The following is a 140,516-nucleotide window of genomic DNA, read 5'->3' on the forward strand; positions in this document are numbered from 1 at the left end:
AACTGGACCTTCCGGTGGTACTACGCCATGCTGGAATCACATGTGAGTAGGCTGATAGGACATAGTATATATAATTTGTTATACATTTTTATATACACATTTTATTTGGAATGTGTTTGTGTTGGGTCATCTTGTTTTGGCCCATTGTTATTTCACTGTGTCAAGTATTATTACATTAAGATAAAGATAAATAAAGAGTTTTAAACTCATACCATAGCTGCATCTACTAAAAATATCGGACAAGTTCAAATCCGAGAGACTTCAAAATTGACTGAAAACAACAACTGTTTCTTCTCTTCTAACTTCTGGTGCTCTGTCAGGTACACAATCAGGAACCCAACAAGTACCTGACTAGGACCTGGTGGAACCGGATCTTCAAATTCCTGGAAGGGAACGTCAAGGCCACTGTCCCCGTTGAGTTTGGGTGGCCGGTGCCCATCCCTACTACCTCATGCAGACGGAGATACAGTATAGTGGACAGGTATGATAGTTAAGTGAGGACTAAGAGGAGGGGAGATAAGTGACCTGATGACAGCAGCATCTGTCCTCCCTGACTCCTAAAGAAGACAAATGGACAGAGGTGGACATGAGACTTTACTTTCAGGTTATTTATTTATTGGAATCAGCATTTTTGTATTGAGGAAGAGGACTCACAGGAGGAAGAGACAGTGCGTTTATATTATTAACATCATCTGGTATAGAGTCATTAAAGTTGGTGCCGCTAGCTACATGCTAGCTCTTTATCAGAAACAACATTTTTAATGTCTTCAGCATCCATGATGTAAACCTGCCAACAAGAAAAAACACTGTTCTTTTGTAAGCTAGTCTGAGAGTGGTGCCAAAGCTAAACCTCTAAGCTGTGTTGTATTTTCAGTCTGCATTGTTGCTAACTGTGCTAACTATATATTTGGGGTATACTTAAGGAAAATGAAGCTGCACATACAAAAGAGACTAAATCTAAACTAGCTGTGTTGTTGTTTCTGGATGTGCAACCTCCCACAAAATAAAACCCTTAAGTATTACAGTTCATTCTGGCTGTGGTGGTTTACAGTGGTTTGACTTCAAATTCTCAGTGCTAGCTCCAGGCAGGTCCTTATCAGTGTGAATTAATGTGTTCTTGTAGCTTTATGTTCTTGATTGTTGTTGTTGTTTAAGTTATGTTTTCAAGTCTGAATGTTAAGTGTTAAGGCACTGAGTTAATGGTGGGTTTTTTAAAAAACAATGCCATATCAATCAGTGAAAGAAAACCTTCCTGCAAACTTTGATTCTACCTAATGTACCTAGTAAAGCGTTAATAATGAAGGTCGTTGTGCCATAAAGCTCCACAATTTTATAAAAATGTTTCTTCACATTTTGCTCATGTTGACTTGAACACACTGCCACAATCACGTTTGCTTTGATAATAAAAGATTTATTTTGAGCACAGAGCAGTTTACTAGTGTTAAATATTCCTGTTTTAAGATGAACTACTACATACAATGCACATATACAGCTTCTGTATAATGTTCAGTTTCAGCAGATTTGTGTGATTCATGGTACAAAGTCATCTTTACAGTATTTATATTATATGGACATGAGGTAGCGTCCGTGTTCTTCATCTCTCTGGAGGAAAGAAAAAAAAGCTCCTGTCTCTTTAAGGCCCACGTCCTTAAAAGTCCTTAAAAGCCAACTTTCAGAATCATTCACTGCTTGTGAGCTGTATTTATTCTTATCGTCACACTGACGACAACAACAGCCAGATGTTGTCACCTTAAATAAACTGTAGGTTACTTGTTAAAATGCTGCAAAACTGAACAAAAGAAGCCTCAGACATGTCAAAAATGTGAAAGGAAATTCAACGTGAATGCTTGTCATTTCAATTTTTATCATGTTTTCATCCAGGTTTGGCTCAGGACTTTTTCTAAAAAGTTTTGTTTTATTTTCTTATTTGCTCACTTTTATTCTCTGTAAGTCAGAGTATGCAGTATCAGGAAGAACTGAGTTGTTGTGTTGTGATATCAGTGTTAATTGTTCTGACCATCATGGCTTTTAAGTTAAAATAAAAACTTAATAATATGCGAACTAGGCAGTTATCAGCTGTAAATTCATAAATCTTTCAGGAAAAGATTGCAGAGGTTGTTTGGTTTAGTGACATTATTGTTTAGTGTGTTACGGTCATAACTTAAGATAAAGATTTATGATTGGAAAATACAAATAGAAGTGTATTGATGAATGTTCAATCATCCACGTAAGGAAATCTCAAAGTTTATTCCTGACGAAATGTTTCTCTCACTGAAAACACTACGTCCACTTTTTGGGATAAAAATTAAACTACTTAACAGTTTAAGCAGAGATAAAAACTAAATAAGTTGAGCAGTCGTTTCATAAGGATTCAAGTTATTTTCTCAATGGGTTTCAATTTAAAAAAAAAAAATCAAAGGATTTATTTTAATTTTGACTATTTTAAAGTTTTGGGGGCACCAATAAGCCTGCATACACAATAACGTTACTGCTACGTGCCCATAGTAGTGTTGTTTGGTCTGTTCGTGCTGTTGACATACTGATAAACTACATTTAGTTTAGGTGCTATGATGATTAACCTAAGATATACCTGTGCGCCACTCCTCATCGTGTAGGAGGAGCTCACAGCCAAAGAAACAAACACGCAGACAGAAAAGTCACGCATGCCATTTTATTACATTGTAGTTGTTTGTCATTGTGTGATTATTCCTCCCCCACCCCCGTCCCTTCAGAGCTCTCATCCAGCATTAAGAGTCCAGCTGCAGTAAACAAACAGAAAAGATATGTAGATATTTAACAGAAAATAGTTTTACACACATGGTTAAAATCTCAGCTTTTATGAGTTTATTCACAGTAATTATTTCATACTAGACCCCAGTGTATCACTTTAGGTTAATTATTAACACTTCTCTGCAGCGCCTCCTGGTGTGTAAATGCCAGTGTTTATTATTAGTTTGCATGTACAGGCAGGCGCTCACTGACTAAAACCAAACTTAGTATAATACAAAAGCAATGTAATGAGTACAAAATCATTGTAAAATTAAAATTATTTAAGACCAGCTGATGTATGTAATTAATAAGAGTATCATAAAAATCTTATTTAAATATTATTTGTTTATTTGGCCATTAAATATATTTCTTTAAAAATAACTGCAGCTCACTTCCCGAATGTCTCAAAAACTGTTAAATATATAAAACTGATATAAAGTTTTACTGGGGGAATCAGGATCTGTACATTAAAAAAGTCTCAGTGTTGGCGAGTTAAAAATATTCCCATAAAACCGCCTTTCTGAGCACACACTAATAAAACAAATACATTTTAAAAACTTCACATCTTAAGTAAAAAAGTGAAAAAAATTACAGAAATAAAGAAAATATAAAAATAAAGAAAATATAAATATTTTTTAAATAACTAAAATAAATACATTTATTATTAATCTTCACTTCAATACACGCAGCGTGGAGCCAACACTGCACAGATTCAGTGTTGAACTGTCTTACAATAGTCAGAACAAAGGTTTTATAGGGGTGAAATAAAAACACTGTTGTATTTTATTCTTATACTTTTTATGTATTACATTTAATTTGAATTTTTGGTGTATATTCACTTAGACTAATTTCAGAATCCTTCAAATATTATAATGTCCTATATTTATGAATATGACTGGACTGTCAGTGACAGATATTGAAAAAAATAAAACCCGACCTGGAAGTGCTTCCTGATATCTGCTGGCTCTGCTTCCTCTTCCTTTTACCCTGAAGATTAAAAAACAGAAGCAGAAGCTTTCAGGCACAGACATGCAAAGGGAGTACTTCTGATAAATAAAGTTAACATACGTAATTGTCCCGGGCAGACCATCCAGGGTAGAGCTGCATGTGGAGGAGTCTCTCTTTCTGCGCCAGGTCGTAATATTTGGACTGCTCGGAGTGGGACAGAGCGTGCCACTGAGGAACAGAGACAGGAAGTGCTTATTAAACAAACTCAGAGTTGCATAAATTAAACATCAAACATTAAAAATGGTGAAAAGGGCTACATCTGCCAGCAACCAAAGAAACCCTTTGAACTGTGTTTGTGTTGCCCTACTCCTGCGTCACTCTGACATCACCGTGACATCACCAGGTTTCTCACCCTGCGGCCCAGGATGCGGTTGATGGCGGCGCTCTCTCTCTCCTGGCCTTCCTGCAGCACTTTGTGTCTCATCTCCTTCATGTAGAGCATGAAGGCGTTCAGAGGCTTCTTCACAGGCTGCCTGCTGCCGAGGGCGAGAGGCACGAGCACACAGAGCGTTCATTCACACCACTGGTTTCCATCAGAAGCACTGCTCAACTTTAGTAACCCACCACAAGCTCACCTGAAGGCACTGTTGCTGTGGTAACAGGTGTGCTGCCCGGACTGGGCGGAGACCTGCTGGGCAGCAGCAGCGCTGACTGGCTGGCTGTACAGAGAGGAAGAGGGGAAGTGTCTGTCGCTGTAGAGGAGGAGAGGAACGAGAGGATGGACGGACTGTAGAGAGACAAGGAGAGAGGCTCGAATTCAAATGTTTAGTTTAAAAAAATAGAACAAGGCATTACTAATCCAAAAAAGTTCATTTTAAATAATTTATTGTACTACTATTAATTTATTTATAGTTGAGAAAATGGATGGTTTAATTTAAATTGCAGGTAACAGGTTGTTCAATGTATAATGAATACATTTATTTATACATTTATTTCCTTTTGTGTATTATCGGCGCTTCACGCCCAGCTTCCTCGTGGCTGCTGATCTCTGTAATTTCCTGGTGTTTCAGTCTTGATCGTAACAGAAACAGAAAGCAGCAGCTTGTAGCTTTTTCCCTTTTTAGCTGAAAACATGACACCACAGTATGTTCAACACATCAGGCACATGAAAACAGCCTGGGGACAGTGGACCCCGAGCCTGGACTGCATTTAACACTGATTCTGTTAGAAAGGGAACATACTGGCTTTAAGGGAAGGTTTCAACACACACACACACACACACACATATAACCATCAGAAGTGAATCAAGGCCTCATCCTGACAGTGAGAACAGATGGGGATAAAAACACTCACAGTATCAGCAGCAGTGCTTTGAGTCTGTGGCATGTTATTTTGCCCCCTGCTGGTCGGATTGAGATACTGCTGCTGCTCAGCTGGCCACCAATCGTACGCCTGTGGTTTAACTGAAACAGAAGAAGGAAACAAATCACTTTCAAATGTTGTCAGAAAATGTCTTTTTTGGTGGGCTTATTTTTATTTATGTTCACTGATTTTTACCGCCACAGCTCAGCCCTGCAGAGTTTGGATTTAGTCCCATCTCCTGAAATAAGATCAATAATCCAAACAGTTTACAGTGACTGAGGCAGTCAGAATGAATAAATATACATTTCATTATCATCTTAGTATGCATTACATTATATATTACAAATAATCATTTACTAGTTATTGCTCTATCATTAATATGTAACTGTCAACACGAAAAGGTAATCAAAGATTTATAAGCACTTAATTTGATTGACACTTTTACTCTGTTTACTTTTGTCTGTTAAAACTGTTTTATTGTTATTTTAGTTACATTTATATTTGATACAAAAGACAGTGAGTTGGCATGAATATCTTTATTTACCAAACAGTTATCATTTGTACATGAAAATCTTAATTTTAACAGAGGACTATGATGAAATTTACCATTTAAAACATAAAAAACATATTTTTGTAATTTACTTTACAATAAAATTAAGTTATATTAATAAATTTTGTAGAAATTACCTTGTATTTATGTGATATCAATATGACTATTTATGACAATGACTTTACCGTACAACAGTTTTGAGTCCCCAAATAAGGACCAAAGAGCCGGTAATACACCCAGGTTATAATTTGATATAATTCAATTAAAAATCCAATAATAACAATAATCACTAGAATGAATACTTACCTCTATGCCGAGCATCTGTCTGTCCTTGACTGTAAGGAGGGAATAGAAACCTAAAGTAAAAGTAGATTTAGAGATTTGTGGATAATTCAGATGTTAACACAGAGAAGAGTGGCAGGACAGTCTTTGAGTGTGATTCGTCTCTACTGTAGAGATGAACTCGTGTCCATGATGTTTATAAACCCCTCGACCTCCCCACCCCCCAACAAACAGTTATTTTCTTCCCTCAGGTTCTTCCAGTGCTCTCCTCATAGTTTTCTCTCCTACAACCTACAAAACCTCCCAAATGCTCACAGATTTTAATCTATCTACAACCTCAATCACCTGAGAGTCGGGGCTGGTTTAGCTCTTTATTCCTGTGGCCATAATACTGTCTTTCATCAGTCTACTTCATAAATCAAAACTGCCAAAAGAGGAGAAAAAATATTTTCTTAACATATTAAACTATTCGTTTTTCACAGGAAAACAGTTTTTTTTCAATTTCACTCTTTTTTTATTTCCATTTGCAGGCCCTAGAAACGCACACACAATACGTTCCATTAACAATAAAAAACATTTATATTTAGAACATTTTGTGCATAAACACTCTCAGATATAATCCTCTTTTTTATTTCACCACAACCTTTGACTCCTCCCTCTCTCGCTCCCCCCCAGGTTCAGTGTTGGTGTCAGGGGTGAGGATCCCTCTGGCTTTGCTGGCACGACTGTCAGAAGTGTTTTGCTGCAATGCGCCCGATTAAATCATGACTGATAGAAACCATCAAAGGAAATAATCAGGCATATTTTTTTGTTTTAATAATATATCAAACACATATTGTTTAAAAAAGATTTTAGTGAAAGCACAACTCCCCCCAAAGGCCAAGGGCTAGATTAAAGCTGATGCCAGCATTGGTAATGCAATAGTAATGTGATAGCCTCGCGTAGTGTATTATTCTTTTTGTGTCACTTGAGATTTTAACATATATTCATGCAGTGTATGAATATATTTATTTATTTTTCACATGGGTAAAAAACATTAGATGTGTGTAGCTCGTCAGGAAAGTGTTCACAGGAAAAAGAGTTGAGGGATTGGGGGAACAATGCAGGGGGTGGGGAACTCCAGGCCTCAAGGGCTCGTCCTGCAAGTTTTAGATATCACTCTAGGTCAACACATCCAAATCAAATGATTAGTTCATTACCTCTGCAGAACTTCAAGACATGTTGATGAGGTAATTTTGAATCATTTAGTTCAAGGAGACATCTAAAACCTGCAGAACACTGAGTTCCCCCATTCTGTTCTAATGAGAGCTTCCAGCAGGGTAACACACAGTGCTACAAAGCTCAGATAATCTCAAACTGGTTTCTTGAACATGCTCTAAATCAAAGATTTGCATCATGCACGTGCAACCAGCAAATCTGTAGGAACTGTGCGATGCTTTAATGTCAATATGGAGAAAAATCTCTGAGCTATGTTTCCAGCGCATTGTTGAATTTCTGCCTGGACGAATTAAGGCAGTTCTAAAGGCTAAAGGAGGTCCAACTCAGTACTAGTAAGCTTTTTATTTTATTTTTTTATTCAAGGAAGCATGTTACTATCTAAATTAAGCACACAGTTCACACAGTACGATTTGTAACATTTTGCTGTTCCAGACAAGTGAAACCCCAAAGCCTACCTCGGAATCTAACAACACTCATCTGGAAAAAAATCATACTGTAATTGCTAACACTACAGCAATTGAGGCAAGGTGGCACTGTAACAATTATATTTATCCATTCATCCATCCTCTTCCTCTTCTGATAGTTGGGATAGAGCTCAGACAGCACCCACAAGTCGGAACTGGTTTGATGGATGGATAGAATTTTTATGGATAGAAAGTCTGGAGTTAAGGATTTGCTCAACAGAAGAACATAAACTACTTTTTTGACTCCACCTTAGTCGGCAGTGTCAAGTAACACAAGTTGAAAAAGGAAAATTAAAATGTTCATCTACATATTTGGTAAAAAAAATAAAAATAAAAAATGAAATAATCTCCAAAAGAAATAATCAATAACTGAATAAGTCACTCATTTTTTGTCAATACACAGAATTTTTCCTTTTCAGGGAAAACTCACCATAGTGAGGCCATCATAATCACATTTACATTTAACTATCCAAAAGTAGTCTGAAAACTTTGTTAACACTTCCATACTTTTTTGACTTAAGAAAACAAACAAATATAAAAGGTTGTAGCACATGAACTTGGGAAACTAAAATGTTTAACTGACTGATTTTTAAAACCCTGTGCTAAAATTTCTCTCAGAGCGTGGACTGAGTGTCGGACTTGTGTTCTTCGGGCTGGTGGATCTTCATGTGTGATTTCAAACAGTGGCTCTGAGTGAAGGCTTTCTCGCATAATGTGCACTGATACGGTCTCTCTCCATTGTGGATCCTCATGTGAATCTTCAGGTGTGCCTTGCGAGAGCACGCCTTCCCACAGATCTCACACACAAACTGTTTGATGCCTGCATGGATCTTGACGTGGGAGTTTAGGGCAGCCCTTTGTTTAAAAAAGCGTCCACATATGGTGCAGCCGTATGGAGCCTCACCGCTGTGCACTCGCAAGTGTTTCTTTAGTTCGCCGTTGCTCACAAAACCTTTATTGCATGTGACACAGACAAAAGGCTTCTCGTTGCTGTGCGTCCTCAGGTGAGCCTTCAGGGTCTGATTTGTCGTGAAGGTTTTGCAGCAGATGTGGCAGAGGTACGGTTGGTCTCTGGCTGTGTGAATCTTCTCATGACTCTTCAAAGACCATTGAAGTCTGAATTGCTTTCCGCAGATGTGGCAGCAATACTGCCGCTCACCAGTGTGAGTCAGCTTGTGTCGGCTCAAAGCCCTGCGATCAGAGACAGACTTACCACAAATCTTACAGTGGTATCGCTCTTTTCTGGTGTGGGTTTTGGTGTGAGCTGTGAGCTGTCCCTTAAGACCAAATGATTTGGGGCATATATCACATTGGTATAGTTTCTCCTCTCCATGAATCGAACGGTGAATCCTCAGGGCAGACATTCGAGGAAAGGTTTTGCTACAAACGTTACATTTGAACAGCTTGTTTGCTGTGTGAAAAGACACATGGCTCCGGAAGCTCTTTCTGGAGTAGAAAGACTTCCCGCAAATCAAACACTTGTAAGTTTTTTGGTAATTTTGAAGATGTTCCTTCAACTTTTCCACAGACTCCAAAGTCTTTCCACAAACTCCACAAACACTCTGCGGCTCATCCACATGACTCCAGATGTGTCTCATCAAACTGGCCAGGTGAGTGTACTCAACTCCACAAACTTTACAGGAAATTTTACCCTTAAACCTCTTTATCCAACACTTGGCTACTTGCTTCTTTTTTGTTTGTTTTTCTTTTTTTGTTTTTGGCAGTTGCGGCTTGGGATCAGGTTTCCAGTCATCGTCTCCATCCAACATCTCATCTTCATTCATGCCATCACTGGAGTTAACCTCGCTGTCACTAACATCTTCTTCAGTTCGCAGGTCCTGGTTTTCTGATGTTGAGTTGGTGGCCAGAACGTCGACTGTGGTGTCATCGTCATGCTGAGTTGGGCTGCTGAGGAACATAAATTTGTAGTTACTTTGTGCAAATTCGAAATGACTTTAAGACAAAGTCTTAAGTGTTCACTGAATTCCAGTTACAGTGGTCCCTCGTTTAACGTGGGAATTACATTCTATTAATAACCCGCAATAGGTAAAATTCGCAAACTGGTAAGCTTTATTTTTTACAAATATTATAGATGTTTTAAGGCTGTAAAACCCCTCACTACACACTTTGTACACTTTTCTCAGACAGGCATGAACATTTTCACACTTTTCTCTCTTGTTTAAACACTGTCAAAGTTCAAACCTTTGTAGAAAAATAAGTCCAGTATCCAGGTGCAGAACATACGAATAGAGCAGCTGCCAGAGAATTCATCATTAATGAATCAATGGAAGAAGAATGAGTTGAGTAAAGTTTGACTTATCTGACTGTTTGGTTGTTTTTTTACGCTTAATGCACCTTATAATCCGGTGAGCTTTATGGCCCGAAAAATACGGTAACTTCTATCTTCCTTTAGCTTGTCCAGAAGTCCAACTTTTTGTGCAATGGTTAGCATCTTCCATGAACTGAACGCTGATAACACGATGGATGGTCTCCCTGGCGGACGCAACGTTCATGATCACCAACAATAATATTAAATTTGGACTTCTTTGAATGACTCTTGGCCCACAGGACACGATGGCACCTCTGGGCCATGTTCAAATATGACTTATTTTCCATGACGGAGCTTTAGCTAGTATCTGCAGATGGCACGGTGGATTGTGTTAACTGACATTGTCTGAGGGCCCCAGAGATCACTGGGATCCAATAAAAGGTCATCTGAATTGTCCCTTACAAACTGAGACATTTAACGTCTAACACTCAAAATGGCAGCTTTATTTGCTGTGAAACATGAACACTAAATGCAGGAAACAAAACACAAAACTAGGAAACTAGGAGATTACACTAGATCTTAGACTTATATATCTTAATTAATTAATTAAATTCATTAATTAAATTGCAGAAAAATTTCCACCTGTAAAACTGTAAATTGCGAATTCTAGAGCCATTTTCTTTTCTCAGATTTCGCCATCTTTAGTTTTCAGTTGACTCCTGTTAGTAAAATGACGTATGCATTTCTTTATATTAATTAATTTAATTAAGCATAATAATAAAGTAAGTTATGGTGTCATCTGGCTACAACTGATTTTTTTTCATGTTGTTCATTTTCTTTTTTATTGTTTCAGAAGACGTTTTTGTAAAAGCCTTTGTAAAAAGAATATCAGTAGCAAATCTCTTTAATTTCAGTTGTTTTATCAGTTTTTTAAATTACCTGGAAAGCAGTTTAGCTTTAACACTTCTTAGTGCCTCGGCATCACTGGACACTGGGTCGACATTTGTCTGTAAAGAGTGAAGGGTCTTCTCTTCCTCCTTCCCTGTCTGTAAGGGTTAGTTCCACAAATTATTTTTACAAATTTATTTACAAAAACAAAAGTACAAGTTTAGATTAGATTTTTTAAATTCAACCGTCTTTTCAAAAATTCTCTTCTTCTAGTCAACCCACAACTACAGACATTTACAAGAACCATATTTCAGATGTTACTTCCTTGCTAGAAAATCACCTGACTCAAAAATATCGACAAGCTAGGAGCAAAGCAGATTGTGAAAGCTGCTGCTCTACAGAAAAGCAGAAATTATGTGCTAACAAATGTAAATGTGTCAAAATGTCTCATATGAATTGTTTAGAACTGTATCAACCTACCTTTGGCCTAATGTAGAGGGCCGAGTTTCCAACAGCATTGATGGCGTTGTAGATCACCTCTGGAGTTCTTGGCTCTATTTGCAACAGCTGGAGCTTTCTGTGTGAGCTTGATATGAGAAAGTCCAAAGGTTCATCAGAACCCAGCTGAGGGAAGGTGGACCTCAGCAGCTCCAGGAAGTCGTCCTCTTGTAGACCACGAGGACACGTCAGATTCTGCATCGGACATTTCTTAAACACTGAAATAAAAAGAGTTCAACCTTTGATGGATCTAAAACCTGAAAGAAACTAACAGTTATTTAACTAACAGTTAAATAACAGGTAAGAGAGTTTTGTGGAGTGGGAGTGGAGTTTTGCCTAGCGATTTCTGATAACCTCAGGCAACCACTTAGTAACCAGCTGTGGAATATATACAGTGATGTGGAAAAGTGTTTGCCCCCTTCCCGATTTCCAGCTCTATGGTAAATGGCCTGTATTTGTATAGCACTTTACTAGTCCCTAAGGACCCCAAAACGCTTTACACATTCAGTCATCCACCCATTCACACACACATTCACACACTGGTGACGGCAAGCTACATTGTAGCCACAGCCACCCTGGGGCGCACTGACAGAGGCGAAGCTGCCGAACACTGGCGCCACCGGGCCCTCTGACCACCACCAGTAGGCAACGGGTGAAGTGTCTTGCCCAAGGACACAACGACTGAGACTGTCCAAGCCGGAGTTCGAACTGGCAACTTTCCGATTACAAGGTGAACTCCCAACTCTTGAGCCACGATCGCCCATCTAAATGACGGTGTTGTTATTAAGGGGAAAAATGGCCTGCAAGGTAGAGTTCCAACACGAAAACCACTGCTGAGCAAAAGGTACATCTCAGTTTTGCCAGAAAACATCTTTATGAGACTGTGGCATGACATTAAAAAGGCTGTTCATGCTCGAAAACCCTCCAATACAACTGAATTACAACAATTCTGCAAAGATGAGTGAGCCAAAATTCAGCGCCGTTAAAGACTCTTTGCAAGTTATCAAGAACATTTGATTGCAGTTGCTACTAAGTGTGGCCCAACCAGTTACTAGGTTTAGGGGAAATCATTTTTTCACACATTTTGGATTTTTTTCCTCCCTTAATAATAAACACCTTCATTTGGAAACTGCATTTTGTGTTCACTTGTGTTATCTTTGTCTAAAACTATGTTTGATGATCTGAAACATTCAAGTGTGACAAACAAAAAATATCATATCAAGAAAGGGACAAACCCCTTTTCACACCACTGTACATATATTTTTATTTAGCAATCATAGTTTGCCAGTCTCTAGGACTAATCGACTAACCATTTTAGCTCCATAATGAAGAACATGACCGTACCAGTGTTCGAGAGCGTGTCAATCTGAGAGTCCTCAAGGATGCGGATCCGGAAATCTATAGGAGTCTTTGCGTCATTGTATTTCACCCTATCAAACGCAAACACGCAGAGAAGAAGGAAAATACATTTTTTAATGGCTTTAATAGGCTGAAAGTGTCACAGCATTGTGTTTTCAATTTTTTTTTACAACAAAACGTGGCCAAAATGTATGACTGGCTCTAGGTTTGTATGACTGGCTCTAGCAGTGCTATACGTCTTTAGAGCCAGCAAATACACAAGAGCGCACAAGTGATGCCCTCTTTAGTTTGATTACCTTTTTTTTTTTTACACTTTATTTTTATTGACAGTCCTGTATATCTTTTACAAAACATTCAGACCCCCAACAAGCACAGAGCATCTAGCCTAACAAACAAAAAAAAGACATATCCCTTTATGGTAAAATCAGATCAAATAGGTGAATGCAATGATACATGGTACCAGAAATTATAATATTTTTCCATTTAAGTAAAGGTCCCATTTTTTCCAGTATTTCTCAAATTTATCGGCAGCAAGTCTTAGTGAGAAATTTCCTAATGCCTATCCAGTCCAAGAATGACGGTGGATCCACGTTTAGCCATTTGCGAGTTATGGCTTTCTTTGCACCAGCCAATAGTATCAATAAAAGATATTTGTCTGAATTCCTCAGTCCTTGTGGCAAATCACATAGATAAAACACAGTGAAATCAGGGGCCAAGTTCAAGCCCATCACGGTATTGATTTCTTTGATCACTACTAGCCAATAGGGGACAATCTTAGCGCATTCCCAAAAACTATGAAAATGTCCTGCAGATACACATCCACAGTTTCTCCAACACTGAGCCTTGTCGGGGTCTTTACTTTGTTTACTCTTAGCATTAGGCGTGACAAAAAAACGCACTGTGTTTTTCCATGCAAATTCCCTCCATAGACCTGAGCTTGAGGTCATTACCACAGCCTTACATATATTGAACCAGTTGTTGTCATGTATTATTATTTCAGCCTCTTTTTCCCATCTAGCTCGGATATATGTTGTGTCATTATTCCTACATCTTTGTAAACATTTGTATAATCTGGATATCTGTCTCTTTGGTGCATTCCCCTTACAAGAGTCAAGGAAGATTTTAACCAAGCCCGTGTCCTCCTCTTCTAGGAATTTTATGTTTCTGTCGTAATGGTGCCTCAGCTGGAGGTATCTAAAGAAATCCTGTCTTTCCAAGTAAAAACTTCTGTGGAATTGCTGGTAGTCTTTTAGTACATTTTTATCTGTAAACTTCTAGTAGCCTGTTATACCCTTATGTGACCACTGTATAAATCTCTTATCCATGTTTGCAGGTGCAAAATCCGAATCGTAAGTCCAGGCACTTTTTTCAGTTTTCTCATATTTGAGTATCCTATGCCGTATCTCTATGGGCACTTTCATTAGTGCCGGGAGCAGGTCTGCATCTATATGTCTTTTAATGAGTGGTTGATCTCCAAGCAGTGATTGAAGCGGTGTCTCACAGTAGGATTGATCTATCTCCTTCCATTTAGCCTCACACATTGGATCACACCACCCAATCATCACTCGTAACTGTGCAGCCCTATAATAGTCCTCAAGACATGGCAGAGTGAATCCACCTTTGTCCTTTTGCAGTTGTAACGTCTGAAATTTTATTCTTGGTTTTTGTTTGGCCCAAATAAAATTAGAGATGATCCTATTCTAATCGTTAAATTGCTTGGAGGGTACGTGTATAGGCAGCGCCTGGAACAAATAGAGAAGCTTTGGCAAAAGATTCATTTTTAAGTAGTACTGATTATGCATATTCATTGGCAATAATGACCAGCGCTGTAGGTCTGCCTTAATTTCTGATGTCAGTGGGACATAATTGCATTCATAGAGGTCGGATAGATCTGTGGGTATATGGATTCCTCGATATTTTCTAGAGGTGTTACTCCAGTTAAACTTGGCTATCTTTTGAATGTCTTGTGGTGGTCGGTAATTATATAAGAGAATCTGAGTTTTCTGTAAATTTAATTTACATCTGGAATATATGCCAAATGTTTTCAATAATGAAAAAAGATTAGGCAGACTGATTTCCGGGTTAGTTAGCATTATGAGAACATCGTCAGCATAGACCAACTTTATACATTATATTGTTAATTAGTACACCTTTAATGTCTTTAGATTCCCTGATAGCTTGCGCCAGGGGCTCAATGAATAGCGCAAAGAGAGGGGGACTCAGAGGGCATCCCTGACGGCAGCCTCTCTCTAGTTGTAGTGTATCTGTTAAATCACCATTAATTTTAATCCAGTGGGTGAGTTGTATAGAGACTGTGAGCATCTGATGATTTGGCTGTTAAAACCGAATCTCTCTAAGGCCAAATAAAGATAATTCCAGCAGACAGAGTCAAACGCCTTTTCGGCATCAAGACTGACAGCTACTGATTCGATATTTTTCATTTTATTTATTAGATGGAGAGCCCGCCTCACATTATCATGAGTTTGCCTATTTCGAACAAAACCTGTTTGATCTGCATCTGTTAGTTCTGAAGTTATAAATTCCAACCATTTAGCTAATATTGTTGCAAATATCCTATAGTCGATATTCAAGACTGATACGGGTCTATAGGAACCACATTCTGTTCTATTTTTACCCGCTTTGGGAATTACTGAAATAAGTGCTCGTTTCCAGGATGGTGGTATCCCCCCCCGTTAATCTCCTCCGTAGTTATTCTTTGTGTATCTTCTATTTTGTTCTGTTCCTATCGATGGTAAATCAAGTGAGGAAAGAAATAGATTAACAGAGGGCACATCTATCATGTGTGGTTCTGCGTACAGTCGGGTATAATAGGTCACAAAAGATTCTTTTATTCTTTTCATGTCATGACATATCTTATCATTTGCTGGGTTTTTAATTTTCTAAATAAATCTGTCAGCCTGCTGTTTCCATATCCTCCAAGCAAGGAGTCTCTTAGATTTGGGACCATTTTCATAATAATTCTGCTTAATGAGTTTAGCCCTTTTGTCTATTTGGTCATCATATAACCTATTTAATATCTGTTGTGTTTCTATAATTTTTCATATGTTCTGATTCTAGGTGTTTCAGTCTCATAGTAAGGTCTTTTAGATACTTCTCTTTTTCCTTTTTTTTTTATATGAGGACCACAAAATTAGCTTCCCTCTAAGAACTGCCTTCACTGCATCCCATAAAATACTAGGAGAAATATCACCATTGTTATTGTACTCTATGTATTCCTTAAATTCTTCTTTTACAAACTTTTTGAATTCTACATCATGTAGTAGGCTAGTATTAAGCCTTCATAAAGTCTCTTTGCGATCTGAATCCAAATGGAGTGTCAGGTACACCCCTGCATGGTCCGAAATATCTCTCACCCCTATATCACAATTTAAAATTTTATGCTTATCAAAGTGTCACATAAAAAAATAGTCCAGTCTTGAATACATATGGTGGGAATGTGAAAAAAAAAGTATATTTCTTTTCCAGTGAGTGTGCACACGTCAACCAACCCCAATTCCTTAAGCATTCTTTTAACATATACTGCTTCTGGTTAGTTTGATTACCTTTTGATATATTTTGCTCCATCAGCTGATGGTGTTGCAGGGTTGGATCTGGAGTTGTCATCTTGTTTCTGGAGAAACAGACACAGCGGAAAAATATCTCAAACCTTACCATTACTAGCCAGCCAGTGTTTAGTTTCCCCAACAGAAAAAAAACATGCACCAACTGACATAACATTTCATCATTTGAAAGCTTTAGCTTCCAAATGATTCGGTCTCTATGGAAAAACTTACACAATTGCAAAAAATCTCCTGTACTGAACAAACGACCCTAAATGTCTAAAACATTTGTTACCCTGTTGATATAACAATGCCAGATGAATATGCACTAATTGGTAAAAATACAACCCAATTGGTATGAAAATAATCAGAACATGTCTGAACAGGCAAAATTATTGAATATTTATTCTGAAAATGCCATTAAGAGACCCATCAACAAACGGATCAGACTTCCAACCTTCAGAGAGGTGAAAACTTGGCAAGAGGGGGTCATATCTGTTCTGCAAGATTGTTTTGAATGCACAAATTGGGATATGTTTTGAGAAGTTGCTACATACTCAGACGCCGTGGACCTGGAGGAGTACACAACCTCAGTTACCAGCTACATCAGCAAATGCATTGAGGATGTCACTGTGTTCAAGACCGTCATCATCTATGCAAACCATAGACTCCGGTTCTCTGCAAAGCTACGCAACCTGATGAAAATCAGAGACTCTGCCTTTAAGTCCAAAAATAGAGAAGTTTACACTACAGCCAGAGCAGACCTATCACAGGCCATCAAAGAGGCAAAGCGGCAGTATGCAGATAAGATCAACACACATTTCACAAGTACAAAGGATACTCGGTGCATGTGGCATGGCATCCAAACAATCACGGGCTATAAGCCAACACCTCCGGTAGGGTGGGCGATAGAAACGATATAAATTTGGCCAACGATAGAGATTTTGACTGTACCGCTCTATCGCGATAGCGCATGTTGATGACATCATCAAGCTGTGCCTGTTTTGGTCGAAAGCATTGCTGCGGCTACAACCATTATCATCTGCAAATTATGCCGGGTGACAGTCATAGCAAAGAGATGAAGCACTTTTGAAATATGGGGAAAGCCAACAACTGCGCTTCCTCCACTTCCGTAACATTGATTCATTAATGTTGAATTCTCTCGCAGCTGCTCTATTCCCATGTTGTTGCAGTATATTAATAACTAACCTTGTATTGTGGATGAAAAATCTCAGTTGTTCTCCTGACTGAAGTTTGGCCCGTGTATAGCATCCTGCTATGCGATTGTATTTGTCCCTAACCACCAGAATCCCTCACGTTAACTTTTATCGAGTGGAAAAAAAGTTGGCGTTCATCCTCCAGCTTCACTGTGCTAATGTTATGCTAACATAGCTGTGTCGCTAGCAATCACGTAGCACAACATTATATACCAGGTAGTCCAACTTCAGTAACCGGACGGAGCGGACGGAGTTTTGGACCCAGATTACTCCGCGAAGCTCCTCACTATGGCAACCGTAATGCTCTGACAATCCATCAAGCAGTGCGGCTTACCAAAGTTGTACTAAAACATTTTTTAACAGATTTCTGCACGCCAAAATTGGTTCGAGGTCAGTAAGCACAACCAGAATTCATACATAAGGCACACTCTCGATTTTTGAGAAAATTAAAGGATTTTAAGTGTGCCTTATAGTGTGGAAAATACGTTATACAGAAGAAAAGATTATATCACGATATATATCTTTACTGCACGTGCTTCAAATTATATCGCGATATGGATTTTAGGCCATATTGCCCAGCGCTAACCTCCGGCATGCAGCAGTGATCCCTCACTGTCGGACCAACTAAATGACTTCTTTGCACGTTTTGAGGCAGAGAACAAAGAGCCAGCAAGGAAGATGCGCCCCTCCCCCAATGACCAAGTACTCTGTCTGTCCACAGCAGATGTCAGGATGACACTTCAACACCTGGTGGACTGGTGTCAGATATACAACCTGTCTCTAAATGTTCAGAAGACTAAAGAGATGGTTGTTAACTTCAGGAAGAGGTCAACGACCCACACCCCACTGCACATCAACAGATCTGCTGTTGAGATGGTCAACAGTGTGAAGTTCCTGGGTGTGCACATATCAGCTGACCTCTCCTAGAACCTGAACACCACCACCATCATGAAGAAAGCCCAACAATGTCTTCACTTTCTTAGGAAACTGAAGAAGGCCAGTCTCCCTCCTCTCATCATTTTACCAGGGAACCATTGGGAGCATCCTGCTACATCACTATCTGGTACGGGAACTGCACCCTCGCTGAAAAGAGGTCTCTGCAGCGGATAGTGAGGACAGCTCCCAACTCTATGACAGACACATCATCCATTTTGGTACACTGTATACTTTGTATACTACTGTATTGACAATAAAGCTCTTGGATCTTGAATCTTGAAGAGAATGCAGTCCTTCCCAACAAAACATCACTCCACAAGTGTCAAAATGCCTCTTATGAATTGTTTAGAACTGTATCAACCTACCTTCGGTCTGATGTAGAGGGCCGAGCTTCCTGCAGTCTTGATGGCCTTGTAGATCACCTCTGGGGTCCTTGGCTCTACTTGCAAAGGCTGGAGCCTCCTGTTTGTGCTGGATGTAAAAAAGTCCAAAGGTTCATCAGAGCCTAGCTGAGGGAAGGCGGACCTCAGCAGCTCCAGGAAGTCGTCCTCCTGTAGACCAGGAGGACACCTCAGATCCTGCACCGGACATTTCTTAAACACTGAAATACAAGGGAAAAAAAGGCACTTTCATGATCATTTGTAAAACCTAAGAGTCCACCTGGAGGTCCTGAAATAACGATGAATGTCACTCTGAAACAGTTTGCTGGGCCTCTTTACATTCAAACACATTTAATATTGGTAAGAAAAAACAAAAATACAAAACATATCTGAAGAACAAAGATCTTGAAGTATACCAAGGTTAGAGAGTACTTCGGTCTGGGAATCCTCCAGGATGCGGATCCGGAAATTTGGAAGGGTCTGCGTGCCTCCAGTCAGAGCTTTGCTGGGCCTCTTCGTTTCAAACTGATTGCACAAACAAGTTTATTTACAGATAATCTCTTGATAAAAGCTCAAAATATACATTAGACAACAAACAAAATAGAACTGAGAGGTCTGCACACTCTGACTTCTGGCCTGGTTAAATACAAACTGAACCACAAAACATGACTAAAAAGCCTTGATGCATGCTCAGTCATCCAGGTAAGGAAATACCAAAAAGTTGACTCTGTTCAGATGATTAGAATCGACATTTCGGGATGAATAAAAAGGTGAATGTCTTTGCTGTTATTTAACTCAAGTGAAAAAAAATGGTTCACCATCCCTTTATCCTAATGGTAAATACAAAAAAACACTTAAAATTTTAATTCTAGCCCTTCTGAGTGGGATGTAGACTCACGATTTTAGCTACTAGTGCCTGTGTTTGAAAGTGAGATTTCCTGAAACAGTAGCGGTAACATCTATTCTTGCAAAGAGAACAACAGTCTCACATGTTGTCTATGTCAGAGTTTGGTACATCTCTAAAGCTTGTGATGCAAATGCTGAGTTGGAATTCTGACCCATACAGAAGAACATACTTCTCTTTCCTGTTGTAGCATCTACTAAAGTTCAGCCAACGTATTGGTGGGGCTGAGATATCAACTGATATAAAAAATTTCCTGATATATCTGTATTGACATTTAGATCGGCTGATAAATTAAAATTTTAAAAGTGAAAACAGTTGTGTTCCAGGTCACTGAGATTTAGTTAGAGATTTTTAGCAGCTACGCCTCCAGCTGGAGGTGGACAAGGGTCACGGGAGGGCTGGAACTTATCCCAGCTGGGCAACAGGCAGGGTACACACTTGTGTGTCCATGCCACCCACCCAGTGGGGGTGATGACAACACCCCATCGGCCTTTTATGGTTGAGCGTCTGTTTATGTTTCATGTGTCTAAAAATATATATAACAAATTTTCAAAACAACAAATAATGGTGTTGGTATCGGTCAGACTCTATATCTATATTTTTAAATGGACTGAAGGCTGTGTAAGTTCTGAGATTTTGTCTTTGTAATTCTATAAATTCTTTTAACCATTTGAGATTCACATCAAGAAAACTGCAATTAAAAAAATATTTCTTTGCATTTTTTATTCCTTTAGAACAACAGTAACAAAGTTTAGATTTTTTTTTTTCAAACATAGTTTGAAACGCCATAGTTTTTTTTAAACATAGGCCTCTACCCAATGGTTGAGATTTTCATTAAGGGTAAAACTGAATACAAAAATATTTTTAAAAGCTTAATAAATCAGTTATAAACTTCTGTAACTTAGCAGCAGACTAGACAGAACAAGTACAAGAGAGTTGTTGTGCTACAGAACCAACTGCAACTGCAATTTAGAGGTGTTAGATGTCCTTTATTTCTGGTGATGTGCAACAAAGCACTGCTGGTGGGCATTCAGGCACAGAAACACTTTGCACTTCTGACATTTCCACCTTGACAATACCTTTGGACAGTGGTTATAACGGCCTTGGTTTTCACAGTGAAGTGTCCCAAGTTGTCATAACTCTTGACAATGCAAATGTCCCACTTGAGGGACTAATAAAGGTTTACCTTATCATATCTTATCATAAATGGACAAATCAATCATTTGGTAACGTGTTTTTACAAAATATTTGAATCTCATAACTAGAGATGGCACGATACCACTTTTTTATGTCCGATAACGATATCATAAATTTGGATATCTGCCGATACCGATATGAATCTGATATAGTGTGTTTTTTAATCAATAAAACAATTTTTTTTAATATCTTGCTGCACTTTGTATAAGTTCATACTCAAGTTTTTAAAAAAAACAAACGCTAAAGCTATTCTGTTATATCTGTATGCAAAAACTATTTCATAGTTCAGAAATACTGATAAATCTAATAAATTTAAACCTACTCCATCCTCCCTATTCTGGTATTTTAAAGAGTACTTAGCGGAAATATTAAGCAACCTAACTAATAGGGTTGCAAACTCCTAGCAAAAAAAAAAAAAAAAAATAGGGAACCACCCCCACCCTCCGCCTTATGACGCAATCAACTTTAATTTAATGAACATGTTAAAAAACAATGCAGAGAAATCAATTATTTTTCAACAATAATTAAATTAAAAATTAATTAAAATAAATAGATTCAACATCTTTCTTCAACAGAATTGCAGACTGCACAGATGGTACCTTCCCAATGGAAAAAGTACTATAGCTTACTAGGGTATATATTAAACTTAATGGTTACTATATACAGTAATGGACTTCTATACATTTTACATCACATTAAAACTCTGGGTGTAAGATTCAGATAATTATTTATTAAAAGCTAGACATTTTAAATGAGAATAAGAAAGAAAAGTATGTCTTTGTGCCCCCTTTTCCCTGTTCATGCCCTATCGGCCCCCTTGGGTAAACTTTGCTAGATCCGCCCCTGCACAGTTACCAGCCGTCAGCTATGTAGAAAAGGATCCTAGTGTAGAAAGTAATATTAAATAAATTCTAACAACAGCTTATCAAGCTTAACGTGCTGATGTTGTTCAGCCGCTGGTTTCCTCTTTCTGATGAGAAGTGGGCCAAAAACAAAGAAGAGAGACGGACTCGCGACAGAAAAGCCGATCAGCTGATCATTGATCAGTTTCATGATTGAAGTAGCAGCAGGAGAGGGAGGGGGAGAGAAGAGGTAGTCACTCCACATATCGGTTGTTAAGCTTAACGCTGGAATGCTTCACAAACATTCAGAGATGAACTTACACACTTGCTTTACTTCTCTATGGGATAACTTTCTCAGAGATGAAATGCCGGTTTGGTAGCGAGGCTCCAAATGCTCAACCAGACTGCCGAGAGGTCTCGCATTCCACAGCCACTATGAGTTACCCCATGTCGCAAGTTTTGTGAGGTGCTTTCGTGATATTTAATGGATCGGATTACATTTTTAATTTCTCTCCAATATCCGATCCAGTAATTTAGATCAGTATCGGACCGATACCGATACGTAATATCAGATCGTTCCATCGTTACTCATAACATTAGCTTTCTTTCACAATATTACTATATGTTTAGTAAAACCTTTGACATTGTACAATGTTTAAAAATTATGCCTACGTTTAAATTTTTTTTTTTTAAGAAAAAAAAAAAAAGAGTTGAGCATGCTCAACTCATTAACTTCCTGTGAACAAGGGTCTTAAACAGGTTAATCCAGGAGCACCTGTCTGCAGCCACTGTGGAGCACCATACTGTGACCTGCACAGTAACCGGAAACACGTGACTTCAGTTACGTCGCACGAGAAATGTTGTTTTTGTGATGTATCCCATATTTTGTTAATACTTTTAGCTAAATTTATTATCCATAAATGTAAGTTTACAATAAAACACATTATATTTCTGTTATTTTCTTGTGGATGTGGAGTTGTTGCATGCATTTATATATATATATATATGTTTTTTGGGGGTTTTTTTTACCCCTGGCTATTTGTGTTCTTGTTCTATTCTCTTGTATACTTCATCTATTTTATATTAGTCACTAGTGTGTGCCCCATTTCTTCCAGGATCATTACTCATTTGTAGGTTTTAGAGGACTGCTACTACTGTGAAGCGGTTTCCATTGGACAAAGGCAATGTATTCCAAGACATCCGGGAGATTGTAGAAAAGAGCAGTGATGCTCTTCTTTCCATCTTTTCAGAAAGAAAAGATGGAAAGAAGCTGTTAGACTTACTTAAAGCGGTAGTCCTTTGTGCACCTGCATAAACTCCCCGACACATATACAAACAGTATTTTTTGCTGTTTGTGCTGCAGCTTTGAACTGTCCTATGATTTTTTTTGAGTGTTAATATTTTGCATATGGTATCTTGTTATGAAAAGTACAAGAGTTCTTTTAGCACGTGCTTCAAAGCTACGTTTGACTGGGAACCTCAAAGCTCAATAAATTCACTGCAGTCTATGTAATATTTGATGCAAAAATGGTAATAAATAAATAAATAAAAGTGAAGTGGCTACAAATGGCCAGCACAAAGCCCAGAGGCTTAATGCATAAAATGTATAAAAATGTTATTGATTACAGGGTAATACATTAATGTTAATAGCAACTCTAAGCTTTTAAATTTGAAGTTTCAAGTATAAAACAATAAAACAATATAAAACAATGCTGTTACATTTACACTGTAATGTTTTACTGTAAGTATGGACATGGAAACAAGTAAACAACATTTTGAAATAACTTTAATTGGAATTCTGTACACTGAAAAAAAACAAAAACAAAACAACAACCTAACAACACATTAAAAAAAACAAAAAACAAAACCCAAACAGCCAGTTCCTTCATCTCTCCATTAAATGTCAAACATCGCATTGACCCATAGTCCCTGCTCGTCAGCACATTTAAAAAGAGCTCCATGTCCTCTGCAAACTGAAAAACAAAGAGGAAGAAGTCCCTCTACACAAAAATACTGCAGATGCCAGGCCAGGCAAACATCTATTGATCTGTTTGAATGATCTGTTTGAATGCCTCCTCATCATGTGAGCCTTGAGGCCTTTTTTTTTTTTAAAGAAGACTAAGACCACAGTGAGGGCATTTCATTTTCATGGACTTTATTTAGCACAGAGGGTAGAGCATAAGCATGTTCTACCGAAGACTCAGAAAATGGTTTAGATGCTGGAGAGAAGACAATGAGAGGGCGACGGGGCTCCTTGGAGAGTGCAGTGGGGAGCAGTCCTGATAGTGGTGGCTGACTAGCTATTGAAGAATGCTGACATGACAATAAATGCCTTGCCATATCCCCACGCCGTATGATTGTCATGTTACAGACAGGACAGTGAAAGTGTCCTGTTGTCCTACATGGCAGTCTGCACCGGCATATCATTTTATCTGTAAGAGACAAAAAAACCACATGTAATTTAAATGTAGTTATATAGAATGGAATCCATTTATCTAACAATCAGAGTGTACATGTTAAGAAAAATATCCAAGCGATGCTCAATAATAAAAGCAAAATGGTATGGATCACAAGAGCTGTCAAGAAATGTAGTGAACAGGAACAAAAAATGTATTTAATGAAAACACATTTTTCTCTTGCTGATGAATGCACTGAACTGTACAATGTGAAAAGCAACTTTTAAGTCAACAAAGAGAATGCAGAAGTACTAAAAAGAAGTGCATATTTATAACTTTAACTATAAGGTATATATAATACTAACATACCTTTAAAAGGCAAAGCATTTTTAATGTGTCCATTTATATGCTCCTCAATCACTGCCCTGACAGTAGGGCTGAAAGTGGGGCACAGAGGGCAGTGAAAAAGTCTTCTGCAACACGTGGTGCATTCCTGTAATTCTGGCTTTGAGGCAGAATTCCAAATTGATATGTGCATCTAAAACAGAGAGAAACAGATAAACACCGTATACACATTTAGTGTCAGGTTTTAGCAGAAATAACACATTACAGTTAGCATGTAATAGATTTGGGGAGAAAATTCTTTACAAAAACATAATTTACAATACGCTTTTATTTGTGACATACGTATCTATTGACATATAACAGACAATTTAACAGAGGCTAACTAAAATCTGGGCAACAAAAAAGCAGATGTAATGTAATAACCCTGATTTGAAAATGTAGGGAGTACAAAGTACAGGTCATGCTAAAATGTAAGAAGTAGAAGTATAAAGTAGGCACAAGAAAGTGTAGCAGTACAGATACCAGAAACTTCTACTCAAGTACAGTAATGATGTATTTGTACTTTGTTACTTTCCATCTCTGATGCCAACAAAAAAATCATATTCTAACGCAAAATGTGTATTTTTTGCCATGTCGCCCACAGAAGCCCTTAATCCAGCTCTCTTACTTTAACCAGGGCCAGTAAACGGACATATCTGTGTGTTTCTCTGCCATGGAGCACGATAAAAAAACTAAATTTAAAAATGCCCATTGCTGTAACGCAAAGTGCCAACATGATCAATGTAAGCAAACTAGATGATTCCTAGAATTATGAAATTGCTAAAGGCAAATTTATATATGAAAGACTCTGTCCCAACCTTTACGATCCACTTGCAAGGTTTCCACTGTATCCATGCAGGTCACGTGTTTCCGGTTACTGTGGAGGTAATATGGCACCCCACAGCGGCTGCAGCCAGACCCTTCTCGGTCTATTCTTTTTAAGTCACAGTGCCTTTTGGTGGATTTTTTTGGCAATACAGATGTAAACCAATTGGTAGAAAAGACTCAATAAGGTAGGGTAGGGATATAGGGCCTTATTGAAAAAGATATAGGGCCTCAAAATGTACTCTACCAATTAGTTGACAAGAACGTTAATTAAAAACCTTGGAGAATACATTCAGATGACCTTCAGGTTGATCTAGAGTGCCAAGTTATAAGATTTGGACTGAAAGCTGCTTGAGGCAATTACAGCTTATGTAGACACACTTGGTAATATATCTAAATACTTAATCGGTTTTGGACTGTGTTGCATTTCGGCCAGGTTTTCACTTTATGTCTCAACTCAAACTAATTAATAACCAATTACTGCAAAATTTTTCATTTTCAGTATAAATCACACGAGAGCTGACTTGAATAATTTTAAGTTTTGACATTTTCACATATCTAAGATAGATATGTGAATTTCGAACCTTACAGGTATTTGATGATCTGGTTCCTTAAGATGTTCTTCATGCTGTGTGGAGCTTGTGTCTGGTTGCACAAATGGCATCTCCACCCCCTCCTCGTCCACATTATCGTACACCGGGAGACCTGAGTTCACAGTGTCCTTCACATCTGGACAGAGAATGTCTGTTTTAACACAGCAATGTTTGAGTTTTACATCAGAGGACTGTTTGAGCACTAAAGGAAATTTTTACAAGATCTGCATACACTTCTACAATTTCTATGCGTGCACTGAAGCAAAACCCAATTTACCCTACATTTTACAGCAGGAAATTGCTGCGCTCTAAACAAAAACATACACTTTGCTTTCTTATATGCTGTTTAGTGTTGCTCAGCTGTACTGAGTGCAGCTGTAACTGTTCTGTTAGCATTTTTGTATCACTACACCCTGTAAGGTACAGGTGTCGAACTCCAGGCCTCGAGAGCTGGTGTCTTGCAGCTTTTAGATGTGTCCTTGATTCAACACAGCTGATTTAAATGGCTAAATTACCTCCAGTTCTCGAGAGGCCTGGTAATGAAATAATCATTTGATTCAGGTGTGTTGACCCAGGGTGATATCTAAAACCTGCCTGGAGTTTGACACCCCTGCTGTAAGAGGTGCAAGCTGATGCATTTTTTAATGTCTTTAACTTACTAAAATAAAGGCTTTTTACTACAAACTCAATTCTAAAAATGTTGGAATTCTACGTCAAATATGAATTTAAAAAATGCAGTTTATGTGCAAATCTCATAACTTCGAACCAGCACTCTAACACTCTTCCAACTCCTCTTTTACTTCATCTGTATTTTACAACACAAAATCTCTAATGCAAAACCTCCTCAGAAACACACCTGACTGCTGCGTGTGATGCTCATTCTCCTCGAGACTGGCTTCCATCAATACGTCACAGCTGTGCAGCTCTGGTGTCAACTCTTTAAAAACAAAATACTTTTTTTTTTTTAAATTAAGAGGGCCTAGAACTCAAAAAAATATTTATAGTGAAATATTCGTAATAAGGTAAATATAAGACAGATTCCGAGGTTGTTAGCTGTTTTGATCTAAAAGACTGGTTCACCTTTGCACAGCAGGACCTTCACTTTGTCTGTCCGTTTCTACATTAAGTGCTGTGTACAGAATGTGAAAGTGACCAAACCCACCCAATTCACAAAAATCTTTCTGTTTACGTCATAAAAACAATTTGTGTATCATTCGTTTCAGATGTTTTGATCTTTTTCTTTGCCAGTTAGTGAGTATAAATGTGTAATTTTGTCAAATGTGTAGTTTTGGAAAGAAAGTTCGGCACATCCATAACGAGAACTTTGCTGACCTCTTCTCTCAAGCTTGACCCGAGGCTGCAGAAGCTCCAGCAGTCTCCTCTGCCGGTCGATCTCCTGTCTGAAGCCCGCGACCTCCTCCTCGTAGTCAGCTATCGTCCTCTCCACCACCGCTAAGATCTCCCGGGCGGCTGTGCTCAGTTTCTCAGTGATGATTCCTCTCAGTATGTCGCTCTTAGACATGTTAGCGACGCCGTCGAGCGGCTCCGAGCCCACGCTGCTGCTCGTCCAGCAAAACATGTTTTTCTTTGTTTGTTTTTTCACGGTTTTGAGGTTGAAGATGTTGAGACCGTTACGGTGCAGCCACATATCGCGTCCGGGGAGAAACAACAGCTGTATCCTTTTCTGATCACTCTATCCGGACAGCTTTCAGTAACGATTCAACAACTCAACCAGTTTTAATAATGTAATAATTATTTTACAAAGATTATTCTCAGAATGTTTGCTTTAAAAACTTTTTTATTATTAGCTAGTGTCCTTGATATTTCTGTTTCTAATTAACACGGAAATTGCATTAATAACCGTTTCAATTCATATCAATTAACAAAAAGCGTGTTCATTCAAAAGTTTTCTCTGCTTTTCTTTTAAACAGATATCACTGTAAAGTAATTTTTCTTAAATCTGTCAATTAAAAAATGCAACAAAAGTTAAGCCAGAGTAAAGATAATCCCCTTAAAGTTTCTCTTTTTTCTCCTTTTTGTCAGGCTTTTATCAATAGATGTTTTCATGTTTTCCGATGTACAGTATACTGCTCTTCTTTTAACTTTTAATATTTCCTTCTTCAAGAGACTTTTATGGGAGCTAGTTTCCACTAATGAGAAACACAATATTTTTTGTTTTTCATCCACTTTTGTAATTATCTCAAAATTTCGACTCAATATCTTTAGAAGAAACAAGTTTCAAGATGACATAATAACTCTAAATTTCAAAGGTTAACATTGACGCACCATCCTGTGGTGCAAATTGGTTTTCCATGAACGTATAACCTGGTATATATATTTCAGCTGATACCTCATCAACACTGTGCCTCTTGATGTTTTGACAGAGGTGGGACCAAGTCATTGTTTTGCAAGTCTGAAGTAAGTCCCAAGTCAAGTCTCAAGTAAAGTCAAGCAAGTCAGAGTCAAGTCGCAAGTCAAGACAGACAACTTTCAAGTCAAGTCCCAAGTCCGAAACTTTGAATTTCACGTCCTTTCAAGTCTTTTTTTTAACCCTCTGGGGTCCAGGGTATAATTGGCCGTTCTTGACTACTTTTGATTTTACTTCTATATTTCACTTTTAAAATATGTTTTTCTTGCCTTGTTTGGTATCATTATTTACAGCACAACCTCAAATATCTGAAATTTGAGTTATTTTTTCATTTTGGTATACTATATTAGCACAGTTGATCTAAATTCAGACAAAAATTCAGAATCCGAGTAGAAAAAAGTTATATTTTTTTACATGTTTAATGAATCATTTTCATAACTTGAAATGCAAATAGAAATTGTACATTTCTAAAAATTATGCACAAGTTTTCCAAACAACAAAGTTATATGGTACTATTTACCTAAAAATGCAGCCAAGGCCTCAGGCGTTTTTTATATAACCATTTAAATCTATTTACAGAACAATCAGGTGTGCTGCATCAAATAAGAAGGCACACAAATTATTTGTGCCAGTCCAAAAAATGTAGTTTGTGTTCAGTATAAGACAGAGGAGAACACCACAGGCCTAAACCCTGCAGGTCTGACAACTGGAGGTGCAACAGTCCAGTTTTCTATGTGGAGACAGCGTTTACGCTGGAATCTGCCTTTGACAGCTTTTTTAGATCAAATATGAAATTCAGCAGTCTAACCGACACACAATACAAAACAATAACTACACAACAAACTAACTACAGCCTCCAAACACGCTAAACGTCACTAATGTCTCACATATGAAAACTCTCTCTCTCTCTTTCTTTCGCTCGCCCGCTTTCAGTCGCGGGTGTCACTCCTAAAAACTTCCCCTTCTCCCTAAACAACCAAATCTCACATGTTGCCTTATCATTTTTTTGATTGGCTGACATGGTAAACTCTAACACCAATAGGGAAGGGGTGTTTTTCTTTTTTCACTCGCAAGTGGAGAGCGTATGCTAGGCTGTCTGTAGAAAACGCCGTTTTTGTCTAGCATCCGTGTTGAGAATAACCTTTGCATTAGGGGCTCTGTTGGCTCTTAGGTGACGGTTTCCTCGTGGCTGCGTGCAGCAGGGCTAGGGGAGGGTCTGTGCTGACGGACGTGGGTTACTGACCTGGTAGCCTGGCTGCCCCTGGGTGGGTCCGGGATGGGCGTGAGGTTCTGGGGGCACTCCGTCTTTGGGCTGGGGCCCTGGCCAAGCCTCAGGGGCTTGGGTCCTGGTTGGTATGTTGCCGGGGTTGTGGGCGGGTGGGTGTATGGGGGCCCAGTCCTGGCGCAGGGTGCCGCCTGTGCATCGAACCACCTGGGGGCTCTTCAACTGGTGGGGAGGTTGTCAAATCCTGCAGGAGATTTCCTCTCTTCAGGAACTCTCTCTGCAGGAGGGGAGATACAGGAGAGGTGGAGGAAGATCTCAGCCTGGGCGTCTATTGTCTTGTGTAGTCTGGAAGATCAGTGGATGATGGGGTGGGTGCAGTTTTCTCTGTGGTGGGGTCAGGTGGACTGTCCCGGGCTCTGTGGGGCTGGGCGGCGTTGCTGCACTGGGCCCCGGTCCGGATGGGCCTGGGCCCCCTTTCCTGGCGGGTTGCAGAGTATGGGGTGCCTACTGGGGTCAGCGGGGAGCTGGCCCCAGGAGGGGTCACTTGCCCTCCTTCCTTCCCTCCCATCTCCAGCTGCCTCCCTCTTCCCGCTCCACCACAATCACCCACACATGCAGGGCCTTGGGGTAGGGGTGTGTCACCAGGGTGCAGAGGAGACATCCCCCCTCTGTCCCCTTCTGGCTGCCTCCGCCTCAATTTTATCCCACAACTTAGACATTCACATTACTCACACTCTCATTACACATACATATAGGATCTTGGGGTGGGCACGCTACACGGATTCCAAATTACCATCAGGGTGTACACCTCACCCCTGGCGTCGTTGCCCACCTCTCAATTTTAAATACACGAGACATTGAGGGCTAGCAGGAGGGGCTATACGCTTACCTGCTGCTCTGGCAGGTAGCTCCATGCCCTCCTGGGTTTTAAATGCACCTTAGAACACACATACATCAACACTACATATGAGCGGGTGGAGGAGGTTTGAGTCTTCCTACACCCCCCGTTCTCTGCGGCCTGCTGGAGCGGGGGCTAGGAGGAGGAGTTGGCCGTCCGACTGGGGTCTGGAATGTGGGGCCTCCCTGCTGCTGCGGAGTCGGGCAGTCTGCTTCTCCCCACCGCAGGGAAAAGGGGTAACACCACCTGGGTCTGGGCGCAGTTTCCCCCTCCAGGGGCAAGGGTACCTAGACCCGGGGCTTAGAGTACGCTTGGGGAGTGTGATTGTGTGTACAGTGTCTCTCTATGTCTGTCTCCACGTTGGGTGAGTGTTGAGTAATTGTATATGAGAGCATGAGGGTGGGAATAGATGTTTGTATCTGTGTGTGCCTGTTTGTCTGTGTCTATATGTCAGGTTGGGTATCAGACGCCACCTCTCTGGGGACATCTCAGGCCCTCCAAGGTTTGAGGCCCATCTCCCCACCACTTCCCCTGCCGGTGGCAGACGCCCTCAGACATCGGTGCGTTGGTGGTTCTTTGTGTCCGGGGTGGGCGCCCAGGTACCCACCGGCTCACTCCTTGGCGGCTGCTTATCGGGGCCTGGAGCCTGGGGCTCGCTCGGGCCACTGGGATGGGGTGCCCTTGGCTCTCGGCCCGGGCTCGGTCACTCAGGCACAGCTGGCTGCCGGCGGAGCTCACGGGCACGTCACTGCAACCCCCGGCTTCTGCTCGCGGCTGCTGAGTGACCCCTCATCTGGGGCTCTCCTCAGCTCTTTCTGGGATAGTGGCGCGGCTGCCCTCTGTTGGTCTTCCTTGGTCTCTTGTGTTCTGGGGCCTCTGGATGTCTGGAGTTTTGATCTCCTCCATACCTGCTTCATGCCCTGGAGGACGGGGCAGTGGCCCCCCACACCCTCTAGCAGATCATTACATGAAGGAACCTTTTAAAAACAAGCGCGTTCATGCTCACAGGTGCACACACGGGTGATCACACACACAAACTACACCCTTTTTGGCTCCTACCTCAAAGCACACTGTGCGCTGTCGATCTCACGTGCTGCACAATAATGTTTAATATTTAGTATTTACTGTCATATTCCCATATATCATTGTGATGTTGTTTATTACTCTCGTTTTCTTCTGCTTGCTTTCTTTTTTCTTTCTCAACAGGTGATCCAGGTGATCGATATATGTATTTTTTGTCTGCTTATTCTGTTGGTTTTTGCCCTTTTTCCCCGTCCCTCTTCTCAGCTGTTTTTCTTTCCCTCTTTCTTTCTCCCTTTCTTTCCACCAGTCAAGTCTGTCCCGTATTCAGCAAGTGAAAATAAAATAAACAATAAAGTTGAATCAAATGGACCATTACGGCAAGGCTGGGATGGTCCATTTGGTAAAGTAAATCCGTTGGGCATCTTTCTTCGCCTTTAGACAATAATTCTGATGGCAAAAGAACCAAACGGGACAGGTTAAAAAAAAAAAAAAAAAAAAAAAAAGAGAATAACCTTTGCAAATAAACAACAGCTAATAATATAAGATCAAAGTATTTTATTTGATGTATTGACATAAATGACAGAAGAAAAAGGCCATGTATAGCAGGACTACTCAATTACACACTAAGGTGGGCCAGATTTTCTAACCAAAAAAAATTTTTTTCCCAGGCTCAGACATGCAAAAGTTAAACACGACCATACACTAATTGCAAATTAAACACAGTGATTTTGAATTGTGATGTGATGGTAAAATAAATATTTGTCAGTCTAAACTGGGTTAAATCTACGGGGTTAATGATGGGGAGGAGACGGAGAGAGACTGAGTACAGCTACAGAACCCACTTTCTGAAACGGACCCTGCTCACCATTCACCGACAGTTCTGAGCTAACAAGTTGCATGTTATTCTTGGATGCGCTTGCAGGACCGGATTTAAAATAGCATGACAAACATATCATACCTGTTAAAGCCAAACAGTATCATCAACGTAGCCCGAAGAACATTTGCTAATAAGATGAAGTTAGCTAAGTCAGCTTGCATGTTTTGCATATTGCATTTCGTTTTTTGTTGACTACTTCGTAGTTTATGTACCCGAAAGAAATTACTCTTGGAAGCATTTTTGGCTCGAGCGTTTTTGTTCTTGTTTTTTCAAATCTGGTTAATTTGATTGGCTGTGCTACAGCCCACGCTCACATACATACAGAGTGTGGTAAGAATGAATGAATGAATAAAGTGAATTAATGGTCCGCACTTTTTATATAATATGTATGTTAAATTTTAGATTTGGGTAAAATATCAAGTCTTTTCAAGTAAACAGGTTCAAGTCCAATTCAAGTCCCAAGTCACTGGTGTAAAAGTCCAAGTCAAGTCACAAGTCTTACAACCTTTTTTCAAGTCAAGTCTAAAGTCATAAAATTAATGACTCGAGTCTGACTCGAGTCCAAGTCATGTGACTCGAGTCCACACCTCTGTGTTTTGAGCATAGAAAATATACCAAAAACAACCCAAACGTATTTATCTTTTTTGTGTTTTCTTTATTACCGAGGGAACCACTGAAATTTTTATGTTCTAGCAACATAATGACAATAAATAATCTTAAAGATGTAGATGTTGCTTCTTCTCTTTTGTTGACAGCTTTTTCTAAGTTGTACAACTTTTCAACTAATTTTCATTAAGTTCCAAAAAATCCCCCAGAAATCAAGTATTTAGATTTTAGATTTATACAAATATCTCTCCCTCTCTGTATATATACATATATATATATATATACATACATACGTATATATATTTATATGTATATATATATATATTTTTTTTTTGCGTTAATTTTTTTAAATTAACACAAATTTCTTTTTTTTCTTACTGACTGACTGAAAGTCTACTTTCATGTTTTTCCTTACGCTACATGGTATGATAGGGTCAGTTATTTCTGTGAATCTGTTGGTGTGTTTTTTTTAATCATTCAAACATGTTCCTTACATTTAGATTTCTTCCCTTTAGATTTGGCTTAATTGTCTTTCAAAAAAGCAGAACTAGTCATCTCTTTTGGTTTTTCAGTACTTATATCCAGAAAGACAACCAATTATTCAGTTCTTTCTTAATAAAAATTATTTATTCATTAAATGATTTTTATTCATGTCCTTCTCTCAAGATCCAAGTATTTATGTCATGAGCTTTGTTACCAAAGGAATAGCTCATTTAACACTTTTTCTTTAAAAGAAAAAAAAAAAGAAAAAAGTCAAGTCCTACAAGTTGCACAGGAGGGAATCGAGCCCATGTTAACACACTGTCTGGTTTTCGGGCGGGTCACTGTCTGTTTTTTTGGCCTCATGGATCTTCACATGTGACTTGAGAGTACCACGCTGCGAGAAGGACCTCTTGCAGATGTCGCACTGGTACGGTTTATCTCCATTATGGGTCCTCATGTGGGTCTTCAGCTGAGTTTGGCGAGAGCACGCTCTCCCACAAATGCTGCACACAAACTGTTTGATGCCTGAATGGCTCCTGACGTGGTCGTTCAGGTGACACTTGTGCTTGAAGGAGCGGCCGCACTGGGAACAGCTGTACGGTTTCTCGCCGGTGTGCATTCGCATGTGAGCCTTTAGACTGCCTTTGTAAACAAAAGCCTTCTTGCACACTAAGCAGATGTGTGGCCTCTCGTTGCTGTGAATCTTCATGTGAGTAGACAGAACGCTGTTTGACATGAAGGTTTTGCAGCAGATGTGGCAGAGATACGACCGCTCCCTGACCGTGTGGATTTTCTTGTGAGAATTTAAAACGTGCGGGCATTTGAAACGCTTCCCGCAAACTTCACAACTGTGGGGTCGCTCCACTGTGTGAGTCAGCTTGTGCCGGCTCATTGATCGAAGATGGGAGAGAGGTTTCCCGCAGATGTTGCAGTGGTATTTCTGTAGGCCAGTGTGCTCCTTGCAATGAATTTCCAGCTGCTCCTTTAGACCAAATGATTTAGCGCAAATTTCACATTTGTATTGTTTCGCCTCTGTTTGCAGAGACGTTTGGTTATTAGAGTTGTGATATTTTGGGTCGTTTGCAAGATGTCCCTTTAATGTTTCCACTGATTCAAAATGTTCTCCACAAATTCCACAAACAGCCGGTGACTCATCCATGTGACTCCATGCATGTTGAATCAAGCTGTCCTGGTTTCCCTGGAGTCCACACACTTTACAGGCTATTGTACTTGTCTGAATTGTCTCCGAACTACTTTGGAGCTCTATTGCCTTCAAACTTTTTGCCACCTGCAGCTCGGGGTTTAATGCCACGACTCCATGTTTGCCATCACTAGACCCGTTTTCAGCAGCATCTTTTCTTAGCAAGAGCTGTAGTTGTGATGCTGAGCTGTTGGCCATGACATCCACTTTGGTATTGTCTAAATGTTGAACAGAGCTGGTAAGAAACAAAGATTTTCATAAATTCATTTATGAATATTGACTGAAAAATACGGACAAGCCAAGAATTACATCAAATTGCTTGCAAACCTCACATTAATATAATAATCAAAACTTTATTCGGAATCATGATATTTAGAAGCTGTGAGGAGCTGGCTATTATGTTGGTTGATAATGTATAATATGGAGCGATCAAATGTTTTAAATGTTGGGTACAAATAATTTTAAGACTATAGAAATAGCTAATTGTTAATTGCTAAGTGTTCCTTCAGTAGGTTTCTTTTTACTAATGGCTGCAGTTCTAAATGAGGGTAATGAATACAAATTAAAATTTAGTTCATTTTGTGAATTTATTATAAAAATCAAGAATATTTCTTGGTCATGGATCAGTGTTTTAATTCATTCCAGTCGTTTTGCCTTTAAACACAATTTTTTGTGCAGGTCATTTTTATTTTCTATGATCTATTGTAACAGTCTATTCGGGCACGGATGGACTGGGACTTGCCCGTATAATTATATCGACAAAGAAATAAATTACAGTCAACTATTAGCCCACAGGCTCGCCAGCCCAATAGGAGAAATGCACAATATGCAAGACTACCAGTCCAGGCCTGTAACCCTTTCACGCATAGTGGTCACTACAGTGACAGCTATTCAAAGGCTGTTTTCTTGTATTTGTGTCAGTGTTGATGATACACTTGCACATGAACCACTACATTGGATGTGTCACTCTATACCCCGCCACCCACTGGTCGTTTAATGTTATTATAGATGTATGGCATGTTACATTGTAATTATTGTTATTTAACCCTGTCATGCATGAATTATGACAACCTCAATCAGGATCTTTTTTCATCTTTTCATGCCTAAATATGAATAAAAATATGTAAGAAAAAAAAATCCTGATTGAGGTTGTCATAATTCATGCATGACAGGGGTAAACAGTCATCCTACACTACAGTCTAAAATGTTGCCTTTAATGCACTGTAGCATTTTAGCATTTTCCCTATGGCACCAGTATATATTACTGGAACTGCAATTCTACTCCACCTCCTGCATTAACCAACAGTAATGTTAGAAAATGTTATGTTTTTTTGTTTGGTTTTATGTAAAAAGTAGAGTGTCATCTGTCAACTGTTTGACATTGTGTTTGTAAATGTTTTGCTTTTACATACAAGCCAGCAATTCAAAAAGTTGTGTTTGTTAGGGGATCTTTATCTTTATAGGGTGGTATACTTGCTAGTATTTCATTAACAGCCTCTAAAAAGGACACACTGTTTCATTGACCTTTAAACAAAATAACTCAACATTTCTTTTTCAATTTTTAATTCACCTTGAAATGGCTTCACCGCCTTTCATAAGCACTCTGCCACTGTGTGTTAAAGGTTTATCACTTGTGGGTAACAGATGAAGTTCTTCCTCTTCATCTTCCTCTCCTGTCTGTAAGATAAAAAAAATAACTTTACAAAAAGTCTGAAAGAATATGGTTTTAACGCAGGTCAAAGGCATTTGTTTTGGCTCATCTGACTGTATCTCAGACACAGTAAGAAAAACTTATTTTAGCACATATTTCATCACCATTTTTGTCAAATAAACACAAACTTCCATGAAGATATCTCAATACTAACAGAACAAGAGTCAGCTGCAAGCAGAAGAAATCAAACACACCATAAGAGGTATTTAGTTTTGAACACTTATTCATAATTTTTCCTTTAATGTTTTACCTGTAAACAGACTTTTCATGACTATGACTATATCTGTTGCAGCAGTGAGAAAAACTACTCGAGTGTCGACCTTAGGTTTGACATAGAGGACAGGCTTTTCAAGCCCGGTGGGCTTCATGGTCCTGTAGATCTCTTCTGGTGTCAGGGTCTTCAGCATGAGCCTCTGGAGTCTCTTACTGTGGTCAGACTTGAAGATGTTCAGCGGTTTGTCTCCGGCCAGCTGAGGGAACGTGGACTTGATCATGTCCAAGAAGTCACCCTCCTTTAGATCACGGGGACACTTCAGGTCCTCAAACAGACTTTTTTTAAACCCTGAAAAAGAAGAAACCATCGTGAGATCAAGACTTTGCAAACAGTGAGGAAGCAATTGTTATCCTGGGCGGCAGCATCTCAGAACTCTCCAAGTCCATCTGCAAATCTGCAAGTCCTTGAACATTTGAGGTGTTTAGTATTGTTAGGTCTGGCTATTTGGTTCAGGTGCTAACTCGGGAACTTAAAATGTACCCATGTTTGAGAGCATACCGCCTTGAGAGTCCTCCAGGAAACAAATCCTGAAATGTAGATGCCTCTGTGTGTCACTGAGCCAATGTTTGCTGGACTTCTTCCTGTCAGGAGAAATGGTAGTTGTATTAGAGCGCTACATTCAGGCCAGTGCTGGCAAAGGTGACGCCTTGGTGTAAATGCAAAGTTCTTTGTTAAAACACGAGGCGTCACAATATAAACTACCTGTAACATCCAAACTGTTGACATTGCATTTGTAACCTTGGCATTTCATAATCCGGGTGCATCAGATTTTCTCTTTTCTGCCTGGAACTTGTCGACATTTGGGCCATCCGCTGCTCATCTTCATCACGACGTAGCAGACTTGGACTTCCAGCACCCTCCATACCTGGAAACATTACACACCCTATTTTACTATTTACTACCATATGTAAGTCTGAGCATCTTCTTTAGTGTTGCAGCAAAAAACGTATTGTCCTTAGAGTCGTTCATTCACTCATTCCTCCTTTTTCTCAACATTTAAAAAAAGAAGCTTTGACAGAAAACAAACCCGGCAGATGTGTGTGCTGCTGATCCTCTTTGTCTCCGGTCATGACCACCACCTCATGGATGTTCAGATCTGTGACCAGAGATTACTTTTGTCAGTCAGATCTGATCAGTTACTTCATGTTTGGCCAAACACAATATTGCTATGAACAGCTGAAAGCAACATGTATTTTTAAAGAGCATCTTTAAAGTCGGAATTTAGTCCTGTTTATAACTCAAATAACCGCAAACTTAGAAACTCTGACATCCTAAATTCTTAAAACTGATAGAGCAGGCTCCATGTGAACTGTGAAAACTTAACCTTTATGTTTTATATGGAAGCTCATTTCCAACATTGAAAAATAAAAATTGCTGATCAGAGCCAAGTCCAAATTTCAAATCAGTATCTCAAAAAGTTCTGAAAAACTGGAAATTATGAATCATTAATTTTAAAAATGTTTATAATCAACTCAAGTTTTGGGTTAATTAAAAATGTTGACAAGCTGACTTGAAAATGCAACTTACTTTTGAATAACTAGAAATTTCAGTTATATTCAATTCAATTTTATTTATTCAGTGTGAAATTACAACATTTGCCTCAAGGTGCTTTAAAATATATGAAAAAGACCATACAATAAAACACAGAAACCACAACAATCACAAGCACTTTGGTGACAGTGGGGAGGGAAAAGCTGCAAGTTATTAAGTCAAAATTTAAGGAACAAGTAAAAAAAATTTGAGTTTTAGTAGAATTAATTTTTCATTGGCTTCAGGGGGTGGGCTGCCCATAAAGTTAAAGGAACCCCAAAAGCGTTGATTGTCTCACATTATCCTGTGAAAGCTGACTAAACGCATGCAGACTTGTTAATCCCATTCTAAACAATTGTGCGGACATTTTCTTCTTGCACTGTGAAGTCTCTATGTTCACCAGCTAGCAAGGAAATATTAAATGAGTCATTTTCAAATGAAGTTCGTCAAATCCGCCTGTCACTGACCTCTTCTCTCAAGCTTAACCCGAGGCTGCAGAAGCTCCAGCTGCCTCCTCTGCCATTCGATCTCCTGCCTGAAGCCCGCAGCCTCCTCCTCATAGTCTGCTACAGTCCGCTCCACCACCGCTAAGATCTCCCGGGCGGCTGTGCTCAGTTTCTCAGTGATGATTCCTCTCAGTATGTCGCTCTTGGACATGTTAGCGACGCTGTCGGGGGACTCCGAGTTGCCGCTCTTCTCGAGATAAAACATGCGTGCGTTTTCACGGGTCCGTTTCACAGGCGAACGATACTGACCGGACGGTGTTCTTATCGTGCTGCCGCAAAATGTGTCCGGGGAGAAACAAATTCTATTAACTTTATAAAGAAAGCCGACTGAAACACTAACACTTTTTCTATATATTTTTTCCACTAATATCCTCAGTTTGAATCCACTGGCTGACTTGGCATGCTTGCATCACTGTCGTGCTGTACAAACCCTTTTGAGTGGATTTGAACTTTGTGATACAATGAATAAACATATTGCACTAAACATAGTACTGCATAGTGAATAAACATAGTACTACAGATGGCCCTTTATATGCAGTCAGTGTGTAAACAATGAACCAAAATAAACGAAATGTAATGCAACGTAAAACAATGTAAAACAACGCCCAAATCTTACTCCAGAAATGTAACTTTAATTACAGTAATGATAAAAAAAAAAAAAAAAAAAGTACAGTAAACAAAATATAGTACTTCAGAGTTTCTGGTAGAAAACAGCAATTTGCAATGGGGAATACAAGTCAACCTGAACAAAAAAAACAGCATAAAGTTCTATTTGTTCCTTGTTTCTTTCACACTTTGAATTTGCACATTTGCACAAGTCTTGAGTAAGGCAAAGGGTGATCTGTATCAACAGTCTGCAGAATCTGTGGCACCAGAAACTTTTCTGGTACTTGGTTCATGCAGCATGAAAGAATGAAGAATGAAAGACAAATGCACTAGTCAAAGTGCACTCTCAAAACAATCTGATGACATCATACCTCTTTAAAACCAACAATGTAGACTATGACCGCTGCATGGGACCCAAAGTTCTGGTCTGGATATCCAGTCACTACACTGCAAGCTCCAAAGTGTCGGCCGTTGCTCCAAGAGGTTCTTCAGACCCCAGAAATTCAGATTTCTCCACAAAATAAACATGAATGTCAGGTTGATGTCCCCTGAAGTGATGGAAACATGGTTGTGTGGGTGTAAACAGCTGGGTTCACATCTACATTAGTTTCTTTAACAGTGTTAAAACTTGGGGGTTGACTGGCGAAGTCTTTTCCTGTGTGAACTTCCCAGTCTCCTTTGACAGGAATTTGCCTTGTGGAGCTTTGGTGCCTCTGTCAGGATTTATCCCGATCAATCGCCTGGAAAAAACAAATGTGTGGTCAGATCCAAAGTGACCAAAGGAACGGGTTCTTGCAAGCCCTTTAGTACAAAGACCTCACATCACAAATTAACAGCTGGAAAATGTACTCATCTAACCTTTGAATGAATTCCAGCGTGCATGCAGCATCTTCTTGATACTGAAGATTGAAGATGTAGTAAGTAGAAAAGACAGCAGCGAGGCCGGACAGAAAAGTCGGCTGGATGCCCTCGCAAATGATGTGCCCCTCAAGACTGATCATCCAGCGGTGAATGGAGCTTTCCGGTGATTTGGCTTAAAATCCAAATAAAATCCCACCATTAGTACTGAAATGGTAATGAGCTTATTTATTCAATATAATTCTGCAGTGCAAATGTGTTAATAAACACACAGAACCATCAAGAACATCACTCAGTCCCTGTCAAGAACATTTAACATCTGTATCTGACCAGAATTTCACAGTTAGGCATGAAAATAAAACTGTAGATTTTCCAGTCACATAGCGTGACTTCAGCTTCCGGAGTCGCGCCCCCCAAAAAAATTTTAATATGCCGATGATTGTGTAGTGTATATGACGGGGCAATATATAAAACATTGTTCATGTTGACTGAACATGTATTTACAGGGAAATTTGGGCATACAGCTTGCAAAAGCAAGCTAGATAAGCTTTGTTTTTGTGTTGTGTTTGTTTTCTTTGGGGTGGGGATCTTGCAAAGGGAAGGGTAGCTTGTTGCAGAAGCTGTTTTTTAAAACATGATTTTCTCCTAATTTATTGATTTGCAAGTTATACAAAGTCTGCTGGTGTTTTTTTCATCATATTAAAATAGAAAATGGAAATGGAGAATCTTCACCACTTGAAGGTGCTAAAACTTCTACTGCCCAGACAGAGTCCTGCAATATCAAAGGAGCTATGGAGAAAATTATGAGCTGGGGTCTTCCAGTGATCATCATGTTGAATGTGAGTTGTGCCACATTTACGCTTTACAGCAGACAAACAGGTGGGGGTAACATTTTCTAATTCATGATCAGGAACAACCTCCAATCTGTGAAGGTGCCAAAAAACGCCAGCATGACTCTGCCTTTTGTTTTAAGCCTCAGTCTCTGGAGACCAGGTGGTGACTTCCTAACTGGATGACGATTACTGCAGTTTGCATGGAAAATGTGCAAAAGAGACAAGGCAAGTGATAGAAGCCAACAGGAAACAGTGAAACCGGGTGAAAAATATGGGGGGGGAAAAGGCAACCGGTAATTAAAATTTGACCTCCTCTAGGGAGATGTTGTCGACCGAAGACTCATTAACTCATCTCGGTTCAAGATGAACTAAATTTCTTGTGACTTTTAGCATTTGGCAATGGGTTTGGCACTGCTGTAACAGGATTCTTGGGTAATAAGAGAAATCTTTGATATGACATTATAAGTCATGAGTTATGAAATTATAGTGAGGCTATTTTTCTTCTCAAGAAGCACTTAATGCTTAACCCTGTTGGCTTTTGCAATCATAACAACAAAAAATAAATATGTATGTCATACCGAGGAGTATCAGTCGAGGAGTTGCAGGTAGTTGGAGTGTCGTCTGTAATTCAGCAGCTGTGGCATTTGCCTAGGACACAGAGTTATGACTAAATTAATTAACAAAAACATGAAACAAATAAAACTGCTGTCTTCCACAATAACAGAGACAACAGATACAGGTGTCACCTTTAAAGAAATCAAAAACCCCAAAATAACTCACATTTGCAAAGAGAATCAGTCCTCCGAGGGGTTCGGAGAAGTGAGCCATCAGAAGTTGCAGGATGCAGAAGGATAGTTCAAGTTTTGGACCCACTGAGAGGATGGATTGGATATCTGGATTAGTGGACTTGCTGAAGACCTCCAGGATGGTTGGTCCACACTCCTTCATTGCAACCTCGAGAGTGCGAAGCACTTTGATATCAGTGAGCAGCTCAAAATGAGTGTAAAGTCCGTTGTGTGTGAAAAGGTAAGGCCAGCGGTCCCTTAAATCTCTAATAGCCGGTACTGGGAGTGCATTTATTTGGCGGCGCTGCAGGTCGAAGGTTACTTTCATGAGTTCTTTTACTTCGTCTTTTTCTACCATGTTTGAGCCATCCTGATGGTAAATTTCTTCCAGTCGCTGGCGTTTTCGCTCCACTGTTTCATTTGTCTCCTCCGGCAGCAGGCCAGGCTCAAATCTGTCGCAGCCATAATTGTTGGTGGCTCCTCTTTTCATTCCAGACAAACGGCTGTGGCGAAAATTGCTGGTGCGTTTCAGGTTATCAATTCGGTTTTTGATTTGAATCACAAGCGAGATGTAATCCTCTTCCAGCAGCTGACCGTTGTCACACAGATCAGCAAAGCTCTGAGGGTACTTACGGACAATGTTTCGGCAGATGGTTACACACTGAGCATGTGTTGGGTTTAGCTCGTGTTTCCTTATCTCATCTGCTAAAATCCTAACCATCTGTCTCCGTGCTGCAGGGGATGGTCTCTTGCCCTCAGCAACCGCTGCTTGAATTTCCATTGGCATGAGGGCCCAGGGCACCTGGAACGTCTCTGCCCACTGTTTTCTGAAAAGGGTGGTTTGCCCGCAGCTTTCTGAGTTGTCATGTTCTTGATTCGAGAGTGGGAGTACACCGGATGGAGTGGAGCAAGGTGGTGCTGCAGGACTGCTGAGCAGTGAGCTAGAGGAAGGAATCATTGGCAGGTCCAAAGTAACCAGGTCTGTCTCTGAAAAGGAAAGGAAAAAAAACACACAGTGAGCTTAATTGTCTCTCATACAAGGGTGCGCTTAAAATAAGTTTGAGTTAATAATATATATATTTTTTTAAATACTGCCAACCGTCAGTGCGACCCCTGAGCCTCCCAGTATCCTCCTCCTATGGTATAATTTTCTAAACCCTACATCTCCTTGTTCTTGAGTTATGGATTCTTAAGGTTTTCAGAAAACTTGACCTCTAACGGTGAGTTCAATTTAACTGGAATTTGAACTAATCCAGGATTTTTAGTAGATGCGCCTATGTCACCCTGTTCCAGACATAATGAATCCCCCTTAACTGTTTCTTTTGAAAGGAGTAGCACCTCCATCCAGATAGATACCCCTCTGGATAGTCAGTTTACTCATTATATCTCTAAGGCCTTGGTCAGAAAGACCTAGACATCTATCTAACAGTCAACAGGGTGGTTGCCAGTAGTCTCTGGAAGTCGCTGTGAAAAGCTCCCTCAGCCACAGAGGGTCACCACACAGGTAGCTGATGTTTGATTTGGCAGATTTTTCATCCTGATCCTATTCCTGGAGCTCCCAAGGGATTTGTGTCTCTTTCTGGGATTGAATCAAGGATCGTTTGCTTGTTAGATAAATGTCTAAGCACTACGAAAGGCCCATTCATGCAGGTCCGGTTCAGACTGCTGCCCCTGATGTGAACCCAGATAAACATCACATAATGGATGGATCAAGAGCTGCATCATATTAAAAGGTTTTGGTAAAAAACACAGACACTTGGCTGTAGCACTCAGTGGGGAAACCAGTAGAGTGTTAGAGTGACAAAATAAGTTAACAGAAGTAAAAAACAGTTTTAAAAACTTACAGTACAATTTTGCCATTTCGATGTACTGACGGATTTAGAGTTCAGGGAATATATATTTTAAGAAAAAGGCTGTTAGAAATGATCAGATATACTACTATAACATGGTATAGAAAAAATAGTGCATTTACGTCAACATTACCATTTTTAAATGCTTCCAGGAGTGTCTGTAGTTGAAGGGGAGGCAGCAAGTCAGCAATATCATCTTCAATGACAAATTTTAGGTCCTGGGTAGACTCCACTCCATCACTTAACAGCTTATGAATCAATGACTGTTGAGTGTCTTCAGAAATTAATGGCAAAGCTCTGAGGATGATATCCTTCAGGTCTTCATCCAACGGTTTCATTTCATTACTGTGAGAAAAAAGATCCACGACACTCATGAAAAGGTTTTCCTCCAAGACAGAATAGACTGAACATTTAAACACAAATTTCCATGAAATGATTCTTCAGTAGCTAAGTTGGTAGTCAGTGTTGGATAAAAGTCAATGTAATCTGGGACAATCCAGGTTCACATTCAGCATCTCGTTTAGAAACAGGAGTTTTAATAGTGGGTTAGCAATCCAGCATTCCTGTTTCCATTTAAGAATAAATGGAATAACTAATGCTTCCTGCATAAAGGTTATCATTAGCAGCTGTGCAGTTTGGGATTTTTTGTTAACTAACCAAACCTTACTGCCTTTCTCAAATCAGATTTGCAAATTAGCTTGAGAACAATTGACCAAGGGTCAATACATACTTTAAGATCAAAACACGCAAAAATTAACTTATAATATAATCAATAATATCAACAGAATGTTAAAAATAGAAATATTAAACATGTCTACATTTTATGTCCACTGCTGATTAGCATGCCAGCTAGCATGCTAATCAGCAATCTTCAGACCATCATGTCTTATAATACACCTTTGTATCTTAAACAGCAACCTATCATCCATATACACATAGTCTAGTATAAGAGGAAAAGAAGTGATGACGCCACATCTTGCCAGTGATGCCATACCTGATAAATGGAGCGGTAATCATAATGTTTCATTACACTCTGGGCAAAGATCAGGTTGCGTTCAATAGCAATGAAAAGAAACAATAGCAGCAAAACTCTGCTAAAATAACATCTGCCATCCAGCACTGGAGCTGCTCAAAGTCTTCAATCAATCATTCAATCAATCTTTTTAAGGAAGCCTGTATTTCAAGGTTTGTTATGATATGAGTGAACAACAACCTCCAGATAGTTCATTTTTAATTCTGTACATCACTTTAAGTTGCAGATCACCACTGCTGAGGAGTCACGCTTATGTTGACTATCAAAATCATCGACAAGTAATTTAAAAGTCGACACCTCGTTTGAAGTTTTGTAAGATTCTGAAAGACGCAGAAGTAAGTAGTAGGAGTGTGGTAACGGACTGAAACAGAAGATGGCAGCTATGCATCTACAAGGATGCCAGCTGCCGTTAAACGGGAAAGAAGAAGAAGAAGCAGCCTCCGGTATCATAGGTGTGTCCAAATTCAGGGGCTGCTTCCTCCTGAGGCCACATTTGAATGCCAATTACATCACTGTGACGCGATGAAGGCTGTCCAAATTCGAAGACTCCTCGAAATATGGCCAAAAAATCCGTCCTCCTTTTCCCTAGATTTGATTGATGGGTCGGGTGTATCCTTCGTGGCCCAACCTATCCCAGAATTCATAGCGGGCCCAGTTTCCAACAACGGTAGCAGCTACTTAATATTAAAAATTACTCTTTCTGGGTCGCAAAACTACATTCTCGCCTAAAAATATCTTAAAGGTTTATTTTGCAACCCAGAAAGAGTGTAAGAGTAATAAACTTTTAAGATATTTTCAGGCGAGAATGTAGCTGTGTAAGCTTCAAATATCTGCTCAATTTATCAAGACATCACATATTTGCAAAAGTGCTCCGACGTTTTCGGAGACGTCTGTTACGCAACAGCTCGATAGCTGACCAGGAGGTCAAGGCTCACTAGAGCCGGCGAGAACAGTCAACCCCCGGCACATCGTTTTCGACTCCCCCGCGGTCTGTTGCTACTCAGGTTAAACATGATATATAAGTCACTTAGATAACTTACAAATGTTATTGTTTGGATTTTTTCAGTGTTTTATTTGTTCCTGAGTAAATCGGTTTGGCTGAGATTAAAGTTATAGTCTTCACACAGCTGAATAAACGTCAAACAGAAAACTGATTAAACAGAAGTGTGCGATGGTCGAGAATTTACTCCAATGTCCGGTTATATATTAGCGAGCAAGAAGCAGACGGCTGAGTTTATTAAACTCCACCGAGACAATCTGCGAATTTCATTAAAAGTTTAATAAACTATCATCTTGTCTTTATTTTTAGTTAGCACATACCTTAAACACTTCAAGCTGTAAGCTAATGATAGTTATATAAGAGCAGACACATGCTGATGCAATAAGCTGTACGTTATACATCCAATAGATGCACGATCTGATTAGTCGACTAATCGCAAAAATAATCGGTGGCTAGTCGACTATCAAAATAATAGTTTTGGCAGCCCTAGTCTACCCCTACAACAGCAAATATCAAACAGCTCAAAATATTAAAGCCAGAAGACAGCACACCAGGTAGGAGTGCAACCAGGAGAAAGCTTATTGTGTTTTTTGACCTTTACTGTTTCTGAACACCTTTGAGACCAGAGGTAAGCCTGTTTTCTACAGCAATGTCTCAAGGGAGAACATTGCAGAATACATGTTTTTTGGCAACACCAATGCAGCCCTCTTCATTCTTTCTCCAAGATGTAACTTCTTTCATCTTCATCTTCAAAACGGTTTCTAACCTATAAGATTGAAGATGGATCAAATTACCATCTTCGGGTCGGGGCGGGTCGGGGCAGGGCGGGGCAGGGTGGGGCTCTGGTGGTAGAGCAGATCAGCTACTGATTGGAAGGTTGGTGGTTCGAGCCTTTGCTTCCCCAGTCTGTATGCCAAATATCCTTGGGCAAGATACTAACCCCAAGTTGCCCTCCGATGCGTCAACTGGAGTGTGAATGTTGGTTAGATTGTACTTGAGTTTAGAAGTCCTTGTGTGAGTGGGTGAATGAGGCATGTTGTAAACAGCGCTTTGAGTACTCCAGGAGAGAAGAAATATAGGAATCAGTCCATTTACCACTGTCCATTCCCAAAATGCAACATAATAAATGCTATGAAACTGCGTTTTCATTCTCCAATTTTACAGTTTTTTATTAATCACTTACCTCCTGTGCAGTCTGGTTTGTTCAGAAAAGGATGAAGAGTCTTCAGCACCATCAAGCTTATTCACATCATCCTGAACATCCTCTGATGCCTGGAAAGTTTTATAGTTTTTATTTAGTATGGGTTTTATAATTAATGGTTTCTGACAATGCCATGTGGAGAGATTAAGAAGGACAAAAGAAAAATCTACAAAGGCAGAAATGCTGAATCTGACACAGTACCTTCACTCGAACAAAGAGGGTAGCACTCTCAGTTGACTGGACAGCCTCTTTGATCTCCTCAGTTGTCAGTGACTCCACATTTAGAGGCTCTAGTATCTTGTCGTCATTAGATATCAGGAGCTCCAGAGGTTCAGCAGCAGCCAGCTGAGGAAAGGTTGACCTCAGCTGAGCTAGGAAGTCAGCCTCCTGAAGACCTCGAGGAACCTGCAGCTCATGAGGCAGGTAATTCTGAAACACTGAGATAAAACAGGAAAGAGTGCTAAGTTGCCAGCCAACAGGGAGCATCACACCAAAACCTGACAATTTCATTCAAAAAACAAGAGCTCAGACGTCTTAGACAGTCTGTTATCAGCTGCACAGCAACTACAATATTGATCAGATATTTGCATTAAAATGGTCCAAAAGGCTCCAAGAGCACAAACACAATCCAGAGGTCCAGTTCAGGTCCAGGAAGCAGCTAGAGCCACCTGTCAGTCAAAGAGACCATGTCCCCAACCTTAAGCCTTACCACTGACAGCCTTGCTTGAAGTCCTCTATCACGGTACCACTACCAAAAAATGACCACCATCAGCATTCTGAATGATTGCTGTGTAGTGGCTCGTGCTCCAGTAATCATGAAGTGCTTTGACAAACTGGTCCAAACTCAGGTCATCACAAGCTTCCCAATCATGATACACACACAGCAGCGTGCCTAAAGAGCTCTACAGAGGACGTCATAGTCACAACTGTGTCCTGACCACCCTAGGAGCTATGCTCAGCTACTCTTTGTGATTTCAGCTCAGCATGTGATCACAGTGGTGATAACTGAATATTGTACTGGACAGATAAATTAAAAAGCTTTGAACTTACGATTGGGCGAGATCGTATCCATCTGAGGGTCCTCCACAATGTGGACCTTGAGATGTACGTGGGTGTGTGATTGACTGATCTGAGGTTTCTCAGACTCAACTCTGGGGAAAAAAAAAACAAAATTGTATTGAACTGTTGATATAAATAAGAAACTCTCACAGCAGCAGCTTACTCTTTTCCTTGACTCACTCAGTGGTCAGTGTGGTTGGATCCAGGCTGGGTGGAGGAAGTTCAGCAGCAACAGTAGCATCTTCTCTCTGTAGAGACCTTTTCTCTGGACCCTAAATTTCCACCAAAAAGTAAAAGAATAGTTTTTTTTCTGATTTTTCATTCAAAAAAACATGCTCCACATTTATTAACAATGTTTTCACCCTGATGTTAAATTGGTTCTTGCAGTACCTTCAGTCGGATGTAAATACCAGGATTCACAGTCCCGTTCTTGCAGATCTCTTCTGCAGTCATACTCTCCACTCTTGGAGGAATTAGATTGTGGTTGCGAGCAACTAAGATGGTAAAAGGTTCACCAGCAGCCAGCTGAGGGAAAGTGGACCTCAGCAGAGCCAGGAAGTCAGCCTCCTGAAGACCATGAGGAACATTCAGCTCATGACACGGGTGATTCTGCCATACTGAGAGAAAACAGAGAAGCTCACAAAGTCAGAATCAGAATGTCTTCATTGTCATTGTCACAGGAACGAAGTTAGTAGTGATCTCTGATCAGTGCATCATCCATAGAAATGTAAAATTTAAATAAAACTTATAAAATAAAATCCATCCCCACACACACAAGTCAGTGCATAGATCACTTCAGGAGTAGCGTGATGGACATTGTTTAGTAGCAGGATTAAGACATATTTTTGTGATTTGGTAAAAGCTGTGTTTGAGTCTGTTTGTCCTTGCGCTGATTGCTTTGTACCATCTGGCCAAGGGCAACAGTTCAAACAGGGAGTGGCCAGGGTGTGAGGTATCTTTTATAATGTTATGAGGTTTTTTTAAGACAGTGGGTAGTGTGACTACAGTCAGAGCAGTTTCAGTTATCGACAAGTTAGAAGACACGTTTTCCTGAATCAACTAATAAACAGGTAACTCAGCAAACCTACACAAAGAGCTGGATAACTAGTACGTTGGACTCTTGAGAGATGCAAAGCCTCTAAATGAAGTTAAGGAGCTAATAACAGGCAGAAAATGTTAACAGCATCAAATCCTTCCAAAGATCTTTAAAGGTTAAAAGCTTTAAACTTACTTATTTGTGTGATCTTATCAATCTTAGGGTCCTCAAGGATGCGGATCTTAAGTCTTAAATCTTCTCGACACAGTGACAGTCGTATGTAGAGGGTAGATCCCCGAGAAAGTCTGATGATTTCCTCTGGTGTCACCGAGTGTCCTTTCAGAGCTTTAAGTTTGTTGTGCCTGGCCCTTAAAAAAAGGTCAAAAGGTTCATCTCCAGCCAGCTGAGGGAAGGTAGACCTCAGTAGTTTCAGGAAGTCGGTTTCCTGCAAACCACAAGGGACCTTCAGCTTGTGAAGCGGGCACCTCTGAAACACTAGAACACAGAGGAATGCTGACAGATCAGTTCAATTTTTCCAGTTTTAGGAGAAAGAAATCATCACTTTCCTGTTGTACTTTCACTAAATGTTCATCTGATACTACTTTCCAATTGTATCTGGAATCTGCTTTCACAGTTTGAAGTTACAGTGGTGACATGGGCTCCTAATATTCCAATCATCACAGTGAAATCTTCCACATCTGCTCCAGAGTTTTATGTGTACTGAGGTGTTTTCATTGTGTGTTTTTCTTCTTTTTCTAAAGGATTTTTTGGAAAAAATTCCACCACAACTTGTCATTTACATCAAATGAAAATATTCTTGGTAATATAGTAGATATTTCTTTATTAATATGTTACAATTCTTAGACCAGGGAAGAGTGCAGAAAGATGAAGATGTCCATGTAGAGTGCAGGCAGGCAGCACAAACGGTATACGTGTCCTGACCAGGATTTCAGCTCTCGAGCATTACTGGCATCAACAATTGTGATTCACAAGGTGCAAATGACTGTTTTTGGTATAGGAGTGTGGTGGAGACCATCAGCTTCACCTGTGTTTAAAAGACCGATCTCAGAGCAAGTAAAAGGGTGAAAAGCACTCCAGAACTTACCTAGTAGGTAACAAGGTGATATACAGCTTACATGTGGTGCATTTTATAGCAGAAACATAAACATTTCACATCATGTTTGCTTTAGACTTACAGTGCGCTGACAAAACATTAATCTTTCGCTTTTCCAGGATGCGGATTGTGAGATTTATATGGGTATCTGTCTCAGTGGATGGAAGATCTTCATCAGCATCTTCTTTCTGTTTTACAGAAGGTCGGAATTTTTTATTTTAAATCAAGTTGTCAATGTGTTGTAATCTTTGGTAGCGCTGCTGAGATCAGTTAAATTTTCTCAACACAGTACCTGCAGTCGTATGTAGAGGGTAGATCCCCCAGAAACTCTGATGATTTCCTCTGGTGTCACCGAGTCTACTTGCAGAGGTTTCAGTTTGTTGGGTTTGCAATATAAGAAAAGGTCAAAAGGTTCATCTCCAGCCAGCTGAGGGAAGGTAGACCTCAGTAGTTTCAGGAAGTCAGCTTCCTGCAAACCACGAGGAACCTTCAGCTTGTGAAGTCGGTACATCCGAAACACTAGAACACAGAGGAACATTGACAGATCAGTTCAATTTTTCCAGTATTAGGAGAAAGAAATCATCACTTTCCTGTTGTACTTTCACTAAATGTTGTCAAAGGAGCTTGCAAAGAAAAGCGTCTGGACTTCTTTAAGTTGCTTGAAGACGTTTCACCTCTCATCCGAGAAGCTTCTTCAGTTCTAAGGTCAAATGGTGGGGAGTCCCAGATTTAAACCTAGTGGGAGTATCCCCTCAAAGAGGGACAAAAGGACCCCCGATGAGCCTCTAATCGCCTGAGCCAAGGTGTGAAATTGGGTGTGGGTCCCAATCAGCCAGGGTTTCGGGTGAGCTCATTGTGAAACCTGGCCCCACCTTATCATGCGAATTCCTGAGGTCAGATGGCCCAGGATGTGAGTGGGCATTCAGACAAAAACTCAGGAGAGTTTTCTCCAAGCATGACATCCCGGTGCATTTCAGACCCAGCAACATGCTCAGACAAAAATTGGTTCACCCGAAAGACAAAACTCCTAAACACAAACTTAACAATGTGGTGTATGCTGTACAGTGCAGCGAGGAATGCCCAGACCTCTACATTGGAGAGACCAAACAGCCACTTCACAAGCGCATGACACAACATAGAAGAGCCACCTCCACGGGACAAGACTCAGCAGTTCATCTGCATCTTAAGGACAAAGGTCACTCTTTCGAGGATGCCAATGTTCACATTTTGGACAGAGAGGACAGATGGTTTGAAAGAGGAGTGAAAGAAGCCATCTATGTCCACTGTGAGCGACCATCTTTGAACAGAGGCGGTGGTTTACGACACCAACTGTCTGCCATCTATAATCCAGTTTTGAGTTCCCTCCCCAGACGCCTTAACGCCCACTCACATCCTGGGCCATCTGACCTCAGGAATTCACATGATAAGGTGGGGCCAGGTTTCACAATGAGCTCACCCGAAACCCTGGCTGATTGGGACCCACACCCAATTTCACACCTTGGCTCAGGCGATTAGAGGCTCATCAGGGGGTCCTTTTGTCCCTCTTTGGGGGGATACTCCCGCTAGGTTTAAATCTGGGACTCCCCACCATTTGACCTTAGAACTGAAGAAGCTTCTCGGATGAGAGGTGAAACGTCTTCAAGCAACTTAAAGAAGTCCAGACGCTTTTCTTTGCAAGCTCCTTTGACTACGATGACCTGGATGACTGAGAACCTTCACAGACATGTTCACTAAATGTTCATTTGATACTACTTTCCAATTGTATTTGGAATTTCCTTTCACAGTTTGGAGGTACCAGTGGTGACATGGGCTCCTAATGCTCCAATCACCACAGTGAAATCTTCCACATCTGCTCCAGAGTTTTATGTGTACTGAGGTGTTTTCATTCTGTTTTTAACATCTAAATTTCACATCACGTTTGCTTTAGACTTACCAGTATTTGAAAGCACTTCAATGTTTGGGTTTTCCAAGATGCGGATTTTGAGATCTATGCAATTTTGTGATTTGCTGATTGGACGTTTGCGTTTGCCATGTTTTTTTCTCCTCATACACTGAACTGTTTGAGTCAAGAACCTAAAAAAGATAGGTAAAAATGGGAGCTGGGATATAAGAAGATAACACATATACTTTTGTCCACATAGTAGACATTTATGCACTTGTCTTATAACCTTGATTTCGTTACATAATCCAGCTCTGTCGTGTGTCCTTCCTCCTGCTCTAAATAGTCATACTCTTCATCCTCCATTGGTGCCTGGAATCCTAGGCTCCTACTGTCCTCCACCCCTAGGAACAAATAAATTCTCATGTTAGTCACAATTATGTGTTGCCCAGCTCAACAAGAACTTGACCATTTACATAACCGAAAGGGAGCATGCTGCTACTATCTAATGTTTGTGCTTTAAGAGGACATGAGCTAATGTATCTTTTCCATTACAACCTACTCGGCTCGACCCAACTCAGTTAAATTGTTTTTCATTACAATCAAGTACTGCCTATGTGCGCAAGGTCATTACAGCAATGCTACCAAAAGTCCCATTTTGCATACAACAAAAGCACAACACCACACTGGAGAAAGTTGAGGCGATGGTAGACCTGCTGTGTGGTCTATAGCTTTTTGTCAGATTCGGAGACAGGCTTTGAGGATTTGATTTTTGTGAATGAGATGCTCTCATGAGTCATCGAGTGACGAAACTGACTAGCCAATCGGTGGAATGTAGTCGGTTGACGTTACATTTTCAGATTGACTGAATTGCTGAATTGCCTTGGCTGAGTAGGCACTAAAAAAAGTACCTGGTACGAGAAAGCACTCAATGGAAAACCATATAAACTGATTCGAGTCAGGCAAGCAGAGTACATGCTAGTGGAAAAGGACTATAAGATATGGTGTAACACATGCGTGCGTGCGTGTGTGTGTGTGTGTGTGTGTGTGTGTCTATACACATAAAAACACCCAGCACGCCCCTAAGGGGCGGTTTATCATTCAAGCTCGGGTCCTCTACCAGAGGCCTGGGAGCTTGAGGGTCCTGCGCAGTATCTTAGCTGTTCCCAGGACTGCGCTCTTCTGGACAGAGATCTCCGATGTTGTTCCCGGGATCTGCTGGAGCCACTTGCCTAGCTTGGGAGTCACCGCACCTAGTGCTCCAATTACCACGGGGACCACCGTTACCTTCACCCTCCACATCCTCTCGAGCTCTTCTCTGAGCCCTTGGTATTTCTCCAGCTTCTCGTGTTCCTTCTTCCTGATATTGCTGTCATTCGGAACCGCTACATCGATCACTACGGCCGTCTTCTCCTGTTTGTCTACCACCACTATGTCCGGTTGGTTAGCCACCACCATTTTGTCCGTCTGTATCTGGAAGTCCCACAGGATCTTAGCTCGGTCATTCTCCATCACCCTTGGGGGCATCTCCCATTTTGACCTCGGGACTTCCAGGTTATACTCGGCACAGATGTTCCTGTACACTATGCCGGCCACTTGGTTATGGCGTTCCATGTATGCCTTGCCTGCTAGCATCTTGCACCCTGCTGTTATGTGCTGGATTGTCTCAGGGCATCTTTACACAGCCTGCACCTGGGGTCTTGCCTGGTGTGATAGACCCCAGCCTCTATGGATCTTGTACTCAGAGCTTGTTCTTGTGCTGCCATGATTAGTGCCTCTGTGCTGTCTTTCAGTCCAGCTTTGTCCAGCCACTGGTAGGATTTCTGGATATCAGCCACCTCCTCTATCTGCCGGTGGTACATACCGTGCAGGGCCTGTCCTTCCATGATGGTTCCTCGTCTCCCTCCTCTTTCTTGGGTTTCTGCTGCCTGAGGTATTCACTGAGCACTTTCGGTCAGTTGGGGCCATCTTCCCAATGTATTCTTGGATGTTCGTTGCCTCATCCTGGACTGTGGTGCTGACACTCACCAGTCCCCGGCCTCCTTCCTTCCGCTTAGCGTACAGCCTCAGGGTGCTGGACTTGGGGTGAAACCCTCCATACATGGTAAGGAGCTTTCTTGTCTTTATGTCAGTGGCTTCTATCTCCTCCTTTGGCCAGCCTATTACCCCAGCAGGGTACCTGATCACGGGCAGGGCGTAGGTGTTGATGGCCCGGTGTAAGTGTAAGAGCACAGGGTTTGGTTTGTTTGTTTTTTTGTTTTTGTTTAATAAACAGGTGTTACCTATACCTACATATATATATATATATATATATATACATATATATATATATATACATATATATACATATATATATATGTATGATTTTCGTTCCACTTCTCACGTGTACACCACTTTGTATTGGTCTTTCACGTGGAATTCCAATAAAATTGATTCATGTTTGTGGCTGTAATGTGACAAAATGTGGGAAAGTTATCACGATATATATTTGGAAATTTGCGATAACGATATAACTGACGATATAATTGATGCGAGACAAAATACAACTGCATAACTTTACTAGCGCAAAAACCCCATCCATTTATTTTCACTTAAACAAGCAGCTGTTTTTATGTGCATTAAAGCTATATAAAAAATGTAACAGTGCAAATGCAAATTCCTTGCTGAAAGTAGAAATGGGCTGACATACCCTGAGCATAACCATGTATAATATCCACTAAAGTTAAAAACAGGTGTGCCAAATAAAAAAGTCAATTACTTATTTTTCAGACCATAAGGTGCACAGGATTATAAGGCACATTAAGTGAAACAAAGCAGTCAGATAAATTAAACTTTATTCAACTCATTCTTCTTGCTTCCTCTACTTCTGTACACTTGATTCATTAATGCTGTATTCTATCACAGCTGCTCTATTCCCATGTTGTTGCAGTATATTAATGGCTAACCTTGTATTGTGGATGGATTATCTCAGTTGTTCTCCTGACTGAAGTTTGGCCCATTTATAGCATCCTGCCATGCGAATGCATTTGTCTCTAACCATCAGGAACCCTCACGTTAACTTTTATGAACTTGAAAAAAGGTAGCATTCATCCTGCAGCTTCACCGTTTATGTTATGCACATCATTATATACCAGCTAGCCCAACTTCAGTAACCCTACAAACGTCACTGCTGTTTAGTTTCCTGTCTTCATTTCTGTTGGAAGTGATAGCAGAGCTATACGTTTCAATTTCTTCAGAAATCTCTCAGTCAGAACATGGTATATCATGCTTAGGTAACTAGCGAAACTAGCAAGCTAACTCCCTCCTAACTTCTAACTCTGTTAAATGTAATAAATTCTGTTTTCATGGATGCCTGGAACTTAAACTTAATTGTTACACCTGGTAAAGGAGCAATGCTGATCATTTTATTAAAGGTGAATGAATTTAGAGTTTTTAACTATCAATGTGCCGCAGGTTTCGTTTGACTTTGGCACCTGAAGTGGACGGAGTTTAGGACCCAGATTACTCCCAGATTTACGAGCACCTTAGTCCGACAAATACGGTAATAACGACGGCCTGCTTGGATGTTCTACAAAAAAATGTGCTTTGGTGGGTATCTGACGGACAAACACCAAACCAGTTCCACATCACTGAAGTTGCACCATTTTACAAACCAATTCTGGTTCATCCATTTCACTCAACGATCCGCTTTCCCCTTCTCATTCTCCGTTGCCGCCATGCTTTTTCGCCGCCATGTGCGTTTGAAAGCAAAAGGCACTGTGCATGCGCTTTTACCCATATTCTATCGCGATATTTTATTTTCTTATCGTTGCCTAACATTATACCTGTATTACCGTAAACAGTATAATATGGCCCAGCCCTAACTCCAGGTACACAATGCCCAGCTGGAAACACTTCACGCAGCTCATATACACATATTATATATATATATATATATATATATATATATATATATATATATATATATATATATATATATATTCCGCTTTCGCCCCTGCGATCAGTCAATACTTCAAGCTCTGCTCCTCTACCAGAGGCCTAGGAGCTTGAGGGTCCTGCGCAGTGTCTTAGCTGTTCCTGGGTCTGCGCTCTTCTGGACAGAGATCGCCGATGTTGTTCCTGGGATCTGCTGGAGCCACTTGCCTAGTTTGGAAGTCACTGCACCTAGTGCTCCGATTACCACCGTTACCTACACTCTCCACATCATCTCGAGCTCTTCTCTGAGCCCTTGGTATTTCTCGAGCTTCTCGTGTTCCTTCTTCCTGATGTTGCTGTCATCTATCACTACGGCCGTCTTCTTCTGTTTGTCTACCACCACTATGTCTGGTTTGTTAGCCACCACCATTTTGCCCGTCTGAATCTGGAAGTCCCACAGGATCTTAGCTCGGTCATTCTCCACCACCCTTGGGGGCATCTCCCATTTTGACCTCTGGACTTCCAGGTCATACTTGGCACAGATGTTTCTGTACACTATGCTGACCACTTGTTTATGGCGTTCCATGTATGCCTTGCCTGCTAGCATCGTGCACTCTGCTGTTATGTGCTGGATTGTCTGAGGGGCATCTTTACACAGCCTACACCTGGGGTCTTGCCTGGTGTGATAGACCCCAGCCTCTATGGATCTTGTGCTCAGAGCTTGTTCCTGTGCTGCCATGACTAGTGCCTCCAAATATTTTGACAGATGAAGCCAATACCCTGTATGTTTATTGTCTGGCAGATTTCTAAGAGAGTTTAAGCAAAACTCCCCACCGGTGTAAGTTGTCTTTCAGTCCAGCTTTGTCCAGCCACTGGTAGGATTTCTGGATATCAGTCACCTCTGCTATCTGCCGGTGGTACAGGCCCCCTAGGGGGCCTGTCCTTCCATGATGGTTCCTCGCCTTCCTCCTCTTTCTTGGGTTTCTGCTGCCTGAGGTATTCACTGTGCACGCTGTCAGTTGGGACCATCTTCGTGATGTATTTGTGGATGTTCGTTGTCTCATCCTGGACTGTGGTGCTGACACTCACCAGTCCCCGGCCTACTTCCTTCCACTTAGCGTACAGCCTCAGGGTGCTGGACTTGGAGTGAAACTTTCCATGGTCAGGAGCTTTCTCATCTAGATGTCAGTGGCTTCTTTCTCCTCCTTTGGCCAGCTTATTATCCCAGCCAGGCACCTGATCACAGGCAGGTCGTAGGTGTTGACAGCCCGGATCTTGTTCTTACCGTTCAGCTGACTCCTCAGGACTTGCCTGACCCTCTGCAGGTACTTGGTGGTTGCAACTTTCCTAGCGGCCTCTTCATGGTTCCCATTTGCCTGTGGGATCCCCAGGTACTTGTAGCTGTTCTCTATGCCTGCAATGTTGCCTTCTGGTAGTTTGATCCCCTCAGTTCTGACTACCTTCCCTCTCTGTTATCATCCGACTACACTTCTCCAGTCCGAACGACATTCCAATGTCATTGCTGTATATCCTGGTGGTGTGGATCAGTGAATCGATGTCTCGTTCACTATTGGCATACAACTTGATGTCATCCATCTACAGGAGGTGGCTGACAACTGCTCCATTCCGTAGTCGGTATCCGTAGCCAGTCTTGTCAATGATCTCACTGAGGGGTTAAGGCCTATGCAGAACAGTAGTGGGGACAGAGCATCTCCTTGGTAGATGCTCTTGATGGTGACTTGTGTTATGGACTTGAAATAGGCCTCTAGTGTTGTACGCCACATCTCCATTGAGTTCCTGATGAAGGCTCTTAGGGTCCTGTTGATCCAGGCAGTGCACACGTTATCCAGTCTGGTCTTGCAGTCTCAGCTGATTGTTCGGTCTACCAGTAGCTGGTGTTTTGTGCCTCGCGTATTCTTGCCCATCCCTTTCTGTGCCGCTATGATGCCTAACAAAAGCTTCTGCATGGTTCTGAAGCAGGTTATTGGCCGGTAGTTAGATGGGACTGGTCCCTTCTGGAGGTCCTTGAGGATCAGGACTGCCCGGCCCTAAGTTAGCCATTCCGGTGTCTCTCGTCAACTAGCAGTTGGTTCATTTGTATTGCCAGACGCTTTGGAGTGCAGTCAGCTTTGTCAGCCAGTAGGCGTGAACCATGTCGGGGCCTGGTGCTGTCCAACCCTTCATATTGGAGACCCTTTCTTGGATGTCTGCCACTGTGATGGTTACTGGACCTTGTTCAGAGAGGGTGCTGTGATCTCCTCTCAGACCCACTAGCCGCTGAACATTGCTGTTATGGGTTGCGTCCTTCTCCCATATGCTCTTCCAGTACAGTGGTCCCTCGCTATAACGCAGTTCACCTTTCCCGGCTTCACTGTTACACAGATCATTTTTTTAATCCAATTTTGCATGCTTTTTTTTTTCTTTTTTCTTTTTTAAACAGCGCATTGTGTATGTCGACAAAATGTTTTGCAGTAGCACCCAAAAGGAACAGGAAGATGCTAACCATAGCACAAAAACTTGGACTTTGAAAGGAAGGTAGAAAGGTAGAAGTTACCGTATTTTTCGGATCATGAGGCACACCGAATTATAAGTCGCATTAAGCGAAACAAAACCTTCAGATAAGTCAAATTTTACTCAACCCATTCTTCTCATTCTTCCCTGATTACTGCTGCCATGGTGTAGATCAGCTTGTTAGTCTCGGTAATGGTGGTGGTAGGTATCATCAGTAGTGTTCCCTGGTCTATTGGCTTAAAAACACCCCCAAAGCATTAGGTTCCCACCAACCTTTTTTGACAGTGGGGATGGTGTTCTTTGGGTTGAAGGCTTCTCCTTTTTTTACGCCAAATGAAGGAAACGTCATTGTGACCAAACAATTCAATTTTTGTTTCATTTTTTTGACCAGAAGTCTTATTCTTTGTCCAGATGAACAGTTCCAATTAATCAGGGTATTTAGGATGCTTTAGAACTGCTTGGACTCTTTGGAATGGTATGGAACTTTGGATTTCCCAGAGACTGTGACAGTTTGTGAAGGGTATGAATAATTCTGGACATAACACTTTTTGCTAAAATGTAAATAAAAGCTGAGAAATGTTTTTTTTTTCCACAAAAATGCCCCTTGTACATCGTCTTATTGTCTTTTGGGAGACACCTGTGTCATTTCCCATCAAAAAATAACTTGCTAGTTGAATAAAACTAGCTTTAAGTCAAAATTTGCCAGGGGTATACATAAGTATGGGCTAGACTGTATGCTTTCTGGCTGATGTTTTGGTCACTTTTCAATGCTGGCAGTGATTTCACTCTAGTGGTAGCATGAGACAAAGTCTACAACCCACACAAGTGGCTCAGGTAATGCAGCTCATCCAGGATTGCACATCAATGCAAGCTGTGGGGAGACGGTTTGCTGTGTCTGTCAGCTTAGTGTCCGGTGTCATGGAGATGCTATCAGGAGACAGTACATCAGGAGCCTCAAGTGCCAATGTCCTGCAGGTTTTAGATGTGTTCTTGATCCACCACAGCTGATTAAAAAAAAAACAATACCCCCTAAATTACCTCCTCAACATGTCTTTAAGTTCTCCAGAGGCCTGGTAATAAACTAACTATCTGATTCAGGTGTGTTGACCCAGGGTGATATCTAAAACCGGCACTTGAGGACTGCAGTTGCCTACCCCTGGTTTATCACATAATTATGAATGAAATGTTTTTATTAGACTTGTCTACTGATCATACATCAGAGACATGAAACAGCAGCCCTGACTAGAACTGAACTTTATTCATGTATGTCAAAGTAGCTTCTTACTCAGCTCATATTTGTCCTGCTCCTGATCATCCAGTAACGGACCACCTCCATCTTCACAGAAGGAAAACAGCTGCTGGTTGTCTGCAAAAGTATGTTTAATTTTTAGAAAAAACAAATGTGACATGATAGAAGATAAATGAAAAAAAACAAAAAGTTTCTAGCAATGTTAAGATCTGCATCAAGTTTATGAGTATCCTGTACTTTTATACACTGACCAGACACTTTATTAGGCTTTGCAAGCTCCTTTGTTTGTTAGGTACACCTTGCTAGTACCTAACTGCTTTAATTCTTTGTGGCACATATCCTTTGAGCTCGGGTCCTCTACCAGAGGCTTTGGAGCTTGAGGGTCCTACGCAGTATCAAAGTCTGTGGTGGGGACCGGTTTGCGTCATAATTTGCGTAGTACAATTTTCTGCTCCGTGTCAGACTGTTCATAACCAAACCATGTTAATGCTACAGATGTAGTCCCTCGTTTAGGAATAAGGTGCTCAATGTGTTTTGACTGGTCCTTGTGTTTGGAGCTACCTGGTTTTGGCTCATCTTCACCTGCCATGCTGGCATTGTCTGTGTCTGCATCCCCGATGCCTTTGACTGTAAGTGCCATTCATAAGTACTTCATGTTTTTATTTGAGGCAATTTATTTGATGTATACTCTGAAATTTGATGTTTGACAATAATGTATATCATTTGAGTTTATTTTTGAAAAGTCTCCACAGGATATTGAGCTTTATTGTGAAAGTTTTATGTAGAATATAAACAAGTGGACGGCGGAGCCACACAATGGTTTTACCGTCGTTGTTGCTAACGAAAGTACGCATAAACAGTCGGTTGTCGGTCCGGAGTCTGGTTATATTAAACATAAGAGAAAGAGAGAACTCTAAGAAGTTAATAGCCACTACAGTGACCATCAAAACCATGAAAAAATATTGGCGTAGACAGTTTATTTTGCGACCCCACGAAACAAACGATAGCGTACAAAAACCCCCGACGTATATCGTTAGTTTCAGGCCACTCTGTAAACCCTAGATATGGTTGCGTGGGAAAATCCCAGCAGACAGGCCCGTCTGGCACCAAAGACCTTTCTTTCTCACTCGGATTCTCATTTTGAGCTACTGTAGGTCGTCTTGACCATTTGAAGACATCAAGTTGCTCCTATGTGATTGGCTCATTTGTTGTTTGTATTAACGAGAAGGTTATTAAAGGTGAATGAATTTAGACAGTTTTTAACTCTCAATGTGCCGCAGGTTTCGTTTGACTTTGGCACCTGAAGTGGACGGAGTTTAGGACCCAGATTACTCCCAGATTTACGAGCACCTTAGTCCGACAAATACGGTAATAACGACGGCCTGCTTGGATGTTCTACAAAAAAATGTGCTTTGGTGGGTATCTGACGGACAAACACCAAACCAGTTCCACATCACTGAAGTTGCACCATTTTTACAAACCAATTCTGGTTCATCCATTTCACTCAACGATCCGCTTTCCCCTTCTCATTCTCCGTTGCCGCCATGCTTTTTCGGCCATGTGCGTTTGAAAGCAAAGGCACTGTGCATGCGCGTTTTACCCATATTCTATCGCGATATTTTATTTTCTTATCGTTGCCTAACATTATACCTGTATTACCGTAAACAGTATAATATGGCCCAGCCCTAACTCCAGGTACACAATGCCCAGCTGGAAACACTTCACGCAGCTCATATACATATATATATATATATATATATATATATATTTCCCGCTCGCCCCTGCAGGCAGTCAATACTTCAAGCTCTGCTCCTCTACCAGAGGCCTAGGAGCTTGAGGGTCCTGCGCAGTGTCTTAGCTGTTCCTGGGTCTGCGCTCTTCTGGACAGAGATCTCCGATGTTGTTCCTGGGATCTGCTGGAGCCACTCGCCTATCTTGGGAGTCACCGCACCTAGTGCTCCAATTACCACCGTTACCTACACTCTCCACATCATCTCGAGCTCTTCTCTGAGCCCTTGGTATTTCTCGAGCTTCTCGTGTTCCTTCTTCCTGATGTTGCTGTCATCCGGAACTGCTACATCTATCACTACGGCCGTCTTCTTCTGTTTGTCTACCACCACTATGTCTGGTTTGTTAGCCACCACCATTTTGCCCGTCTGAATCTGGAAGTCCCACAGGATCTTAGCTCGGTCATTCTCCACCACCCTTGGGGGCATCTCCCATTTTGACCTCTGGACTTCCAGGTCATACTTGGCACAGATGTTTCTGTACACTATGCTGACCACTTGTTTATGGCGTTCCATGTATGCCTTGCCTGCTAGCATCGTGCACTCTGCTGTTATGTGCTGGATTGTCTGAGGGGCATCTTTACACAGCCTACACCTGGGGTCTTGCCTGGTGTGATAGACCCCAGCCTCTATGGATCTTGTGCTCAGAGCTTGTTCCTGTGCTGCCATGACTAGTGCCTCCAAATATTTTGACAGATGAAGCCAATACCCTGTATGTTTATTGTCTGGCAGATTTCTAAGAGAGTTTAAGCAAAACTCCCCACCGGTGTAAGTTGTCTTTCAGTCCAGCTTTGTCCAGCCACTGGTAGGATTTCTGGATATCAGTCACCTCTGCTATCTGCGGTGGTACAGGCCCCTAGGGGCCTGTCCTTCCATGATGGTTCCTCGCCTTCCTCCTCTTTCTTGGGTTTCTGCTGCCTGAGGTATTCACTGTGCACGCTGTCAGTTGGGACCATCTTCGTGATGTATTTGTGGATGTTCGTTGTCTCATCCTGGACTGTGGTGCTGACACTCACCAGTCCCCGGCCTACTTCCTTCCACTTAGCGTACAGCCTCAGGGTGCTGGACTTGGAGTGAAACTTTCCATGGTCAGGAGCTTTCTCATCTAGATGTCAGTGGCTTCTTTCTCCTCCTTTGGCCAGCTTATTATCCCAGCCAGGCACCTGATCACAGGCAGGTCGTAGGTGTTGACAGCCCGGATCTTGTTCTTACCGTTCAGCTGACTCCTCAGGACTTGCCTGACCCTCTGCAGGTACTTGGTGGTTGCAACTTTCCTAGCGGCCTCTTCATGGTTCCCATTTGCCTGTGGGATCCCCAGGTACTTGTAGCTGTTCTCTATGCCTGCAATGTTGCCTTCTGGTAGTTTGATCCCCTCAGTTCTGACTACCTTCCCTCTCTGTTATCATCCGACTACACTTCTCCAGTCCGAACGACATTCCGATATCATTGCTGTATATCCTGGTGGTGTGGATCAGTGAATCGATGTCTCGTTCACTATTGGCATACAACTTGATGTCATCCATCTACAGGAGGTGGCTGACAACTGCTCCATTCCGTAGTCGGTATCCGTAGCCAGTCTTGTCAATGATCTCACTGAGGGGGTTAAGGCCTATGCAGAACAGTAGTGGGGACAGAGCATCTCCTTGGTAGATGCTCTTGATGGTGACTTGTGTTATGGACTTGAAATAGGCCTCTAGTGTTGTACGCCACATCTCCATTGAGTTCCTGATGAAGGCTCTTAGGGTCCTGTTGATCCAGGCAGTGCACACGTTATCCAGTCTGGTCTTGCAGTCTCAGCTGATTGTTCGGTCTACCAGTAGCTGGTGTTTTGTGCCTCGCGTATTCTTGCCCATCCCTTTCTGTGCCGCTATGATGCCTAACAAAAGCTTCTGCATGGTTCTGAAGCAGGTTATTGGCCGGTAGTTAGATGGGACTGGTCCCTTCTGGAGGTCCTTGAGGATCAGGACTGCCCGGCCCTAAGTTAGCCATTCCGGGTGTCTCTCGTCAACTAGCAGTTGGTTCATTTGTATTGCCAGACGCTTTTGGAGTGCAGTCAGCTTTGTCAGCCAGTAGGCGTGAACCATGTCGGGGCCTGGTGCTGTCCAACCCTTCATATTGGAGACCCTTTCTTGGATGTCTGCCACTGTGATGGTTACTGGACCTTGTTCAGAGAGGGTGCTGTGATCTCCTCTCAGACCCACTAGCCGCTGAGCATTGCTGTTATGGGTTGCGTCCTTCTCCCATATGCTCTTCCAGTACAGTGGTCCCTCGCTATAACGCAGTTCACCTTTCCCGGCTTCACTGTTACACAGATCATTTTTTTAATCCAATTTTGCATGCTTTTTTTTTTCTTTTTTCTTTTTTAAACAGCGCATTGTGTATGTCGACAAAATGTTTTGCACCGCCAAAGGCACCTGCAGTAGCATCCAAAAAGAACAGGAAGATGCTAACCATAGCACAAAAACTTGGACTTTGAAAGGAAGGTAGAAAGGTAGAAGTTACCGTATTTTTCGGATCATGAGGCACACCGAATTATAAGTCGCATTAAGCGAAACAAAACCTTCAGATAAGTCAAATTTTACTCAACTCATTCTTCTCATTCTTCCCCGATTACTGCTGCCATGGTGTAGATCAGCTTGTTAGTCTCGGTAATGGTGGCGGTAGGTATCATCAGTAGTGTTCCCTGGTCTATTGGCTTAAAAACACCCCCAAAGCATTAGGTTCCCACCAACCTTTTTCACAGTGGGGATGGTGTTCTTTGGGTTGAAGGCTTCTCCTTTTTTTACGCCAAATGAAGGAAACGTCGTTGTGACCAAACAATTCAATTTTTGTTTCATTTGTTTGACCAGAAGTCTTATTCTTTGTCCAGATGAACAGTTCCAATTAATCAGGGTATTTAGGATGCTTTAGAACTGCTTGGACTCTTTGGAATGGTATGGAACTTTGGATTTCCCAGAGACTGTGACAGTTTGTGAAGGGTATGAATAATTCTGGACATAACACTTTTTGCTAAAATGTAAATAAAAGCTGAGAAATGTTTTTTTTTTTTTTTTTCCACAAAAATGCCTCTTGTACATCGTCTTATTGTCTTTTGGGAGACACCTGTGTCATTTCCCATCAAAAAATAACTTGCTAGTTGAATAAAACTAGCTTTAAGTCAAAATTTGCCAGGGGTATACATAAGTATGGGCTAGACTGTATGCTTTCTGGCTGATGTTTTGGTCACTTTTCAATGCTGGCAGTGATTTCACTCTAGTGGTAGCATGAGACAAAGTCTACAACCCACACAAGTGGCTCAGGTAATGCAGCTCATCCAGGATTGCACATCAATGCAAGCTGTGGGGAGGTTTGCTGTGTCTGTCAGCTTAGTGTCCGGTGTCATGGAGATGCTATCAGGAGACCGTACATCAGGAGCCTCAAGTGCCAATGTCCTGCAGGTTTTAGATGTGTTCTTGATCCACCACAGCTGATTAAAAAAAAAAACAATACCCCCTAAATTACCTCCTCAACATGTCTTTAAGTTCTCCAGAGGCCTGGTAATAAACTAACTATCTGATGTATCTGACCCAGGGTGATATCTAAAACCGGCACTTGAGGACTGCAGTTGCCTACCCCTGGTTTATCACATAATTATGAATGAAATGTTTTTATTAGACTTGTCTACTGATCATACATCAGAGACATGAAACAGCAGCCCTGACTAGAACTGAACTTTATTCATGTATGTCAAAGTAGCTTCTTACTCAGCTCATATTTGTCCTGCTCCTGATCATCCAGTAACGGACCACCTCCATCTTCACAGAAGGAAAACAGCTGCTGCTCGTCTGCAAAAGTATGTTTAATTTTTAGAAAAAACAAATGTGACATGATAGAAGATAAATGAAAAAAAAAAAGTTTCTAGCAATGTTAAGATCTGCATCAAGTTTATGAGTATCCTGTACTTTTAAACACTGACCAGACACTTTATTAGGTACACCTTGCTAGTACCTAACTGCTTTAATTCTTTGTGGCACATATCCTTTGAGCTCGGGTCCTCTACCAGAGGCTTTGGAGCTTGAGGGTCCTACGCAGTATCAAAGTCCGTGGTGGGGACCGGTTTGCGTCATAATTTGCGTAGTACAATTTTCTGCTCCGTGTCAGACTGTTCATAACCAAACCATGTTAATGCTACAGATGTAGTCCCTCGTTTAGGAATAAGGTGCTCAATGTGTTTTGACTGGTCCTTGTGTTTGGAGCTACCTGGTTTTGTCTCATCTTCACTGGCCATGCTGGCATTGTCTGTGTCTGCATCCCCGATGCCTTTGACTGTAAGTGCCATTCATAAGTACTTCATGTTTTTATTTGAGGCAATTTATTTGATGTATACTCTGAAATTTGATGTTTGACAATAATGTATATCATTTGAGTTTATTTTTGAAAAGTCTCCACAGGATATTGAGCTTTATTGTGAAAGTTTTATGTAGAATATAAACAAGCGGACGGCGGAGCCACACAATGGTTTTACCGTCGTTGTTGCTAACGAAAGTACGCATAAACAGTCGGTTGTCGGTCCGGAGTCTGGTTATATTAAACATAAGAGAAAGAGAGAACTCTAAGAAGTTAATAGCCACTACAGTGACCATCAAAACCATGAAAAAATATTGGCGTAGACAGTTTATTTTGCGACCCCACGAAACAAACGATAGCGTACAAAAAACCCGACGTATATCGTTAGTTTCAGGCCACTCTGTAAACCCTAGATATGGTTGCGTGGGAAAATCCCAGCAGACAGGCCCGTCTGGCACCAAAGACCTTTCTTTCTCACTCGGATTCTCATTTTGAGCTACTGTAGGTCGTCTTGACCATTTGAAGACATCAAGTTGCTGCTATGTGATTGGCTCATTTGTTGTTTGCATTAACGAGAAAATGAAAGAGTGTACCTAATATAGTAGCCGCTGAGCGTTTCAAAGCACTTCAATAAATGTTATAGGGGCTAAAACACCGACCTGCCTCCTGCTTTATCTCAGGCTGCAGGAGCTCCAGCAGTCTCCTCTGCCGGTCGAGCTCCTGCCTTAAGCCCACAGCCTCCTCCTCATAGTCGGCTACAGTCCTCTCCACCACCGATATGATCTCCCGAGCAGCTGTGCTCAGTTTGTCGGTGATGATTCCTCTCAGTATATCGCTCTTGGACATATTAGCGAAGTCTGGCTCGCTGTCCCAGCTCTGCACCATCGTCATCATCATCGAGTCGCTCGTGAAATAATTTCTTTTTTCCCGCGTGAGAAAATGTTTCTGTCGGATGTTTAACCCTAGAAGTTTTTTATCGAGCTAGTGAACGCGCTGGTGAATGTTGTCCGGCTGGAAACATCAAAGGCAACATCCTCCTAGGAGAAAATGACACATAGCACTGTGTAATAGACTATCACACTTTTAATTATATCACTATTTATTATAAAAAGAAGACCCCCCCCCCCTCAAAAAAACCCCATTTAGGTTTATTTGGCACTCTAACTGCATTTCCATCACAATAACAGCAGGTTTTAATACATATAATAGGGTGAAATCATGATACATGTAGATTTTAGTATGGTCTTTTTCTCTTTTGTGGTTCATGTTTCCAGCCGGGCAGCATTTGCTGTTGTACGTCGCCTGTAGTGTATCGTCCCTGCCGCACGTTCCCCCACGCGCGTTAATTGTTCCATCTCCGGTAAAGAAGTGAGCGGGACCCACTGAGCCCCACCATGGAGCCGGACTCATCCGACCCCAATACGTCCAAAACCGACATGCTGAGAGGAGTCATCGCCGAGAAGCTCACCTTGGCCGCCCGGGAGATCTTAGCGGTGGTGGAGAAGACTGTAGCCGAGTACGAGGAGGAGGCTGTGGGTTTCAGGCAGGAGATTGACCGGCAGAGGAGACTGCTGGAGCTCCTGCAGCCTGAAGTCAAGTTGGAAGCGTTAGGTCTGTGTGTGTGGATAACAGAACAGTGTGTTGTTCTCCTGTGGAGAGAGCGAGAGCTCGCGTAATGACGAACCCCGTTTACAAAACACTAATTTAATATTTATTTGCTTGACGTGAAGCCCATTGACATTCGAGTATACATCTCAAAACCAGATTATAACACTCCTCAATTCGGTATACATGTAACACCCCTGAGCCATGTCATATTTCAGAATTTGAAGTTTTTATTAGCTCGTGTTAATGTCACAGAGCTAGCCTTTGCTTTCTCTTTAAGTGAAATCCGATGGGCTTTTAAAACCTCGAAATGTCGTTTAAAGACAGCTACAGCTGCTATAAAACTCTCTCTAGAATCATGACAGAGTCGTCGGGACTTAAAAAAACCATCCCAGTGACTGATTTAAATAAACATTTTTAAATCGTTTCTCAAGTTGCGCCGCTGTTCCCGAATCAAAACAAAGATGGCGGCTACATGGACACACAACGGTGTTTGTTCAAGCGCTGTGGAGCGATTTTACAGCGTTTTCCAGGACTATTTCTATTGAAATTTATTTAAATCAACTATAAAAAAAAATACTGTGCTATAGTTAACACACCGTGTTAAGAAAAGGACTTTCCCCTTGAAACACCTGCAGGCACGCAAAAGCCTGTATGGACACCAAATAGCTGCCATATGTGAAAGCTATTTGAATGTGGGAATCCTGGAGTCTGCAGTTTGTTTACGTGTAAATCAGGTGAATTTAAAGCTTAACTCATCTACTGCTGTGACTCAAGAGAATGAAACAGGTTGCTCGTTAATCAACAGTATCAACTGCGCTCATAAGAATAATAATAATTCTGAAGTGAAATCTTTTTTTGATTGTTTTGCTTTATTACTTAATAACACTAAAATGCTTCTGTGGTGCAGAAGACCAGCAGCAGTTTTCCCTCTGTGAGGCTGGAGGAGGTCAACTACCAGAAGATCAGGAGCAGCACAAATATGAGCCAAGTATGACTTTTAACCTACTTTGATACATGTAAACAAAGTCGTCATATTCATATTTGTAATGGATCAAGATACACAGAAACATAAGAGATGTTATTATCTTTTCTTTCTTTTTTTTTTTTTTTAAAGAAAACTGATGTTCATTTGTATAAATGCAGTTCAAATTAGATGTGGCGTACTGCAGGGATCCACTCTGGGACCCCTGTTGTTTCTGTTTATGTCATTTGGTACTTTTTATTTGACTTTGTCAAATGCATTGCTGTAATGAACAGTGTGTTGGGCATTATAACCTCCCAGTATTTTTCTCTTAGTAATACGTTGAATTAACTGAGCTTAATTTGAAGCTGAATTTTAGAAACAACAAAACTTCCCAAATTTGAGACATAAAAGACTGATAGAGTCAAACCTTTGGAGTTTTTTAGCGTTCAGGTGAAAAATATTTGACTGCAATTTGACCCCAGTCAACGGACAGTTTCAGTTGTAATCACACGTTCACGCACTGAAGGGGAGAGTGTAATTAACTGTCCTACAGAACTGGTTTAATGTTCAGATAATGGCTGGTTCAAAGCTCTTAAAACTGCTGTTCTTTGACTCTTGTGGGGGTTTTTTTTTTTTTTAGAATTGTTGCTGTTGTTGCTGATAAACTCAGACAAATGCGGACATTATCTTAAGTACAGCTTGAAAACGTTAAATATCAGAAAGATTGGCAGACTAAGTAGTGATAGAAGTGTTTGTTGGAGCCTCATATAATTATAGTTTTTTTTACCAGCAAACAAAATTTGAAGACGAGAATTTAAGTAACAGTGTTTTCCTTCCTCTCCCTGACACAGCATGTTAACTGTTGTTTATTCATGGTTGCATATTTGCATGATTAATGCTGTCAGGTGGGAAAACTAAATAAATGAACTTTGAATTTGTTTCCAGGGGTGGAGGACAGCCAAAGCCTGGGATTCTCAGGCTACAGTGAGGAACAAATAGAGGAAGACGAACATGAAGAAGAGGAAGAGGAGGATGATGACGAGGAGGAGGAGATGGCACAGCAATATTATGAAGCAGCACCACGGTTACAAGATACAAATACACTGTAAGTGTACAGACACCACTCTGTGTGTGCGCGTGCTGTTGTAACATTTGTGACTTGTTTGCTGATCTTGAGTTTATTTTGTGCTTTTCCTTCTTTAGGCTCGTGCCTTCCACGGTTCAGACTGACAGGCGGAGAGCAGACAGACCTTGGATCAGTGAAGCGCAGAGTTTCGTGGACCTCAGGATCCGCATCCTGGACTCGATGATCGACGTGCTTTCCAAGAGGGGTGAGTGTGAAAAAAATGTGATGGGAAATAATTAGGGATGCAACGATACCAATTTTTTCAAACCGATCCGATACCGATACTTGGATCTGAGTACTTGCCGATACCGAGTACAAAAACCGATACTTCTACCACACACAAGTTAAACTTAACCAGTAGTAAAGAAACGACCCCACACAACTCTTTAACACAAACGAAACGTTTACTGAACGTAAGGGCAGAGACAAATACTGTACAACACATCCCTTTTTTAAACTCAAATGATATTCCAATTCCTTAACCAAATGAAATACACTGTATAAATGACATAATTCCCTTTCAAATTATATTAAACAACCCAACTTATGTTATCACCTTTTGGTAAGTGACTCACTAATATACACTCCAAAACACGTTATATAAATCCACTAAACATACAATATTCACACATGGGCCCCACACACACTCACATTCACACTTGTTGCAGGCCTGTTTGTTGCTCACGCCGGACGATGGAGAAAAATCCTCTTCTCCCAGTAAGAGCACAAAAGTCTGACTTACAGTTCAGCTGATCGGTAGGTCGCCGTTCACCAGTCCCACACTAAATCCACTCCCTGCGGACCCGATGCTGTCTCTGCTACAGCGCCGTTAGCGAGTCACTGTCCAGCTCTCCGACAGTCCATAGCGGCTGCCTCCGAGGCGCAGCCAAGCAGTCCGGGCTAGCCTGTAGCCTCGGCGGTCGTAGCTGGAAACAGCACGGTGGTGCGACCATTGAAACAAAAAGTCACTTCACCCACACTCTGTTGTGAAGCTCTCACACGGTCAGCTTTCTAGTCACACACTCTTTTGTGCTGGTTAACCTCAGTAAAACTAGCCGAGTCTCTCACTTTGGTTCAGCTAACCTCGTGCATCTCCCCATGCAAGGTCCCGTTTTATGCTACCTTCACAGGCCTCCAGAAAATTAGAACTCTGAAAATATTTTAACTCCTTCAGAGTTACATACCATAAAATAATACTTTTATGATTAACGTAACAGTTTGATTGCTCTAATTACCTGTATTTACCTTGCGACATATTACAGGGCAAATTATATTCAGGGTAGAGTTACATCACATAACATCAACTGTGAACACCTTATGTTACCGTGGCGTTTAAGTCCATGGGAATTATGAGTATCGGTTCATGGTATCGGTTAACTTTTACGAGTACGAGTACGCACACATTTTACAGTATCGGCACCGATACCCGATACCAGTATCGGTATCGGTGCATCCCTAGAAATAATAAATAAATAAACCATTACTGTTGCATCTTTCAGGGTTTGGATTTTACTCTGGATGTTTTTTCCCATCTCAGTTTAAACTGAGGTCATGGAGTTTTATGGGCAATGTGACTGCTGCAGATACCCCATAATGTATTTCAGCTTATTTGGAGCATTTGTAAAATACAGCTAAAGAACAGGAATGAATAAAAAGTCAGGTTTTTTTAAATTTTAATTAAAGCCTGTAGTGTGTGGGTGAAACTTTTCCTTCAGTCTAGATGAAAACTTGTCTTTCCCTCTGCATCGCAGTGTTTCAGAAGTACCCGCTTCATGAGCTGCAGTGTCGTCGTGGTCTTCAGGAGGCTGACTTCCTGCATCTGCTGAGGTCAACCTTCCCCCAGCTGGCTGCTGATGAACCTTTTGACGTTTTTATAACTGACAACACCAGAAAGCTGCAGCCTCTGAAAATAGACTTGTGGACTCCGGAGGCGATCGAGAGGACCATCAGGGCAAATGGGAATTCTGCCCTCTACATCCGCCTGAAGGTAAGGTGCCTAATGTGTTACGCCCTTGCTGGAGTAAACTTCCTCTAAACTATCTTCTTGACTTTGCTCGTTGCTCTGATGGTGTCTTTTGTAGAATGAATCATTCAAGCATAAAAAGGCTCAAACTCAAGGGATGAACCAGTGTTGTGTCTACACAGAACAGAGGTCTTGGCGTAGAACCAGTTTTAAAATGGATCTTCAGGCTATTTGTTACCAGAAGCATGTTTCAAAAACACAGTTTGTTTTCATTTCTTTTTAGTTTTTTAGTTTCTTTTTTAGTTTTATTAGATGAATCTATGAAAAATTCCAAAAGTAAAGGATTTTTTTTGCACCAACAAGGTGATTCCTGAAGAGCTATTATGGTTTAAAAAAAAAAAAAAAAAGAAAAAAAGTGTCATATCTCAGCATGGTGTGCAGTGAGCATCCACAACCATCTGTAGAACACTGTGGAGGCTCTGTCATGATGTGGGGCTGCAATCCAGCCAGTCTAGTTGGGATCTTCTCATAAGGAAAGAATCATGAACATTCCTGCAGTCTGACTGTTTTTGTGCCTTTTTTCTAAACAAAACTGTCAAAACATCTTTATTTCAGAATCAGCAGAGTTTAGAAGCTGAAGAGGAGCTTCAGCCATTGCACGGAAATAAAGCTGCTGCTGCTGATGTGTCTTCTGCCCCTGACCAAAGCATTGATCACATGAGGTACCTCAAGTATTCAAACACTGCTGTAAATAACCAGTAAATATAGAGGACAAAAACAAACACATACTTCGTATATGAAAGGCTAAATTATTTGTTATAATGTTGTTTTTGACTTCTTTACTCTTTCAGGAAGAGGGTGGGCAGACCTGGGTTCAGGAAAACACAGACGCATGTAATGATCAGAATCCGCATCCTGGGTAAAATGAAATCTGACGTGCTCTCAGCCAGAGGTGTGCCCAAAAAAACCTCCAGTTTGGTGTCTCTTTGGACAAACTGGGTCTCTTTGTAGTGCCTGTGACTTTGAAGTTAAATAATAAAAGCCTGTCCATGTGTGTTCCTTGTTTTTCAGTGTATCAGATGTGCCCGCTTCATGAGCTAATGTGCCCTCGGGGTCTACAGGAGGCTGACTTTGTGGACCTGCTGAGGTCCACCTTCCCTCAGCTGACTGCCGATGAACCTTTTGACCTCTTTGTGAGTGACAAAAGCAGAAAACTGAAGCCTCTGAAAGTACGGTCACTGACGACGGAGGAGGTGGAGAGGGCTACGAGGACTTCTACGCTCTATATCCGACTGAAGGTGCTGATTCACAAAGACTTTTGTCTGTTACTAAAAAATCTTACCAGACAAAGAAGTAATCTGTTTTTTTGTCTGTCTTTGTGTTTTCTGAGAATTTTGAGCATTTAAATAGGTTGTAAAACTCCACGTGTGACCAGTCAGGAGTGCCATTTGTACGGTGGCCCTGAGAGGCCAAACAGACTGCAACTTAAGAAAACACCAGCAATAAGAAAAACGCTGCAAAAGCACACAAAACACACGGAAATAGGAAAAACGAAAACAGAAATAGGACAAATCAGATTTCCAAAAGCACAAGGGAAGTGTTTCTGGGGAGACAATAACCCGACGGACCAGTTGCAGGAACCAAAATATGCTAAGAATTGCGCTGGGAGACACTTAAAAGAAGTGGAGAATCTGTCGGTTTTGTGTGCTTTTGCAGCGTTTTTCTTATTGCTGGTGTTTTCTTAAGTTGCAGTCCGTTTGGCCTCTCAGGGGCACCATACATTTGCCTTTAACTGCACAGCCCAACAGTACACCACTAAATCTTTTCTTTCTTCTGTAGCCGCCGGAGGAGCTTCAAGCCTCAGCGAAACAGTTCCTGAGTGTAGGAGATGTTTTAGCTGAAACTCTTCCATTGACCCTAAAACCAACCAGAAAGAAACCCAGGTGAGTCAAAACCTGACTATAATAAATATTGGCTAGTTAGCCATAGGAAACAGATCTGTAAAAGCCTAATTTTAAGGTTTTGCATATCAAGACAGGATGAAAAAAAAATTCATTCATGCTGTGGTCTGCACTTGACTCTTGTGACTGCAAAGTGGCCAAATCATCACCCCACTGTGCCGACTCTTGGTATGAGGTGTGTGTGAACTTTAACATGTGACTGAGGCCCTTGGAGTCTGAGATGGAGCTTTTTGGTTTCCTGTAGTTTCTCCGAGCATTGCACAGTCTGACCTTGTGGTGAATTTGCTGGGGCATTCACTCCTGAGAAGATCGGCAGCTGCTTTGCGTGTTTTCACTGTAGAAAATGAAGCAGAATGATGGATGTTAGATTCTTTGGTAACTATTTTTTCTCGCAGATACAGTTTCTTCTCTAAGATCGTTGCTGATGTTTTTCCTCCTCAGCATTCTGTTAACACACACCTGAATGCTGCGAACCATCAAACTGCCAAAACCTCTGCTTTCGTTTAAGTAAAATGCATAACGAGACAGTGTGATATGTCATGTCTAGTAGTTCATCTCAGGTTGTTAAACCATTAGGGCTGCCACGATTAGTCGACTAGTCACGATTACGTCGACTATCAAAATCGTCGACGACTGTCGACGCATCGTTTGAAGCTTTGTAAGATCACAAAAGACGCAGGAATAAGTAGTAGGATTTAAGAGTGTAATAACGGACTGAAACAGAAGATGGCAGCACTGCATGTACAAGGATGCCAGCTGCCGTTACACTCCGAAGAAGAAGAAGCAGCAGTGTCCCAGAATTCATAGCGCGGCCCTGCTCAGTTTTCAACAATGGCGGCAGCTAGTTAGTTTTAATATTACTCTTATTAATCTTTCTGGGTCACAAAATAAACGTTTAACATATTTTCAGGCGAGAATGTAGCTGTGTAAACCTCAAATATTTGCTCAGTTTATCAAGACACTGCATATTTTCAAAAGCGCTCCGACGTTTTCGGGAGACGTCTGTTACCCACTAGCTCGATAGCTAGCCGGGGCAAGGCTCACTAGAGCCCGTGAGAACACCGGACTCCCGGCAAATCGTTTTCAAACCCACCACTGTCTTTCGCTACTCAGGTTAAACATATATAAGTCAGTTAGATAACTTAAAAATGTTATTGTTTGGCCTTTTTTTTGAGTATTTTATTTGTTCCTGAGTAAATCGGTTTGGCTGAGATTAAAGTTATAGTTTATACACGACTGAATAAACGTCAAGCAGACAACTGGTTATCAGAAGTGTGAGATGTTCGAGAATATACTCCGGTGTCCCGTTATATTTTAGATAGCAAGGAGTTTATTAAACTTTACCGAAACAATCTGTAAATCTCATTAAATTTAATAAACTATCATCTTGTCTTTATTTTTAGTTAGCACATACCCTAAACACTTAAAACTGTAAGCTAATGTTATATAAGAGCAGATGCTGCTGGTGCAATAAGCTGTACGTTTTACGTCCAATGGATGCATGATCCGATTAGTCGACTAATCGCAAAAATAATCGGTGACTAGTCGACTATCAAAATAATCGTTTGTGGCAGCCCTATAAACCATAACGACCCCGTCATTTCCTCTTCATAATTAGACACAAATATCCAGTAATCATCAGCTGCCACATGTGAAAACTTTTCAGTTTAAGCTTCTCTTTCATCTCCTGATTTTCACCTTTAATTTATATTCCTTGTGTGTGTTGTGTCTCAGAATACAGTCTGCTAGGAGGAAACCTACCAAATCTGAGCTCAGTGGGCCATTCGCACATGTGGATTTCAGGGTCCGGATCCTGGAGGACCCTCTGATGGAGGTGCTCGCACCCCAAGGTAAATTTTAAAGCTTTTAGCTCTGAGGTCACATCTCCAGTTCCTGTATGAGGTGAAACAGTTTGTGTCTCTCTGGAAGCTTTTCTGCTGAGACTCTGAAATGTTAACAGTCTAAAAAGAGGCTCTGTGAGTGCCTGCAGGCTTGTACAAAATCAACACACGGGTCTGAGTCATGTTAACTTCTTAATCATATTTAAATTCGCGTCAAATAACATTGGATCATTTTAAACCAAATGACTGTAACTGATATATAACTGTGAACCTTTTAGATTGTTCTCGGTAATCGCTGGTTGTGACTGTGACCAGCACAAGCTACAGCAGCGGTATATCCTCTGTGACTCGTGTTATTAGTTGAGACTCTTACCTACTTGGCTTTTGTGTTCCCAGTGTTTCTGAAAAGCCGCATTCAGGAGCTGCGGTGTCCTTATGATCTACAGGAGGCTGATTTCCTGGACCTGCTGAGGTCTTCCATCCCTCAGCTGGCTGCAGGTAAACCTTTTGACATCCTCACTGCTGACAAGAGCCGGGTACTGCAGCCGCTGAGTGTGGACACGCTGACACCGGCGGAGATCCACAGAGCCATCACCTTAAGGAGAAACACTACTCTCTTCGTCCGACTGAAGGTACCGTGTAACCTTAAGAACAAGTATTTGATCTGTCTGTCATAAAAACAAGGACAGTGTTGCTGTTTTTGGTGGAAACACTTAAGATACAAACCTTTTTTGTTTTTCACCTTCTGGGGAAACAGGGAGCCGGTCCGTCCACCCCAAATCCAACCAGACTGGGCACCAGGTGAGTTAATGTTAACAAGCCTCAGCTGCTCATTAAGCAATTTAATCTCTCGTTTTATCGCCTGATCTCGATCACTAATGTTATTGTGTCCCAGAGTTCAGTCTGACAAGAAGAACCTGGGCAAGCCTCAGCTCAGTCGATCAGACTCCCACGTAGATCTGAAGATCCGTATCCTGGAGGACTCTCAGATGGAGGTGGTCGCACCCCAAGGTAAATGCACAGCTGCTACTTGTGTGTCCAGAAACTGCTTCAGTTGCCATCCATACACAGCAAGCTTGTGGATGCTAGCAGACAACAGAGCTATTGTCCTCTGCCCGTCCTTAAAAATATAAATAATTAACTTCATTCCTTGTGCTGTGGTGACACGGCATAGTGTGGTGACAAGTACTGCATATTGTATATTACTCGAAATGGTTTTGTGAAATTTTCTTTCAATGTCAACTCTGACTTTGGGCACTAACCATGAAGGTCTAATGGTTAGCCACCCTAGGTACTCATGGGTCTACTGTGGACGCTAGACTACTAGCAGACAGACAGACGAACTAAGCTGATTACGTACTCCTTCCCTGCGGGGCAGGAATTACCGTGGTCTTGACTTGTCTAGTCTTTGGAAATGAAACAGTCTTTAGAGACCAGCAGAGTGGGTTGAAGCTGTAAAACATTGAGAAATTAAAAAGTCTGATTTAACATTTTCATAAGAGCCTTGACTATGGTTGTTTGCTTCAGTTCAATAACAATAAAGCAGCCAAAAAGCTTCCCACCATCTTTACTGTTTTTAGTTATGTGTTGTACACGTCGTGGATAACTGAACAAGCTGTGACTGAGTGGATTCATTTTTCTCTTTCCTCTTAGTGTTTCAGAACTACCCACTTCACGAACTCCGGTGTCACCGCAGCCTGCAGGAGGACGACTTTCTGGAACTGCTGAGGTCCACCTTCCCTCAGCTGGCTGCTAACGTACCTTTTGACATCCTCATGGTTGACAAAAACAGGAAACTGCAACCTCTGAATGTGGAGTCACTGACTCCAGAGCAGGTCTACAAGGCCATCGATTCATCAAGGATCAATACCCTCTTCATTCGACTGAAGGTACTGTGACTCACTACATTTTAAAATACTCCTACTCTACATTATCGGGAAACCTTTAAAGAAACTACACAAACAACATGTACAGCAAGTACAACATTGCTCTCTGGTACAAAAGTGAAACTAAATGTGGATGCCCATTGAAGACTGTTTTCTGCTGCAGCAAAGACATTTTGTGATTATTTTTTTTTTTTAAATTATTTTTTTTTAAATTTAATTCATTTTTTTAATACGAAACTCTTTCAGGCACCAGAGAGAGTCCAGGTTGGTGCGAGGAAGCTTGACCATCTGCAGAAAAAAGTGGACACAGCTACGGAGTCGTCATTTTTGCCTGAACAAACTGTGACGCATGGGAGGTGAGTCAGTCAAACGATCAGTTTTAGCTGTTCAATAGAAATCTTTAAAGAGACAGGAACATACGTGTGATGGTGCTTGAACCTTCAAACTCGCGTGTGGTCATGAGTGTTAGGTAGTAACTGAAGAAACAAGACTGTCACTGAAAGCTGCTGCACTTCAAGGCACCAGCATACTGCCAGGTTGGTCGCTTCATGTGCCGCCACTGATGTCGTCACCCAGCCGAATCCATTTATGCTCACTGTTACAGCACAGGAAGCGGCTGTTTTGTTTTGGTGTCCCCACTCAGATAATGTCACCTTGGTGTTGCAGGATCTCGCTCTGTATAATTTGTGACTTTGAGCTTCACTATCGATTTATCATTAAAATAAAGGTAAAAATCAACATTTCAACCCTGGAGTGGCAACAGTACAGCTAGACCTAGTGACAGCAGCTGGTATATCAATTTGATGTCAGCTTTGTCATAATTTTACATAATTTCCTTAGGGATTAATAGCATATCCTGATTCTGGCCACCACACAGCAGGTATAAAATGGCCCCTAGATTTCAAAGTTTAGGTGGTATCTTCACATGGAGGTTCCCTGCACCTCGGTGTTACCCAGTAGGCCATAGAAAACATAGCTGTGGAAGGGTGCACTTTATAGTCTCCAGTTCTGTCATGTTTAGAAAAGTCGTGGTATTCACTGATGTACAATCACTGACTGTCAGTTGGAAAAATATTGTCAGTATTCATGTGCATCAACTTTGTTGGGGTAATTTAATGCTCCAGTCAACACGACCTTGTTCCTTGGTGTCCTCCACCACACCGGCCAAAATGGACTAAATAATGTGAGGGGTTCATTGAGCCAGTCAGTTGCTGAAGATGGTGTGGATGAAAATTAAAACGTGCTCTATCCAGCTTTTTTGTGGGTTGTTCTTGGTGTGGAGTGGTTGGTAGATACGAAGACTGGTCCAAGGTGGTTCAACAATGGGCCCAGTTCAGGAGCTCAAGGACCTGCTGCTGAAGTCTTGGGATCTTGATGGTTGCAAAGGCAATCTCTGCCTTTGTCACATGACCATCTGCTGGTTTGGGAACACCCTGGCATCCCCCCAGAAGACGTTGAGAAGGTAGCCAGGGAGCTCTGCTTAGACGGCTACTCCGGCTTCTCGAACTCAGTTCAGTGGTAGAAGATGGATGATGGATGGAGGAAAGCTCACTTTTCCAACTTTTGCGGTCTAAGAAAATTGCAGATTAAAAAAAAACTTACTGGACATTGTCTTACTCTGCTTCAGTGACAGGACTTAAATTTGAATCTAATCTTTACTGCTTCCGGAAATATTTCTCACATTTGTTCAGCTTATTAAAATAAATAAAGATAATAACTGTAAAGCGGCCAGTGTAACGCTGTGGTGTCTGTCTTTAATGTTATCGTTTCCCAGGGATCAGTCCGACAGGAGGAAGCCTGGTAGGCCTCGGATTAGTCTATCAAGCTCCCATGTAGATCTCAGGATCCGCTTTGTGCAGGACTGGGATGTCAATGTGATTTCACCTAAAGGTAATTTTAAAGCTGCTCATTCTGTGTTCAGATTTGTAACAAGTGTGCACTGGTATGAATTTTTAGGGCCATACCTGAAAATTCGATTATTTAGATATATATTTGTTTAGGTTTTCAACTTTCAGTGTCAGGGTTTGGAAAATTAGGAAAAGTTGGACAAAGTTGCCTTTAGGATTGCTGTCACTAGGGTTTTATATCAAATTTATTTTCAAAAAAATCTGTAGGAGCCTAATGCAGCAGTAGCTTGTAAGGTGAGCTGTCTCTTGTTTTCTTGTTAATGTTAGTACACTGAGCATACTGTTCGTTGTGTTTGTCTCATGGATAACTACCTGCCTGACTATTGGAGCTTCTCTGTTTTTTTTTCTCAGTGTATAATAAGTACCCGCTTCATTACCTGAAGTGTCCTCGAGGCCTGCAGGAGGCCGACTTTGTGGACCTGCTGAAGTCCACCTTCCCTCAGCTGGCTGCTGATGAACCTTTTGACGTCCTCACAGCTGACAGGAACAGGAGACTGCAGCCTCTAAAAGTAGAGCCATTGACTCCAGAGGAGCTGTACAGAGCCATCAAGGCGAGTGGGAACATTGTCCTCTTCGTTCGACTCAAGGTACTGCAACTGACTGGGTAGATATTTGTGTTGTCCTTCAGAATGTCTGTGAAAGATCTAGATAGACTAATTGACCAAATTCAGAGCTTAAAGTCTAATAAGTCCAACAAAAACACTGAAGTAACTGCTGTAACACTGCCCTCTGCTTTAAATGTGTGTCCTTTATTCTACAAAGGTAGTGCAAATCAAGATGCAAACTGTAAATTAATAACATTCACCTTCAAAGGAAAGGTTGCATCTTAATGCTCCAGTCGGCAAAAAATTTCAAAAGGTGCAACTTTGAAGGCAGATGTTGTCCAGTTCCACTTTGCATAACATCTTTCACAATTTTACTACTATTTAGCAAATATTTGGCAAGTGTTTGCAGACAAGTTGGCTCCTTCTGTGCAGTCTACTAGCCACCAAATCAATCGCAAGGACATTTTTGTTCCAGTATTCATTTTGCAAATGTCACCCACTCAACAGCAAATACCCTCTAGCAACCACTAACCAACCAACTGAGGTAAAGTACACTTTTCCCTAGCAACCAGTGATTACTAGTCTCTACGCCTCTGTGACTGATGCGTTTTATATTTGCCTCAGAAGTCGGATGTCTTGGACTGTGAAGTCAGGGCTAGTTCAACTTCAGATGTACCTTCCAGTTGAAAATTCCGACCGAGAACTCTAAAATTCTTACTTCTAGGTTCAAGTGGAAATAATCATGAGGCCTTAAAAATTATTCTGATGTATGCTCACGTACCAGAGGTTAATGTTTTCTAATTCGACTTTATGTTTTGGATATTCATGCAGGCACCTGAGGGAGTCCAGACTAGTGCGAAAAAGCTTGACCTCCTACAGAGAAAAGTTGATGGCACTGAAGAGTCTCCGTCCTTTACCGAGCAAACTGGGCTGCACATGGGGTAAGCGCCACCTGTTAGATCCAATTGTTAAAAAGTCTGAGGTTTGCTGAAAGAGTCTAACTGGACAGATGGCTTTTTATGAAACATTCACTCCCAATCAATTCATGCTCTGTGGTGTTAGAAAATGCTACACAGACACCACTTTGAATATCTCAAATCACCAGTAAACTGTTTATCATTAATAACAACAATAAACCCTAAACTTTAAATTTCTGTTCCCACAGAAGCCCTCATCAACCGGGAGCAAATGCAGTCAACATTTTTTCCAGCAGCTCAACATCACGTCACAAAGATGTGGAGTTGAAGGAATCTGAGGGTGGTTTGGAGTACACTGGTCTCTCGACCTTGCAATCTTTAATACTTTATGAACACAATGAGTTGAGTGATGGGCTTCCCAATGGGAAACCAAACATAACCAATGATCATCTGATGAACGGTGAACCCGAGAAGACGAAAGGGAATCGACGAGTCAAACATTCAGTCATCCGAATAAAGAAGGCAAAGCAGAAAATGTTGATTCATAACAGCGAGGCTCTGCTGTCCTGTAAAGTCTGCCAGATTTTACGTGGGTCGACAAACATGCTGATCAAACACGCCTGGAGTCATGTGGACGAGCGAGAAAGGCTCTGTGGAGTGTGTGGAGAGCAGTCAGAGTCTGCAGAGCAGCTCAGGAGTCATCTTCAGACTCACCAGAAAACGCACACCTGCAACATCTGCGGGAAGTCCTTCCTCACCGTCGTCGGCTACAGGGGTCACCTCGCTCGACACAAGGGAAACACGCCGTACAAATGTAGAACCTGCCACAAAGCGTTCCCTGAGAAGTGGGTGCTGAAGAACCACGAGTCCCGGGTCCATGCAGTGGATAAGCCACACAGAAAAAACTTCTCCAAGCTGAAGCTCAAACTTCATCGGCCGACCAATCATGCGGGGGGGAAGCCACACAGCTGCAATGTGTGTGGGAAGCGCTTCCGCCACCTGGATACTTTGTCTCAACATGTGGCACTTCACTCGGGTAGCACGGCAGCCACAGACAGACGGATCCATACAAAGAACCACAGCAGGGAGAGGTTGTTCGCTTGCGATAAATGCAACAAGAAGTTCTTTCACAAGTCAAACGTGGTGACTCACATGAGAGTACATACTGGAGAGAAGCCTTACAAGTGCACACACTGTGGGAAAGGTTTCAGCCAGGGCCACTGTGTGAGAAGACACCTGCTGATCCACCAGAAGAAGAAGTGCCACCAACAAACAGAGCAGCTTAGTAGGGTTGAAACTGAAGACAGTTATGCTAAGATGGACGGCATGCCCTCTCCCCAAAAATGAAACTAAAATGTGGTGGGTGTGTACAGTAGTGACCCAGAGGGGGAAAGATGTGCCTCACCCTCAATACCAATCGATCTCTGGGGAAAGTTAGCTTATAGGTTTCTAGATAGTTAGAAGGTGAGTGTTCAAGACGGCCTAGAAGGTGAGTGTTCAAGACGGCCCAGATGGTAGCGGCTGAAGTTCAATGGATGACAGTGGTTCCTGATAACGTCGCCAATGTAAGAGGGTACCATCCATTTATTCCATGTTTTCTTTCACTGTTTTAACAGTGGGCTGCTTTTTTTATTCTTACTTACTAATGGTTACATTCAGTGTTCTTTACAATGTCAGAAAGGCAACTTCTCAGGATCAGCTGAGGCCTTCGAATGCCTTGATTTGTTCAGACCAAAACTCTGAAACCCAAAGGTTATTCAGTTTACAAACAAAGTAAATATTGAGTATTTTTTGTGTTTATCAATAAAACTAGTGCTCTTAAAGCAGGTAGGGCCTTCTCTTTTTTTGGCCAGTATTAGCTATTTGCCAGTAAATTAAAGCTTAAAATAAAGAAGTACATTAGTAAGTACACATAACAAATGTTATGTTTTGTGTCTCAAAGAAAAAATATCACCTGAGATATTAGAATATCAGTTACTGGTATCATTCTTAAAAATCCAATATTGGTCAGGCTCTAAAAGTAACTTTTTGGATGTAATGTCCGCGAATTTTTCAAGTTCCTTCAGTATGGTTTTTTTGTTTTCGACAAAGATTCAGCATATTAAGGGGCGTTTATGCTGCTATAGACTAGCAGCAATGTGGCAAAGGAATATCAAGGAAAACAAAATAATGGTTAGGAACTCAAAGGTTAGAAACAACTAAAATGCAAGGTTACCTTGGTAAACGAAACCTAGCTTCCCTTTTTTGGGGATACAATTTAAGCTGGAGGAACCTTTAGTCCTTGGAAAGATCCTGGACATTGAAGCTTAATTAGCAGTACTGCGCTGAACCTGCGCCGGCATTTACCTGCACTTGTGAAATTGAGGTGATTATGATAAACCTGGAGCTCTTAAATCTTGAGCAGCAGTTACTTTGAAACAGGGGAAGGACAAAAAGACTTCAAAACTGACTGAGTCCACATGAACTGCCAGAGCTGTGAAAATGGGGAAAAAAGGGTACATTTCCACCTATTGTGTCAGCATAATGAGCGTTTACGGAGGTCATGCTAATCAGTACTCCACCAAATGTTATTAGTTACTTTTCTTGGAAGATGAACATGGTGCAGATTTAACGCAGTACTACAAACAAAGCGTAATGGTACAGGGAAATTAGTGTTTCTGCGACTTTTGCAGGGAAGTAGTGGATTCTCCAAAAGCTGATTCTGTTCATCTGGACGTGGCGTTTTCAGTGGGAGAAACGTTTCGTCACTCATTCAAGTGACTTCTTCAATCTCAGCTGACTGCAGGTTTCCCCAATCTCATTTATATTTCCCCAATCTGTTTATAAGATTGGGGAAACCTGCAGTCAGCTGAGATTGAAGAAGTCACTTGAATGAGTGACGAAACGTTTCTCCCACTGAAAACGCCACGTCCAGATGAACAGAATCAGCTTTTGAAGATTTACTTACCTGGATGACTGAGCATGCATCAAGACGAAGTAATGGATGGATGCTAATCTGCAGGAAATGTTCATTAATTTTCATGCACATTCAGATGATCTTGTTCTCTGTTTGCACTTTTTTTTTAATTTACATATTCTTTTAAAAAAAAGTACCTCTGTGCCCTAAAGATTACATTATCTCATTGTCAACAACTCCCCTAAAAGAAAATCATAGTTGTAACTCTAGCTGTCCTGTTTTTACTACACGTAGACACTAGGATTAATGATAACTATAGTATCACAATAGATTACAAGTTTAGGGACAGATACTTTACAAAAAGCAATATCCATATAGTGTTCCTTAGCGGTCTAAATGGTAATGGATTGGTTCTTATGTAGCGCTTTTCTATTCTGAGCACTCAAAGCGCTTTACACAACTTGTACCTTCACCCAAGCACTTTTTTTTTTTTTTTAAACGTTGTACACAAAGTGCTTTCTACCTAACATTCATACTCCGATAGATGCATCGGAATATGAATGTGGGGTTAGTATATTGTCAAGGATATTTGGCATGCAGACGGGAGCAGACTGGGATCAAACCATTAACCTTCCAGTTAATGGTTTGTGGTCACCTGCTCTACCACCTGAGCTACAGCCATTGTATTATATAACCCTCACTTTTCGGTAAGGAGTTGCGCTCTCTGAGTGCTTTGTTAATTTTTTAAAATGTCACACGTGTTGTTGATACCAGTAAAGGAAAACATTTCTGCATTGAATACTTTCCAATTTTGTTGCTCTTTCAAAGCTCAGTCATTCCTAAATAAAATGCAAATATCCATCCATCCATCCATCCATCCATCCATCCATCCATCAATCTTCTTCCGCTTTATCCGGGGCCGGGTCACAGGGGCAGCAGCCCAAGCAGAGAAGCCCAGACCTTCCTCTCCCCAGCCACCTCCTCCAGCTTATCTGGGAGAACACCAAGGCGTTCCCAGGCCAGCCGAGAGATAGAATCTCTCTAGCGTGTCCTGGGTCTGCCCCGGGGCCTCCTCCCGGTGGGACATGCCCGGAACACCTCACCCAGGAGGCATCCTTGTCAGATGCCCGAACCACCTCAACTGGCTCCTTTTGATGTGGAGGAGCAGCGGCTCTACTCTGAGCCCCTCCCGGATGGCTGAACTTCTCACCCTATCTCTAAGCGAGAGGCCAGCCACCCTTTGGAGGAAGCTCATTTCCGCCGCTTGTATCCGCGATCGCGTTCTTTTGGTCACTACCCACAGCTCGTGGCCATAGGTGAGGGTAGGGACGTAGATGGACCGGTAAATTGAGAGCTTCGCTTTTACACTCAGCTTCCTCTTCACTACGACGGACCGGTGCAGCGTCCGCATCACTGCGGCCACAGCACCAATCCGTCTGTCGATCTCCGGCTCCCTTCTCCCATCACTCGCGAAGAAGACCCCGAGATACTTGAACTCCTCCACTTGGGGCAGGAGCTCATCCCCGACCCGGAGTGGGCACTCCACCCTTTTTCGGCTGAGAACCATGGCCTTAGATTTGGAGGTGCTGATCCTCATTCCTGCTGCGAACCGTTCCAGTGCGAGCTGGAGGCCATCACTTGATGAAGCCAACAGAACCACATCATCCGCCAAAAGCAGAGATGAGATTCTGAGGCCACCAAAGTGAAAGCCCTCCGCCACTTGGCTGCACCTAGAAAGTCTGTCCATAAAAATTATGAACAGAATCGGTGACAAAGGGCAGCCCTAGCGGAGCCCATCACCCACCGGGAACGAGTCCGACTTATTGCCGGCAATGCGAACCAAGCTCTTGCAACGGTTGTACAGTGATCGAATAGCCCGTAGCAATGGGCCAGACACCCCATACTCCCGCAGCACCTCCCACAGGACACCCCGAGGGACACGGTCGAATGCCTTCTCCAAGTCCACAAAACACATGTAGACTGGTTGGGCAAACTCCCATTCACCCTCAAGTATCCTTAAGAGGATAAAGAGCTGGTCCAGTGTTCCACGACCAGGACGAAAACCGCATTGTTTCTAAAATGCAAATAAAAGATGTAAAGTTTAATTTCCTTATACTGCTGCTCATTTTCTATGGGCTCAAGTTGTTTTCATTAATATTTTGTGCTTGTAAATCAAATGCGTAGTTGTGAACTGAGTTTTGTAACCTTGTAAACCAAAATATCTGAAAATTTTATGGTTGTGCATCTATATATGAGAATTTGTGTGTTTGTAAAAAAGATTTGTTTGATTAAAAAAAAAAATTGTACAGAGGTTACACTTGTTGTTAAGGTCTACTTACAGATACAATGCAAAAAATGAAGTGTAAAACTTTGTGCTCAACTTCCCTGGCTGTGTGTGAGTTTCAACTTACAAGTATGAATTTTGACCCAATTTTTCTTCCATTCAGCTGATTGGTCAATGTCATGTCAATCACAAATTTAACAATCCAATCAGAGAACAGATGGGTTTGGCTGTCGGTGGGGTGCTTTACTGAGCTTCAAGTCCTGGAAGGATGATGGTCCTTTCGCGTGCGAGCCCAGCGTTTTCCTTCATCACCATGAAGGAAAACATTCTGTGCGTGTCAGAGTTTGGTGAAATTCTCATCTATAGGTGCACAAACATAAAATGTTCAGATATTTTGGTTTACAAGGTTACAAAACTCAGTTCAGAACTACGCAAAATATATATGACCACAATTTGAGTTTTCATTGAAAATAAACATTTAGTTTATATTTGGGAGAGTTGTTGACAATAAGAGAAAAACAGATGATCACCAGATGCCATCAGAAGACTTTTCTACAGGAAGTTTAACAAAGTAAATGTGATTCCGTTCATTAGAGGTCCCTCAAAGTTAAAAGTCCCGTTAATGTTATTTTTATAAGAAAATGTGAGCTTAAAATCAGTGAGTTTGTTGTTACCTGTTTCAGATCTGAACCTTTATTTATCTTCAGTATTTCAGAGTAATTTGTTTATGAAGGTAAAAATAATTTTGCTGGATGAGTTCTTTGCTGTTTACGTACTAGTCACAAGAACAAAAACTGTTTTTATGTTTACTGGAGATGTTTGATAAGTTTTGACAGCTCTAATTGAAGCTGGCTGTATGAAGGTTAGTTTTATATTTGATCATTTTACAGTAAATGTTGTTTTGGTGGGTTGTTATTTTTACTATCTTGGACCTCAATAAAGTAGGCCTACAGATGGGCCTGCACCTCTCTGGCAATCAGCAGTAAGAAGTGCAACCCGACTGTTTGCTGGAGGTTTCTGGCTGTTGATGGGTGAAATTGTTTGTAAAGAGAGCGCTGCACCGAAAACCTCCTTGTGAGATTTCTTTTGGTGACACTCAGGTTGCCACAGCCTCACGCAATTAATATGGGAGACACTGGTTGTAAACTACTTGCAGAGTTGTTTTAAAACTGTGAAAAGTTTGCCTCTAAAGAAAAAGTTACCTGCTCCCTTAAGGTGTAACTTTTATTTTGAAGATGAACGGTCTGTCTCACTACAGCTTAGGACTCAGCAAGTGTTTGCAGACCAGTCTGTATCTTCCATGCAAGCTGAGGTACACTGCAGCAATCTGCTAGTGACCAAAGCAATCACAAGCAGGTTTTTGGTGCCTCACTGTGAAATCTTTCCAATGAGTTTCGGGCAGACAACTCCCAGCGTCCTCCACGAACCACTCAGCAATTGACTGGGGATTACATATGTTGGTTGGCAACCAGTCTGTATGCCTGTGTGACTGAGGTCTTAGTTATGGTTGTTTTGAATGAATTCAGAGGCCTGCATCACAAAGTTCAATGAACAAGAACAAAGTGGCCAAATGCAAAGAAAGAATAAGTGAAAACAATTCAATAATGAAAAGACAACATTGTGTTTCATTTGTTATTTAAAGGTTCATCAACTATAGTTGACCACCGGTAACCACCTATGAATAGCTGAGATCCCTCTAAAAACACCTATAACTGCCTATTTTAATAGTTCAAACACCAAAAATAACTTAAACTATCATCCTAATGAAGATAACCTGATAATACTGAACCGTGAATAGGTGGGGGTCGACTATACTACTTTGTAAGTATGGCAGATTCATTGACAGTAAGGAGGCATATAACTGATGATTTAGACCTCTGACCCCACATTGGATTGACAGTTCAGTCTCTCATGGTGTGATTCACACTTAAGGACTCAAAAGCTGCTTGCTGCTGCAACATGCTGTGAAAAGTTGTTTGACATTTTTACTAACTGCAAAGCCATCCGGTGGGCCAGATCGGACACTTCTGAAGGCTGGTTCTGGTCCACAGGCAGTGTGTTTTACTCGCTACACATATTCTACAGGGAACGTCAAATTGTTTCCAGAGTCTGTGAACACCCTTGCACCTCTCCCGCAATCTGTGGGACTTTTATCAGCACACAGTCATTTTAAAACTCTTCGGGGTTAGTCATTGTGAATGTCGTCCTGCTTGGATTGTCTTGACTTTTGTTTAATGTGTAATGTCTTGTTGGCTATGTTGAAATTTGGATTAAAGTTGTTATTTTTCCACTTCATTATTTTACCGTGTGCACAATTATTGATTTTTCTTCTATTAAACATTTTATTGGAAAATATTCTAGTTGGATCAATATTGTGACAGTGTTTGAGTTTACTGCAGTAATCCCACCTGTGCAGAATCAATCAAAAGATTGTGTTGGGGGGTTAGGGTGGAAAGTAACTTCATAAGAAGCCAAATTTAGATCAGTGCGTTGAGCGGGCGACCACATGCCATACAGCTGAGAGCGGCCCGCCGGGGTTTGAGTCTGACCCCCTGCCCCTTCCCGCAAGTCTTCCCCTACTTTACTGTCCTTTCTTCACTGAGTCTATCAAATAAAGCTGTAAAAGGCCAGAAAAAAAAAAAGACAGTTTTCAGAGATTTTATGAAATAAAATGACCTCCCTGTTTACTCTTAATTCCTCTCTATACTTTCTAATTAAATAGAAGTTTCTTGTATTAAATCCTAGATTTATATGTCAATGTGAATTTAAAAGTACAACTTACACTATACCTAATTTTTAAAATTTTGAAAAATTATTTACATTAAACACCTTTTATAATTATACTTTCAAAATACCTTAAAATGTGAAATTTAGTTTAAATAAAGTTATTAATATTTTTAAATTGAAATATAAAATGCAATTTATAAAATTAAAATTAGAAAATACCTAAGAGTATTTTTGTGTTATATATTAGCTTATGTTATATAGTGTTAACTTTTCATTTTATTGAATTATTGAAATAATTTTTAACTGTTTAATGGAGAACATAAAAATAATGACAAATATGTTGTTAATTTGTTTATTTGTTATTACTTTTAATATAGTCAATTTAGTCTAAACCATTGGCTGTTAATAGTACTAAACTATGAAATTTTAATGTGTGTATTAATTATTTTTTATACTTAGTAATGTATATATGTATAACAATAAGAATTAATCTAGAGGCATTATTGAATTAAAGTCAGAATATTAACAGACAACATTTTATTAGTAGATTTGATTTTTTTTTTTAAATTTTATAGTTTTTTCCTTATGATTTTAAGCTAAATACCTGAATGTAACCATTTTAATAAAAGGGGAATAAGTTGAAGTAACCAAATAACAGAAATGACAATAGTCCATTTTTGTCAAACTGGAATGTCACCTGTGATTTTGCTTTCGAGCAGCCAGACTTTCTTGTAATTTTTCTTATGTGTAGACAACGTCAAAAAGCACCAATTTTAAATCATATCTGTAGTCACTTTGTTACTATCACCCTGTCACAAAAACACATATTTGCTTCAATTTCTATGAAAAATGACAAAAATATAAGTTTAATAGGTATAAAATTGTATTTTCTTATATTCTACTGTGCAATAATCACTGTGCAATAAATTCACTCAAATGTGCAATCCACTGGTATTCCTATTTATCCATATTATATATTCTGTATTTATATATGTGTATATATATGGTATATTTATGCATATATCCTTACTCTCATTCCCCTTTATTGTATCTGTAACATGCAACTTCTGTCAGTGCTGTGCTACTGGAAACTGAATATCCTGGAGGAATCCACCCGAGGGATTAATAAAAGTTTCATCTGATCTAATCTAATCTAATCTAATCTAAAGGTCCCCAAGGTCACTGCAGACTGTGCATCATCCAATGCTGAATGCTGAGGGCTAAAAGAGGAGATAGAGCTTTTGAAGCCTGAGATCTATGAATTTGGTGATTTCTTTTTAGAGTTTTAAGAGCAGCTAAAAATTAATCTTTTTTCTTTCTTTTTTTTAGCTTGCTTTTGGGTAACTTTTTGTTTTAACATTTAACCATTTTTGTTATGATGTTTATCCTTAAAGGTGCTACATTAAAAATGTTTATCACTTACTTTACTGTAATGCCATGAGTTTCACCAGCATCTTAAATGTACAGCAGACATCAGTCTTACTGGGGTTAGCTAGTAAAAGTCACACCAGCAGGGGCACTAAATAACGCCTGATTATCTTTTCCGGACACAATTTGTAGTTGCACCAGAATCCGCCGGAAACGCACCCTGCGCTGTAGTGTGTGGATGTGTTCTGCGTCAAAACACAGCTGAGAAAACAAACAAACATGTTTTACTGGATGAAGAGCGGCAACAGCGGCGGCTCCGAACCGGTCGACAGCGTCGGTAACATGTCCAAGAGCGACATACTGAGAGGAATCGTCACCGAGAAAATGAGCACAGCCGCCCGGGAGATCTTAGCGGTGGTGGAGAGGACTGTAGCCGACTACGAGGAGGAGGCTGCGGGCTTCAGGCGAGAGATCGGCCGTCAGAGGAGACTGCTGGAGCTCCTGCAGCCTAACGTCTCTCTGGAGAAAAGAGGTGAGCGGAAAAATAAAACGAGAGATAATGTCGCTGCTCGCAGCCACAAGAAGCTGATTTGTAAATTTAGAATTTGCCGAACTTCGTTTAAAAATCGCTAATTTTACGTTTACAAGCTGTCAAACATACGGATGTCTAATTACAATAAAGTGTTAATGGAGGGAAAATAATATTAGCGTTATTTGCAATTCGGCATGCATCTCTGTCAACTTAAGTGTAGAGAAGAGCAGATGATTCAAATATGTTTTGTGTTATTCATAAAAGGATATACTTCTGGTTGACACTGGGATTTTTTTCTTTTTGTTTTTTTCCCTCTATGTGTGTTTTTTTTGTTTGTTTGTTTTTTGTTTTGTTTTTTGTTTTTTAAAAAAAAATCAAATACATATATGTACTACCTATTTTCCTGACATATCCATCTATGAATCTCTCCCTTCTCCGCTCATTCATGAACTAGACCTTGAAGTGTATAAAGCCTCTGCTTGAGGTAGAACCTTCAGCCTGGAGTGGTTATTCCATCTTTTTTAGTGCCATGACCTCAGATTTTGAGGGACTAAGTTGAATTTCTGCTGCTTAAGACTGCTCCAATGAGATGGAGGTCGCCAACAGAAAACATCTGAGACCACCCAACTAAACTCCTCTTGAGCGTGCCATCTGACTTATTGCTTTTTATTATCCATGCTCTCACTGCTGTTATACAGACTCTTAAAAGCATGTGGCAACAGGCCATATAAACTATAACCACGCCCTTCTTCTCCCAGGATATCCCACTGGGCATAATGTAGTTATCCTTGAGAGCATGAGATCCCAGATTGTCCCAGATTGTCCCAGATTGTCATTCTCTGTTTTGTTTTGTTTTTTTGGAATCTACAGTTAATGTTTTCTTAGTGGTTTACAGAATAAAAACAATGATCAACAGGAAGGAGCGTCTTCAGAGCTGCAGTCAAACACCACAGTCACACAAAAGCTGATATGTTGATCAAATGTTCTTTCATTTTGACCAAAAAACACAAAGTCCTACAGCCTGATGTGGAGAGGCATGAGGTGGAAGTCGTGCCTGAGGACAGAGAGGAGCAACAGCACAAGCAGCAGACAGGTATGTCTGAACAGTCTTACCATTAATTGTTTTTCTTTTTGGGGGGGTCGGGGGGTAGTTCAAAGCTTTTATAAAGAATATTGCAAAATGACACAGGTGCTTGGCACCCCATAACATAGGTAACCCCATATATAGGTATATATCCAGAATACAACCAGTTGGCAACCAGATGAGTTGCGCTTAGCACAGACTGATTAAGATTGATTGCAACATGTTGGCAGTCTGTACATGTTTATAAATTAGCCTCGAGTTATTTGCAAACCATCACCAATTTGTCACCAGCAGTCAGTCAAAAGTCAGCCTGACTGTTTAGAAACAATTTGCCTCCTACTGTGTGTCAATAAGGAGGTTCAAAGTTACATTTTTATCACCATGGCCTCATCCAGTCAGAATGCAAAGAAAATTGCTATCAATTAGTTGCCGTATATCTTGGTTTACTTCACTGTAATCAGTGGTAACTTAAAGGAAGACACACATGGACTGCTAAACTCTGAAAGCGAAAACAAGTCATTTAAGTTAATGAATTTAAGACATTAATGTAAAATAAAGATTTAAACTCAGAACTACAAATCAAATTCATCTCAGCTGCCGCCCCATGTGGGAGTGAAAAGAGGGCGTGAAAGTGAGTGCAGTGCTTATATAATGTGCGCCAGGCGAGTTCAATTAAGTTACTGGTTTCCAGTGGCCAAATTATTACTAAAGCAAACTGACTGAACCACACGTACTGTGTCTTTATCATCATATGATCAAAATTAAAACCATAACAAAAAGTGACTTCTAATGTATCCAGGTGTGGAGGAAACTGAGAGCCTGGGCCTGCTTTGGTATGACGACATTGATGATGATGAAGAGGAGCAGGAGTTGGTGCAACCAACAAGTTCCCGACAAAAACGAGAAGATCTAAAGGACCCAGATTATAAAATACCATCAAGGTTAGAAACAACACCATTTTAAGAAACAACACACTGTAGAGGTTTGTGATATGGCCAACAATATGTGGACGGTCCCCAGGTTTATTTGCATTTGCTTTAATATAGTCTTTTATGGCAGCGGTCCCCAACCTTTTATGCGCCATGGACCGGTTTATGCCCGACAATATTTTCACGGACCGGCCTTTAAGGTGTAGCGGATAAATACAACAAAATAAAACTAGTACCGGTACCGAAAAAAAGAAGATTTATTCATAACACACGTGAAAGGACCCAGGAAAACCGAGTTAACGATAAAAACGATAACAAAATAACGCTGAAAACCGATAAAAACCCTGAAAACCATACATTTCACACCTGAGCCTCAACTCTCGCGGCCCGGTACCAAACGACTAACGGACCGGTACCAGTCCGAGGCCCGGGGGTTGGGGACCGCTGTTTTATGGCACTGACTTAGTTCCTGCATTTTTGCCCAGAATTCCGACTGTCAGGAAGAAGCCCGGCAGACCTCGCATCAGTGACACAAAGAACCATATAGATCTCAGAGTCCGTATCCTGGAGGACTCTCACACCAATGTGCTCTCTAAGACGGGTATGAAATGAAATGTTAATCATTAAGGTTTTGTATTTGTCTGTTATGTGGTACAGTGTTAGCCGTGCTATTAATACCATTTTTTTCTTTGTTCCTAAATCGAAGCATTTTCCAATGCTTACAAAAATATTTATTTACATGATTTATCATAAGAAATAGTCAAAGACTGGCCAACTAATCACTTGAACTAATGAATACTAGGGCAAGGTTTGGTTTTACTAACTGCCCAAGGACTATTGATCTTATGATAAATCTCTTCTGTTCCAGTATTCAAGAAGTTCCCAGCACAGGACCTGAAGTGCCCTCTTGGTCTACAGGAAGCTGACTTCCTGGACTTGTTGAAGTCCACCTTTCCTCAGCTGGCAGATGATGAACCTTTTGACTTGTTCACAACGGACAGAAGCCGGAGGCTCCAGCCCCTAAAAGTGAAGACTGTGACTCCAGAGGAGATCCACAGGTTTACTGGAAACTCTGCCCTTTACATCCGCCTCAAGGTAGACGCTGTACCTGTTTGTGCTGCTTTTGCCTCTGACATTGGTACGATTTTGATAATTTTGCCTCTTTATACCACAATAGCAGATTTAAAATGTAACAATTATGATGTGATTTAAATGTACACTTTAAGATTTTACAAAAATGTTAAAGACATTTTAGCTATTTTACTCTCAGTTAACACAAGTAGTGATAATAATTTGGAAATGAACTCTTGCAGACTAGTGAGGAGGAAGAGAAAGAGTTTCCTCCTTCACCAACAAATGATGACTGTCCATCCAGCGATGCCGACGTAACAAAAAACAACGAAGCCGAACTCCAGTCAAGGTAAAAATAAAAACGGGTATAAGAATTTGTATGCTCTTGATTGACCGATGATATCAAACACAAGACTCTAGAATGTTGATGTAAATCTAGAGGCTGGATTGTGATAATTAAATGAAAAACATGAAATTTAAAAATTATTGGGGGAAAAAATTCTGATCTAACAAATACCAAACCCACAATTCTGTGGTTCAAGTCCTCTAATGGATGAGTTTGCTGTTTTTAGTTATTGCAAGTCGACGAAACCTATGGCATATATGTACAGATGCTCAGTACTTAAAACTTAACTTTAACCTTTTTGTTCCACAGCAGCCCTGTTCAGCATACAGACAGTCCCAGTGTGGACATTTTGGCCAGCAGCTCAACGTCACAAAAGCAAGACCTGCAAACAGATGAAGAGGCCCGTGAGAGGGAAGTGGACAGCAAAGATGAACACAAGGCCTTGTCTGTAGGTAAAAACTTTAAACCTGTTTCTGAGCGCCAGGTGACAAAAAAGATGAAGAAACAAGTGCGCAAAAGTGACATGAAAGAGATAGAGAAGAGTAAAATAGCCTGTAAAGTGTGTGGAGTGTGGTACTTGAACCTGGGCAGCTTGATCAAACACACCTGGAGTCACCTGGAGGAGCCGCAGGGTGGTTGTGGAGTTTGTGGAGAGCAGTTTGAATCTGTGGATGAGTTGAAGAGACATATCAGAATTCACCAGAAAACTCACGACTGCTCATATTGTGGAAAGTCTTTCTTCACCATCGTCGGTCTTAACAGCCACGTCTCTCTGCACACAGGAGACAGGCCATTCAAATGTAAGATTTGCAGCAAAACCTTTGCTTACATGTCTGGTCTGAATGCTCACCATTGGGTCCACGTGGAAGAGAAACCACACAAATGTGACATTTGTCCAAAATCCTTTGGTTTGAAGGCGCAGCTCCAAGCTCACAGCAAGATACACACCAGCAAAGACAGATACGTCTGCAATATCTGTGGAAAGTCTGTGTGCGACCTTCGATCTTTGACCCGCCACAAGTTCACTCACTCTGGAGAGCGGCCGTATGGCTGTCAAATCTGCGGGAAGCGTTTCAAACTTTCCGGCAACTTGAAGTCCCACGAGAAGATCCACATGGCCAGGGAGCGACCTTTCCTCTGCCACGTCTGCTGCAAATCCTTCCTGTCAAACTGCAGCCTGATGACTCACATGAAGACGCACAGCAGCGAGAGGCCGCACGTCTGCGGCGTGTGCAGCAAAGGCTTCGTGTCCAACGGCGAACTCAAGGTTCACATGCGAGTGCACACTGGCGAGGCGCCGTACGGCTGTTCCGAGTGCGGCCGTTTCTTCAAACGCAAGACTCACCTGACCAACCACATCAGGAGCCACTTGGGCATCAAACGGTTTGTGTGCGCGATCTGTGGGAAGGCGTGCTCTCGCCAGGAGCACCTGACGGTCCACATGAGGACCCACAACGGAGAGAGACCGTACCAGTGCACCATCTGCGAAAAAGCCTTCACCCAGAGCCACTGTCTGAAAACGCACATGAAGAGCCACCAGGTGGAGGAAAACTCTGTCCCCAGTCCATCCACAACCTAAACGGCACTGAAAACAACAACTTCTTTTTGATCATAATATACTTACAGTTGCAGTTTGGTTTTTTACATCTGAGAACTTTTTTATTTCATTTTTTAAAACTGGAAAAAGTGTTGTGGATTTTTTTTCTTCTTTTTATTGTATTTTTGTGCTAAAACACGTGGTTCTTAGATCCTTTTGTAACTTACAGCAAACATGTAGTCTGGTGATCAACAGTTCTACTAAATTGTTATTTGTTTGGGCATCAAGACTTAAGTTACCGACCTACTTATAAAATAAAAATAAAAAAAATCACAAAGTTCTGAAAAGAATTTGGTACAGTAAAATGTTAGTCGTGTAAACCAGTCTGCTTTAAATAAAAAGGGGAAAAAACCTACCTATTTGAATTCTTGGTTTGTTTCTTTTCTCTTTTAACACATTAATACTGATAATCAGAAATCTTAAAATTAGTTTTAAGATGGCCAAAATCATACTAAAGTCTTTGGCTACTTTTTTAAAGTTGCGTTGAGTTTTAATCTTGTTTCCTAATTGTGTTTCAGGGTGAACTTTGTATTAATCAAATTGTTTTAAAAGTGAGCTAATATCAAGCCAACAACCATTGTAAACAGATGTTCCCAGATTTCTTCTTAGAAACCACAAATATTCTCCGCAGTTGCTTTAGAGGAAAACGCAGCTTGGAGTGTTGAAATGGCAATGTACTCAGAGACGGGGGTTTGAAAGTAGCCAGTCCCAGAGCGTTATTCATCTCTCCTAATTGCATCTCCAGCAGATGCAGTCCAGCGTTCCCACATCATAGGTGTAGCTATCTCGAGTGTTTTTCATTTTGTTCTTCCTAAAATCCTGCATCCCCAGAGATATATTCAGGGTTTAAACCATAAAAATAATTTATAGGCAATTTTGTTTCACCACATCCAAAATTCAAGGTTTTTCAAAATTTACGGGTGCTCTTGGACCGTAACCTCCCATGAATTTCAGGGCTCAACTGTACATTAGCACACACTTTAGATCAGCATACAACCGTAAAAGTGGGCAGTCAGAATAACGTAAACCAGTAAAAAGCTTAAAAAAAAATAAAAAAAAATCTGCTGTCACCCAGAACTCCTCAGTATTCATAAAGTGTCTGTCACCACAGCAGCCCTAACAGCAGCCCTAACAGCATTAACTGTTGCAGTGGTTGTATCTACTGGGGCAGTAAGTGGAGGTGCTTTCAACCACGACAAGTCTCAAAATCATTTATGTTTGTGAGCTACAGTTTGACTGTAGATGTTCCTTACCACTAAAACTATTGCCTAATCTAATAAAACCGGCCTGCTGTCATGGGGAAAATATAAAATATTTGCTATAAAGTACTTATTTGTTCTGAGATGTCAGAAAAAAATAGTTGAAAATCTGTCTGAGAGATGGGGGGTGGGTGGATCGGTAAAAAAAATATCAGTGGTATCGATCCCAAAGCTGGTATTGTCATCTGATTGTTAATAGTGTGACAGCATCAGTGCTTTACTTTGTTTCTGTCCTATAAGTTCAGTAAGTTGCTTCCATTTCATCAGAAAGTAGACATGTCTGTGTAAACACAACTCCTCTCATGCAGGCACACATTGCTCCGCCCCCTCCTGCCTGCTCTGCTATGGTTAGTTGTCTGGTTACGTGACTCAGCTTCACTGAGCAGAGTCCATGCAGCCTGCAGTGAGTGAGGAAGAGGAGCGACATGTAGAGCTGCTTAACAGCTGTAAGCTTGCCGGGAGGAAACTCTCTACTGTGGCAACACCAGCAACTTGTATGAAGACATGAAAGAACAGGAAAAAGACAAAGGTTTGTCCTGGGTGTTGTGCCAAAAAGTGATTGCCTGTATTTAAACTGCTAAAAATAATTTGTTGACCTATAATGTTTGAAATATATGTTTAATGTAATTCTCATTTAATGATATCAAATCATCTTGAGTCACAAACAACATTCCTGTCACAAGGGAGAAGCTCCAGTCAGTTTATTGGCAAAGTGACTTTTATATATCTTTCATTTATTTTGTTATTTGTCATTTCTTTGACAAAAAAATGGCTTTTTTATGAGTGAAGTGGCCAAGAGAGCAGCAGTGCAACAAATATAACAATAGTTTTTATAAAGATATTTTAAGTGGAGAGTCATAAAGAGTCATTAAGATACCTTAATAAAGGGTCATTTTGAAATTTTTAATATAACCCTTTTGTAAATCCTGTTCACTGAAGTCTACCTACCAATATAATTAAAGGCTTTACACATAAAAAGCACACAGAAACACTGGACATCAGTTTTTGGCACAAGCATCGAAGACATGAGGAAGGAAATCTCTCTGGCGTACACAAACCTCCAGGACAGTAACAGCCTCAGTCCTTCCAGAGAGGCCAGAATAACCAGGCAGCTCATATAGTGCTGAAAGTAATGTTTCAGTCATGATTCATGTTGAAGTGTTATTGGTCATTCTAGTCTGGTCACATATTATTATGATCATACATTTAAATAATATATTCATCCCACCGAATTGTGTTAATTTTGTTTAATTATTGTATTGGATGCGTCAAAGCTTGAAGGTGTGTTTTGTTGTGTTCATTATTGTAGAAAATAAAAATGGTTTAGTGGCAATAAAAATGAGTTCAGAACTTGATTCATCTCGTAAATCCTGACACATCTCCTCTACATACACTCTTTAATTTTATTTTATTTTATTTTATTTTTGGAAGCAGAAAAACTGGTACTGCCACTGAAAGTCTGCAGATGGCAGCAGAAACTTCCAACCTGCAATAATAAACTAGGGGAAAAAAAGAATGAACTTTGTTTCTCTGCAGACCGAAAACAAACAAACCAAAAAACCCCGAAAAACATTAAATAAAAAATAAAAACACTTGCGTATGCAACAAAAACATAATTAACCAGAGATAAAGCAGGAGCGGAGAGGTCAGCAAAAGAGTTAACTTAAAGAAACAAAAGAACATCTCCAAACAGAAACAACAATCCAGGTTTATAAAACTTAGAAATCCAGAAGCTTCTCTAAAGTTAGGAGCTGAAAAAGAATAATTTTGGGGGCATTTATGTCGTATTCTGTGTCATTTTACACAGTTTGTATAAAAACGGACCAATACTTCATTTCTAAGCTTGTTTTAAACCTTTAACCCTGCAATTATATGTATACAAAACTACATTGTACTGCTATTGTTTTTAGCACAAATAGCCTAAAATATCACATTAGTTACAGACATCAGTCATACAAATAAAAAAAAAGACACTGGATGATCGCTTTTAATTTATTTGGCTCTCAGGGTTCTTGTGAAGTGGTTGCAATTAAAATTCGCACCTTGAAGACGGAGGCCATGGTATTAAGCAAGAGAAAGATAAGACTCGGAGTTGCTGCCTCAAGTTGAAGAGTTCAAGTACCTCAGGGGTTTTGTGTGCGAGTGAGGGAGCGGAGGACTGACTCTGTGATGTCTGCAGCGATGTGGAAGACCTAGCGCAAACTGAAAGTAGAATAAAATCTTGATGTCAAGTAGCGGGAATAAGTAGGACTCTAAACTGTACAATGGTGTTTTGATTCTGCGTTCTGCAGTGTTCTTATATTTAAAAAAACTCCCATAAATCACTTCGAGGGATCAAACCTTGCCTCTCTTCCCTCCATCACAGACATTTATATCACCCGCTCCATCTGCAAAGCCACCAGCAGTGTGGAAGACCCCACACACCCCTCACACACACCCTTCACCCTGCAGCCTTCTGGCAAGAGGCACCGGAGCATTCGGCCCTCACTGCCAGACTGCGAAACAGTTTCTTCCCCCAGGCCTTCAGACTCGTGAACACTCAGTGACTGGACTGACACACACACACACACACACACGCACACCTTCATACATGTCACTACCAAACACTTATCTGCAGTATCACACACACACACACACATGCAGACCTTCAGACACCAAGTTACTTTTTTCACAACACTCAGTATTTTGCACATTTCCATTGCACTGTCTTGTCTTGTTTTTTTTGCAATTTCTGCACATTGGACTTTATGTAGTCCTGTGTTGATTGTCTGTTACATGTCATATATAGCACCAGGGTCTCAGAGGAACGTGTATCGTTTCACTCTGTACTGTACCACTGTACATGGTTGAAAGGACAATAAAAGCCACTTGACTTCAAATAAGAACCAGAAATATCTGACTGACAGAAAATTCTCTTAGTTCCCTATGACTGGTGGTGCTGCTGGATTTCGTTTAGGTTTGTGGTTTGTGTAGCTCTACCGTTGTTTTCTACAGTCAATGAGCTCTACCAATAAAAGCAGTCACGTGTTGGATCACAGCACACAAGATCACAGTCAAACACTCATGCGCTGTCCATGGTCCTGAAATGATCACCGTGTCATATGAGTGTAATAAAAGCACTTTGATTTGGAGCTTTATAAATAAAACAGAACTGAATGCTTTTTCATGTGTTTTAAAAGCTTATCAACATAAATGCATTGACCAGACTGACGTCCACACAAGGGTTGTTTATTTTCAGGATAGTCCATGTTGTCATCCCTCTGCTCTGCTCTCTCTGTTCTGCAGCCATTTCTCTTTGTGATTGTCATGCTGGTATTCTCCATGTTTGTTCCTCATCTTTGAGTGGATGATGCTTCTTCCACGCAGCAATAACAAGCACCCTTTTTTTTTGATGTTTAATATCTGCATATTTAACAGTGAACTGCAAGTTGCAGACGTTAGAAAATCAGTTTGCACGCTTGATTTAAACAGTGTTGGGGTTCTTTTTTTTTTTTTAATTTAACGTATTACACTCTACTCATTACTTTTCTTAAAAGTAATGCACACATCATTATTTAATTACTCACTGGTGAGTGTAATTTGCTACAATACTCATTACATTACTTTCTCGTTAGTCTATAGTTAACAATATAAACCTGCAGGCTATAGTCCCACATACCAACACTGTCCTAATGAGGACACATATTTTTACTTTAGAGTCTACATGTGAACGCCAACAACACAAAGTAACTTTGTAAAGTGTTACACCCGATCTTTAAGTTCCGCCCAACATAAATATTCTTACATAACATATATTTTGCACCTTTAGAAAGGAACTTGAAATGCACATGCAAGAAGGTCACTCGCAAAAATCTGTACACACAATCCTCTCACTGCACTCTCTTGGTAAATACAGAGAGTGTTATTTTTATGCTAATGAAGGCTACTCGCCACAGAGGTAGCATCGTTAGCTGGGGTTAGCTGGGGTTAGTTCATAGACTGCAGACTGTTTGGCCGTTTCTAAATATTCATGTATGCGAGTCCGTAGTTGCGTTTTCGCTTGTCCGGACTTCGTAAATTCACACGGGAGTCCAGACTTCCTGAGAATGCAGCGCGATCGTTCTTCAATTGGAACGGCAGTGTACGTGATGACATCACAGCTCCGGGGTTTCCCTCTTAATTTAACTGTGATTAATATTTGCAATGGAAATTACACATGACATAAAAAAAAAAAATTATACATGATGTAGTAGATTTCTTTAAGAAAAAAAGAGATAATTTGAACTAATTTGAATTGAACAAATATTTAAAATATTATTAAAATAATCTGATCATTCTTGAAGCAACCTTTAGGATCTCCACGCATTAATATGCTGTTTTTAGACTTGATGGATAGCATTAACAACCTGCTAGCTGCAAATAATAATGTGCAGTTCCACATTATTATTAACAGACAAAAAGAAAACATATTACTGATACAGAAATAGTTTTGTATATGAGCTCACTGCAAAAAGTGCAGCATTACCTGATGTTCACCCTACTGTTCCTCATTTTATATTAAGATTTGAAAAATCTAGTTGGTATTGGTATGCCGACTAACCTTCAGTAACAGTAATAAATCAGACAGCAATAGTACATTCATGTAGTTGTAAAAAGCATTCTAATATATTAAGTATTCCAAAGTATTCAGAATACATTGCTCGCATTGAGTAGCTTAACAGAATACGTTACAAAAAACATTTTGGGGCATGTATTCTGTAATCTGTAGTGGAATACATTTGAAAAAGTAATCTTCCCAACACTGAAAATGAAGAGCCATTAGGTGGAAAAAAAATGATGTCTCCAGTCCATCCACAACCTAAACGACACTGACAACTTCTTTTTGATCAGTTTTACACATAATGTACTTATAGTTGCAGTTTTTTACATCTGAGAACTTTGTATTTCTTTTTTTTTTTTAATGGAAAAAAGTTTTGTTTTTTTTAATGACAATTTCTGTGCCAAAACACGTGATTCTCAGATCCTTTTGTGACTTACAGTTTTCACTTACTGAAGTCCAGGGACAAATGCTTGATTTAATTCAGCATTTTACCAGTTTTATTTAGTTTTTAGTCTATTTTTCATTTTAAAAAAGTGACTGTTGAGAACTTCTGTTCGTAAGACTGACCAACTTGCATATTTTATTATGAAATGCCATCTTGCTATCATCTTAGTGGTAGCAATGAAAAGCAGTTAAGTACTGATAATCAATCAGTCAAGGTGAAAATGCTGGCTTTCAAATAGCTTTCTGTTAATGCTTGTAATGAATAAAAGTTTTTCAGTTACAGCACTAACAAAAAATCCTCCAAACAAAACATTGTCGGGTTATTTGTAAACTTCAGGCCCACAGTTATCTGCAGTTTTTTGTGACCTTTTGAATGAATGTTAAACATGAACCATTGCAGCTTCATCAGTCTGTTAAAAAGCCTTGACCCTGGAACGCGAACCTTTTACCAGTCATGGAAAGCTTTATTAGATTTGTGTAAATTATTGTCAACAATAACTCTAATGAAACTTTGAAATTCTGAGTTCTTTCTTTAGATATAATTGCCGTCTTCGTGCTCCTCCTCTTCACTGACTAACCTTTTTTATTTGTTCATACAAACCTCTGTTCCTGATGTTTGCAAAAAGGATGGGAAAATGACAGAATTCCATGACAGAATTTTATGTTCCAAATAAACAAAAGTGTGAAAAATCCCAAACATGTCCAGAGTCAGATAAATCCAAAGAATCCTCTCTGACTTTGTGAGGTGAAAGTTTGGATTTGTTCCTGATGTTTCCAGTTTTTTCTTAGTTTGACTGTTCACATCCACAGCTCCGTTGTGTTTTAAGACAATCCATGATCTTCATTTAAACCTAATCCATCATGCTCAAACCTAACCCAGTAGATCTACAATGGCTAAACCTTATAGTAGTAGTAGTACAAGTACTAGTCTCAAAGTTATTTCCACTCTTTACACTTTTCACTCAGAAAAATGAGAAAATTCTTGTAATGAAAAAATAGGATTAGATAAGATTAAGATTAAATATTGTTACTGTCTCACAAACTGCTGTGAGACTGAGTTGGTTGGTCAGGGCAGATCCAGCATGTCTCGCTCGGCCAGAAGCTGCTGAGTTCGTGTGTGCACCAGCGTCAGGGCGTGGATGATGATGCGCAGGATGGGCGTGGCCTCCTGCTGGTTCTGCACACACACCAGCTGCAGAAAGTACTGTCTCTCGGGAAGGGCGAGGAAGACAAATTCTGCCGCCTGCCGAAGCACCCAGGGGTGGTGTGGGGCCAGCGCCACCTTGTAGGCATCCCTGAACGGATAATGGTATGTATGTTAGTCAATGTTCACTCTAAACATGAGAGTTTGAGTCTGGATACGTAAAAACAGGCTGGTGATGTTACCTGCTCAGCTCTCCCGGTGTTTTGTATTGTCCGTTTTCATCCGGTCCTTCAGCCAAACCCTCCAACATGAGCTTCAGCCAGAGGAGGGAACGGTGTAGCCGGAGCAGCGTCCTGCAGCCTGAGTCTGTGCGGTACGAGAAGTTAACCATATCCGCTTTCAGCTCCGCCACCATCATGGATCTAACGGAACGATACGCCTCCAGAGAAAAATAAAGCCAAAAATGACAGTGTCACAGTGGGATTTTGTGAACTTTGGCCTCACTGTTTCTTCAGGAATGTCTTTGTTACCATTTAAAAACATCAACAATAAACCAAAATGTAAAAAAAACAACAACAAGAAAATTCACTTTTTTTTTGGCAGGTATACTACAACATGGTTTGTGTTAGATGAAAACTTTCTACACAATAATCCTCAAACTCACCCCTGCTTTCAATCCAAATGCTTCTGGGGTTTGTAGTCCAGCTGGTTTCCCATTAGCCTCTGTATTGTGTCTGAGTGACAGCTCTCGAATTAGCACAACCTTTTCTTGCACCTTCTGAGAGAAGAAACTCACCATCGGCCCAAGCGACTCCATGAACCTGAGGGTGAAAACACTGATGAGACCCTTCTGTGAAGATAACACGAGTGCTGTGAGAATCAGCTTTCACAGATTTTAGTTGTTTGGGGTTTTTTTTTAACTTTTTGTTTGTCCCTGCATCGCCATTTTTAATTTTGGACCTTAGTTTTATGTTAAATTAGTCAATCAAGAGCACACACCTAGCAAACATGCCCCTGTGGGACCACATTGGGTAGCTGTGGGTAAACTCTGGGGCTGTGTGGGTAAGACAACTCAACACTTGTCTAATGCGCCCACACTGGGCTTGCCCATAGAAAACACATGTGTTGAGTTAAAGCTAACATGTTTTGTCTGATTTATTTTTAAACCCAGAAATGTTACATTTATTAGCATAAAATCAGATGGATGGATGGATAGATACTGCCACAATGGTGGATGCTCACATGAAGCATGGCCAACGTTTTAAATGATGACATCAGCAAGAGTAGTTAGTGTGACCCAAAAGCTCAAACTGCTCTAAAAACTTGTTTTCTGTACCTTGCGATGTTGGTGATGTCATAAAGTGTGGGATTTCCTTAAATGATCACATGTGAGCCTAGAAGCCACACCTGCAATAAACTTTTCACGTTATATTGTGATATAACTCTATTTTTATTTTGCTTCGGTGGCAGCTCTACGCTTCTGTACTAAAGGGCTCCACCAAGGCCTAAAGTAAAACAAAAAGGATAATTTTTTCAACTGTGAATCATGCAAAGTCAAAGAATAAGAGTAATAATACTGTCGGGCTGTTTGTGTACTTCAGCAGCTGGTCCCAGCTCTTCAGGTATGGCTCCAGCAGGATGTCATCGTCGTTTGCCAGGCTGGATTTCAGGTACAGCAGCAGATGCGAAGCCTGAAATGACTGGCCGGGGCACTCCTTTATGAGGGATAGGGCTCCATCTGGCTCCACCCACTGCTCAGGGGCCCACGGAGGCGCCGGCTAAAAGAGAGAAACTTTTTTTACTGAACAACATGATTTTTACTGTTATCATGATCATGTTAGTTTCTCTTTGTTTCTCTTCTTCATTTCTAGTCTCTTCATGATAGACTTTGCATTGGCTTTCGCATGTCCTTAGTTTTAATAATTTAATTAAAAAATATATTATTATGTATATTATTAAATAACATTCTAAACCTTTCTAGTTTAACTAAAACTATTAACCTTAGGTGAAGTATTCACTAATTTTATGTCCAAACGTTTTGTTGAAGAGATATTAATCGAAACTCTCCTATGGCAGGCTGTACTTTCCAGCAGTACCAGTTTGTACTGCATGATAGTGCAGTAAGTCATTGTTAGTTTTATTTCACCAGGTAGGTCTTGAAAAAACAGACATTCGTATTTATACAGGTGTTCTGGAAACACAAAACAAAAGTCCTCTAAGAAAAACTTGATTGGATCACTCAGAAGAGCTTTTTAAAGGTTTAGATTTTGTGTGAACATAACAGGTTTTTATTTATTGTGGGATTTACATGTATATAAGTGGGATTAATCTTACCTTCTGGTGGTAAAAACTCAAACATGGCTGCCAGGGGCTGCCACACTCCCGGGCTCCACCCTGGGCTGAAACAAACCTCTGGTTAGACAAATAAGATGCAAATCTGATCAGCTGTGACTTATAATAATTGTAGAGTTAATATATTAAATGATAGGATTTGGTAATAAAGTTGGTTAAAAAGAATAGCTGTTCAGTTGTACATTATTAACTTTACAATTTCTGGTAATGTAGTTTTGATTTTTGGGTTCATCATATGGTTATGAATGTATAATAAAAATATAAAAGTAGCTACTGCAGTACTTCCAAACTCTAAAAATCTAAAGTGCGTTATTGTTAAATGTTTTTTAAAAATTTTGGGACTCTTAGAGTAGCTCTGTGATTTATACTGGGCTTTTATACAGCCCGACTTACACGATGAGCTCACTTTCTTTTGACTTGCCAAGTTCTGGAAGCCTGCTGAGGGGCAGCTGATTTAGCTCCTGTCTCCCCAAGTCCACACTTACTTAGCTTACAGCTTACCTGTAGAATGTGTTATCATAACATAGCAGTTAGCTGGCTAACCTTAACTCACTTGCTAACATTGATGCTAAAAAATACTTTATGAAGCCTCCCTAATGTGATTATTTACTTTTTTTTATGTGAAGAGGATTTTTTTCCTATAAAAAGTTAGCCAAGCAGGTGTTTATCAGATCAGTGATTCTGGCTGATATCAACAAACATTAGCTTGCTTACCTGATATTATTTGATACCAGATGTAGCACTTCGCTGACTAACCTTAGCTTGCTTGGTAATGCAAATGATACAAAAAAAACCCCAAAACCAAACACAAACTATCTTGAGCCTCCCTAAAAGCTCACCTTCACCTGATTGGCCAACTTCTGGAAACCTCTTGAGGGGAAGCACCCAGTGCTTTGTAAACTTAAAAAAAAGAGAGACTAGGAGTGAATTTTAGCGTCCCGAGGTTGAATTTATATACTTTTAACTCAATATTTGAAACTTTTACCATATAAAATGTATGGTCTTTTGTATATCTGTATCTAGTTATTTATCTATATATGACAGAATAAGCAGAATAGATCATCTTTAAGTGTCTTAAAACTACATGAGCAAATATACTCTGTTACAATCTATGGTAGAAAATAACTGAGAGTTGGAACCAAGAGTGACAATGGAAACTCACGCAGCCAGAAAGAGCTGACGAAGAGGAGCAGAGCCAACATGGCCGACAGCAGCAGGTAACGAAGCAGCAGCGTCCGTCTGAGGAAAACCATGGTGACCAAAACACACACACACACACACACACACACACACACACACTCAGCCAAACCACACAGATTTGCCTGGGCTCCTCACTGTTTTCTCACTCAAATTAAAACACGCACACATCATCTACCGTTACTTCATACCATGCTCTCTCTATCAGTCTCTCTCTTTGGCCGGGGTCAAAGGTTGCTCACTCCCACAGGTGTAAACACACGGGACAACCTTTGCTCCTGACCTTCTTTGTGTAGCAGCTTATCTGAGCCCGTTTTATCTTAACCACACGTCATCCCCACAGCTTTGCTGACTGAAACTCATGAAACCTGCACTGATCAGTTTTTATACACTGATTGGATCTTTTTGTAACAAAACAAACATCAACGCTGACCAGCTAATATTTGTGCTTCAGACTGTGTATCTTGAAAGCTACAGAGGAAGCTGGACGTCTCCTTTTGGCAAAATATGATGTCCATTGATGCAGACAGGAAGAGCTGAAGGAAGGGGGAATGTCTGTGTTCCTGGTGCAACACCTGGTGGTTCTCAATGTCTTTTACGGCGATTATACTCACCGTTCTTGCCCTTGGTACAACAGTGCTGTATGGCAGGTACAAATGGATATGGTGGTGTTCGTGCCCAAAGCAACCAGTGTGGTGGGTATAATGTGGCCCTTATAGAACACATTTAATCTACAAAAAGCCATTATTATGAATGACCCACGTGGCTGTTAATTGAACTGCAGGCAGCGAGCTGCCATCACCCACAACATCCACTACAACGTATTACTATTCTATACTGTATGTCATGAGTGTTGTACAGCAGCTGAAAAGGAAGCACATATTAAGGTTTTGCTGTCACATGACTTTAACCTGTCTCCGATTTTGGGCGTGTCACACTGGGGAGGTCAAATGAATAAGGGGCCAATTACAAAGGCCTAGTCACCAGTTGGTGACCACCTTCCAAGATGGGTGTTCCCCTCCTGGCTGGCGAAAACCATCTTGAGATTGCTTTGGCTGCTAGCAGTTTGCCATGGTCACCTGAATATTGTATGGAAGATGCCAGCTTGTCCCGAAACACTCGCTAACAACTCACCGAGTTGTAGGAAACTTTCCAAACCAGAATCAGAGACAAATGCAGAGGCATAACTTTTACTTTTGGAGTCCTCTATTTCCAGTTTCCATTTCACTTTTTCTAACTTCACTAGAGCTCAGAATACAGAACAGCTGTTTGCCCGTAGTTTGCATTTTCCACACAAACTATGGGCAACCAAACCAACAAGAATGAGGGTTTCAGTGCAGCACTGTACACCTCTTTGCAACCAGTCTCCCCTTGTAACTACTGGTAACCAGTCACTAATAGGTCAGGAAATATAAACTTTTCTCTATTTTGGAAGTGATTCGCCAACTGATCTGTAAGCCTCAGCAAATGGAACTTTAGCAACAGGTCTCAACCTCCAGGAATCACTTAGCAAATACAGTAGACCCCAGAATTCGCGAGGGTTATGTTCCTAGAGCACGCATGAATTGTTGAAAACCATGAATTTTAGATATGGTCAAAAAAATGCTAATGTCGTCAATAAATGCCTATTTTTTATAGTTTAAACAGTTTAAAAATTCGGCTGGGCGTTTCTGCAAACAATTATCGGTTAGGTTCAAAGCAAAAATCCCCAAATGACTGAGTCCACAAACACTGAGCCACAACTTCTCAGGGGTCGATTGTAAACAATTTGCCCTCGTAAGCCCTGATCTCTAAGCCTGTACGATTGGGGCCTAAATCCAGTGTGGAGGTTTTATTTTTGTGTTCAGATGTCACATCTTTTAGATTTCCATCTCACGTTCATCAGACAGGAATGAGTCCACAGGCTGTTTGACGTAACGGAGAGACTCAAGGAACATTTTTATTTTTAAGTGGCAATACACACATTCACATGTGACAAAACATTGCATAGGGCCCATTGAAGAACTGTAGATTCCAGTCCAACATTAGAAACAGAAACCTTTGATTCCAGAAGACGAACACATCTTGTTTGTTTTATAACACAATTAATCAAGAGGAGACACAAACCTGATGAGGAAGTGATTTATTGTTGGAAAAACCACACAGGTATCATCTGCAGCTTCTAGGGGTTGCTAAAAGACACATTTTTGAATCAACACATCTGCAGTTCTCACTGACAGGTTGATTCAATGATTGTTCGACTGATGTCTTTGGTGCATAATTCAATGCGCCCTGCTTGCTTGTGCAAAAAGTCTTTGTGCATGTGTGCTTTTGTGCTTATTTTTAAGGTAAAAATAAAGAACAAGGGTTCTGTTAAAACTTGAGGTAAGACTAAAGGTTTTGATTACTTCAATACAACAAGTATGGCTTTTTTTTTTTTCGCAGAACAACGATGTTCTGTTTGATGAGGGTAAATAAAGGTTTTTTAGAGGTGCCTCGACTTTGCTGAGGTCTGAGTTATTGCAAAAATAGAAGAGATGAATAAAAGTTAAAGGGCTCTAAGATTCGTGAGGAGAAAGAGTGCTAAAAAAAGAGGTCACTATGGTAGAAAAAGTTCTTATTCACACGTTTAAGTAAAAGTTAAAGGATCAAGATTTTAGTTTGAGGTCTTGTCTTTCCATTTCACTCAATGATTGACTCATACAATTATTTTAAGTCCTATTTTTTAATGTTAGAAGCTGTTCATAATAAAAAAAGACCTGCAGGAAAATTAAAACTTAAGAGAATATGAAACCTCAGATGTACTTTTTGAATTTTAGTCTTTTGGAGTGAGCAGGGGTTAGATCAAGATTTTAAGAGCCTGATTGCCACTTAGCCTGTCCTATTTGTATTATTAATAGATTTTAAAAGCTTTAAGATGCACTTGATTAGCCCAATCTCATTCTCAGAGTTCCAAATACTGCCATTTTTTTAGCCAGTGGCATCTCAAAGATAAAATGACGATTGGTGTTTGTTCTTCATGTATTGACGCTTGTGAAGGACCCTTTTGTATCATGCCATTTAAACATAATTTTTTAACATAAGGCCATACTTATTGCCTTTTAAAAAAAAACAAAACAAACTTGACCAAGTAGTTTTCTGTGCCTACAGCTAACTAATTTCTTTTTAGCAACCCCAATTTCCTTGAGAGTTTTTTTTTTTTCTTATATAACTTTAATCATTTTTCTGGTTAAAAAAGTCTCCACCGAGTCGCTGCACTCTCTTTGGGTATACAGTGGTATTACACAAAACTTTTTCTTTAACACAGTGTTTAGTTCTGTTGAGCTTTTCAGCTTTAATTTGATTTTGAAGGATTGAAACTATTTTTGAAATAAGTAGCTTTAAAAGAGGATTGTTAGATATGTCAGGGCAATGAAGCCAAAGGAAACCTATCAATAGGACAACAGCGGCATCTGATAGAGTGGCAGTATTTGATGCCATGGGACTTGACTGCTTTGCATGGGTTTAGCACAGACATTAAGAGATCAGTGTGGTTTATTTTAGCCTAGATTCCTAAAAACACATTAAATATCTTTTATTCTTTTTTTAAATAAATCAAGCTACAGGTAGGTAAACAGTTTGGGCCAGTGTGTAGTAAATATTGCACACATTAGTTCAGGGAAAGATTAATGGCTTCAGGTAAAAAAACAAAACCCAGATTTAGACGTTCTCACGTATAAAAGAAAACAGTTTGTGTTGAGGTCAGGAGAAACTGTCGGCTTTAACCCGCAGGACGTCACTCAGACCAGGGCGTGTCTGAAGAACCTGAAGGGGCACAAAAATGAAAACATGAAGGTGGTCTGTGCTTAAATTCTCTCTGAGTTTTAAAGCTGACCTAAAAAAAAACTTCCTGTCCAGTTAAGTCATCCAGAGTTGGGTTTATTTTCAGGAAATTAGATCCTTGGTAAATCCAACCATGACCATTTCCCGATTTACAGGAAAATATAAAACATTGTGGTTAAGTAGTACAAGCATGTTCTGACCACTGAGTCTGATGTTGTGGGATTGCATTTGTACACATTTGTATGCCTGCACCATTATACGGATGTATCCTGAATTGTACTGTATCGGTCAAAGGGTTTCTGTCTGTAGACATTTTGTCACAATTGTCTGAAAATCACACGAGCGCAAAGTGAACTGATGCACTCTGCTTGTTGAAAGCACACTTCCACAAGTATTTTGAGAGCTTGAAAAACTTGTAGAACTGCTTCTGCAGTTCTAAAAACAATCAAAGCAAGTTGTAAAGTGACTGTCAGTGATGTCAGTTGTTACAAAATTGTGATGATTTATTTAATATTCATGAAGCCGATAGTGATCGAAGTGTTTTTGTCTTATTTTGAGCAATTCAGAGCGGGGTTTATTTATGACTGGCACGTCTCAGGCACATCATTCTCAAGAAAAACATCAAACCCAAGTCCAGAGCTTTGCAGACCCATGTTGTAGCTATGTACAGTCACCAGGGGGCAGTGTCAGGAACTTGTGGGACAAGCAGCAATGTGAGCTACTCTTGTTTATATTTGATGCTTTAATGTTCAAATTAATGCTTTAATGTTTCATGTTAAACATAAGTGAAGCACATTTGAGGGGAACTATTCTGCTCATTTACTGTTCCATGTTTTAATTCTAGAGGAGCTTTGCATGATTCACAGTTAAAAATAATCCTTCTTTGTCTTATACTTGGCTTTTTCTAGCTCCTCAAGGATGATTGTCCTTATTTTTGAAGCCTGCTGAGGAGCAGCTGATTTAGCCCCTGTCCACAAGCCCAGTCTTATTTTCTCTCAGTGCACACTTTACATTGAAATAAATATTTGTATGCTTCTCCTGATAGCCAGTCAAAGAGCAGTATTTATAACTCACCTTCAGTGTACTGAGAATCTCTCCAAACAGGTGTTGTGCTTCCTCAGTGTCCGGTTCTTCAAAGTAATCTGACGCAGAGACCTCGACAATGATAGACCTGATGTTCTCACACTCACCTGCACAGGTACACAGAGGAGTCGTCAGCAATCATTGATGAATAATAACATCATGTTTCTGTGTTCCCTTCAGTCACAGAGACTCACTGTGGAAGTGCAGGATGGCCTGACCGCTCACAGGCGTATGTGTCAAGATCAATGTCTGCAGGTTCTTCTTCAGTCCAGCTTTACACAGCTCTGTCGCCGCCTGCAGGCCGAGGTCAGTAATACGTTCCAACTCCAGCACCTGTAGCTGAGTACAGCTGCGTACTGCACACAAAACACACAACAAAAAACACACAGCTAATGGTATAATGCATTATGTTTTTACACCAAAATAAACTGTAAGTTTACAGTTATTACAGATTTAATTTGTACAAGCATGTAGGAGATGAAACAAAAATGTCAATAACCGTATTTTTCACTGACCAGCAGCAACCAACCCCTGAGTTCCACAGCCAGCTCCGCCCACACTGAGAGAGCGGAGGTGTGGCCAGCAGCGGCCAATTGTCTGCAAGCAGCGGTTACCAAAACGAGTTGGCTGTTGGCTGGAAAGAAAGAGAGAGAAAAAAACTGGTGTCAAGGTGACTCAAATCTGCACATTTGTTCATGCAGTCTAGACTGGATTCACAGCAGATGGGACAGGAATTTTTTTTTAAAAAACAGGACAACAGGTTTGTTGTTTTTCAGCATGGAGCTATCATAGTGGACTGTATGTATGTGTGTGTACTAACCAGGGATGAGCAGGCGCCACCTGCAGGCTGGTGATGCTCCTGCATCCAGCACCCAAAGCCCAGAGAACCTCCTGACCGAGAGGATCTGATGAACTCCTGCAGATGACCAGAGAGACAGTCGAGTAAGCAGACAGACAGGTGAAGAAGGGAACAGGTAAACAGTCTCACCTGTATGTGAGCGTCTGCAGGTTCCTGCTGTAGCAGCTGGCCAGCCACAGTGTCCTATCGGTGAGGATGTGGGGACACTGAGAGATAGACAGGTGGAGCAGGCTGCCCCCTGCTGACCGCAGCAGGGCCTCCACCCCGGGCTCCACACTCCCTCTGATTGACACACAAACAGACGTATGCCAACTACAGTACCCACAATGCACAGAACAGCTTTCTTCTCTTGTAACGTCTCAGATACCTGTTAATGCTCTCAGCACTGACCAATCAGATAACAGCTGCGTTACCATGACAACATGCATTTAAAAAAGATAAGAAAAGCTTGTACATTTCCTCAGTAGCAGCATTAATCCTTGAGAACGGTGTGTGTGTGGGCTTGGATTTTTGATTTTGTAGGGATGCAACTCACACAGTTACACTGTGGGGACAAAAATTTATCCTCAAAATGTAAATAATTAGGTTTGAATGAGGGCTTGACTCAGTGGTTATTTTTGGTTTAAATCATCACCGTCTGGACATTTTGGTTAGTAACATTAAAGACTTAATCTATGCTTGGGCTACAACCAGGGCCCTCAGAAGTACAGAAAGTCAAACGTTTGTGAGTTTATTTTACCGTATGTTTCTGTGGTAGTCCTCTCGCGTCTCGTTGGCTCGACGACTTCGAGGCTTCAGGTTGCTGAGCACCACAGACTGAGTTTGAGTGCACCACTGTGACAGCGTTGTCAGGAACTACACACAAAGAAACACATTTTAATTGTGAAATAAACATTTTAAAGTATAAACCTAGTAATTCCTGCACTTTTATTCCTGACAACATCTTTTACAATACAAAACCAAAAGACGGAGCTGTTTATTGAATAAAAATCTGATTTTGGAGTATTACTTAATAAAGAATATTCTGCCATATTAAGGTTTCTCTATGTGAACACAGTTTTAAATTAGCAACAATTTTAAAACTGAGACAAAAAGCAACCACATATTTACTTTGTATAGATGCTGCTCTTTCTTTTATCGTTCTGTTGAAGCTACTGAGCTCCATCTTGTAATCGCAAGGCTAAAATTATGGAAAGAACCAAATTTCAAGTATGAAGTCAAAAAAGAAAACCAACCAGCCAAGCTTAAGTTTGGGTGGAAATACCCAAACTGAAAGCATAAAATGGTTAGTGTTGCAGTTTTCAGTTTCTTTCATGCAAAGTGCAGGCCACCCTGGCGTTCTGCTAGTGACTAAAGCAATCACATGTAGGTTTTTGCGAACATGCACAGTACACATGTCCCCCTAGCAACTAGTGGTTGCCAGGGAGTCACTGACTAGTTTCTAAACCTGTGTGAGTGGGGCCTTATTCACTTCACCCTACACTGTCACCATGACTGTCACATGTCCAAAATGGCGGACAAGTTAAATGTTACATGACCAGCAGATTATCAGGAACAGCTATAAGAGGATGACATTAGTAACTATTTGAAGATGATGAGGACTTCAATACCTCTGTAGACACTCTGGCGTTCTCCAGCTGGAGGCGTGTCCAAACAGCAGGGTGCCTGGCAACGAACCGCCAATCAGAGCACACCTCGGCTGCACGCAGCAAAGAATGCACGTCCAAATATGGGAAGATGCAAAAAAGGCCCGCCCTCAGCCGCAGGGTGTCTGCTACCAGCTGTCTGTCACCAAAGCAACGGGAGGGTGTGGAGCGGACGGAAGAGGAGGTATCTGGGTCAGGAGAGCAGAGTAATGAAAGGCAAAAGCTTTCATTGTGACGCAGCCACAGGAAGTGTTGCATTAAAGCAGCCTGTAACAGCCAGAGGGAAAAAGAAAGACCACAGGAACGATGGCCAGAAATTATATACCTGATCCAGGTGTGTGTGTCCTGGCAAAGATGAGTCTCCTCATCTCAGCACTGCTCCACAGTCCCTCCTCTTCCTCCTCTTCCTCCTCGTCTTCCTCCTCGGTGCTGTGGTGACGAAAGTTTCTTTTGTTCCATGTTCTCCCCCATCCCTCTTCTGCAGCCCTGAAATCACAGCAGAAGAAAGACTTGCTCTTTAAAATTTTAAGCCCTGTTCAAAATAAAAGTCACAAAACAAACATCTGCATACCAGAACCTCTCCCTCCTCCCATCTTCTCCTCTCTCTCGTTGAGTCCAGGGTTGGGCGTAGGGATTTGGATGGAGATGGGTTGATGCCGCCTCACAGTTCCACCCCCCTGAACCCAGAGACGAGGTTCGCATTCGTCCAGCGAGACCACTTGATGACAGAAACCGAGAGGAGGCGTGAGCATTTCACTGAAACTGTAAACTCTTTGACCGAGTCAGGTGTGTTCAGGTACCTGTAGTGATGGTGTCCATGCAGCTGCTCTCCCAGCCTGTAGGAGCTCGACACGCTATAACTCCTCTGGAAGAGCAGGATGAGGAAATGTTGAGCGAGACCTAACAAATTCCAGGTCCTACACCTCTCTATAGACAATACATACTCTCATGAATACTTTATTCAAAGATGTTTGTTTGTGTTTCCCACCCTGTTTCCGATGGTTTCCTGCATCTTATTTGCAATGATGTCATCAGTGCTGCCATCCAGACTGCGTCCCCCTCGGCTCCGTGCAGGTTCGTAAACCTCCGTGAACACATAGGGCTCGGCGTACGCATACCCGTCACTGTCTGGGAAGAGGTTACGATGTTCGTGCGAGCCAAGCATCAGGAGCCGTCTCTCTGCGCGATCTGCTCGCTCCAGCAGTGTCTCAATGAACATCTGTAATCAAATGAAGCACAACGACAGAAAGATTTTATCTGACTTGCCAACTTCTGTATGTTTACTGTAAGCTGCATCTGAATACCAAAGGTTTTTGATAGAAACTACTAACACACCCCACAATCATGAACTAACATAAAGTTGTAAGAGGTTCTCTTACACTATGAAGGACAAAGAGATGACTAAAGAAAACTGAATTGAGTGGAATACCTCATTCCAACTTCACAGTCCTTAGCACCGCTAGCAGCCAATGTCCTTGAGAAGAGAGGCTGTCCTTTAGTTACACTTCAGGAAGAACAAATGAGGTTTTCATCCTATCCAGGAAGCACTCGACCAGCTCTTTATCTTCTCAAGGATATTCAAGAATATTTGGGAGTGTGCCCAAGGCAATAAGACAGACTTGTGCACAGTGGGTTTTGGACTTCACCAGGACATTTCTGGACAGTCTGGTTCTGATGGCTTTATTGAGCAATGAGCTCCAGCGTGGATGAGGAAATTGGACCTCCAAGTCTGAGGCCAAGGTTGGAAATGAGTCGCTACCCCAAGTGGAAGAGTTCAAGTATCTCGGAGTCTCGTTAATGGGTGAGAGAAGAAAGCAGCAGGAGATTGATGAATAGACTGGTGTGGCATTGCGGTGCTGAAGACCCTGTACTGGTCTGAAGTGGTGAAAAGAGAGCTGAGCATGAAAGTAAAGCTGTTGATTTACATTCCCACCCTCACATGTGGCCACAGGCTCTGGGTAGTGACAGAAAGAATGAGGTTTAGGGTCTCTGCCGTTTGGTTGGTACTCTGAGTAGACCTGCTACTCCTCCACACTGAGTTAGCTTTTGACTCGGATGCCTCCTGGGACCCTTCTGGGTGAGGTGTTTTGGGCATGTCCAACTGAGAGATGCCCTGGGACAGACCCAGGACTGGCTGGAAAGCTGTAGAAGGGGAAGAGGACGAGGCAAACACGGCAGGGTTTGCCTTAGAGCATGTTTGATGAGTCACTTTTGGGTTTGTTATTGAAATCGAATATTTTGGGTATTTTTGTCAATGTCTTGTAGTTTTCCTTCCTTTTTGAGTTCTCATGCCACTCACATTAGTTTCACTGTGTGTGTGCACTCTTATCTGGACCTGTGTCAGTTAAATTTCCTGTTTGCGCTCCATGTGCACCCCCACGTTCCTCATGTTCATTGTGGGTCTCTTAAGTCAGTGTGACTTTAGATCCAATTTCAGTGGATCTGTTTTAAAATGGTTTAGTTCTAGTTCTAGTTTTTTGTTCTAGTTTTAGTGACAGGAGTGTTTGTGAGCCCACAGACTAAACAGCGTGGATGACACTAAGGCCTAAAAGGGGTCCTATGACAGATACTTACATATCTTACTTGCAGTAGACAATTAGCATCTGTGCATTTTGAAAGACTTTTCTTAAGTTGCCAACAAAAGCTCGCTTTTTGTATATTAACTCTGCCCCAGTGTTCTTTATTTGGATTTTATCTCCTTTGGAATCTGAACACGTTTTTGTACATGAACTCTGATTTTGACCCAAACTCTAATCTAAAAATCTAACCAAACTATGTGGAAAGGAAACGTTAATTTAAAATATAATATAACACTTTACAGGTTTTGAATGACAAGGGATTATTTTATAGACAAGTACACATGCTGCATGCTTGCCCACCTCCCCATACATAGTTTCTCGTGTAAATAAGAGCCTCATCTTGGCCAATCCCCCTACAAAAACTGTCAGGTTCCCCTTTGTGAGCTGGGTCAGATTAATCTCACACATTTCTCTCATCAAACAATTGAAAATAAACCACCCATAGTTTAATTGCAAAAGAACCAAGAATAGAAGATCTCCTGCATCACCTGCAGCCTGGATTTGGCTTTGGCCTCTTTCTCTGCCGTCTCCCTCAAAAAATACTCAATGTCCACCATCTCCCTGCAAAACACACACAGTTCAGAATGTACACATTATTCAGTGCCCCAAAATAGATAAGTTAAATAAGATAAATAGATAAACAAGAGGTATATATGTCAATGTGAAAGAAACAACGGCACAAAAAACATGCAAAACAAACCAAGCGACCTCGCAAAAATACACACCCTCGGGCTGCTCTGCCTCATTGTCATCTTACATTTATCATCCCAGCAAACCACAGCAGAGTGTGTGTGTGTGTGTGTGTGTGTGTGTGTGTGTGTGTGTGTGTGTGAGAGAGAGAGAGAGAGAGAGAGAGAGAGAGAGAGAGGTAGATTAAGCATGACGTGCCCTCTGCCTGTGCACCGTGTTTCTGTGCTCAGCGTGCTGTAGTTTCATGATATTACATTACATGCTGTTCGCTTCTGCTATTAGTGATTCATTTTCCACAAACAAAAACTGACCACATGACAAATTCTGCCACACTGCATCTACTGCTGCCAGAGGAGACGAATGCAAAAGATTTTAACGCCCAAAGCACTTCCTACTTGGTATTCAAATCTGACCCCATTCACCTCCACATACTTCCCTTATGATTCTACATCAGAGTTCAAGTTTGCCACTGGGGACTGAGTAAAATTAGCCAAAAACAACCTCAGCAGTTGTTGCATGCAGTGCTTGGAGATCTATTACTGGATGAGTGTAGTACTAGAGGAAACTTTAAAGCTTGATAAGATTTAGAAGAAGAAGTGTTTTTTCTATCATTTTCACAAGAATTTACGCGTGTTTTGGTCATTTTATTGGCAATAAATCCCAAGGGACTCCAAATTTTAGTCCTTCATACAAAATAAAAAGGTGTGATATAAACAAATTCAAACACCCAACTGTTTTTTATAAAGGGGCAAATTAGCTACAGAGAGAGAAACTGGTTTTGTAGCAGGCTGTAGACATGTTTAGTTCTGCTGTAAAGTTGGAAAATTTAACATGGAAGTCTATGGGCTCTCATTAACTTTTACATCCTGCCCCAAGTGGACAATAGGGGAACTGCAGCCCTAAACTGCTGTTTAGTCTTTTCAACCTAGTCTATTTACAAAACAAGTTAAAACCTAATCCCCCCCGCCCCCCGCCCCCCACTGTTTAAAATAAAATATGTGAACATGTTAAAGTTTTTACCATTGTTATTGTGATGACTAGTACATGGTCCAACATGGAAAAGTGGCTGATCATAAATGAATAACAACAATGATGCAATGAAGAAAACTTTAACAGGTTGTGTTCACATACAAAATATAAAAAAATGTCTTGTTTGTTGCATAAAAAGGCGGAAAATAAATCCTGAAAACACAGATTTATCCAGTAAACTTCCAGATACTGACTGTTGTCGTTTGCTCAGCTCCTTCTCTTTCCCTGTAAGATCTTTCTTTAATTTCTCCATCATCTCCATGGCAGCTGAGACCTGCAGGAATACAAAAACAGAACAGTGAATATACAGTGACTTCAAAATCATGTTTAAAACATTGCTTAAAGCCCCACCCACCTGTCGGGACAGGTAGGCCGCTTTCTCTTCCACTTCCTGTTTCTCACTCCTGAGTCGTTCCTTGTCTCGCCTCGCCCGTTGTAGCTCCATCTCTCTCCTCTGTAGCTCCACTTTCAGTCGGCCCATGCGTCGGTTCACCCTCTCCTCAACCTCCGCGAACGTCCGGGCGATTTTATGATCCAGCCCGAGCCCCAGTCGCTCCTCCAGCCCAATCTCCACCAAGCCCAGCTGGACCCCTACCTCGCCGAGGTTCTTCCCAGCAAACAGATCCACAGATACAGGAAGGGCCAGAGCGGTGGAGGGGCCTTCTGAATGTACTGTAGAAGAAGGCAGAGGGCAATCGGAAGCACCAAACATCTCCCTGAGCAGTTGGATGGAGGCAGACGATGAGGCGAGGTCCAAGCAGGCCAGTGGCAGGGGCAAGCTTTGATGTTCCATGTCCATAGAAGGGCTCTGACTCTGGGATACAGCTGGGCTAGGGAGTGGGAGGAGAGAACTGGTTCTGGAGCTTCTGACCCGAGCCTGAAACATTAAGACAAAGTTAATGCTGGCATTGGTAACACAGTTCAAGGGCTGGTGACATTAAAGAAAATTAATTAGTTACAGGTGGAAGATCTGGATCGTCTCATTGGTCTCCAAACCATCCTGTAAATCTTCTTTTTACTCTTGCTGCTATCGTTCATTCACAAATCACCCCTGACACTCTCCCCCACTCCACCCTGCCTGCACTCTCTTCCTCATCTATCTTGTGCACTTTCTGTTGCTTTGGGTGGTTGACTCACCTTCACCATCTTTTCCTCTCCAGAGCATACCTCCACCTCTCCCTGCTCAAACTATAGAACACAGTGTCATCTGCAAACATCAGAGTCCACAGAGACTCCCGTCTGATTTCATCTATCTTCGTCTACCAGTCTATCATCACTTTAAACAAGAAGGGGCTCAGAGCCAATCCCTGATGTGGTTCCACCCACCTGCCACTCCTACCACCACTGTCTCACTGTCTTCAAATGTGTCCTGCACCGCTCTTAGAATACAAAGAACTAAAATATTCTCAATAAAATGAAGGAGAAGAAAACAATAACACTGGTATAAATTTCATGGGTGTCTCAAACTCACAATATTAGTTACATCCCTGAGTTTATGATGCTGACTTCAGGATCAGAGAGGCGATGCTTGACAGAATTCACATAAATGTAAACAGCTTAAGAGTCTTAATTATTTAGAAAAATAAAAATAAAAGCATGTATTTGTTTCTATTCACAAACCATGCACTAACCAGATTAACTGTCAGACGCAGCCACTTATTTTCCTCTTTGCAACATCTGGTCAGTTTTTCTTACTTTCTAATGTCTGACATGACCTCACTTCTGTGTGCAAACAGCATTAACATCCATCTATCTATGTTTTATTTTTGCAGTCCTAGCATGAGCAGTTATGACCAGGCAGATTATGTTGGGAATTTAACCATGTTTGCTAGGAAATTAAAGCTACCAAAGTCATATATAGTTGGCTAGCTTCATTACCAGCAGGTGTCAAATGGGTGGATATTCAGGTCCAGTTTTTACAGTGATGAAAACAGAAAAAGAAAAAATCTTAAATCTGAGAGGCTGAAAAATGAAACAGACAACACCATTTTGTTTTAATGTAGAGTGACTAATGAGTCTCTGTAGCTCCGTAAAGCTGCTTTCCATCCATGTTCCGTATTCACCGGGTGATGTCAGACAGATTTCCCAATCAGTTCCATTATTATGTGTCCAAATTCCAATCGTTTCCATGATGTGGCCTCTGGGAGTACACATTATTTCTTTGTTCCACACGACAGTAAACTCAAATCTCTTTAGTTTGTCACATATCATGAAATCTTCCACAACAAATAATACTTTAGCAGTTAATCAGTGGTGAATATGATCGTTTGCTTGGTTACCTGGGAGAGCACCAGCAGGGTCTCGTAGGTGTGTCGGCTGACCAGGTGCGCCCGGAGCTCAGTTACAGATGAGAACCGAAACCCATCACCGCAGCGAGGACAGAAGTAGGGCAGCTCCGAGGAAGAGGAGGAGGACGAGGAGGAAGACATGATTCACGAGGAAGCAGCAGACTTGGAAGATAAAATATGAGCTCATTAGAGAACAACAAAGAGACTGCAATGGAGATAGTAAGAGTAGAAGAAGAAACACACAGAGTAAACCGGAGTGAAAACTGGGTCAGAGCATGTGTGAGCTCTACATAATTGATTCTGTGCAGATGAAGATGTGACGAGGCTCAGACCTGAACATTGAAAACAGCAGAACACGTGTGTTTGATTCATTCTTCACGGATAAGCCGGATCCGTGCTGGAGCGTCACATGCGTGTCCTGTGGCGAGCTGCTGGGTCTGATGTTAGTGGGGCGCATGTGTGTTTGTTTCTGTGAGGCAGCAATCTTCCACACCACTGCTCAGACCCGTGCAGAGGAATTTAAACACGCATGGATGAGCAGGAAGAAAGAAACGTCTGGGGCGTGGAGTCTCTGTGTTCGCCTACTTCAGCCTCCTCTTCCTCTTTCCATGCCCTCCATGCTGCATTCAGGAGTTTTTATCTGGTAAGGACTACAGTGAGGGGCTGCTGCATGACATTAACTCGATAGTTCAGTTTTTACATTTGTTTTAAGGGAGTTATGCAGTTACTGAATGTCCTTACACTCATAAACAAATTGGTGTGAAGGCCTTTGATGGTGAAATTTACGTCACTCAGACCAACACCAGCTTAACAAACCAAAATGTTTGACTCACCAAAGTAAAATCATGAGATAAAAAAGTAAAAGTGATCAGAAAAATTTAAACTTTAAATGTACAGCAACATTTTTAAAATGAAAACTGAAACTGAATGAAAATTATACGTTTAAGAACTAATTAATAAGAAACAAATAAATTTTGAGGTATTTTGACATAAAAAGTTAAATTATGCCATTAACGAGTAAAACTATGACACGAAATGTCAAAATTTTAAATGTAAAACTTAAAACGTTTAACCTAAATAGTGAAAATGTAAGCAAAACAGTCTAATTAATTAAAATATAAATAAAATAATACTTACATTACAAAGAAAAGTTAAAATATGAAAAAAAGTAAAATGAGATCTGTGATGAAAAAATATAAAATGTAAATATATTTAAAAAACATGAAAAATATAAAGAAAATGTTGCTATAATGTATCATTATAAAATGTAAACCTAAAAAACCTAAAAATGATGTCAGATCAAAGCTTTTAGAAAAAAACCCTCGACACTAACAAATGACAGATTGGTCAGAACTATTTTGGAAAAGTTTGATTTGTGACACGAGAAAACTTTAATTTAAGAATTAAAAAAATGAGACCTGAGCACAAATCAAAGAAAAGACTGTCGAATTACCTGCAGCATAAAGTATGAACACTGAACAGGATTTCACTGATTAATCAGCCCGCCCACTCTGTGTCCAGCTGTTGGATTACAGCTGTGGGCTCATTCACATTTATTACACGAGCAGGTGTTAGAACGTAAAAGTTGAGCCACGCAGACAGAAACTGATTATTGATTATTCGAACATCTGCCTGCAGCTGTGAGGAGAACGAGCTGCTCTTCTGGTTCTTACCGAAATATCGAGACTGATGACAGCTTCTGTGCTGCCACGCACACACGCGCGCGTGCCCGGTTCACCTTTCAGTACCTGTGACAATCGATCCGCGGATGTCTGGTCCTCGCGCTGCCTGAACCCACCCTTGTCGGCCGCCTGCGTCACTCAGCCCCAAAATCCCGTTGTCATGGTTACCCGGTTCTTTCCCGCATCTCCTCGGATCGATGGTCCATCATCCCGGTACCGACCACGTTTCCTCGTGCAGCAGCAGCATTGCACACGGAGCGAATGTGTGCGTGTGTGTGTGTCTGTGTGCGTGCGTGTGTGTGTGTGCGTGCAGCTGCTGACGTAGAGAACGCGTGATGTGGGCCATGATTGCCGAGGCTCTCTGGTTTCACATATTTGTGTTTTTATCGTTCATGAAAGCATGAACACGGTGAAGCGCGCGAGGCGATCTGTAGATAATGTGATATTCATTAACACACATCCAGTGTGCGGGCTTCAGTGTGTCTTTGGAAGTCACGGAAACTGTGTCATTCTCACGGCGTTCAGCCCACTTTTTATTTTTATTTTTTTTTACTGAGAATCAGTCCACTTCTTCACCCCTGTAACCAAGGAGACACGTGTACTCCAAAACATCTCCACAGAGGAAGAAAAACAACAACTTTAAGCATCATTGGAATGTTTCAGAGTCTTCCAGCTCAAAGCATCCTTAATTAAAATCATTTGTGTAATGTAGAAGGAGTGAAGTGACACAGTCTTTATTTTATAATGAGTATATTTGGCTTCACTGACAAGTTTTATTCTCCCAGAGTGACACTGCTGGTGTTTCTATTTGTCCAGGGGAACTTTCCATACCACAGAAATGACACTGTGGGCTTAGTGCCGCTTTTAATAAAACTGGAAATACATGTCTGTGTTTTATACATAAGCTGCAGCCTGCCATCATCATCATCACTACCCAGATTTCACTGTAATAACTCCAGCCAACAGCCACTTGCTGTACAGAGTGTCTGACCTTTAAACCTAACCACAAGCAGAAAGAATCAATTAAGAGATCTGTTTTCCCAGTCGAACTGAGTAATTGATTAGGATGTCAAACATGGAACAGTCCTGCTGGATGAAGACGTTTGAATTACTGAAACCCCTCCATGTGAAGCTTTGTTTCTGTAATCTGTAATCATGTTGAAATTTCATCATGAGATGGTTCCCTGTGCAGTCTATATGACCTGTCACCGACCACAGAGCGAGACTACAGGTTTGTGGAAGTTAGGTGGCTCTGTTTTGCAATCTGTGTAAAAGACAGTTTTTTTCTGACACCTTCTTTTGTGCTTGAGTGTATTATTTCTTCTCCTTCTGTGATAATATAGTGGCCACTGGAGGGCGCCAGAATCCTGCGGCCTTCAGGAAAAGCTTTGATCCTATTTAGTTTGCAGTGGAGGCCAAAGATCTCTGAAAGCAAACATGTGTGAGGTTGTTTCCAAACATGTCTGGTTTTAGTGTCAGGGTTACAATTTGTTTATGTTTAAGTTTAGGGCTGAGGGTTAGGATTAGGATTAGGTATTCATTTTTGATGGTTAGGGTAAGCGACTAGGGAAAGCATCATGTCAGTGAGATGTCCTCACGAAGATATGAAAATGAGTGTGTGTGTGTGTGCGTGTGTGTGTCTGTGTGTGTGTGGGAGAGAGAATAAGACTGGGTAAAACTGCTGTTCCCATAGCAACACGACCTTCACTGTTCAAAAAAGTGTTGGCAACAGAAACCTGTTGATGCACGGAAAACAGAGAAATCTGGAGAAACCCGAGAATGACTGAAGTGATGATGCGTAGTCATGAGGAAGATGAAGGTGATAAGTTGGTATAATAATTACCATTTAATTGGTGTGAATTGTGGACTTAATCGTATTAAGTGGCTGCTAATAACCCTTAAAAATGCCGATACAGCAGAACAACTGCCTGTTAAACATAAGAGGGCCAGGCTGAAACTCAACCTCCGTTTTAAATTAGTAATGATTAAATATAATTAAAGAAGTTGAGGTTGAGATCAGGGGTGTCTGCCCTGGTGAGTGGATGGAAATCAAAGAAAAACACAGAGTGCCCCCTCATATCACCTCTGAGTGAAGAGATCCTGAACCCCCCTCGTACAGACCCATATAAATTAGACCCTAACCTGTGGGCTGTGTTATGAAGCAGCAGAAGAATTAGTCGGACACGCTCACTCTTTGTTTGTTTGTTTATTGACAGCGACAGCAGCCTCCATGCAGAACGAGGGAACAGTAAACCTGCACAGCCATGTGTGCTACTTGGAGCTCAGCTCTCACTGAGCTGGTATGTGTTCAGTTTTTTTTTCACCGTCACAGTACAAACAACACGATGCACCGGTGCAGCTCAGACCTGCACCCGCAGTAATATAAAGTTCAGTCAGCGTCCAAAGACGCGGGCGTTGGTTTTATAATCAGTCTCATAGAAAAGAAAGAGTGACATCGCAGCACATTCATCTTTAGAAATATATACAATCTGATTGTAAACACGAAGAGGTAGACGAGCCATCTAGAAAAATAGAGCTATCTTACAAACATAGAACTCCTCGAATATAAAGATGTTCACATAAAAATAGCAGTCAAAACAAAGCACGACATTCTGACGTCTACATTTCTTCACGTCCTCATGCAGAAAAGTCACAGGTTGGTATTTTACAGGAGAAACCTCCCAGCGGGCAGCGGACTGCTCCTTTAACAGTCCACCACAGTAAGCAGACAGGCGGGCGCAGACAGGAAACACGTCAGTGGCACCTGCGGTACAGCCCTCTCCTGTGCGGCCCTGCTCACAGTCCAGCTGCAGGACCGCGCTTGCGCATGCGCCCTGAGAGGAACCAAAACGTGCACTTGGTAGTCCCCCAAACACCTGCCACGTCCTCCTCCTTTTCCGGGTCCAGCCAAAATCGCCCACGGTGTGACGTCACGTGGAAAGGTGTCTCAGACGCTTTCCGGTCGACGGTTCAAATCCTGAAGCTCTGAACGTGCTCGTGTGCTGTTGTTCTTTGCTTTTAGACGCCAGGCGCGTTCAGGGCCAGGGAGTAGGCGGCCATCATCTGTGCGCGCAGCTGCTGCTTAACATGCACGCGCCCGTGCCTCTTTCTCTCGTCGCTGCGCGCGAACCTCTTGCCGCACACGTCGCAGGAGAAGGGCTTCTCTCCGGTGTGCGTGCGCGTGTGCGTGGTCAGGTGGTCGCTGCGGCTGAAGCTGCGCGCGCAGATGGTGCACTGGAACGGCTTCTGTCCCGTGTGAATGCGCACGTGCCTGTTGAGCTCGTCGGAGCGCGAGAAGCGGCGCTCACAGCCCTGCACGGAGCACGGGAACGGCTTCGCCTTCGGCCCCCCCTTCGCGGGGGCTCGCCTGCCTCCGCGCGACAGCTTGGGGGCTGCTGCCGCGTGCACGCTGCCGATGTTGACTATCGGGAACACGCCCTGCAGGAGGGAGGAGAGCAGCTGGGAGTCGAGGGTTGAGGGGAGGGAAGAGGGGGCGCAGTGGAGGTCGCTCCCGCTCTGCACGAGCTCCGTCTTTATCGGCGGTCTGTTGATGACGTAGCTGCCGGAATCTCCCCCGGTAACGGGAGAGGCGGACAGGCTCTTCAGCCAGTCTTCCAGCCCCAGCGGCTCCTGCTTCACCTCGCATGCGGGCTTCAGCTCGCCCTGTGCGGCGTCGGCGCTCAGCAGCGAGTCGATGAGATCCGCCACATCCACCTGTTGCTCCAGAGCTGACAGCGGCAGAAGCGAGTCCGCGCTGGACGGGTACAGTGCGTCGTTTCCGGCTGTGGAGAGCGTCTCACACCCGCTGCTGCAACTGGAAGCCACAAACTCGCTCTTGACCACAGCTGGCAGGGAAGCCGAGGTGGAGGGCAGCTGCTGGGCGGCAGGCAGGGGTGGAGGGAGGTCCGGGACAGGTGCTGGAGCGAAGGTGGAGGCTGCAGAGGCGGTGGAGGTGATGGTGTTGGTGGCGGGCTGCTGCTGCTGCTGCTGCTGCTGCTGCTCCATCTCTGTGCAGATTCCCACGATCTCTGTGATCATGTTGAGGATCGCGTCCGCGGTGCTGCTCAGTCCCGCCGGTGCCGCCTCTGGCTCCGCGAAGAAGCTGCCGGTGTAGCCGAGGGAGGGCGAGAGCGTGTCCGAGGAGCAGTCGCTGAAGTCGGAGAAGAAATCTGAGTCAGAGGCGTCGGTGCCCGGAGAGAAAACTGGAGAGAGAGAGAGAGAGAGAGGGAGGGGGCGTTACTGTCATTGCATAATCAGCGGGCAGCCTCCTCGTCACACATCAGTCACAGGTGCAAACATCTGGCACAGCTGCTCTATCACACTCACCTTGGCAGAAAGGTGATCCCACGTCCGAGTCCGCGGGGTCGCTGAGGCTCGAGCCCACACTGTCCACCCAGGCGCTGCACGCGTCCTCAAACTCCGACATGAAGCTGTCCTCGCGCTCCAGAAGCATTTTCACACGAATCACAAACAAAAATCCGGTAAAAACGTGAAGCTGCTGGGCTCGTGCTGCCGGGATTCCCTTTATAAACGATAATCCGGCGGTTAATCCGGAGCGGGTCGGTTAGTCCGCGCTCTGAGGCTGAGGATGCTGAAGATGCTGAGGATGCTGGGCTCCCTGCGCTTTTATACTCTCCGTCTCCTAGGTAACTCCCGTCCAGGCCTTATTGGTCGACACCGGCGCGAGGGATTCCCCCCGCCGCGACGCTTCGTAGCTGCCCAAATATGGGCAGCATCCGGCCGTGACGGCGGGTATCCCCCATGCCTTAAAAGGACAGGCGGCAGAGCGACGTAGAGCTAGAGGAGAGAGGGGTTTCCTCCACTGCGGCAAGACAGGAGTTACACAAGCAGAGGAGGAGATGGAGGAGGAGAGGAGCGGGCTGTTTTTGAAGCTGGAGCTCCAAGTTAGGAGCGTTTGGCCTCGCGGGCAGACCGAGGCTGTGACCGGTGTCAGTGAAGTTTGTTTTGAGGACAAAGAGGCTGCTGCTCTGCTCAGACCTGCAGGTAAACACGGTCCGCAGTGCTGCAGAAGGGTCGAGAGACACCCAGAGGAAACACGGAGAGTGAGAAAGCGAGAGGGTGGCATGATTACATGTTAGTGACATTCCTGCACAGCCTCGTTCTGGCTCAGCTGCTGTGATGTTGTCTCCATGGAGATGTGGGAGATTCATGCGTTATGTAAAAGAAGCACAGTTTACTTTGATTGTTTTTTTTTGTTTTTTTTATTTCATGTTTTTTGTACACCTTTCTACATAAAGCCACACAGACTGCAGCTCAATCACAACTACAGTAAAGCATTAAAATACTGAAGGTGGCTGCAGATATCAGTGCACAGGGATTCATCCATCCATCCATCCTCAATTCAGCTGTCACAGACTGGAGGACAAATAGAATCATTTACCCATATGCCCCGCTGATTAAGATTCTGTTTGAGTGCTGGTTGGTGGTGTACACATTTCTGTGTGTGCACATTTATAAAATAAAAGCACAGCAGGACCAGTGGCCTCTACGGCTCCACACAGAAGTTACGTGGGTGTCACACGTACACATGTGAGTGTCTGCCTCAGTTCAAAATTAAATTTAGTCATTAAAGGGTGAACCAGAGGCTCCGAGTGGACGTCAGCGACCTCTGCTATTAGAGTTTGGAGCCTAATTTTAAAAGTAGAGATAGTGTCTGTCTTCTGAACCCAGTCTGGGAGCTGGTACTTTTTAAATACTCTAGGAACAACAAGTAAACTTGCAGTTTGAGAGTGAAGTGGTCTAATGGGACAATATGTTTCCATGAAGATATGACAGGGTCTGATTATTAAACAGCTTATATGTGAGGAGCAGGATTTTAAAGTCTGGATTTAACAGGGAGCCAATGAAGGAGAGATTTTAGAAGAACACAATCAATAGTTTTTGATGTGTGACAGTCAAAAAATTATGACTTTTGTCCCTGGTTACAAAGACCAAACTATATCTTCTGATAGGTTAGTGTTAGGGTCATCAGCAATGACAACTTAGAGTTAAAAAAACTGGGGGCCAGCACTAGAGGGAATTTCATGGAGCCTAGATACACCAAATTTGGGCTAAGTGTGCTGTCAGGGTGAGGTAAAGAGAAGTAAATACTCTAATAATTTTAATAAAGGAGCCCATCTCAAAAAAACCACATCTGGGTGTTTTTGATTATCTGTGTACTGTCACATGTTAAAGAGACTACATATACACATAAGTTTTACATCTTATCATCTTATACTAATATCACTTAAAAAAGTGAAACACATAATATATGTTACGTCCGGCGTGGCAGACGTGTGGAGTAGGAGAACAGGACCCAAGATCCAACTGTTGATGCGAGTGAGCTTTATTTTGAAAGGTGGGTGAAAACAAACAGAAATGGCAAGGCGAGGATGGAAACTGAGCAGAACCTAAACTGGGAAGAAACTAACAAAGCAAACCTGAAACCAAAAACAGATGCAGGAAAACACAGAGCGAAAATGCAGAATGACCAGCAACTAACACAAGGCTTAAATAGACAGAGGAATAACGAGGGAATGAGACACAGAAGGAGAACACAGCTGGGAGTAATTGACAAGACGAGACAGGGGAAGCAAAACTCAATACATTTACATAAGACACAGACTTTCAAAGTAAAACAGGAAACATAACAGACGCGGACTTGACTAGGAGGGAGCAGCAACCATAGAACACAGAAATAGAACCCAAAAGACTAGAAAAGATAAACAGTGACAAAATCAAAGTTCAATAATGATACAAAACTCAAAACACTGGCTCACTGACCCAGGACCATGACAATATAATTAACTAATAGCACACTATAGTGCTGCATTATGATTATTTTAACATGAAAGAAGAAATATAACATTAAGTTAAAAACACAAGGTTGAAAAAGATTTTAATAAAAAGTTTTTAGTTTCAAACTATGAAACAAATGACATACAGTCATGTTGAATATAAAGTTTTAACAGGATTCTTAACAGTCATGGCAAAACAAAATAACTCCCAGGGGGTGATTATCAGATGCATTTGATTAAATTATCATCAGGAAGTTCGAGCACATCTATAAAAGCAGAAGTTTTACACATTTGCAGGTCTGGAGCATTCAGCTGTCCCCACATCCAACAAATTCACTGTGAGTTCAGACCCTCTGATGATCAGGGAAACTGCAAAATATCCAACTCTGCATGCCTCGGTCAGCATGTTAAACCGTAAAGTTCATGACGGTAGAAATAAAAAACTAGATGTTTGGAAGCAGAAAGCCTCTTCACTCTAAAAAGAATAGAAAGTGCTTCTGGAACTACGTCCTTTAGACAGATGGGACCAAAATGATGCTGTGTGGAGCAAATCAGCACAAACACCTCAGACCAACAGTCAGCAAGGTGGTGGGGAGGTGATGGTTTGCGCACCTTGCAGTCACTTGGTCAGTCATGAGTTCCTCTGTGTACCAAAGTATGCTCGAGTCTAACTTGAGGCCATCTGTGTGACAGCTAAAGCTTGGCTGAAACTGAGACATGGAACAGGATGATGATCGCACGCGCAGCAGCAAATCTACAACAGATTCCCTGAATATTAAAAGAGTCAGTGCTGCAGCGGTCAGGTCAAAGTCCAGACCTTAAGAGAGCTGTGCACGAACCTCAGTGACCCGAAGCAGAGACGATAAAGTCATACAGAAAATGATTACTTCAGCTGATTGCTGCTGAAGGTGGTTCAACTAAGCTAAAGGCTAAGATCAATTCCAGCCCTCAATTCAAAAAAACTGATTAAAAACAGAAAACTGTGTGACAAGCAACAAACAGCTGCTCTGATTTCTGCTGAAAACACCTCTGACATATTTCAAAAAGGTCCCCAAACTTTTCAGATACTTTTTCTTTGACCTTCAGTATTGCTCTAGGTGTAAGCATACAACAAAGTTAGGAGCTGGATTTGGTGTATACAGAAAAACATAAATAAAACATGTTAAATGCTATCATAAATAAAGGTAATATTAGTATAACAACACTAAATGTGTAACTCTTTCTGATGGGAGGGTTTAGGTCAAGTCTCTGATTATGCTGTTAGACCAAACAGACAAGCTTAATTTTTTAGTTTAACTTTTACTTCCATGCATTCAGAGCATTCCCCGGGAGCATCTGGTGGCTGTCAGAGGAACTGCAGCTTTGGGCATTTTTAGCATCCTCTGTTCTGTACATTCATATTTAATCAGCTCGGGTTCTGGTGCTGCTTACGTTTGTGAGTGTTTGGATCCCGGGTGACTAAAATAAGCCCGATCACATTGGCGTGAGAGCGTTCAGACGACAGGGCTGCAAAAAACAGTCAGCTGACGATGCAGAGAGAAGAGAGAAGGAGGCTATATCAAGAAAGATGATGGAAGAGGGAGTGTGTGTGGGCGAAGTAAGAGAGGCTGTTGCCATGGCGCTCTGCCACCTCCTGTTCCCTCCACCTGTTACAAATAACACACTGCGATGGAGACATTAATGTGGCGTCAGAAGCGCTGCGGCCTTCAGTTTCTGTCATCTGCAGCCACTGACTCACACTCCGTACAGTATGTGGCTGCTTTAGATTTTCCAGATTCTCCTACATCGCAGAGGCATCTGATTGGCCTCAGAGTCATCCTGCAGCAGGACAACAAGCCCTATCATCCAGACACAGTCACAAAGAACCACATTCAACTGCGAGAGGAATGAGATTTGTGCTTTTTCAGGTTCTCAAGAGCACAAATCTCAACATCATGCTGTCTAAAATCAACCGAGTCCTGCATCACGAGTCCACCTCCAACTTCAAAATGTGGGGCACAAGTGTGTTTTGTACCTTACTCTGTAAGAAGGTGGTTATTTAATAAAAAGTCCTCATTTTGTTCTGAATTTACATTTAGAGCCTAAAACTTTTCATACTCCTGTAACCAAGGACTATAAGGAAAAACTAAAGGAGTCCAAGTACTGATCCGAAAACCAATTGCTGACTCTGGATGGCATTACCTTGGCCCCCAATACACTGCGAGAAATCTTGGAGTCGTTTTTGACCAGGATATGTCCATCAATGCCATTATTAAACAAATACGTAGGACTTCTTTCTTTCTTTTACTTGTGCAAAATTTCTAAAATTAGAAATATCCTGTCTCTGAGTGATGCTGAAAAACTAGTTCATGCATTTATTACTTCCAGGCTGGACTACTGTAATTCATTATTATCAGGATGTCCTAAAAACTCCATGAAAAGTCTTCAGCTGATCCAAAATGCTGCAGCAAGAGTACTGACAGGGACTAGAAAGAGAGAGCATATTTCTCCTGTTTTGGCTTCCCTTCATTGGCTTCCTGTTAAATCCAGAATTAAATTCAAAATCCTGCTCCTCACATACAAGGTCTTAAATAATCAGGCCCCATCTTATCTTAATGACCTTGTAGTACCATATCACCCTATTAGAGCACTTCGCTCTCGCTCTGCAGGCTTACTTGTTGTTCCTAGAGTATTTAAAAGTAGAATGGGAGGGAGAGCCTTCAGTTTTCAGGCCCCTCTTCTATGGAACCAGCTTCCAGTTTGGATTCGGGAGACAGACACTATCTCTACTTTCAAGATTAGGCTTAAAACTTTCCTTTTTGCTAAAGCATATAGTTAGTGCTGGACCAGGTGACCCTGAATCCTCCCTTAGTTATGCTGCAATAGACGTAGGCTGCTGGGGATTCCCATGATGCATTGAGTTTTTCTTCTTCAGTCACCTTTCTCACTTACTATGTGTTAATAGACCTCTCTGCATTGAATCATATCTGTTATTAATCTCTGTCTCTCTTCCACAGAATGTCCTTGTGTTGTTTTCCTCCCCTCAGCCCCAACCGGTCACCACAGATGGCCACCTGGGTGGTGCAGGAAGTTTCTTCCTGTTAAAAGGGGTTTTTTCCTTCCCACTGTCATCAAGTGCTTGCTCATAAACAGTGTTGGGAAGGTTACTTTTAAAATGTATTCCACTACAGATTACAGATTACATGCCCCAAAATGTATTTTGTAACATATTCCATTAAGTTACTCAATGAGAGTAACGTATTTTTGAATACTTTGGATTACTTAATATATTATCATGCTTTTTACAACTACATGAATGTACTATTGCTGTGTGATTTATTACTATTACTGAAGGCTACTCTCCATACCAATACCGACTAGATTTTTAAATCTTAATATAAAATGAGTAACAGTAGAGTGGACATTAGGTAATGCTGCACTTTTTGCAGCGATCTTGTCTAGAAAACTATGTCTGTATCAGTAATATGTTTTCTTTTTAATAATCATGTGGAACTGCACATAAAGCATTGTCTGATTGTTGGTGTTTTCTCTGTATTATTGTAGGATCTTTACCGTACAGTACAAAACACCTTGTGGCGACTGTTGTTGTGATTTGGTGCTATATAAATGAAACTGAATTGAAATTGAATATGTACCTTTTTGACTCTCTGGAATGTTCATGCAGCTAACCTGAGGTCCAGTAATGAGTGCTACACAGGTCTTTATATAAGAACATTAACAGACTTTTCCCGTATCACTGTACCACAGAGTTACTCAAACAAGAGTCAAATAAAAAAAGAGACCCCAATGAAGCCAGAAACAAAGCTCAAAACTAGTTTTAAAAACAAACTTATTTGTCAAACACAACATAACAAATATAATTAAGCAACAACAGACAGCGTAATACAAACTCATGTAAATATACACAAACACACACACCATCTCATTTTGTGTCATTTTAATAAATATAAATATATAATACATATGATGTAAAATGGTAGTTTAGAGTGAGTCTCAAACAGTCTGAGGTTAAAGATGTTTTATTTTGAAACCCTTCAGCTTTAGAGCAGCAGCTGTAAGTGTTTGCTGAGCCTCCTGTGGACACTCGGGTATCTGCGCTGCTGCTGAACAAACAGACAACAAATGATAGACTACTAACAGTAACAGCTTGTTAACACATTAATAAGTGCTTTGAAATGCTCACAAATCCACTGGGGTGCATGTGGCCCATTGATTTACAGCTATCCAGGAGATAAGCATGAATGTCACCTTGAAGTTTCATCCTGTGGTGAAACAGAACAAACTTACTTGGATGAAACTCACTGGCGAGGTCATATTCTCTTTTAAGGTCACTATGCAACCAACCAGATATGCAGCTTGATAACATCAAGGTTGCCGAACCAACATAAACACTCGCCAGCGAGCGCACACACACATTCATGGTCATACATTAGTAATAAAAACAACTCCCGCACACACACAGCGACTGCTCCAAGGTTTTTCTGTGTGTGAGAGGTTAAAGCCGGGACTCTCCAGCGTCTCCCTGCACTCTCCTCCACCTCACCGCAGACATGCTCACCTGTCTCCTCTCGTTCCTGCCTCCTTCGCTCTCTCCCTCTGTCCTTATCACCCTTTTTACCGTCGTAGTGGTCGTCCTGTTCTTGACCACATGCCAGCTCGTTCCTGAAACTGAACCCTCGGCTCGGGGCTCCATCCCCTGCCTGCCACGGCTCCCCTTCCTGGGCAGTCTTCCGTGGCTTGGAGGAGGCCTCCCACCTCATCTCCTCTTCACGCAGATGTCCCACAGGTGAGATCAGCACGTTAACTTTCTGGTCGTGAGTTTTGTCGATGAGGTGATTAAACTTCAGGAGGAATCAGTCATGTTTACAAGACAGCACTCAGTCACAGGTTTGGAAGGACCGGTTCATTTTTAGGGACACTTTGGCAGGACCTTTTAATGTGTGGTCATGTTTGAGAAGACTAGTTAATGTTAGTCGGCAAATATTCCTTCGGTTGGGGGAAAAAATAAGTGGAAAACCTAGTGCATGTTTAAAAAATTAAAATTATACAAATATGTATATCTTTGGGGGACTAGTTACTGTTTGGGAGATCTGGTTAATGCTCAGAAGCACCTATTTATCATGGAATGAGTAGTTAATGTTTGAGAGGAATAGGTAATGTTAACTTTAGTAGGTAAATGTTTATGTGTGAGGACTAGTTAAATTATAGGAGTGATGTTCATCAGCCCATATCCACTGTAGAAGTTTAATGTTTGGAAGGACTAGTTAATTTTTGTAAACAAGTATGTATGTGTTGATAGGCACTAGTTTATATATATAATGACTAGTTCATGCTTGTAAACCCATTATGGAAGTACTGGTTAATGTTTGGGAGGACTAGTTAATATCTGTAAGAACTAGTTAGAGCAGGGGTCAGCAACCTTTAACACCCAAAGAGCCACTTGGACCCGGTTTCCACGCAAAAGAAAACACTTTTTGAAATCTAAAATGAAGATAACACTGTATATATTGTTTTTTACCTTTGTGCTTTGTGTGCACAACTAAAGTAAGTAAGTAAAGTTTATTTATTAAGCGCTTTTCACACACAGGCAGTCACAAAGTGCTGTACACAAATATTAAAATAAACAATACAATCAATAGACATTATACACAATGTAAAAGATCAAATGTAAATAATGTAAAGAATATAAAATACGTAGATCAACAAAAGGCTTGTTTGAACAGAAAGGTTTTTAACTGCTTTTTAAAAGAATCCACAGAGCAACTAAGGTGTGTTGCTTATAAAATCCATGAAGTGCTACAGAGAAAATGACATTTTATTTATGTAATCAACACATTTTGAACTCTTAAAGAAATATAACAAAAGGAAAGACACCCAGCTGAACTAAAATGATCCATGTAGCAAACAAAAACTGTTGTGAGCCGCCACACTTTTCAGGTCAAGGCTTTTGGAGCCTTGACCTGACTTTTAAAAAGTAATTGGAAAAAAAAGCACTATGCCGCTCTCTCTGCTGTTGTGTTGTCGGGCTGTGAGCTGAAAAGCTACAGCCGGCTGTATGCGTACAGAAACTGTGTGAAAAGTGGTCAATAAAGAGATGCTGAAAAGCATGTCCATGCAAACATCATCAGGTCTGTCGTGATATGTTTACAATGGGACTTCTGGTCCCGAACCTCGGCGCACAGCGTCTGCAAATCGGGGCTTTCATTTTTACGCAGGACTGTAAGCTGTCATCTGTGAGGCGTGAGCGGTGTTTGTTTTTAACATAGTTCACGGTGGAGAACAGCTGCTGATATAATGTGGATCCGAAGATCCATAATTGGCCTACCTGGGGTTGAAAGTCTCGATAAATGCACGGCGTTTCGGCGGGTACACCGGCTTCCGCGAGTGTGACGCTTATTTTGAGAGATGAAAAAAATAATAAGATATAATTTTATTTTTATATTTCAAAATCACAATAATCTTCCAATTTAGAACTACAAGTTAAAAAAAAGAACTAAACACAAATAAAATGCACTTCAGCGAAATACTTCTTCTATTTTCCCAAACCACCCGGAGCCGCAAAATAAGGACTAAAGAGCCGCATGCGGCTCCGGAGCCGCGGGTTGCCGACCCCTGAGTTAGAGGATAGGAGGACAAGTTAATGTTTGTAAGCCTGCATTCATTATTGGAGATCTAGATAATGTTGAGGAGGACTAGTTAATGTTAGTGATGTAAATATTAAATGTTAAATAAATATAGTAAATATTTATGGGTGGGGGAGGATGAGTTAGTGTGTATGAGGACAATTTACTGTTTACTATGACTAGTTAGTGTATCTCAATTCACTGCGGTCATGTTTTTATTCATCAGTGTCCGCACTGTTCTGTTTCAGGTACGGGCCTCTGTTTGGGCTCTACCTCGGTCCTCACTACACTGTGGTCATAAACAGCCATCAACACGCCAGAGAGGTCCTGATGCAGAAAGGCAAGGACTTTGCTGGACGACCGAGCATGGTGAGACATGCAGATGCAAAGACAGAGAAAATACCCACATGATATTCTGTTCCAACAGCTGCCCAGATTCTTCAATCTAATTATGTTTTTGCAGCCTGAAAGGCATAAAGACGGAATATGGAGGTTCATGATATGACTTTAATTTTAACTGAACTGGTTAGGTTCTAAAGTGGGAAATGGTTTTAGGCTCTTTAGTGTTTGATTTTCTGGATTTTTTCTGGAATACTTTGGGTTTTAGGCTGTTGGTTGGACTTTTTGGTACTTAATGGCACTCATGTCTCATGTGATCTGTGATAATTTAGAAATAATTTAATTCAGTTTGATTCAATTTCCTTTCATTTATGTAGCATCAAATCACAACAACTGCCCCCTCAAAGAGCTTTACATTATAGGGTATATTATAGACTCCAAAGACACCCAACAGACATCCTTCGCTTGGCGAAGGAAGGGAAAACTCTTTTTGTAACCTGTATATATATTGATAATGACCAGAATTCTTCACTATAGCTTTAATGTACTGCTCTACAGGAGTCAGGATATAGCGTCCAAGCTCCAGGTGCTTTATTTTATGTTGCACTGCCATACACCATTGAATCAGAGTGAAACTAATACATAAGAACAAAAAATACAATAGTAAAGTGATTAACACAACGATATATTACAAATTCCCTTATCTACTCTACAGCAAGTCAAGGCTAGCAACAAAATTCGGAGGCATAAACAAGAAAGAGGATTGCAGTGGATAACTACAGGAACCCTTCAGCACATGTGAACCTGCTTACCCTAAAGAACATGGTCAACTTCCGGTTCTGGGTCAAAGTGCATGTCACATTAACAACAATTTACAAGGCCCAGTAGGGGGCACTAAACTCAAGGCAGAACATCCAGTTTAGGGAACATTTTACCTAAATCAAAAAAACTATGTAACTTGTAACTCATTTCATTTTTTAACTTTTTTAAATTACATTTTTTACAAAGTTTATTTGAGGTTAACGCTTATCCATAATTATAAACCCTTCACCCTTACTGTATTTCCCGCCTTTAATTAAACACTTATAGAATAGCATCAACCAAAATGAATCCACTTAAATCCAGCTTAAATTTACCTCCTTTTGTTTTTTAACCATCTAATTAACCTCCGCCTGTAGCGCCCCCCAGTGTGGGGAAGATAGAACATACACTGCGTTGACATGTGAAGTCTTTCATTAAGATGCCCCCAGCATAGTGAGAACCTCAGTAATATAACTGTTACGTAATGTGGATTTTCCTATGTATATTTCATGCCTGTAAACCATTTCACAGCAACTCTGATGTGAAAAAACACAACAGAAGAAAAACCCACTGCATTTTTAGAAAACCCTTCACAGAAACAGTAATAGCATTGGTTTTTGTCCTTGGTGACAGGTCAGTGTCATTTCCAGTCTCTGTGCTGCTCTCAGCAGTGTCCTTGTCTGAATATTTTTCTTCCATTTTATTTTGAAGTACTGTTTTGAAACTGTTCTTACATTCATCCTCATTTTTCCCTGCAGGTCACCACCAACCTGCTGACCAGAGGAGGCAAAGACATCGCATTTTCAGACTACACCCCTCTCTGGAAGTATCACCGTCGCCTCGTCCACAACTCCTTTACTCTGTTTGGAGAAGGAACGACTCGACTGCAGGACATCGGTACTCGGCTCCATCCTGCCATTTGATTTTCATCCACCCATCTGTTTCATAAAAAAACAACAAAAACCCCACTTGTAATATTTTAACAGGTTTAGCTGTAGTACATTGCTGTTTGAAAGGCAAAGTAAAAAAATATTCATGACATCAAAGTCAACATCACGCTAACGTAAACTTAAACAGCCTTCAGGTTGGCATGGAAATTCAGAAGAAATTTTTAATATAAGGCAAAAAGGAAATGCTTTTTCAAATGTGCCAGTTTATGTTGATTGCTTGATGGATATGAACAGCATGTGACTCCATAGATTGTAAATTGTTTATTCAGAATATGAAGAAACAGACGTTTTGTCTTTTTAAAATGTCTCTGTATTGTACTGAAGCGATACCTACTGATGCTGGCAAAGGGTCAGGCAGTACTTTTATGTAGAACCACTTCCTACCACAAGATGGTGCAGCGACTCTCTGCAACCCAGAGTTATGGCTCCTTCAGAGACGAGAAAAAGCTCTATGAGGTGGAGGTAGAGCAAAAAAAAATATGAAAAATTAAAAGTGAAGACGTACACATTCGAAAACATATCGATAAACCCACTGCTAAATCACTGCCCCCTGATGGTAAAAGTTTTTGTCAAACTGCACAGGATAATTATAGAACTCTCTTTAGAGCTTTAATTTTAAAAGTGTTTTGTTAAAATTCTCATTGTGCTGTTTTCTGATCTTTTTTCTTTACATTCTTTATCATTTCTCTCTTCAGTTCTGTCCGAGGTGGACAGTCTGTGTGTTGAGCTGTTGTCCAGCGAAAAGCAGGGGTTTGATCCGTCCTCTGCAGTAACCAGAGCCGTCACGAACATCATATGCACACTAGTGTTCAGTGCGACCTATCGACACGGCGATGCCGAGCTGCAGGAGGTGATTCAATACAACAATGGGATTGTGGAAACGATTGCCAGGGGAGGACTGGTTGACATCTACCCCTGGTTGCAGGTATAATTCTATACTTGGAACTGGGGTGCTCTGTATACGATCTTGTATCCTATATCTGTTTAAAAAAAGAAGAAATATTGACCTTTTTGAAAAAGTCAAACTCAAACTCACTCAAACTTTATTTAAAGATATCAACTGACAAATTAACAAATACATGTAAATATTTAACTTTAGAGAAAACATTTCTTTTCACTGTGTTGCTAAAATTATCAGCTAAAACTCTCTCAAGGACTTATTGTCACCATTTGTTGACAGCTGGAGCTGTATGATTCAACTTAACCTTTACATAAAGACAAACAAAAATAAAACATGAAAACATGAGAACTTTGAGAAAAGTGAGCGAAACTGTACGACTTACTGAATATTTATTACCAAATATTTGACGTTTAAAAAATGATCCAAAACCATCCAGTGATGGCATTTATGCGAGTAACACAAGCAAAACATTGCTTCTTTTCTTGTCTGAATAAACTGTAAGAGTCTAACTCTTTCCTGCAGGTATTCCCTAACAAGTCTCTCAGTAAACTGAAGAAGTGTATCACTATCAGAGACCAACTACTGACCCGCAAACTGCAGGAACACAAGGTAATAAACAAACTTGCACTACTTTAATATAAACAAACAGAATGGATTTTTATCATAGAATCATATCACGTAGCATCAGAGGGCAGGAGTCACTTATGGCTCAAAACTTGAAGATGGGTCTCTCCACTAGGCAACATCAGGATTTTGTCTTGGGGAAATAAGGAACACACGGCATAACAGTGTTGCATTGTGGGTATATTAAACCCTTAAAAATGAAATTAGATGTGTCAGGTTTCAATTTATAATGTATTAAGCATGTGTTGTTGCCTGTGTTTCAAAATATATTTACATAACTTCAAACAATTCTAGAAAATAGTCTTTGATCTTGCCTGATTTTTTTTTGTTTTGTTTTACCTGATCTGTATTCAGTTATCAAGAAGTGACGGAGACCCATGTGACCTCCTAGATGCCTTGTTAAAGGGCCAGACTCGTGGGCAGGGTCAAAAATCTTCGGAGTCAAAAGACGACGGGATAACTGACGACCATGTCCTGATGACAGCGGCTGAGGCTTTTGGAGCTGGAGTGGAGACGACATCCACCACACTACTATGGATTCTGGCCTACCTGTTGCATCACCCTGAGGTAGAAACATAATGTCGGTCAAAGAAGTGTAAAAGAAAAGGCATTATGAGGACTTTCTGTTTATCAGCCCAACAAGAAAAACATGGAGACGTTTGGGCAGAAAACGGGCTGCATATAAGGCACTTCATCTTGTGCCCTCCATCATGCTGGATGCCTTTTCTGTAGTCTTTAATTATGAATAATCAATTCGGTCTCCCAATTTGCTTCACCCACTCCAGGTCCAGGAGCGCGTGCAGAAAGAGCTGGATGAGCATGTTGGCAGTGAGCGGACTGTGACCATATCAGACCGTGGTCAGCTGCCGTATCTGAACAGTGTCATTAACGAGGGCATGAGGATCCGGCCAGTGAGTCCCGTGCTGATCCCACACACCGCTATGACCAACAGCAGGTAGACCAGTATTGCAGCTGATGCTGATTTGTTTAGTACATTGAGTTTCTTGTTATGATGAAAATGTGAACAGGGAAACATTAACTTATTTTCTTCATCCGTTTTCTTCTGCTGAACTGAAGCAATATTAAGTAAAAAAATTACAACAGAAATGCATTATGACGTAATCTGATTGTTTTGTATAATAAAAACACCTTAAAACCTTAAATAACTGGGGATCTCTTTCTCTGGTAGCATTGGAGGCCACGCTGTCAGTCAGGGGACACGTGTTTTGGTCAACATGTGGTCGATTCACCACGACCCCCATCACTGGGACAAACCTGATTTGTTCAATCCAGGTTAACAGATGCAGATAAACACCAACCATGTAACTCCAGCTTTTTAAAAAAGAGCACCTGATCACACCACCTTCTCTTGTTTTCCCACCATTTCAGAACGTTTTCTTGATCACCATGGTCAGCAGGTCACACCCTCCTCTTTCCTTCCATTTGGGGCGGGACCTCGAGTCTGCGTTGGCAAATCACTGGCTAGGCTGGAACTCTTCCTTTTCCTGTCCTCTCTGCTCCAGCGAATGAGCTTCAGGGTGCCACGTGGCGCTCCTCTGCCCAACTTGCAGGGACGGTTGGGTGTAGTGTTGCAGCCATTGCCTTTTAAAGTTGTTGTCATTCCCAGGGCTGGATGGGAGGATGGAAGAAAATGACAGAGTGGAGGCAGACAGTGAGGCTGGGTGATGAGAAACAGAAACATAAATTGCTCA

At 41.3% G+C, this 140,516-nt stretch overlaps 11 protein-coding genes across 23 annotated transcripts in view; 4 read left to right on the plus strand and 7 right to left on the minus strand.

The window, feature by feature from the left end:
- Positions 1-1,425, plus strand: part of sgms2b (sphingomyelin synthase 2b) — an 8,521-nt gene extending 7,096 nt beyond the window's left edge. For all 3 annotated transcript variants that reach the window (XM_031759680.2, XM_039605741.1, XM_039605746.1), the window contains exons 6-7: positions 1-42; positions 321-1,425. The exon at positions 1-42 is cut by the window's left edge and continues 125 nt beyond it. In XM_031759680.2, the coding sequence (XP_031615540.1) occupies positions 1-42; positions 321-494 (216 nt within the window). In that variant the 3' untranslated portion in view covers positions 495-1,425. The remainder of the gene's footprint in view (positions 43-320) is intronic.
- Positions 1,426-2,725: 1,300 nt separating this feature from the next.
- On the minus strand, positions 2,726-5,324 carry LOC116335916 (transcription factor 7-like 2). The gene is made up of 7 exons (XM_031759698.2): positions 5,275-5,324; positions 5,071-5,180; positions 4,353-4,504; positions 4,130-4,253; positions 3,838-3,945; positions 3,707-3,756; positions 2,726-2,759 (listed from the first exon to the last, which is right to left on the minus strand). Exons 1-7 carry the CDS (start codon positions 5,312-5,314, stop codon positions 2,738-2,740), a joined length of 606 nt encoding a protein of 201 aa, XP_031615558.2. The 5' UTR covers positions 5,315-5,324; the 3' UTR covers positions 2,726-2,737.
- A 2,138-nt stretch (positions 5,325-7,462) lies between these two features.
- On the minus strand, positions 7,463-27,525 carry LOC116335915 (zinc finger protein 79-like). Of its 7 annotated transcripts, none has more exons than XM_039605610.1 (10): positions 27,174-27,524; positions 26,698-26,778; positions 25,838-25,992; positions 19,117-19,225; positions 18,686-18,921; positions 16,171-16,238; positions 12,593-12,678; positions 11,231-11,466; positions 10,802-10,908; positions 7,463-9,498 (listed from the first exon to the last, which is right to left on the minus strand). In XM_039605610.1, exons 1-10 carry the CDS (start codon positions 27,487-27,489, stop codon positions 8,208-8,210), a joined length of 2,685 nt encoding a protein of 894 aa, XP_039461544.1. In that variant the 5' UTR covers positions 27,490-27,524; the 3' UTR covers positions 7,463-8,207. The 7 variants fall into 7 exon arrangements, with proteins under 7 accessions (XP_039461544.1, XP_031615557.2, XP_039461541.1 ...); XM_031759697.2 differs by having other exon boundaries at positions 7,463-9,501; positions 25,838-25,977; positions 27,174-27,522; XM_039605607.1 differs by having other exon boundaries at positions 7,463-9,501; positions 27,174-27,522.
- Positions 27,526-33,206: 5,681 nt separating this feature from the next.
- On the minus strand, positions 33,207-39,042 carry LOC116335888 (zinc finger protein 250-like). 3 transcript variants are annotated; one of them, XM_031759670.2, is made up of 7 exons: positions 38,505-39,042; positions 37,535-37,603; positions 37,246-37,372; positions 37,006-37,088; positions 36,554-36,795; positions 36,093-36,199; positions 33,207-34,757 (listed from the first exon to the last, which is right to left on the minus strand). In XM_031759670.2, exons 1-7 carry the CDS (start codon positions 38,746-38,748, stop codon positions 33,632-33,634), a joined length of 1,998 nt encoding a protein of 665 aa, XP_031615530.2. In that variant the 5' UTR covers positions 38,749-39,042; the 3' UTR covers positions 33,207-33,631. The 3 variants fall into 3 exon arrangements, 2 of the variants coding, with proteins under 2 accessions (XP_031615530.2, XP_039461625.1); XM_039605691.1 differs by having other exon boundaries at positions 37,210-37,372; positions 38,505-39,041; XR_005609860.1 differs by having other exon boundaries at positions 34,622-34,757; positions 36,484-36,795; positions 37,210-37,372; positions 38,505-39,033.
- A 111-nt stretch (positions 39,043-39,153) lies between these two features.
- LOC116335914 lies at positions 39,154-66,598 on the minus strand. 2 transcript variants are annotated; one of them, XM_039605588.1, is made up of 18 exons: positions 66,245-66,598; positions 65,003-65,083; positions 59,509-59,589; positions 52,087-52,201; positions 51,852-51,991; positions 50,211-50,437; positions 50,001-50,106; positions 49,000-49,299; positions 48,159-48,385; positions 47,949-48,040; positions 47,760-47,860; positions 46,911-47,146; positions 46,692-46,780; positions 43,609-43,820; positions 41,621-42,612; positions 41,419-41,488; positions 40,008-40,182; positions 39,154-39,889 (listed from the first exon to the last, which is right to left on the minus strand). In XM_039605588.1, exons 1-18 carry the CDS (start codon positions 66,480-66,482, stop codon positions 39,748-39,750), a joined length of 3,624 nt encoding a protein of 1,207 aa, XP_039461522.1. In that variant the 5' UTR covers positions 66,483-66,598; the 3' UTR covers positions 39,154-39,747. The 2 variants fall into 2 exon arrangements, with proteins under 2 accessions (XP_039461522.1, XP_039461529.1); XM_039605595.1 differs by lacking the exons at positions 51,852-51,991; positions 59,509-59,589; positions 65,003-65,083; positions 66,245-66,598.
- Positions 66,599-66,864: 266 nt separating this feature from the next.
- LOC116335913 lies at positions 66,865-83,032 on the plus strand. The gene is made up of 19 exons (XM_031759695.2): positions 66,865-67,196; positions 68,101-68,181; positions 69,103-69,262; positions 69,361-69,488; positions 71,035-71,270; positions 71,862-71,968; positions 72,098-72,198; positions 72,318-72,544; positions 73,086-73,189; positions 74,942-75,057; positions 75,445-75,680; positions 75,806-75,849; positions 75,944-76,059; positions 76,702-76,937; positions 77,181-77,290; positions 78,709-78,824; positions 79,193-79,428; positions 80,218-80,327; positions 80,552-83,032. The coding sequence occupies exons 1-19, from the start codon at positions 66,980-66,982 to the stop codon at positions 81,648-81,650; spliced, it is 3,780 nt and encodes a 1,259-aa protein (XP_031615555.1). The 5' UTR covers positions 66,865-66,979; the 3' UTR covers positions 81,651-83,032.
- Positions 83,033-89,738: 6,706 nt separating this feature from the next.
- Positions 89,739-95,492, plus strand: LOC116335902 (zinc finger protein 345-like). Of its 2 annotated transcripts, none has more exons than XM_031759685.2 (7): positions 89,739-90,110; positions 91,123-91,203; positions 91,994-92,135; positions 92,609-92,724; positions 92,992-93,218; positions 93,437-93,543; positions 93,853-95,492. In XM_031759685.2, exons 1-7 carry the CDS (start codon positions 89,858-89,860, stop codon positions 95,117-95,119), a joined length of 2,193 nt encoding a protein of 730 aa, XP_031615545.1. In that variant the 5' UTR covers positions 89,739-89,857; the 3' UTR covers positions 95,120-95,492. The 2 variants fall into 2 exon arrangements, with proteins under 2 accessions (XP_031615545.1, XP_031615544.1); XM_031759684.2 differs by having other exon boundaries at positions 89,741-90,110; positions 93,850-95,492.
- A 6,366-nt stretch (positions 95,493-101,858) lies between these two features.
- LOC116335926 (ceramide-1-phosphate transfer protein-like) lies at positions 101,859-106,324 on the minus strand. Its single transcript, XM_031759708.2, has 6 exons — positions 106,078-106,324; positions 104,898-104,962; positions 104,160-104,341; positions 103,228-103,384; positions 102,806-103,002; positions 101,859-102,714 (listed from the first exon to the last, which is right to left on the minus strand). The coding sequence occupies exons 1-6, from the start codon at positions 106,166-106,168 to the stop codon at positions 102,486-102,488; spliced, it is 921 nt and encodes a 306-aa protein (XP_031615568.1). The 5' UTR covers positions 106,169-106,324; the 3' UTR covers positions 101,859-102,485.
- A 3,344-nt stretch (positions 106,325-109,668) lies between these two features.
- On the minus strand, positions 109,669-120,656 carry LOC116335912 (F-box only protein 41-like). Its single transcript, XM_039605645.1, has 17 exons — positions 120,420-120,656; positions 120,079-120,249; positions 118,155-118,676; positions 117,994-118,073; positions 116,569-116,641; positions 114,490-114,720; positions 114,302-114,366; positions 114,073-114,219; positions 113,827-113,987; positions 113,466-113,689; positions 112,595-112,710; positions 111,985-112,137; positions 111,817-111,912; positions 111,512-111,630; positions 111,191-111,352; positions 110,988-111,103; positions 109,669-109,895 (listed from the first exon to the last, which is right to left on the minus strand). Exons 2-17 carry the CDS (start codon positions 120,226-120,228, stop codon positions 109,833-109,835), a joined length of 2,478 nt encoding a protein of 825 aa, XP_039461579.1. The 5' UTR covers positions 120,229-120,249; positions 120,420-120,656; the 3' UTR covers positions 109,669-109,832.
- Positions 120,657-123,974: 3,318 nt separating this feature from the next.
- LOC116335900 (early growth response protein 1-like) lies at positions 123,975-126,505 on the minus strand. Its single transcript, XM_031759682.2, has 2 exons — positions 126,096-126,505; positions 123,975-125,971 (listed from the first exon to the last, which is right to left on the minus strand). Exons 1-2 carry the CDS (start codon positions 126,220-126,222, stop codon positions 124,788-124,790), a joined length of 1,311 nt encoding a protein of 436 aa, XP_031615542.2. The 5' UTR covers positions 126,223-126,505; the 3' UTR covers positions 123,975-124,787.
- A 6,492-nt stretch (positions 126,506-132,997) lies between these two features.
- LOC116335890 (steroid 17-alpha-hydroxylase/17,20 lyase) overlaps positions 132,998-140,516 on the plus strand; it is a 7,710-nt gene continuing 191 nt past the window's right edge. The window contains exons 1-9 of the mRNA XM_031759672.2: positions 132,998-133,352; positions 135,438-135,558; positions 137,088-137,226; positions 137,975-138,204; positions 138,703-138,789; positions 139,159-139,371; positions 139,590-139,759; positions 139,994-140,097; positions 140,194-140,516. The exon at positions 140,194-140,516 is cut by the window's right edge and continues 191 nt beyond it. Of these exons, the coding sequence (XP_031615532.1) occupies positions 133,117-133,352; positions 135,438-135,558; positions 137,088-137,226; positions 137,975-138,204; positions 138,703-138,789; positions 139,159-139,371; positions 139,590-139,759; positions 139,994-140,097; positions 140,194-140,459 (1,566 nt within the window). The 5' untranslated portion in view covers positions 132,998-133,116 and the 3' untranslated portion in view covers positions 140,460-140,516. The remainder of the gene's footprint in view (positions 133,353-135,437; positions 135,559-137,087; positions 137,227-137,974; positions 138,205-138,702; positions 138,790-139,158; positions 139,372-139,589; positions 139,760-139,993; positions 140,098-140,193) is intronic.

Source organism: Oreochromis aureus, linkage group 3, assembly GCF_013358895.1.
Source record: "Oreochromis aureus strain Israel breed Guangdong linkage group 3, ZZ_aureus, whole genome shotgun sequence".
Lineage (NCBI taxonomy): Eukaryota > Metazoa > Chordata > Actinopteri > Cichliformes > Cichlidae > Oreochromis > Oreochromis aureus.

Bases quoted from the DNA above. Each gene is read 5' to 3' on its own strand.
- LOC116335916 (XM_031759698.2), bottom strand. From the start codon at position 5,314: ATGGGACTAAATCCAAACTCTGCAGGGCTGAGCTGTGGCG. The intron at 3,946-4,129 runs GTGAGAAACCTG...TCTGTTCCTCAG, and splicing joins ACCGCATCCTGGGCCGCAGG to TGGCACGCTCTGTCCCACTC. The intron at 2,760-3,706 runs GTCGGGTTTTAT...TGTTTACTGCAG, and splicing joins ATATCAGGAAGCACTTCCAG to CTGGACTCTTAATGCTGGAT.
- LOC116335915 (XM_039605607.1), bottom strand. From the start codon at position 27,489: ATGTGGCTGCACCGTAACGGTCTCAACATCTTCAACCTCAAAACCGTG. The intron at 26,779-27,173 runs GTCAGCAAAGTT...TTGTTTTTAAAG, and splicing joins GGTCAAGCTTGAGAGAAGAG to AGTTGACACCAGAGCTGCAC. The intron at 10,909-11,230 runs GTAGGTTGATAC...TAACCCTTACAG, and splicing joins CCCTCTACATTAGGCCAAAG to ACAGGGAAGGAGGAAGAGAA.
- LOC116335888 (XM_039605691.1), bottom strand. From the start codon at position 38,748: ATGTTTTATCTCGAGAAGAGCGGCAACTCGGAGTCCCCCGACAGCGTC. The intron at 37,604-38,504 runs GTCAGTGACAGG...CTCTGGTCACAG, and splicing joins GGTTAAGCTTGAGAGAAGAG to ATCTGAACATCCATGAGGTG. The intron at 36,200-36,553 runs GTCGACACTCGA...TTTATCTTACAG, and splicing joins TCCTCTATGTCAAACCTAAG to ACAGGAGAGGAAGATGAAGA.
- LOC116335914 (XM_039605588.1), bottom strand. From the start codon at position 66,482: ATGATGATGACGATGGTGCAGAGCTGGGACAGCGAGCCAGACTTCGCT. The intron at 43,821-46,691 runs GTAAGTGATTAA...TTTTTCTCACAG, and splicing joins CAAACCAGACTGCACAGGAG to TAATGAAATGAAACCGTTGG. The intron at 41,489-41,620 runs GTGAGTTATTTT...TCTGTGTCCTAG, and splicing joins GACTGATTCTCTTTGCAAAT to GCAAATGCCACAGCTGCTGA.
- LOC116335913 (XM_031759695.2), top strand. From the start codon at position 66,980: ATGGAGCCGGACTCATCCGACCCCAATACGTCCAAAACCGACATGCTG. The intron at 72,199-72,317 runs GTGTGCCCAAAA...CTTGTTTTTCAG, and splicing joins TGACGTGCTCTCAGCCAGAG to TGTATCAGATGTGCCCGCTT. The intron at 72,545-73,085 runs GTGCTGATTCAC...TTTCTTCTGTAG, and splicing joins CGCTCTATATCCGACTGAAG to CCGCCGGAGGAGCTTCAAGC.
- LOC116335902 (XM_031759684.2), top strand. From the start codon at position 89,858: ATGTTTTACTGGATGAAGAGCGGCAACAGCGGCGGCTCCGAACCGGTC. The intron at 91,204-91,993 runs GTATGTCTGAAC...TAATGTATCCAG, and splicing joins ACAGCACAAGCAGCAGACAG to GTGTGGAGGAAACTGAGAGC. The intron at 92,725-92,991 runs GTATGAAATGAA...CTTCTGTTCCAG, and splicing joins CAATGTGCTCTCTAAGACGG to TATTCAAGAAGTTCCCAGCA.
- LOC116335926 (XM_031759708.2), bottom strand. From the start codon at position 106,168: ATGGTTTTCCTCAGACGGACGCTGCTGCTTCGTTACCTGCTGCTGTCG. The intron at 104,342-104,897 runs GTAAGATTAATC...TCTCTCTTTTAG, and splicing joins TGAGTTTTTACCACCAGAAG to CCGGCGCCTCCGTGGGCCCC. The intron at 103,003-103,227 runs GTGAGTTTGAGG...TTTTCTCTGGAG, and splicing joins CATTTGGATTGAAAGCAGGG to GCGTATCGTTCCGTTAGATC.
- LOC116335912 (XM_039605645.1), bottom strand. From the start codon at position 120,228: ATGTCTTCCTCCTCGTCCTCCTCCTCTTCCTCGGAGCTGCCCTACTTC. The intron at 114,721-116,568 runs GTGATGCAGGAG...ATTTGATTACAG, and splicing joins AAGCCAAATCCAGGCTGCAG to ATGTTCATTGAGACACTGCT. The intron at 111,104-111,190 runs GTGAGTCTCTGT...GTACCTGTGCAG, and splicing joins GGCCATCCTGCACTTCCACA to GTGAGTGTGAGAACATCAGG.
- LOC116335900 (XM_031759682.2), bottom strand. From the start codon at position 126,222: ATGCTTCTGGAGCGCGAGGACAGCTTCATGTCGGAGTTTGAGGACGCG. The intron at 125,972-126,095 runs GTGAGTGTGATA...CTCTCTCTCCAG, and splicing joins GGGATCACCTTTCTGCCAAG to TTTTCTCTCCGGGCACCGAC.